The sequence below is a fragment of the Amblyraja radiata genome, chromosome 11 (assembly GCF_010909765.2).
Source record: "Amblyraja radiata isolate CabotCenter1 chromosome 11, sAmbRad1.1.pri, whole genome shotgun sequence".
Lineage (NCBI taxonomy): Eukaryota > Metazoa > Chordata > Chondrichthyes > Rajiformes > Rajidae > Amblyraja > Amblyraja radiata.
In genome coordinates, this window is record NC_045966.1 from 23519978 (window position 1) to 23634866 (window position 114889).

At 44.2% G+C, this 114889-nt stretch overlaps 2 protein-coding genes and 1 long non-coding RNA gene across 6 annotated transcripts; 2 read left to right on the top strand and 1 right to left on the bottom strand.

The window, feature by feature from the left end:
• The first annotated feature begins 35941 nt into the window (after positions 1 to 35941).
• kiaa1191 (KIAA1191 ortholog) lies at positions 35942 to 53706 on the top strand. 2 transcript variants are annotated; one of them, XM_033029494.1, is made up of 8 exons: positions 35942 to 36308; positions 36464 to 36585; positions 36857 to 37044; positions 40063 to 40186; positions 42649 to 42769; positions 43780 to 43890; positions 44718 to 44860; positions 52572 to 53706. In XM_033029494.1, the coding sequence occupies exons 2-8, from the start codon at positions 36558 to 36560 to the stop codon at positions 52784 to 52786; spliced, it is 930 nt and encodes a 309-aa protein (XP_032885385.1). In that variant the 5' UTR covers positions 35942 to 36308; positions 36464 to 36557; the 3' UTR covers positions 52787 to 53706. The 2 variants fall into 2 exon arrangements, with proteins under 2 accessions (XP_032885385.1, XP_032885386.1); XM_033029495.1 differs by having other exon boundaries at positions 36467 to 36585.
• Positions 53707 to 56382: 2676 nt separating this feature from the next.
• On the top strand, positions 56383 to 75615 carry LOC116978379. Its single transcript, XR_004413451.1, has 3 exons — positions 56383 to 56428; positions 70009 to 70091; positions 75215 to 75615. It is a non-coding gene; the product is annotated as an uncharacterized LOC116978379 (long non-coding RNA).
• Positions 59124 to 97042, bottom strand: simc1 (SUMO interacting motifs containing 1). 3 transcript variants are annotated; one of them, XM_033029498.1, is made up of 12 exons: positions 93296 to 93310; positions 90392 to 90477; positions 85614 to 86627; positions 83024 to 83041; positions 80224 to 80489; positions 77853 to 77922; positions 75188 to 75348; positions 72510 to 72626; positions 69993 to 70121; positions 69731 to 69890; positions 67183 to 67270; positions 59772 to 61532 (listed from the first exon to the last, which is right to left on the bottom strand). In XM_033029498.1, the coding sequence occupies exons 3-12, from the start codon at positions 86550 to 86552 to the stop codon at positions 61309 to 61311; spliced, it is 2172 nt and encodes a 723-aa protein (XP_032885389.1). In that variant the 5' UTR covers positions 86553 to 86627; positions 90392 to 90477; positions 93296 to 93310; the 3' UTR covers positions 59772 to 61308. The 3 variants fall into 3 exon arrangements, with proteins under 3 accessions (XP_032885388.1, XP_032885389.1, XP_032885387.1); XM_033029496.1 differs by lacking the exons at positions 90392 to 90477; positions 93296 to 93310 and adding an exon at positions 96682 to 97042; XM_033029497.1 differs by lacking the exons at positions 83024 to 83041; positions 90392 to 90477; positions 93296 to 93310 and adding an exon at positions 96682 to 97042 and having other exon boundaries at positions 59124 to 61532.
• Positions 97043 to 114889: the final 17847 nt, after the last annotated feature.

A 114889-nucleotide genomic window follows, 5' to 3' on the forward strand; every position in this document is an offset into this window, starting at 1 on the left:
TGGGTATGTTGAGGGTTAAAAGGATTGGAGGAGGCTCCTAGAGAAAATAAACATTAACATGGACCCTCAGCATGCTTATTCCGATTTAGTGTGGCCTCTACATTGGAGAATTGCCACATCTGCACACGCACCAAATTTACGCAAGAGGATATTTGCCTGTACATACAGCATGCGTCGTTGCCTATAAATATCCTCATCATCTGTCATTTGTTCTGTAATAATACGCCCTAGATATTTTATCTTATTACAGACACTAAGATTGTTGTCAGACAATTTAAAAACAGGATATTTTAGGCATTTATCCTCTTTGGTTCTACAGACCGTAACAGCACTCTTACTAGCATTATATTTAATGTCATGTTCCACACCATACACGGAACATATAGTGAGGAGCTGCTGGAGACCAACGCTAGATGGACTAAAGACCACAAGATCATCTGCATACATAATATGGTTCACTAAAATATTACCAATCACGCACCCAGTGTTACAGGCTTTCAATTGTTTAGACAGATCATCAATATATAGATTAAAAAGGACTGGGGACAAAATTCCTCCTTGTCTAACACCATTGCTAACCCCAAATGGGGCTGAGACCCTATTGCCCCATTTTATTTGCATAGTCTGGTGGGCATACCAGTAGGCCAGAATTCTAACAATGTATTCAGGCACCCCTCTTTGACTCATTTTACCAAACAGCTTTCTGTGATTAACACGGTCAAAGGCTTTGGAAGCATCAATAAAGCACATAAGGATTGAAGAGTTTTTGCCTCTATATTTGTTTACAATCTCCATTAGGGCATATATGCATAAGTCAGTGCCATGTTTAGCTTTAAAGCCAAACTGGTTATCTGTGGAGTTAACAAACTCATTTATTCTATCCAGCAGAACTCTTTCTAAGACTTTTGACAATATGCTGGCTAAAGCTATGGGCCTGTAATTATTTAGGCTGCCTACTTTACCAGCTTTGTCCTTAATGACCGGCACTAACAGGACAGACAACATTGAGTCTGGTAACAAGCCATGAATCATAAAGCCAGTAAAACAAATAGCTAGGAGAGGAGCTATCCTCATACTCGCATACTCTGTGGCCTCCTCCACCACCAACATAAACTACAAGAACAACATCTTTTATCAAGGCAACCTTCTGGAATGAACATTACATTTTCCAGTTTTAGATCTCTTATTGTTTCCTATTATCATACATGTGACCGTCTCACTTTTACTAAGTTGCTCATTGCTCCATATAAACTGATCTGTCTTAACCAATATCTATTTGTATTGTACCTCACTCCTGATCTCTCCATTTTTCTGTCTCCATCCAGCTCTACTTTTTCAAAAAAAAACTCACTCCCTTCCCTTCTTCAAAGTTCTGAGGAAAAATCCTGGACCTAAAACATTAACTGGTTTCTCTTTCAACTGATAGGCTTGATTGGCTGAATTCCTCCAGCATTTCTTTTTTAGTTTCAGATTCCAACAACAATAGTTTTATTTTTCTTCCTGGACCTTGTGAACGGACCAGATTTTCTGTGGTGTATAGTAAATAAGCCAATTCAAATCGGGGCTGAGTGTTGTCCTATGAAGTGCGTTGAACTAAAAATAACCAGAGATACATTTATTTTGATTTAGAAACGTAAGCATATTCTATTTTCGCTTAACACAATACAAAACAATGTTGGTTAATGAAAACATTTAAGTTTTGAATTGTTAAAATAAAAATTGCCAGCAAATGTTTTTTTCCCAATTTGTTGTGGTTGAATAATTAAAAGTTTCATCATTAAATCTTCCAATAATTTAAAGTGATTTTTCAACTAAAATGGTTACTCCTGATGAAACATTCCGTTGCCACCTACACTATGCTTTTGGCTGTCATTAACTTAATTTAGCTAGATATAAGACTTTTGGACCATTTAATTAGTTCAGATTAGAGATGCAGTGCGGAAACAGGCCCTTTTCCCACCGGGTCCGCGCCGACCAGCGATCTCCACATATTAACACTATCCGACACACACTAGGGATAATTTTAACATTTTCCAGCCAATTTACCTACATACCTGTTCAAAAGGGAACTGCAGATGCTGGAATATCGAAGGTACACAAAGTTGCTGGGGAAACTCAGCGGGTGCAGCAGCATCTATGGAGCGAAGGAAATAGGCGACGTTTCGGGCCGAAACCCTTCTTCAGACTGATGGGGGGTGGGGAAAGAAAGAAGGAGAAAGGGAGGAGGAGGAGGAGCCCGAGGGCGGGCGGATGGGAGGGTGGGAGGAGACAGCTAGAGGGTTAAGGAAGGGGAGGAGACAGCACGGGCTAGCCAAATTGGGAGAATTCAATGTTAATGCCATAAGGACGCAAGGACCCCAGACGGAATATGAGGTGCTGTTCCTCCAATTTCCGCTGTTGCTCACTCTGGCAATGGAGGAGACCCAGGACAGAGAGGTCGGATTGGGAATGGGAGGGGGAGTTGAAGTGCTGAGCCACCGGGAGGTCAGGTAGGTTATTGCGGACTGAGCGGAGGTGTTCGGCGAAACGATCGCCCAACCTACGCTTGGTCTCACCGATGTAAATCAGCTGACATCTAGAGCAGCGGATGCAGTAGATGAGGTTGGAGGAGATACAGGTGAACCTTTGTCGCACCTGGAACGACTGCTTGGGACCTTGAATGGAGTCGAGGGGGGAGGTGAAGGGACAGGTGTTGCATTTCTTGCGGTTGCAACGGAAAGTGCCCGGGGAGGGGGCGGTGCGGGAGGGAAGGGAAGTATTGACGAGGGAGTTGCGGAGGGAGCGGTCTTTGCGGAAGGCAGACATGGGGGGAGATGGGAAGATGTGGCGAGTGGTGGGGTCACGTTGGAGGTGGCGGAAATGGCGGAGGATTATGTGTTGTATTTGCCGGCTGGTGGGGTGAAAGGTGAGGACCAGAGGGACTCTGCCCTTGTTGCGTGTGCGGGGATGGGGAGAATGAGCAGTGTTACGGGGTATGGATGAGACCCTGGTGTGAGCCTCATCTATGGTGGCGGAGGGGAATCCCCGTTCCCTGAAGAACGAGGACATTTCCGATGCCCTGGTATGAAATGTCTCATCCTGGGAACAGATGCGGCGTAGGCGGAGGAATTGGGAGTAGGGGATGGAGTCTTTACAGGGGGCAGGGTGGGAAGACGTGTAGTCCAGATAGCCATGTGAGTCAGTGGGTTTGTAATGTATGTCGGTCAGGAGTCTGTCCCCTGCGATGGAGATGGTGAGGTCAAGGAATGGCAGGGAAGTGTCGGAAATCGTCCAGGTGTATTGGAGTGCCGGATGGAAGTTGGTGGTGAAGTGGATGAAGTCAGTCAGTTGTGTGTGGGTGCAGGAGGTGGCACCAAAGCAGTCGTCAATGTAGCGGAGGTAGAGGTCGGGGATGGGGCCCTGGTACGTCTCGAACAAGGATTGTTCAACGTACCCGACAAAGAGGCAGGCGTAGCTGGGGCCCATGCGTGTGCCCATAGCTACGCCTTGTGTTTGGAGGAAATGGGAGGAGTCAAATGTAAAGTTATTGAGGGTGAGGACCAACTCTGCTAAGCGGAGGAGAGTGTCAGTGGCTGGGTATAGGTTGCTCCTCTGGTCGAGGAAGAACCGGAGGGCTCTGAGGCCATCCTGGTGGGGGATGGAGGTGTAGAGTGACCGGACATCCATGGTGAAGATGAGGGGGTGAGGGCCCAGAGAGTGGAATGCGTGGAGGCGGCGGAGAGTGTCTGAGGTGTCTAGAACATAGGTGGGGAGGGATTTGACCAAGGGGGATACCTACATACCTGTACGTCTGGAGTGTGGGAGGAAACCAAAGATCTCGGAGAAAACCCACGCAGGTCATGGGAAGAACATACAAACTCCATACAGACAGCATCCGTAGTCGGGATTGAACCCTGGTCTCCAGCCCTGCATTCGCTGTAAGGTAGCAACTGCCGCTGTGCCACCGTGCCGCCCTAATTGAAGCTTAAAAAATAAAGTTGCTGTAGACTCAGACTGCCTAAAAACGTTGTTTTGGGTAGTTAGACAACTGGAGGAAGTTTGTTCATTATCATTTGGAATTAAGTTGAATACTAATTTGAAGGCTTATCTTTGGCAATTGTAAGATCAGTCTGCAAGTTAAGTTAAATATGTTAGTCTCTCCATGCTAACTATACATGCTTTACGTGATTTGAATAACAATTAATAGTAATTTAGAAATTAGAAGATTTATTGAACCACTAGAACAATGTAAATGATTCCATTTTAAATTAGCCCAAATTTTCTAAATTGAAATAAATGTAAAGTATTGAAATCACTGCACTTTATTAATCACATTTATTTAACTATTCAAAGATTAAAGTAGCAATTGGCTTTAAATGGCTAGTGTGATTTTAGAGGGTATATGAATGGAAGTTCAAAAATTTGTTCCCGTTTTAAAAGGACCTTGCATAATAATAAAAATCAAAAATCAGGTTTTGTTACAAAATGCAAAATAATTAACAGTCTTCACCACTGACTAAATCACATAATGAAGTATACATTTCACTTCCATCTATATCTATCTATCTATCTATCTATCTATTAATATATAAAACTCTCGCCCAAAATTCCGAAACGGAACTCCGTCCGGCTGCCACATTTCTTCCATTGATTCCCTGCAACTCCGAAACTGGACGCAGAATCGCCGACATCTTTTCCATTTCGGTAGAGATTTCACTTTTCTTTCTAAGTATCCGCTCCTCATTACATTCCGTCGTGTTTAAGTACACTTTTTTAATCAAATCCTTCCCCCCCCCCCCCCAATATTTCAAAACTAAACTGGCTTCACACCCACAGAACCTTCACCAGCCCCAGCCCCTGCTGAACGTTCCATCGTGTGATGTCACAATGCCCAATCTTCACATATGTCCAATCGGAATGGATCCATTTACATATGCCTATGCAGGAGCCCAAGCCAATGGTGAACGTTCCATCGTGTGATGTCACAATGCCCAATGCTCAAAGACATCGTTGCCATAGAGAGGGAGTACAGAGAAGGTTCACCAGGCTGATTCCTGTTATGTCAGAACTTTCACCACTTAAAAGTGTAATGCCCCAACGCAAAAGTGTAATGCCTCCTCCCCCCCCCCCCCCCCCCCCCACAGTTTTTCAAATAAAAACTGGCTTCTCACCCATACAAGCAGCCATTTCGGTAGACATTTCACTTTCCCTTCCAGCTGTCCACTCCTCATTACATTTCGTTATGTTTATGTCCATTTTTTTCATTAAATCCTTCTCCTCCACCCCCCCCCCCCCCCTCACTCATTTAAAAACGGCCTTTCGGGAACGGCTCTACTTCGAGGACCACGTCTCCCGTGGGGGCTGCGGGTAGGCAACGGCTGCATTGGGGCATTACACTTTTAAGGCTCTGTGTGTGATACCGCCCCGCCCCCCCCCCCCCCCCCCCGCGTTGCCGAGACGGACCCGACTTCGACGACTTCAAGATACGCTATTTTAAGACGCCGAACCCGACTTCGACGACCACGTCTCCCCTGGGGGCTACAGGTAGGGAACGGTCTTTATACACTTTTCCAACTCTGTGTGTGGGGGTGGTTAGTGTGTGTGATGCCGCCCCCCCCCCCCCAGTGGGGGCTACGGGTAGGGTACGGCTGCGTTGGGGGATCAGACCCAACGGGTTTGCCATTGGTCGTCGTGTTTAAGTACACATTTTTAATCAAATCCTTCAACCCCCCCCCCCCAATATTTCAAAAATAAACTGACTTCTCACCCATAGAAGCATCACCAGCCCCAGCCCCTGGTGAACGTTCCATCGTGTGATGTCACAATGCCCGATGCTCACAGATGTCCAATCGGAATGGATCCATTTACATATGCCTTTGCAGGAGCACAAGCACTTGGTGAACGTTCCATTGTGTGATGTCACAATGCCCAATGTTCAAATACATTGTTGCCATAGAGGGAGTACAGAGAAGGTTCACCAGACTGATTCCAGGGATGTCAGGACTTTCATATGACGAAAGACTGGATAGACTCGGCTTGTACATGCTAGAATTTAGAAGATTGAGGGGGTATCTTATAGAAACTTACAAAATTCTTAAGGGGTTGGACAGGCTAGATGCAGGAAGATTGTTCCAGATGTTGGGGAAGTCCACAACAAGGGGTCACAGTTTAAGGATAAGAGGTAAATCTTTTAGGTCCGAGATGAGAAAAACATTTTCACACAGAGAGTGGCGAATCTCTGGAATTCACTGGCACAGAAGGTAGTTGAGGCCTGTTCATTGGCTGTATTTAAGAGGGAGTTAGATGTGGTCCTTGTGGCTAAAGGGATCAGGGGGTATGGAGAGAAGGCAGGTACAGGATACTGAGTTGGATGATCAGCCACGATCATATTGAATGGTGGTGCAGGCTCGAAGGGCCGAATGGCCTACTCCTGCACTTAATTTCAATGGTTCTATGTTTCCCTCTACGCACCCCTCTCCCACCCATCCCTCTCTCCCCCACCCCCCTTCCCTCTCTACGCCACCCCCTTCCTCCTACCCCTCTGTCCCTCTTCCATCACTCCCCCTACCCCTCTCCACCTCCCTCCCCACTCTTCCACCTCTCCCCCTTCCCCCTCCACTCTCCCTCCCCACTCTTTCCCCTCTCTCACCACCCCTCTCCCCCTCCCTCCCTCCTCCCCTACCTCCCCATCCTCCCCCTCCCCCACATCTCTCTTCCCATCCCCCTCTCTCACCCCCTACCCCTGCTCTCCTTTCCCTCCCAAATCTGTCCCATTTCCTCCACCTCCTCTCCCCTCCCTCCCCTCTTCACATCCCCCCCCCCTCCCCCCACCTGTGTGTTTGGGGGTTGGTTAATATGAGTTTGATGCCGCAGCCCCCCCTCCCCCCCCCTGCAAAACGCCGTTGGGGAAACAGACCCAACGGGTCTGCACTTGGTCTAGTTATTATATAAAACTCTCGCCCCAGATTCCGAAACGGAACTCCGTCCGGCTGCCTGCCTGCCTTTCGATTCGTTCCCGCCGTGCGATGTCACAATGCCCGATGCTCGCAGACGTCCAATCGCGATGCCCGACGCTCGCAGACGTCCAATCGGAACGGATCCATTTACATGTACGGCTTCCGGCCTGGCTTCCGGCCACATTTCTTCCATTGATTCCCTGCAACTCCGAAACCGGACGCAGAATCGCCGACATCTTTTCCATTTCGGTAGAGATTTCACTTTTCTTTCTAAGTATCCGCTCCTCATTACATTCCGTCGTGTTTAAGTACACGTTTTTAATCAAATCCTTCCCCCCCCCCCCCCAAATATTTCAAAACTAAACTGGCTTCGCACCCATAGATTCAGCTTCAGCACCAGCCCCTGCTGAACGTTCCATCGTGTGATGTCACAATGCCCAATGCTCACAGATGTCCAATTGGAATGGATTCATTTACATATGCCTATGCAGGAGCCCAAGCCCATGGTGAACGTTCCATCGTGTGATGTCACAATGCCCAATGCTCAAATACATTGTTGCCATAGAGAGGGAGTACAGAGAAGGTTCACCAGACTGATTCCTGGAATGTCAGAACTTTCATATGAAGAAAGACTGGATAGACTCGCCTTGTACTCACTAGATTTTAGAAGATTGAGGGGGTATCTTATAGAAACGTTTAAAATTCTTAAGGGGTTGGACAGGCTAGATGCAGGAAGATTGTTCCGGATGTTGGGGAAGACCAGAACAAGGGGTCAAAGTTTAAGGATAAGGGGGAACGCTGAATCGCCGACATCTTTTCCATTTTGGTAGAGATTTCACTTTTCTTTCTAAGTATCCGTTCCTCATTACATTTCGACGTGTTTAAGTGTACGTTTTTAATCAAATCCTAACCCCCCCCCCCCAATATTTCAAAACTAAACTGGCTTCACACCCACAGAACCTTCACCAGCCCCAGCCCCTGCTGAACGTTCCATCGTGTGATGTCACAATGCCCAATCTTCACATATGTCCAATCGGAATGGATCCATTTACATATGCCTATGCAGGAGCCCCAGCCAATGGTGAACGTTCCATCGTGTGATGTCACAATGCCCAATGCTCAAAGACATCGTTGCCATAGAGAGGGATTACAGAGAAGGTTCACCAGGCTGATTCCTGTTATGTCAGAACTTTCACCACTTAAAAGTGTAATGCCCCAACGCAAAAGTGTAATGCCTCCTCCCCCCCCCCCCCACCCCCCCCAGTTTTTCAAATAAAAACTGGCTTCTCACCCATACAAGCAGCCATTTCTGTAGACATTTCACTTTCCCTTCCAGCTATCCACTCCTCATTACATTTCGTTATGTTTATGTCCATTTTTTTCATTAAAACCTTCTCCTCCCCCCCCCCCCCCACCCTCAACTCATTTTGTCGCCTCCTGCTGGCCAGCGACCATAACGGCTGCTGGCGCCCGCAGCACAACCTCACGCGACGCCATTTAAAAACGGCCTTTCGGGAACGGCTCTACTTCGAGGACCACGTCTCCCGTGAGGGCTGCGGGTAGGCAACGGCTGCGTTGGGGCATTACACTTTTAAGGCTCTGTGTGTGGGGATGCTTCGTGTGTGTGATGCCGCCCCGCCACCCCCCCCCCCCCCCCGCGTTGCCGAGACGGACCCGACTTCGACGACTTCAAGATACGCTATTTTAAGACGGCCGGAACCCGACTTCGACGACCACGTCTCCCCTGGGGGCTACAGGTAGGGAACGGTCTTTATACACTTTTCCAACTCTGTGTGTGGGGGTGGTTAGTGTTTGTGATGCCGCCCCCCCCCCCCCAGTGGGGGCTACGGGTAGGGTACGGCTGCGTTGGGGGATCAGACCCAACGGGTTTGCCATTGGTCGTCGTGTTTAAGTGCACGTTTTTAATCAAATCCTTCACCCCCCCCCCCAATATTTCAAAAATAAACTGGCTTCTCACCCATAGAAGCAGCACCAGCCCCAGCCCCTGCTGAACGTTCCATCGTGTGATGTCACAATGCCCTATGCTCACAGATGTCCAATCGGAATGGATTCATTTACATATGCCTTTGCAGGAGCACAAGCACTTGGTGAACGTTCCATTGTGTGATGTCACAATGCCCAATGTTCAAATACATTGTTGCCATAGAGGGAGTACAGAGAAGGTTCACCAGACTGTTTCCTGGGATGTCAGGACTTTCATATGACGAAAGACTGGATATACTCGGCTTGTACATGCTAGAATTTAGAAGCTTGAGGGGGTATCTTATAGAAACTTACAAAATTCTTAAGGGGTTGGACAGGCTAGATGCAGGAAGATTGTTCCAGATGTTGGGGAAGTCCAGAACAAGGGGTCACAGTTTAAGGATAAGGGGTAAATCTTTTAGGACCGAGATGAGAAAAAAAATTTTCACACAGAGAGTGGTGAATCTCTGGAATTCACTGGCACAGAAGGTAGTTGAGGCCTGTTCATTGGCTGTATTTAAGAGGGAGTTAGATTTGGTCCTTGTGGCTAAAGGGATCAGGGGGTATGGAGAGAAGGCAGGTACAGGATACTGAGTTGGATGATCAGCCACGATCATATTGAATGGTGGTGCAGGCTCGAAGGGCCGAATGGCCTACTCCTGCACTTAATTTCAATGGTTCTATGTTTCCCTCTCCACACCCCTCTCCCACCCATCCCTCTCTCCCCCACCCCCTTCCCTCTCTACGCCACCCCCTTCCTCCTACCCCTCTGTCCCTCTTCCATCACTCCCCCTACCCCTCTCCACCACCCTCCCCACTCTTCCACCTCTCCCCCTTCCCCCTCCACTCTCCCTCCCCACTCTTTCCCCTCTCTCCCCCACCCCTCTCCCCCTCCCTCCCTCCTCCCCTACCTCCCCATCCTCCCCATCCTCCCCCTCCCCCACATCTCTCTCCCCATCCCCCTCTCTCACCCCCTACCCCGCTCTCCTTTCCCTCCCAAATCTGTCCCATTTCCTCCACCTCCTCTCCCCTCTTCACATCCCCCCCCCTCCCCCCACCTGTGTGTTTGGGGGTTGGTTAATATGAGTTTGATGCCGCAGCCCCCCCTCCCCCCCCCCCCTGCAAAACGCTGTTGGGGAAACAGACCCAACGGGTCTGCACTTGGTCTAGTTATTATATAAAACTCTCGCCCAAGATTCCGAAACGGAACTCCGTCCGGCCGTCCGTCCGGCAGCCTGGCCCACTCCCTTTGCTGGCGCGCTCCCTTTGATTCTCCGCAACTCCAAAACCGGACGCAGGACCGCCCGCGTCTTTTCAACTTCGGCAGAGATTTCGCTTTTCTTTCTAAGTATGCGCTTCTCATTCCATTCCGTCGTGTTTAAGCGCACGTTTTAAATCAAAACCTTACCCACCCCCCCCCCCCCCCCCCCAAAAATCTCACAACTAAACTGGCTTCTCACCCACACAAGCCTCACCAGCACCAGCCCCTGCTGAACATTCCATCGTGTGATGTCACAATGCCCAATGCTCACAGATGACCAATCGGAATGGATCCATTTACATATGCCATCACCAGTCCCAGCCATTGGAGAACATTCCATCGTGTGATGTCACAATGCCCGATGCTCACAGATGCCCAATCGGAATGGACCCATTTACATATGCCTATGCAGGAGCCCCAGCCAATGGTGAACGTTCCATCGTGTGATGTCACAATGCCCAGTGCTCATAGACATCGTTGCCATAGTGACAGTACAGAGAGTCAGATGTGGGCCGAGGAGCCTTCAATACAACATGAGATGTTCCCATATTGTGTGAAAATATTTACGTCATTCACCCCTGAACCTCGATAAGAACACCACCTGCACATCTTAATTAAATTAGAGAAAAACGGAAAAGAGGTCGGGCATTTACACTTTTAAGGCTCTGTGTGTGTCGAAGCTTCGTGTGTGTGATGCCGCACCGCGAACCCCCCCACCACCCCCCCCACGCGTTGCCGAGACGGACCCGACTTCGACGACTTCAAGATACGCTATTTTAAGACGGCAGGGACCCGACTTCGACGACCAAATCTCCCCTGGGGGCTACAGGTAGGGAACGGTCTTTATGCACTTTTCCAACTCTGTGTGTGGGGGTGGTTAGTGTGTGTGAGGCCCCCCCCCCCCCCCCCATTGGGGGCTATTGGGGGCCGCAGGACCGCCCACGTCTTTTCCACTTCGTCAGAGATTTCGCTTTTCTTTCTAAGTATGCGCTTCTCATTTCATTCCGTCGTGTTTAAGCGCACGTTTTTAATGGATAACATACCCCCCCCCCCCCCCCCCAATACTTCAAAACTAAACTGGCTTATCACCCACACAAGCCCCGATGCTCAAAGACATCGTTGCCATAGTTACCGTACAGAGAATAGCCTGTGAGCCGAGGAGCTTTCAAAACAACATGAGATGTTCACATATTGTGTAAAAATATTAACGTGTTTCAAACCCCTGAAACTCGATATGAACAACACATGCACAACTTAATTAAATTAGAGAAGAACGAACAATATGTCGAGATTTTAATATTCCAATCAATGCACGTTTGACATTGAGTTGTCTGCCAGTTGTCCAATCACGCGCTTTGTTTCAGGCCAGCACACAAAATGGCTGAGAGGGCTTCACAGATGCCTGTTTTACTGGAGATTCAAATGTGTTGTTCTGTGGAATAAATGTCATGGAAACTTGCAGCAGCTTCATTGTATTTAGTGCAAAAAACATAAAAAAAGACAGAAGAAAGTGCTGCGAAGTGGATAAAAATGCAAGAGAACAAGGTCCATGCTGATGTGCTGGAACACAAATGAACCCATGAATCACCTACCTGAAAGGAAAGACTAAAGGCCGGAATTTATGAACATCTAACTGTATGGACTTTAATTAATCTAATTGCACCCTTTATAACGTTGATAGATTCATTCATTCATTCATTCATTCCTTATTCATTCACTCACTCACTAACTTACTCAGACATTCATTCATGAAATTGAGGGCCTGAACTATAACGCGGTGAATTGAACATTGTCACTAATGCCAGCCTGTTGTACAGTTATTAGTCTATAACAGATAATCTCGGAGCTTCATGCGAAAACATGCAGGGACAAAATGCTCCGATCGCGTAACTTACGAACTCGCGTCAAATAGCAATCAATTTCACTCCCTTTTTCTCCCGTTATCATGGTCCGAAAACGAGCAAACTAACAATACTGACGACCACCCCCCCCCCCCCCCCCCCCTGCCCGGCCACAGATATGATCCTCGCCTCCACGATCGCCAATCGGCCGCTTATTAATTGAGACCGCTTCTTCACTTTAACCGCGAGTACCGGTAGGTTTTCACAGGAAGCACCGAGCTTATTTCTTAACGACTAATTACTCTACAACACGCTGGCATTAGTGACACTGTTTACTTTACTGCAATACTTTACTCTCGCCCCATCCGTCCGACATCCGTCCGGCTGCCTGCCTGCCTTTCGATTCGTTCCCGCCGTGCGATGTCACAATGCCCGATGCTCGCAGACGTCCAATCGCGATGCCCGAGGCTCGCAGAATTCCAATCGGAATGGATCCATTTACATGTACGGCTTCCGGCCTGGCTTCCGGCCACATTTCTTCCATTGATTCCCTGCAACTCCGAAACCGGACGCAGAATCGCCGACATATTTTCCATTTCGGTAGAGATTTCACTTTTCTTTCTAAGTATCCGCTCCTCATTACATTCCGTCGTGTTTAAGTACACGTTTTTAATCAAATCCTTCCCCCCCCCCCCAAATATTTCAAAACTAAACTGGCTTCTCACTCATAGATTCAGCTTCAGCACCAGCCCCTGCTGAACGTTCCATCGTGTGATGTCACAATGCCCAATGCTCACAGATGTCCAATCGGAATGGATTCATTTACATATGCCTATGCAGGAGCCCAAGCCCATGGTGAACGTTCCATCGTGTGATGTTACAATGCCCAATGCTCAAATACATTGTTGTCATAGAGAGGGATTACAGAGAAGGTTCACCAGACTGATTCCTGGAATGTCAGAACTTTCATATGAAGAAAGACTGGATAGACTCGCCTTGTACTCACTAGATTTTAGAAGATTGAGGGGGTATCTTATAGAAACGTTTAAAATTCTTAAGGGGTTGGACAGGCTAGATGCAGGAAGATAGTTCCGGATGTTGGGGAAGACCAGAACAAGGGGTCAAAGTTTAAGGATAAGGGGGAACGCTGAATCGCCGACATCTTTTCCATTTTGGTAGAGATTTCACTTTTCTTTCTAAGTATCCGTTCCTCATTACATTTCGACGTGTTTAAGTGTACGTTTTTAATCAAATCCTAAACCCCCCCCCCCCCCCCCCCAATATTTCAAAACTAAACTGGCTTCACACCCACAGAAGCTTCACCAGCCCCAGCCCCTGCTGAACGTTCCATCGTGTGATGTCACAATGCCCAATCTTCACATATGTCCAATCGGAATGGATTCATTTACATATGCCTTTGCAGGAGCACAAGCACTTGGTGAACGTTCCATCGTGTGATGTCACAATGCCCAATGCTCAAAGACATCGTTGCCATAGAGGGAGTACAGAGAAGGTTCACCAGACTGATTTCTGGGATGTCAGGACTTTCATATGACGAAAGACTGGATAGACTCGGCTTGTACATGCAAGAATTTAGAAGATTGAGGGGGTATCTTATAGAAACTTACATAATTCTTAAGGGGTTCGACAGGCTAGATGCAGGAAGATTGTTCCAGATGTTGGGGAAGTCCAGAACAAGGGGTCACAGTTTAAGGATAAGGGGTAAATCTTTTAGGCCCGAGATGAGAAAAACATTTTTCACACAGAGAGTGGTGAATCTCTGGAATTCACTGGCACAGAAGGTAGTTGAGGCCTGTTCATTGGCTGTATTTAAGAGGGAGTTAGATGTGGTCCTTGTGACTAAAGGGATCAGGGGGTATGGAGAGAAGGCAGGTACAGGATACTGAGTTGGATGATCAGCCACGATCATATTGAATGGTGGTGCAGGCTCGAAGGGCCGAATGGCCTACTCCTGCACTTAATTTCAATGGTTCTATGTTTCCCTCTCCACACCCCTCTCCCACCCATCCCTCTCTCCCCCACCCCCCTTCCCTCTCTACGCCACCCCCTTCCTCCTACCCCTCTGTCCCTCTTCCATCACTCCCCCTACCCCTCTCCACCTCCCTCCCCACTCTTCCACCTCTCCCCTTCCCCCTCCACTCTCCCTCCCCACTCTTTCCCCTCTCTCCCCCACCCCTCTCCCCCTCCCTCCCTCCTCCCCTACCTCCACATCCTCCCCCTCCCCCACATATCTCTTCCCATCCCCCTCTCTCACCCCCTACCCCGCTCTCCTTTCCCTCCCAAATCTGTCCCATTTCCTCCACCTCCTCTCCCCTCCCTCCCCTCTTCACATCCCCCCCCCTCCCCCCACCTGTGTGTTTGGGGGTTGGTTAATATGAGTTTGATGCCGCAGCCCCCCCTCCCCCCCACTGCAAAACGCCGTTGGGGAAACAGACCCAACGGGTCTGCACTTGGTCTAGTATATTACTAAAAGTCTGTTCTTGACCGGTTTGGGCTTTCTGTGCTGCGATTTCCGAGAGTACGCCGCCTCCTACGGCCGTCATTTTTGGCCACCTCGCTCAGAGCCCCCCTCCGCCGCATGTGTGCCGAGGATTTTTCCCGTAGATGAAAATTGACAGAGATATTAGGTTTTTACAAATTCCCCATTCTCTCTGCTGCCCCTGCTGGAGGGAGGGGGAGGGACTATAAAACCAGGAAGTGGGTGTGCCTCAATCATCTCTGCAAGTGGTGTGCCTCAATCAGTCTCTGCAGTGGTTGTGCCTCAATCAGTCTCTGCAAGTGTGTGCCGCAAATCAATCAGAGCTTCTGAATGACACTGACAAATGTCTACAGCACTGTGAGTACCCTTAATTTGGTTGAAAATGAAAATATGGTTAGAGGTAAAAAAAAGGCACTGCCTGCAAATGGTTGTTTGGGGTTTGGGTTGAAGTAAAAAGGCACTCTCTACCCACCCCCCCCCCCCCTCTCTCCCCCTCCCCCCTCTCCCCTCTCCCCCTCTCCCCCTCCCCCTCCCTCTCCCCTCATCCCCCCCTCCCCCTCTCCCCCTCTCTCCCCCCTCCTCCTCTCCTCCCCTCCTCTCCTCCTCTCCTCCCTCCTCTCCTCCCTCCTCTCCCCCCCTCCTCTCCTCTCCCCCCTCCCCTCCCCCCTCCCCTCCTCCCTCCCCGCCCTCTCCTTCTCCTCCCCCTCCTCTCCTCTCCCCCTCCTCTCCTCTCCCCCCCCTCTCCTCTCCCCCCCTCTCCTCTCCCCCCGCCCTCTCCCATCCGCTCCACGCCCCCCGTCTCCTCTCTCCCCCTCCTCCTCTCCCCCCGCTCTCACCCCCCTCCCCTCTCCCCCTCCCTCTCCCCCCCCTCCCCAAAAAAGCCACTCGGTCCCCTCCTCACTCGTCTTCCCCCCCACTCCCCCCCTCTCTCTCTCTCCCCCTCTTTTTCTCCCCATCCTCCCCTCCATTCCCCTCCCCCACCATCCCTCCCCGTAAACCCCCGCCCCTCCACACACCCCTACCCCCTTCCCTCCACCCTCCCTTCCCCTCCCAGCTCCCCACCTCTCCCCCGCCCATCTTCTCACCCCCCTCTCAGCCCCCCCCTCTTAGCACCCCTCTCTCCCCCCCCCTCTCTCTCTCTCTCTCTCTCTCTCTCCACTCCTCCCCTCCTCCCCTCCTCCCCTCCTCCCCTCCATTAGCGTGTGCGGGGGGGGTAGTTAGTGTGTGACGCTGCATGCCGCCTCCCCCCCCCCTCAACCGCACGTTGGGGGAACAGACCCAACGGGTCTGCACTTTGTCTAGTATATATTACTAAAAGTCTGTTCTTGACCGGTTTTGGCCATCTGTGCTGCGATTTCCGAGAGAACGCCGCCACCTACTGCCGTCATTTTTGGCCACCTTGCTCAGAGCCCCCCTCCGCCGCAAGTGTGCCGAGGATTTTTCCCGTCGATTAAACATGACAGAGATATTAATGTTTTTACAAAATTCCCCATTCTCTCTGCTGCCCCCGCTGGCGGCAGGGGGGAGGGACTATAAAACCAGGAAGTGGTGTGCCTCACTCAATCTTCAAGATGGAGGAAGGCAGAGGGTCACGTTTCTCTGAGCTGTGAATAACACTGAACACATGTCTACTCAAATGTAAGTGCCCTTAGTGGTTCTAAAATGCTTGCAGAATGTGTCTATTGGTTCTAAAGCTTGCAAAAAAATGTCTATTGGTTCTAAAGCTTGCAAAAAGTGTCTCTATTGGTTCTAAAGCTTGCAAAAAATGTCTATTGGTTCTAAAGCTTGCAAAAAAAGTGTCTATTGGTTCTAAAGCTTGCAAAAAAATGTCTATTGCTTCTAAAGCTTGCAAAAAAATGTCTATTGGTTCTAAAGCTTGCAAAAAGTGTCTCTATTGGCTCTAAAGCTTGCAAAAAAATGTCTATTGGTTCTAAAGCTTGCAAAAAAATGTCTATTGGTTCTAAAGCTTGCTAAAAAGTCTATTGGTTCTAAAGCTTGCAAAAAAAATGTCTATTGGTTCTAAAGCTTGCAAAAAGTGTCTCTATTGGCTCTAAAGCTTGCAAAAAAATGTCTATTGGTTCTAAAGCTTGCAAAAAATGTCTATTGGTTCTAAAGCTTGCAAAAAAAGGTCTATTGGTTCTAAAGCTGGCAAAAAAAGTCTATTGGTGCTAAAGCTTGCAAAAAAAATGTCTATTGGTTCTAAAATGGTTCATACTAGCGCTCATAATACCCCCCCTCCCCCCTCCTCCTCCTCCTCCCCCCCCCCCTCCTCCTCCTGGTTGCCTTGGCTTGGGTGTGTCTTGAAATTGAAAGGCACTACTGTAAAAGGACTTACTTGACACACAAAGTCTTTTACTACATAACTTTATTAAAGGCACTACACACACTATGCCCTAGCTGTCCGTGGTCATCACTGGAGCTAGAGAGCGAGCTGGAGGTGGGGAAGCTACAATTATACAAGAGACATTGGGGAGTGGTTAGTAGTGGTGAGGTCACTATGTTAAAGGAGCATGCACTGATCTACATCCTTCCTCTTGGAAACAAAAGCGACCACGGCTCATACGCTAGAATCAAACCATAAGCAGGGAACAGTTAGACTATATCATGATACAGACTACTCGCACACTCCATACCGGACAGGCGGCTTGACCAACCGCCCAGAGCGGGTGCGCAACCCGCCTTCCCCTTCAACCGCAGGAGCTGCAGGTACAGGGGCAGGGACAGAGATGGGAGAACCGGGTGACGGGCGCCCAGGGGAAGGAGGAGAACGGGGGGGCGAAACAGGTACACTCGCAGGTGAGGCAGGAGAAGGAGGCTGGCGTGTGCGGGGCACAGAGAGCTGAGAAGGCAGTGTCTGGGGCATGCGAGGAGTGACAGGGGCAGGAGGAGTTTCAGGCAGTGGGGAATGGACAGGCGGCGAAAACGGGTCTGCGGGAGGCGGAGCAGGCTCGTTGACAAGCAGCAGGTGCTGGCGTGTCCGATGGTACACGGTGCCCTCGTAGTCAACCAGGTATGACCGGGGAGAGTCAGCATTGCCAACGACAACGGCCAGCCGGTGATGACCGGAGGTGGACTTCATCCGGACAACTGGCCTGGGAACAGACGGGGAAGCAGACGGGATGATTTGTCAAAGGAGCGCTTGTGGATGACCTGCTTCTCGATGATGCGCTCCTTGACAGCGGCAGGGCTGCGGACCGCGGGCTTTAGGGATTGCTGAGAGACCGGGAGAGGGGGTCGAGTGGTGCGGGATATGAGGCGCTGGGCAGGCGAACCGAGTGCGGGGTCCCGGGAAATGTTGCGGAGGTTGAGGAGGGCAAGGTAGCAGTTCGAATGAGCAAGCCGACAATGTTCCAGCAGCTCCTTGGCGCTGCGGACAGCGCGCTCTGCAAGGCCATTGCTTTGCGGGTACTCGGGGCTGCTGGTGATGTGGCGAATGTTCCATCAGGTGGCGAAGGCGCCGAACTCCGCGCTGGTAAACTGGCTGCCGTTGTCGGATTGGAGAGTCGAAAAGTGGCGGCAAAGCTTCCCGATGACGGCAGCAGACGTGAGGGACGGCAGCTGGTCCACCTCGAACCAGCTGGAGTAGGAGTCCACCAGGACCAGGAAGTGTTTGCCACGCCATTCGAATATGTCAGTGGCGACAGCCATCCACGGCAACTCGGGAGCCGGCTGCTGCATGAGAGGTTGGCGCTGTTGATGAGGCAGGAGACTGTTGCAGGCAGCACAGGCGGAGGACCCTGTCCCGGATGTCCTGAACCATGCCAGGCCAGTAAAACTGGGCTTGGGCCTGGGACAAAGTGGCCTCCACCCCGGGGTGGCCGTTGTGGGCGGTTTGAAAGTAGTGATCCCGCAGCGCGGCCAGCACCACGACCTTGTGACCCTTCACCACCACGCCGTTGTGCAGCACCAATTCGTCCCGAACCAGGAAGTAGGGCACGGCACCAGCCGGTAGGGAAGAGCGTCGGTCAGGCCAGCCACGGCGGATGACGCCCTCAAGCTGTTGCAGGGCAGGATCAGCGGCAGTGTGTTTGACCAGGGACTGCATCTGCCAAGAGGGAACAATGTTAACGTTCAGTACCATCAGGTCAGACGATTCGTATGGATGGCGGGCAACGGAAGGGAGCGGCGCACGGGACAATGTGTCGGCCACGAACATTTCCTTGCCCTTGCGGTACACAATGTTGAACGTGAATCGTTGGAGCTGCAGCATCATTCGCTGCAAACGTGAAGAGGCCGCGTGGATAGGCTTGTTCAAGATAGAGACCAGCGGCTGGTGGTCAGTTTCAATGGTGAAGGAGTTGCCCAGAATGTAGTCCTTGAATTTGGAGCATGCGAACACCACGGCAAGGAGCTCCTTTTCGATCTGAGCGTAGCGCTGCTCAGCAGGGGTCATGGTGCGAGAGGCATAGGAAACAGGCAGCTGCCGATCGTCATAGAGCTGCAGGCAGGCGGCACCGAGTCCGAACCGAGATGCATCGCAGGTGAGGACGATTGGCCTGTTTAGGTCAAAGAACTTTAGAGTCGGGGTGCGTGCGAGCTTGGACTTCAGGGCCACGAAGGCCGACTGGTGGTGCGGGAGCCAGACCCAGGCATTGTCCTTCTTGGTCAGCTCCCTCAGGGGGGCACTCAGTTCGCTGAGGTCGGGTATGAACTTCCCCAGGTAGTTGACCATGCCCAGAAAGCGCTGCAGGCCGGGCACGTCGGTGGGAGCGGGCATTTCGGTGACCGCTGCCGTCTTCTGGGGGTCTGGCTTTAGTCCCCCGGCCGTGAAAACGTGACCTACGTAAGTGACTTCCTGAACGCGGAACCGACACTTCTTCGGGTTAAGTTTGAGATTGATCTCACGAGCCCTGTCCAGGACTTGACGGAGGTGCAGGTCGTGCTCAGCGACGTCCCTCCCGTACACCAGGATGTCATCCACAATGATAGCGCACGGCAACCCGGCAAACAGCTGTTCCATGGTGCGCTGGAAAACCTCGCTTGCTGAGTTTATCCCAAAAGGCATGCGGAGAAAACGGAACCTGCCGAAAGGTGTGCTAAAGGTAGTCAGGAAGGAGGAACGTTCATCCAGAGGGATCTGCCAAAAGGAGCTCTTGGCATCCAGGACCGAGAAGACTGTGGCCGGACCGACCTGTGCAGCGACGTCCTCCACCGTCCGCATGGGGTAGTGCGGGCGTTTGATAGCAAGGTTCAGGTCTTTCGGGTTGATGCAGATCCTGATCTCGCTCGCATCCTTCTTGGCAGCGACGACCATGGTGGAGACCCACAGGGTGGGAGCGCTCACCTCCTTGAGGATGCCCGTGGCCACCATGTCACGCAGTGTGGACTCCACGCGGCCCTTCATGGCAAAAGACACACGGTGGGCCGGTCTAATTACCGGGTTGACCCCCGGGTCAACAACGATTTTGTAGACACAGGGCAGTTTGCCCAGAACGTCATAAAAACGGTCGGGATACTCGTTCAGGGGGTCCATGGGAGCCTGCACCAGGTGGATGTCGCGGTGGAAAGAGACCAAACCAAAGTCCTGGCATGCACGGGCGCCCAGCAGGGTGACGTTTTCAGATTCCAGCAGGAGAAAAATGAGGGGCCGAGAGGTCTCAAGAACTGTACAGATAACCGTGGCCTTCCCCACGGCGACCAGAATACCTCCCCCATAGGCATGAAGGCGGGAGTCATCGGGAGTCACCCTCTCCCCCGAGCTTATCTGCTTGAAGAGGCTAACAGACATAACATTGGCAAAAGCACCAGTATCGACCTTCGCAGGGAAGGAGTGTCCATTGACAGTAACATGTACAGAAGGATCTGTTATCAATGCAGGTGCACCCAAAAGCGAAAACACAGTTGAATCACCATGGGAGGAACTCGTATCAGAATCAGGGAGTTCATCTGGCTGGTACTGGGAACCAGGCGCGCTATCACAGTCCGCAAGGTTGTTTAGACTCCTTCTAGGAGCAGGGACAGGTTTCCCACGCGATCGACAAGCTGCAGAAAAGTGGTTCAGCTTCCCGCAGGAATTACAAGTTTTACCCTGCGCTGGGCAAACGTTGAACTGGTGTGAAGAGAAATTGCAATTTGGGCAGCGACGAGGGGTGACATTAGCGGGTGCAGAGGGGGTGAACCGGCGTGGCGGGCTATTGATCCGCCTGCGGCCAGCAATACCGGTGAAATTGATGTCCTGGGACACCGGTTGAGATACGGAGCCAACAGCAGAGGCCATGCGAGCGGCATGCATGGCATCCTTTAGCGATAGATCAGGCTTCATCAGGAGCTCGTCACGCAGCTTAGAGTTTAGGAGACCGTTGACCAGGACGTCCCTGATCATTTCGTCCGGTGTTATCGTTTCAAGGCGGCACCGCCGAGCCATATGTCGCAAAGAGGCAATGAAAGCGTCAATGTGCTCACCTGGAGTCTGACGCCTTGTGAAGAACTTAAAACGCTCAATAATGTTATTGGTGGGTATATCGCATAGGGCAGTGAATTTGGCTATGAGACATACCGGGTCGTTGCGGTCTTCCGGAGGGGCGAACTCGAACGATGCATAATGTTCCATTGCCTCCGGACCAGCCAGGTTGAGGAGTAGGTGAGCCTGTACCGCAGGAGTGGCACCAGGATGAGCGATCGCGATATAGTGTTCGTAGTCGCGCTGGAAGACAGTCCAGCGGTGCACGATGTCCACGTCAAAAACGAGCGTGTCGGGACGACGACACAAGTTGGACATAGTAAAAATGTTGAGGTGGGGACACAACTGGGATAAACAAATAATAAAATAAAGCCGATGAACAGGAGACGCAAGTCTACCGCGCTGACACCATGTAAAAGGGACTTACTTGACACACAAAGTCTTTTACTACATAACTTTATTAAAGGCACTACACACACTATGCCCTAGCCGTCCGTGGTCATCACTGGAGCTAGAGAGCGAGTTGGAGGTGGGGAAGCTACAATTATACAAGAGACAATGGGGAGTGGTTAGTAGTGGTGAGGTCACTATGTTAAAGGAGCATGCACTGATCTACAACTACTTACTGCAAATGGTGGCATGAAGTTGAAAGGCACTACTTATTGCAAATGGTGGCTTGGGAGCTTTGGCTTGAAGTTGAAAGGCACTATTACTGCAAATGGTGGCTTGGTTGCTTTGGCTTGAAGTTGAAAGGCACTACTTACTGCAAATGGTGGCATGAAGTTGAAAGTACTACTTACTGCAAATGGTGGATTGGTTACTTTGGCTTGAAGTTCAAAGGCACTACTTACTGCAAATGGTGGCATGAAGTTGAAAGCCACTACTTACTGCAAATGGTGGATTGGTTGCTTTGGCTTGAAGTTGAAAGGCACGACTTACTGCAAATGGTGGCTTGAAGTTGAAAGACACTACTTACTGCAAATGGTGGCTTGGGTGCATTGGCTTGAAGTTGAAAGGCACTATTTACTGCTAATGGTGGCATGAAGTTGAAATGCACTACTTACTGCAAATGGCGGCTTGGGAGCTTTGAAGTTGAAAGGCACTACCTGCAAATGATGGCTTGGGTGTGGCTTAAAGTTGAAAGACACCACTTACTGCAAATGGTGGCATGAAGTTGAAAGGCACTACTTACTGCAAATGGTGGCTTGGGTGCATTGGCTTGCAGTTAAAAGGCACTACTTACTGCAAATGGTGGCTTGGGTACATTGGGTTGCAGTTAAAAGGCACTACTGTAAATGCACTTACTTCCTGTCTGCACTGTATATTGATTTTAGATAAAACGCTACCACTTACTGCTGTGATTTTTGGCCATCTTACTCAGTCCCCCTCCGCTGAGCAGGTGCAGAGAATTCTTCCCATCAATGAAAAATAAAAGTGTTATTAGTTTTTTTTTTAATGTTGAGAATCTCTCTCCTGTCAATCACTCCATGAAAGCCACACCTTTTCCGGTGGGGTGGGGGGGGAGGGGTTATAAAACCCGGAAATATGGGTGTGGCTCAGTCTCTGCAAGATGGAGGAGGGAGAGGTCACAACTCGCTGTCTTTAGCGGCTTTGCACCCTACTTCAAATGGTATGAAACTGCACTTGAATTTGGTGGCCTTGCACCCTGCTAGAAGTGGTAAAAAAACTGCACTTGAATTTGGTGGCCTTATACCCTGCTTGAAATAGAATTTCAAGGATTAGCCGTGCGTCAACTACCAGCCCACCAGCCGTGAGTGAGTGAGTTGCCAGCACAACAGGCTTGATTGACTGAGACGCCAGCCCAAGAATCCATTTGGCGCACAATTTGCATACTAGCCCTCTGGAAACCAGTCCCTTCAGCCCATAACGCCCATACTAGCGCTCCAGAAAGCCCCCCCCCCCCCCCCAACTGGCCACCAATATTAGAATTGGTGGAGAGGTGGAATACTGCGTTGGATGACCAGCCCTCCTGTGTGATGCTGGGACCCAACGGGTCCCACTTAGTCTAGTTTATAATAAATATTTGAATTTACTGACCCCTGACGCAGCAGGATCAATTAGTGAAATCCGCATAACTATAAAACTCTGATCTTGGATGTGTGTTTATTTGTGTGTTTGTGTGCGATTCACATCTTCTCGAAAAAACGACGCGCTAACGGTGAAATTTTTACCGATAGAGATTTATGCCGTGAAGTCAAAAATCGCCTTATCTGAAAATTTCATGCATTATTTCTTGGGTTATTAATCAAAATGTTCAAAAATCTGAAAGAACTTAGAAAATAAAACCGGCTGGCTTTGGCTGATGAGGAGATGAGTGGTTGCACGCTATGTTCATGCGCTGCGAGTGATGTCGCCGGCTCGCAACGGCCACCTCCCCCTCGCTCTGGGGTCCTTGGGCCGGCGCGTGGTGGCGAGGTTGCTGCTGCAGATTGGACCTGGGCTGGAGCTGGTGAGGGAGTATTGCGTTCAGGAACCAGCCCTGCCCTGTGAAGCCCCGCGCCATCTCTCTTTGCCTCGGGTCTCTCCCCCGGGCCTCTCTCTCCTCTTCCTCTTCCTCTCCCCCGCCCCCCCTCTCCTTCCCCCTCCCTCTCTCTCCCCCTCTCAGTCTCTGCCTCCACTCTACCTCCCCTCCCTCTCTAGACGTGCCTGCGAGTTGGGGGCTATGCATGGGTGGATAGGGCGGGGATGGGATAAAAGGAGTGAATTAATAATATTAATATAATATCAAGGGGGGTGGTTAGTGCATGCATGTGTGTGGGGGGGGGTTAGTGTGTGTGTGATGTCGCAGGCTTCTCCCCCCCACCGCAGCTGCGTGTTGAGGGGACGGGACCCAACGGGTCCCCCGTGGTCAAGTAATTCTTATTCTTGAAAACATATTCTCTATGTGACTGGGGCAATAACAGTTATATTCTACCCTGTACCCCTATCTCCCCTGAAAATACGGTACATCCACAATAATAATCTAGCATGTGTTCCCATGATTAAGGTGAATCTACTTTAGTATTTCTCTTGATTTTCAGAAAGGTCTTTTTCGTTTACACCACTATCGCCTAAAGCTAGCTCTTATTTAAAATCTAGCTCTTATCCTGCTGCTCTTATTTAAAAATCAACAGCCAAGCTGTGGCGCAGCGGCAGAGACCTGGGTTCGATCCTGACTGCGGGTGCTGTTTGTACGGAGTTTGTACGTTCTCCCTGTAACTGCATGGGTTTTCTTGAGGTGCTCCAGTTTCCTCCCACACTCTAAAGATGTGCAGGTCTGTGGGTCAATTGGCTCCTGTAAATAGTCCCTAGTGTGTAGGATAGAACTAGTGTACGAGTGAGCGTTCATCGGTGTGGACTCGGTGGGCCATATCTCTCAACTAAAATCTGAACTAAACAAAATAACTTGTTAAAGTATGAATTATAACAACCAATATTGTGGACTTTGGAAGGAGGAGGATGGGGACCCACAGTCCCGTTTATATCAATGGGTCGATGGTGGAAAGGGTCAAGAGCTTCAAATTCCTGGGCATGCATATCTCTGAAGATCTTTCCTGGTCCGAGTACAATGATGCAATCATAAAAAAAGCACATCAGCACCTCTACCTCCTGAGAAGATTACGGAGAGTCGGTTTGTCAAGGAGGACTCTCTAACATCTACAGGTGCACAGTGGAGAGCATGCTGACTGGTTGCATCGTGGCTTGGTTCGGAAACTTGAGCGCCCTGGAACGGAAAAGACTACATAAGGTAGTAAACACTGCCCAGTCCATCATCGGCTCTGACCTCCCGTCCATTGAGGGGATCTATCACAGTCGCTGCCTCAAAAAGGCTGGCAGTATCATCAAGGACCCACACCATCTGGGCCATACACTCATCTCCCCACTACCTTCAGTTAGAAGGTACAGGAGCCTGAAGACTGCAACGACCAGGTTCAGGAATAGCTACTTCCCCACAGCCATCAGACTATTAAACTCGGCTCGGACAAAACTCTGAACATTAATAGCCAATAATCTGTTTATTTGCACTTTTATCAGTTTAATTATTCATGTGTGTATATATTTATGCAATGGTATGTGGACACACTGATCTGTTCAGTATTCGTGCCTACTGTTCTGGTGTGCTAAAGCAAAGCAAGAATTTCATTGTCCTATCAGGAACACATGACAATAACACTCTCTTGAACTCTTGATATTAAAAATTGAGATACTCCTTTTCCCCACTACACCCATTTGACTAGGAGCGAACTATGGGATGAAACATCCCATGAAGTCCAAATATATAGATTTGAGAACTAATTTCAATTTTATACCACCTTGTATCATTCTTCAATGGTTGTGGAAGTAGAATAGTTGCCAACAATGGCATAAATTGAGGGAGGCAATTATGACATAATATTCAAGAACGCTGAAATAGCTCAAGGATGATGTTAATCTATTAGATGATTTTATTTACAAAAGTAAGTCATGTTTTGATTTTTTCACGTGGGAGAAAGAAATTATGAAAATATACAGCTAGTAGGATTATAGTATCGTAAACCTCCAGAACAATATCGAGCCGAAACGTCACCTAAACCTTCGATTTTTTCCAGCATCTGCAGTTCTTTCTTAAACATCTGAGCTCTCTCCTCAGAACCTTTGCAAAATCAACTAATAAAGTCCTTAATGTCACAGATATTTTATAGAGATCTTGCTCCCATCATCAGTGACATTAGTAGCCATAAGGAAAAACATTATTTCCTATTTCATGTCCTGGATTTGAAGCTTTCCATGAAGATCATTAATACCAACAGCTCCAGTAAGGTCATAGGATTAAAATGAATAAGAATTGAGTGAAGATTTTGCTTTGTAAAGAGCAGCCAATGAATGCACAGGAACTATTTAGAGTGATGTCAAGCCTTTCCCATTGTTTCTAGGTTTAAATAAACAGTTTGGGATGAAGTGGGAGGGGTGGGGGTGGGGGAGAGATACAACATATTCAAGACAACAATGAAGCAACTCAACTGTCTTAAAAGCCTCTGATTCACAATTGATGTTAAGGAAACAATATCAACTATCCTTCCTTGGCCTGGCTTAACTATGATTCTAGAATAATAGTTTTTTGACATTATTTTTTAATTTTTATCAAGGAGATTTATTTATTAGTTGGGATGATTAGGGATGTACAATTAATGCCGACTTTACCAGTAACATCCAAATTGCATGAGTGAATTTAAAAAACTTCAGAGATGGGTGGATTTTCTTTATTATGTGAAGTAAAAATACATGCAGCATAACAATCCAATCCACCTTTCATCCACACATAGGAGGACCTTATGAATCATCACACAGAGAATGCACTTACCTGTTTATTTGCTAATAACACGTGGCAGTGCTGGACCTTTTATGAGGAGCTGCTGCAGTTCTTGCCCTGCTAGAGGCAAACGTTCCTGGTCTGCAGAATCTACCGCATAGATTAAGACATCAGCTTTATTTAAGTATAGATAGCAGTATGATCGCATACTGTTGTAGTTGCCACCAACTGTTAGAAAAATATAATGCATCTTATGCTTCCAATGATATTTTGTGCATTTTCAAGTTAATTTCAATAATACTACAAGAAGAACCTCTATTTCAGTAGCATTATTTAGATGCGGGATATTTTCTCAGGAATATTGTATGTAGGTATTAAGTTGGAAGGAAAGGAGGAAAAGCAGAGATCCACGGAGTTTTACAAGATGTTGTTGAGGCTGCATTTGGAGTATTGTGTTCAGTTTTGGTCACCTTGCTATAGGAAAGATTATTAAGCTAGAAAGAGGGTAGAGAGTTTTTAAGAAGATGTTGCCAAGACTTGAGGACCTGAGCCATAGAAAGAGGTTGGGCAGACAAGGACTTTATTCCTTGGAGCGCAGGAGGCTGAGGGGGTGATCTTATAAAGGTGTATAAAATCATGAAGTAAATAGATAGGGTGAGTACACAATCTTTTACCCAAGTTAGGGGAATTAAAAAACAGGACATACATTTTAGGGATAAGGAATAAGATTTAATTGGAACCTGAGGAGCAACAAAAGGATGGTTGGTGTATGGAATGAGCTACCAGAGGACGTAGTTGAGGCAGGTACTATAACAGCATTTAAAATAGATGGGTAATAAAGGTTCAGGAGGATATCGGCCAAACATGGGCAAATGGGATTAGCTTAGAATGGGGCACCTTGATCATGGACTGAGGGGCCTTTTTCCGTGCTATATCAGTCTATGATTGAAGTTAAGGTTGAAGCTTTTAAAATAGAAAGAAAGATTGTAAGGTAGAAAAGCAAAACAGGAATGTTCAGTCAGAAACATCTTCTATCTATAGTACTAAAAGTCTGATCTTGACCGCTTTTGGTCCACTGTGCTCCGATTTCCGAGAGAACGCTGCCACCTACGGCCGTCATTTTTAGCCACCTCGCCCAGAGCCTCCCTCCGCCTTACGGGTGCGGAGGATTTTTCCCATCGATGAAAAATCAGAGATATATTAATGTTTTTTTTTAAATCACCATTCTCTCTGCTGCCCCTGCTGGAGGGAGGGGGAGGGTCTATAAAACCAGGAAGCGGTGTGCCTCACTCAGTCTCTGCAAGATGGAGGTCACATCTCTCTGAGCTCTGAATAATACTGAACACATGTCTACTCAACTGTGAGTGCCCTTAATGTGGTTTGAAAATGAAAATATGGTTGGTTTGAAGTAAAAAGGGCACTGCCTGCAAATGGTTGTTTGGGGGGTAATTAGCGTGTGTGCGGGGTAGTTAGTGTGTGTGACGCTGCATGCCGCCTCCCCCCCCCCCCCCCCCCACAACCGCACGTTGGGGGAACAGACCCAACGGGTCTGCACTTGGTATAGTAAAGATTAAATGCCTGATGTGGAATAGAGGATAAAGATCAGCATGATTTAGGAGAGATGTATACACAATAATCTGAATTTGGAGAAAGTCAGCATTGCAGTGAAGGAACTAGAAAATGAGACCAAGAATGTGGAATGACGCACGTAAGTATTGCAAACTAGAACCTAAAGGACAGTATGGAGGTAGATAATGAGGATGACAGACAAGGGAACTATCTGTGCCATGTCCTGAAAGAATTGTAGCACAAAGAGTGAAGCAGTATTCATTCCAAAAGCTGTAGTTTATTGTATGAAGGCGTGGATTTGTATTCTGTTGGTCGTGGGTAAGGAGTGAATATGTGAAATTGGAGTGAAAGTAGTTAACAGCGAACATGGTAGGAAAAAAAATAGTCATAAAATGGAAGATTTTGATTCACCTGAGATAGTTAGAAAATTGAAATTTTGGGATCTGGGTGCTGATCACTGTTGAAGGTTTATTAATATTAAGCTGGAATATATTAGTGCACCTTAACACCTGTGACTATAATAATAGGTGATACTATATCAAATCATGTTTAATACTAAATTAAACATATTAATATGACACCACTCCATGTTTGACCCTTTATTTCTTCTCCAAATTTACGCTGTTTTTTCTCAGAATACCATGCTGTATCTCCCACGTCAGGCTTCTTCCCCTCATTCCCCTGTCATTTATTCAAATTGGCACATCAAATTGTCCTGCTGAGGGGACCATAATGATCTGACTTAATTCTTATCTAGTCAGTCACAAATAGAAAATTATTTGCAATGGTTTATTTTCCCACAACTGCTCCTGGTGTTTCCTCCATCAGTCAAGGCCTCAACTCCAGTGTCCAACACAATCCAACCTCAACTACTTAAAGCTGAATGCTACGGTCAAGTTAATTCAGACAAAATAATTATTTTCTCATTTAACAACACTCCCCAGATCCTTAGAGAAAATCAAAGTTTACTTGTAAGTATTCTTTAATTTTTTTGGCACCATTTTTTCTAATGAAAAAACTGGCATTCAATTCTTGACTTGCTGTCAATTATACTTAGTCAAGTCAACATCACCAATTCAATCATGTGGCTGATGAAAGAAATGATATCTATTCTATGGAACTGCAGTTATATTAGTGTTTTTACTGTATGTAAACCTCTGCTGATCAATTATCTTTCTGCAACCTTAGCTTTTCTCTCAGCTGGCCTATGCCAGATTTAACAATCACAGTTAATCATTTATGCCAGCTAACCTAGTGTTGATCCATGAGCTCCATATTTGTGTGTACAAGCTAGTCTATAACTATGCAGCAGTTCAACAACATTCTGCTAAATTATTTCTAATGTGTAATTGTTCAGGAAAGTCACAAAAACAAACTAAACATTAGAATTTTGTTCTAAAGAGAAATTATACAATGCCTTGCCAAATTTTGGTTAGACCATGATTAGAGGATTGCAACCAGTTCTGAACGATATATTATGGGAAGAATACAGAGACTCAGGAGAGGGTAATGCTAGAAATTAAGTTTGTATTTAATAGTAAAGGGCCTGTCCCACTTGGGCGACCTAATCCACGAGTTCTGGCGAGTTTTCTCTCGACTCATAGTCGCAGCCTGGTCGACACAAGGTCGTAGGACGTCTTTGTAACTCTCCTTCATGCTCGAGAGTGGTCTCCGCGTCCTTGAGGCCTCAGCTAGGTTGCGCCGTTTTTTTCAATATGTTAAAAAATGCCCGCGAGTAAAAAAAAGTCACCTTGGAAAAAATCAATATTTTTTTTACTCTTAGGTTTGGTCATAGTAGGTCAGCATGTTAGTCGTAGGTAATCGAGGGTAGTCGAAGGTAGTCGTAGATAGTCTTCATCATAGTCGAAAGGAGGTCGTCTTCAATCTCCACTATTCGGTGTCCAATTTTCCCGAAGTTAGTCACAGCTAGTCGAAGCTGGTCTTCAACATAGTCGAAGGAGGTCGAAGGAGGTCTTCTACATTGTCGAAGGAGGTCTTCAACATGTCATTTTTTCAAACTCTTCTAAACTCGCCAATTAGGTCGCCCAAGTAGGACAACCCTTTAAAGGATGAACTGGGTCTTTGTCTTGAGAGAAAAAAAATGCTGATGAATGGCCTAATAGGTCTTTCAAATTATAAAAAGGTTTTGATAGAGTGGACACAAAATGTTTCCATCTGTGGGGAAGAATAAATCAGAAGCTGTTAATATGAAAGGCACCAAGGAAATCCAATAACATATTTAGATGAAACTTTATCCACAGTTGTGAAAATGTGGAACTTGCAACACCAGCGAAGAGTACAAATGGTATAGGTGCAATTTAGAAGAGGCTGGACTGCATCTTTAAATCCAATAGAAGTTTTAGATGTGGCTAAAGATTAGAGAATTGTAAATGTTACACTTTTGTTCAGAAATAGCTGCAGGGATAAACCCAGACAGGGACTAAAAAACAGTAACTTTAACGTTGGTGACGTGTAAAATTATAGAAATAATAATTAGGGACATCATTAGTGACTTGGACAAACGCGAATTGTTTAGAAAAAATAACAACTAAGAGATAATTGTATCCAAATAAATATGGAGCAAAAAATAAACCATTTTATTTTTATTTAGTTTGCAGATGATCAGTGTGAGAAATGCAGTTGATGTGCCATACTTCCTATGAATTTCCATCTGTTTAGACTCAACCAGAATGACCATACCTTCCATCTACAAGAAATTATTCTTACCCTCTTTTGACCTATATACTTACTTTTTCTTCAAGATCTGAAGACTGTTCCTACATTTTGCAACGCTTAGAAGCTCTATAATCTTCTGACTTTTGAAAACAACTGACAGCAGAGAAGAGGAAAGTATGAGAATGATTTGGCAGCAAAGACATTAGATTAATTGGTCAGAATCACCCAAATAAGCTTAATTTGGCACTGAAAAAGAAATAGATTATTGGAAAATAATAAGCAACTGTCTTGATAATCTAATTAAATTGTATTTGCAAAGCTTAATGGTTGCCTCCATTATGTTGTAAATTTATTGATATAATTTCCAGTGTTTTTGTTAACTTTCTACAAATTAATTATCACGGCTTTTCAGATCACTGCCCAAGGTTTTTGTTGATGGGATCTTAGTGCACCACAGGAACAACCCCCCAAAAAATGGACTGGGAAAAATCCACAGGCGGTAACTTTGAAATGACGTATATACTGTACTTTGATTCACTATTTACTAGGAAGGTTAACGAAGGGCAAAAGAATATCCAAGTATGGGATAAGAAATTACAGAAACATATTTGGTATTATAATATGCGTAATATTACACAATACACAAAAATAAGTTTAAAGATGCCAAAATAATTTAATGTAATTTATGGTAAAGATAGCAAAGACACTATTATGCATAGCTAATAATTCTATTGATAAAGATGTAATGCTAGATAGAGAGTTAATCTATTATCTATATCTATATAATTAGAAGTTTAAATTTGACCACTTCCTGTTTGCACTGTGTATTGATTTTAGAAAAAATGCTACCACTTACGGCTGTGATTTTTGGCCATCTTACTCAGATGTCCGGATACATATTTATTTGGATACAATTATCTCCAGCTGTTAGGGCAAGAGGGTTTTTCCCATCGATGAAAAATAAAAGACTTATTAATGTTTAAAAAATATTGAGGTTCTCTCTCCTGTCGATCATGCCATGAAGGCCATGCCCCTTCCGATGGGAGGGGAAGGGACTATAAAACCCGGACGTATGGAGGTGCCTCAGTCGCTGCAAGATTGGGGGAGCGAGAGGTCACAGCTCTCTGTCTGAGCTGTGAATCAACTGAACACATGTCTACTAAACTGTGAGTGTGGTTTTACTGACCTGTGAGTGCCTTTAATGTGGTTTGAAAATGAAGTTTGAAAATGAACCCTGCTATTGTGTGCAGTTTTGGACTTCTAATTTGAGGAAGGACATCCTTGCTATTGAGGCAGTGCAGCGTAGGTTCACAAGGTTAATCCCGGGGTGCCCCCTCCCATTGGTACGGAACATTTGCATTTTTCAGCTTGAAATTGTGCAATATGGTGCATACTATAGCGAGTCTTATAACTTACACTTGAATGCAATATATATGCTTTAAATTGGATTGGAGTGTTTTTGAAAGGGGGGGAGGCTGTTCGATCACTGATCACTGGCCTTGGGGGAGTGGAGCAACCGAGTGGGGAGAGGGTGTGGAAGAAGGGTAGGAACGTTTTGAAATTTGATGTATTAAAATCATGTTTTAGTGCACTGTAGAAGTACTGCCATTCAATATGATCATGGCTATTCATCAAAAAACAGTACCTCTTTCCTGTTTTTTCCCCATATCCCTTGATGTCGTTAGCCCCAAGAACTAAATGTAACTCTCTCTTGGAAACATCCAGTGAATTGGCCTGCATTGCCTTCTGTGGCAGAGAATTCCACAGATTCACAACTCTCTACGTGAAGAAAGTTTGTCCTCATCTCAGTCCTAACTGCCCCCCCCTTTATTCTTAAACTGTGACCCATGGTTCTGAACGCCCCCAACATCGGGAACATTTTTCCTGCAGTTACAGTAAGTGAAAATCTAGCAGGCAAGCAGGATGCTTTCTCCAACCACCCCCATTTGAAGTCCACTACCTTCCACCGTTTCTACCCAGTGCTTGGTACTTACTTCCAGCAGCCACTGGTTGTCCTCCAGGATGCACCGAGCCGCAGCCTGATCCATGCCGGTCACCTGGGCAAATTCGACAAAGACTCTCTCTCTCTCCCCCCTCTCTTCCGCTCTCTCTCCTCTCAACCCCCCTCTCTCTCTCTCCCCCTCTATCTCTCCCCTCCCCCTCTCTTTCCCCTCTCCCTCTCTCTCCTCTCTCCCCCTCTCTCTCTCCTCTCACCCCCTCTCTCCCGTCTCCCCCTCTCTCCCCCCTCTCTCTCCCCTCTCCCTCCCCCTCTCCCTCCCCCTCTCTCTCCCCCCTCTCTCCCTCCCCCACTCTCTCCCTCCCCCCTCTCTCCCTCCCCCCTCTCTCCCTCCCACCTTCCTCTTCCCCCTCTCTCCTCTCTCTCCCCCCTCTCTCCTCTCTCTCCCCCCTCTCCCTCTTTCCCCTAACTCTCTCTCCCCCTCTTCTCTCTCCCCCCCTCTCACCCCCTCGCTTCCCCCCAACCTCTTTCTCCCCCCCTCTCTATCTCCCCTCTCTCTCTGTCTCTCCTCTCACCTCTCTCTTCCCCCCCCCCTCTCTCCTCCTCTTCCCCATTTCTCCCTCCTACCGCACTCTTCCCCTTGCCCTCTCCCCTCTTTCTCCTCTGTCTCTATCTCTTTTTCTTTGCCCCCCTATCTCTCTCTTTCCCCGTTTCTTTCCCCCTCTCTTTTACCACCCTCTCTTCCCCTTCTCTCCTCCCTCCACCCCCTCTCTCTCTTCCCTCTTTCTTCCCTCTCTCACTCCCCCCCCCTCCCACCTCTCTCTCCCCCCCTCCCTCTTCTCTCTCTCCATTCACTCCCCTCTGTCTCTCCCCTCTCTCTCCTCTCACCCCCCCCTCTCTCTCTCCCCACTGTCTCCCTGTCTCCTTCCCCTCTCTCTCTCTCCACCTCCCTTTGAGAGCCTGTCCCTTCGGCACAGAGACTCTCGCGGCAGCGGCGCAACGCCTCCGACACCCGGTACATGCACTGTCCGGAGTGCTCCATGGCCAGAGCTGCAGCGAGCGACACGCCGGCCCCGGCAAACACTCGTCCGTCCCGGCTCCCCGCATCTGTTCCGGCCACTGGTTCTGCTCCCATCCCTCCCGCAGCCCCTGCTCTCCAACACCCGCGGACCATGCAGTTTATCCGAGTTTTGAAATTTTCGTTGATCACAAAATTTCTCACCACTGAGCGTGAGAAATTTCTGATAAGCATGAGGGCGTGAGAGTTTGCTTGAGGGCGTGAGTCTCACGCTCAAAGCGTGAGAGTTGGCAGCCCTGACACTGCCCACCTCTACACACTATGTCTTCCAACATGTCCACCGCATCACTTTGGTTTAGACTAATCCTTCCAATTTATAAGCAGTGAAGGCATAATAACACCAAAGCAAGTTTAAGAGAGTGTCAGGATTTTCTATGCATGCATTGTGGGAATCCTCTTATGGGTTTAATTTTGGTTGCAAATAGATCAACAGTTTTAACATCCTCAGATATTGGACCTACACAGTGAATGGTAGGGCTCTGGGGAGTGCTGTAGAGCTGAGGGATCTAGGAGTGCAGGTGCGTAGTTCCTTGTAGGTGGTCGCAGGTAGATAGGGTGGTCAAAAAGGCGTTTGGCACATTGGCCTTCATCAGAGTATTGAGTGTAGAATTTGGGAGGTCGTGTTGCAGTTGTATAAGATGTTGGTGCGGCCGCATTGTGTTCAGTATTGTGTACCATGTTCTGTTATGTTCAGTTCTGGGCACCATGATATCGGAAAGATGTTGTCAAGGGTACAGAGAAGATTTACAAAGATGTTGCCAGGGCTAGAGGTTCTGAACTATAGGGAGAGGTTAAGTAGGCTGGGAATGTATTCCTTGTAATGCAGGAGGATGAGGGGTAATCTTATTGAGGTGTATAAAATCATGAGAGGAATAGATCAGGTAGATGCACAGTCTCTTGCCCAGAGTAGGTGAATCGAGGACCAGAGGACATAGGTTTAAGGTGAAGGTTAAAGGATTTAATAGGAATCTAAGGGGTAACTTTTTCACACATAGAGTGGTGGGTGTATGGAACTACACCCACCACCCACCATATGAAGCTGCTAAAGGAGGTACTTGAGGCTGAGTTTATCGCTACATTTAAGATACAGCTAGACAGGTACATTGATAGGACAAGTTTGGAGGGATATGGACCAAATGCAGGCAGGTGGGACAAGTGTTGCTGGGACAGGTTGGCTGGTGTGGGCGAGTTGGGCTGAAGGGCCTGTTTACACACTGTATCATTCTATGACTCTAAGTGGGATAATATAGAACTAATGGGAACGGATGAACGATGGTCGGCGTGGACTCAGTGGGCCGGAGGGCCTGTTTCCATGCTGCATCTCGAAACTAAACTAAACTAAAACTGTCGCAGTGGTAAATAACTTAACGATGGAGAATTGAAGTAACTATGCTGATAAAGGGAATGAAAGTTTAGGGTGGTTGATGGAATGCCAGTTAGGCACGCCGTATTATCCTGGATGATAAGACACAAATATGCTGGGGTAACTCAGCGGACAGTCAGCATCTCTGGAGAGAAGAAATGAGTGACGTTTTGGGTTGAGACCCTTCTTCAGACTCAGAGTCTGGGGAGAGGTGAGGAGGTAGAAATATGTGGAAGGGTAGGTACACTGAAACGTTGAAGATCAGTTATTTGGACACTCTAAATCAAATCGTGGGGGAAAAAAGCCAATGGCATGTGTGACACATGGTGATCGGATGCTGGAAATGCATTGGAAACAGCGAGAGCCAACCCGCGCCTCCCAGCTGCTGCTCCCACTGTTGTAAACAGGATCCGGACACGTCCACCCACCTTGCCTCTCACTGCGCTGACGTCAAAAATATCGTGAAATCCCCTCTTAGTTGCCTGATGCCTGCAACCAGCAAAGTAAAATATTTCTTGCACCTTTAAATTCTTTGCCAATCACAATAAATCTATTTTCTCCACTGATTGTGTATGAAGGAACTGCAGATGCTGGTTGATCTTTTTTCACTGATTGATCCTTTTCACACCAGAAACGTTTTGTTTCTCCTTATTTACTCCGACACCTTTTATGATTTTGAACAACTCTGGGGGAAAAAAAAATTCTGAAAAGAATGTCCCGACCCATTCTTTTCCTTCAGAGATGCTGCCTGCCCCGCAGAGTTACTCCAGCATTTTGTTATCCATCTTTCCTCTCCATACATGCTGTTATGGGGGGGGTTGTCTTTTTTGTCCTCACGGTTATGCTTTCAGGTTTGGAAAGGGGTCTGAAACCCACGAAAGGGCCGAACTATTTAAAAAAAAAATCCCTGATCCGTTGCCCGGGGTCGTCGTCGTTGACGTCATCGACGCTATCGTAACCGCGCGCATGACCTGCCGCGTCTCCATGGCAACCAGGGGCGCGGACCCAAGCTTCCTGTTGATTGGCGGCTGGTGGTGCGGCGTCAGGTCGCCGACCCGTCGTACGTCACAGGTGGTGGGGGAGGGGCGGGAAGTGAAGGAGGTTGGCCGTTCGGATGCGCGAGCCGAGCCGTTAGTTGAGTCAGCGCTCGCGCTGTGAACGCGCAGCGCGTTGCCGAGAGCCCAGAGGGCCGCTGCCGGGAGAGAGAAAGAGAGAGAAAGAAAGAAAGAGAAAGAAATATTGCCGTCTAAAAAGACGTGCGGCGCTGCAGTCTGCGCTATGGCGGTATCCATCGGGCCCTGAACACCTCTTTCACGACCCCACCCCCGGACCCCGTTTGTTCGGTGCAGCTGGCGGCGATGCTTCGGTGCCATCGGTTCCTTTCCGGGGCCACCCCGCGACGCGCTGCCCGGCTGCCCTAGGGCTTTGCCTCGGCCGCTCAGCCGGACCGTAACGGTAAGTGCACCCCCGTCTCCTCCCTGTCTCTCCCGGCAGTGACCCGGCTCCCTGCTGCTGGCAGCGGCTTGTATTTGCCAGATCTGGGCACAGGTGCTGTTTGTTCCCATTCTGGAAAAAGAAGCGACTTAGTACTTTTTATTTTCTTGTCTCAGCAGGTGGAAACATCTGAAGTCTTTTCTGCAGTTTCTTCAGGATAATCTAACTAATTCAGCTATTAGAAGATAGTCACGAAATTCGGCTAGTATCATGGCTTCAAATGAACACAACGTGCCTGGTAATTTAGGGTCTCCTGTTGTCGATTTGAAGACAATTTTTAAATGTCTCCTGTTTTGATATGGTTGCCATTGTGGATTTTTTTAAATTTAAAGCTTGATATTGCTTTTCTAATGCAACGTGATTTCCAATATGTGGTTGTTTTCAGAAATGCAACTTTGTTTGTGCAGCAAAGCATGTCCTGATTAATCGATAGTGCATGTAATCTGGGAACATTGCCATCGCAAATGACACGTAAATAAAATTAAATATAGACTTTGTGTATATTGCAGCAATCGAACATTCCTCGGGCTTACTAGAAAAGATGTCCTTACCGATCGGTATGCATCGCAGGGCATTCAGTTACGACGATGCCTTGGAAGATTTCTCGCCAATGACTCCTCCACCGTCTGATATGGGAAGCAGTATTTTGTGGAAGCAACCCGTTATCACTGAGCGGAAGTACCAACAATTGTCTATGGTATATTTATTTATATTTTGTTTACATTCTATAAAATAATAAGTTTGCAATTAATAGTTTTGCACAAACGGAGAGTGGATAAGGAATTATGAAAATTGTCTTTTTTTTAAACAAATAACTTAATTGCTTTCGCTTTTAGTTTTTCATTTAATACCGGTGTGAATTTATTTGCGTTGGTTTCTGCTGACTTTTTGGTGGTGTCAACTGATGCCAGTTATCCAGTGGCTTGGAGTCAAATTGGGATTTTAATCGTGATTTATAGTACATTAAAAAGTGATACACGATCTATTTAAAATGAATTTATAACATCACAACAGTAAATTGAATTTTGAAACTATTCATAATGAAACTGGATTGACTTCTCAAATGTCCAATTTTACTGTACTTTCCAATTACATTTATGGTATTGGTTTATTATTGGTATTGATTACGGTATGTGGTTGCTTAGAATTCATAGTTCTCTCTATTTTGGCTGGATTAGTGATATTAACTATTAGTGATATTACCTAGCCAATTATCTATGTGATGTGTAATTCTGCCTATCTGGTAACAAGGTTATCAAAGTTTTTAATTTCCAGGGACCCTTAAATACTGTTTTGTGGGCAAGGAGACATGGTGTCTCTTGAGGTTAACAGTAGAACAGTAATTTCCCAACCCATGGCACTTGACCTTCTTGTGTACTGACAGGGAAATAAAGCGTATAAGCCCTATTAATAGTATTGAATTAGTTTTGTTGTAGTGTCACAAACAATTAAAAATAAATAGGGCAAAAACACACACATACAGGGTATTGTGGCTGTCCTGGCACTAGAACTGCTACCATTCCCCAGGACTGCCCCAACTCCACAATGTTATGACACTAGAGAATTCATAAAGTGGTATAGTATATTTTGCCATGTGAACAAAAGGGACTTTTTGTGTAGATGGCAGCTAATAAGATATGGCTTCATTGATTATGATTGTACACAAACTGGAGGAAATGCACCTTATATTGCTCATGGGTAGGTCACAACCCAATGGTATGAACATCGAATTCACCAATTTTATGAACATTGAATTCTCCAACCTGCTGCCATACTGCTGCCTCTTTTTTCTGCCCCTTTTCTCCTCCTTCCTCTCCTCTGTATCCCCACCCTTTTCACCCCTACCTCCCTCCCACCCACCCACTTGTAGTGGCCATTTGGCTTGTTTTGTGTCATTAATTATGGCATGTGTTAAATTTTAGACTCAGTTATTATGTGGGTGGGATTTATGACTTATTCTGGGGCGTTTTTGGAGCTAATTTATTTGCGGAGACACGAGGAGTTTTCTAACCTTTAAAGCGATAAGATGGGGTTCGATGAAGATTATAGTGTACGAGTTGGAAGAAGGTTGGATGTACCTTATTGTTTTTCATCAACAATAAAGAATCTATTAATCAAAAGACTGTTAGGAAGATTTATCTGTGGAGGTCTCATGGAGCCACTCGCATGCGTATTACGACATTCTCCTTAATCATGTAGTCCACTTAGTGGCTAGAGGGAGTAATCTCTTGAAAGATATAAAAATCTGCCGCTACACCACTTTCCTCCCTTTGGCTTCACAATCCATAACTCTTCAATCCTGTCTCACAGCTTCTACTTTTATTTCTGGCATTTGTTCCAACTGCCTGCCTAACAAAACCCCCTTGGCTGTGTCCACTTATTACTTGCCACGCTTTGTGCTGCCTTTTCCAGCTTCTTCCCCCTACAGTAAGCCTGAAGAAAGGCTTTGACCCAAAATGTCACCTATACTTGTTCTCCAGAGATGCTGCCTGACCTGCTGAGTTACTCCAGCACTTTGTGTCCTTTTGCGTATTAACCAGCATCTGCAGTTCTTTCTACATATATTGAGGCTTTGTCTTTCCAGTTAAATATTGATTTCACAGCATTATCACTTTAGTGATCTTCAAGAGATCCACAACGTTTTACCTTCCTTCAGAATTGTGCAATGATCAGGACACGAAAGGAGATCTATCTTGGCTCATTTTAGAGCAATTCCATCAATCCCATGTTCCTGTTGTTGCCCATTAGCCGTGTAAATTATAGCTCAGGATATAATGGCCTTGAAAGAGATTTTCATTAGCTTATTAGAAAAACCTTATCATTTTGCTTATTTGCTTAGCCTATATGTTAACAGGTTACAAATAACTTGGTTATTTTACATTAACTTTAATTCCAAGATACAGAAAGTAGTTGAGTGAATTAATTTAATTAGCTAAGTAGCTGGTAAAACAATGCTTTGTATAATGAATGTTATAAAATAGGTGAACAAAAGTATACCATTGAGATACAGTTTGAAAATATGCTAAGACACAAGTAACGATTTAAATGCAGATTCCTCAGTTGCAAAATATTTCAAAAATACCCGTGCCTGCAGACTTTTTGATCTTGATTTGATCTGCAGTGAAGTCGTGTTACTTGCTGACAGAAATTCAGTATTCAGTACCAAACCTTTCCTACAGCTTGATGCCCTTTGCTGTTCTACCTTCTCTCCAGGGTAGGGAGTGACTAGATTTCTCTACCCATAAGGGTAGAGGTGGCCAGATCATTATTTATCAGTAAGGCAGAAAATATAAATATTTGAAAGACTGAAGAATTGAGTTGTGGGGAACAACAGAAGAGGTGATGAGGCCAGCATAGATCAGCCATGATTATTGAGAATGGCAGGGCTGGTTTCAAAAGGCTGAGTGGCCTACTCCTGCACCTGTAATCACTGACTTCCAGCAGCGGTGATGTCATCAATCGACTTGCATCAGTGTAATCTTGCAGTAAACAAACCAGAAAGTAAAAAGAAGCAACTTTTACCTTTTATAGATATTGTAAATAGAATAAATATTTGAAGTAAATTAAAAGCTGAAATATTGTAAACCTGTCTTCTCTGATATATACTCTGATTATTAGCATAGGCTGATAGGCTCTGTTATTTTTATTACAATTTCTGGGCTGCTGTGTGTACCTTAAAATAAATATTTAATTTATATGTTGTGTTTTATTGTAGGTGGAAGATGGAGAAAATGGTGTTCCACCTTCATTAGTTGCTCCTTCATTTGGTCAAAATCTAAACAAAGTCCATGTGGTAAAAGCTAAAGCAACATCTGTCATTATGAAGTCACTTATGACACGTAAGGCATTTTAAATTGTTGCTCTGATTTTAAACTTTAATTTCACAGTAATATCTTAATGAATCTACTTTATATGATGCTGCTTCTGCCAATAGTCTTTAAGTATTCACTATTAATCCCAAATTCCTTTCTTCCAACCACCCTGTCTGCAAACAGTTATGCAGCCCTGAGGTATGACCATTATTGCAGCTGACCTAACCTGGATCAAAGTGCCTGCCAATCATACATTAGCTCATCGTTCTTGTACTCTAGGTTAGCATTATATTCTATAGTTGATTTGTATTTTGTGGATTTCTGTGTCCTGTGCACACAACACCTAATTATGACATTTTAATCACATCTAATAATTTCAAATTTTTTGGATTCTTGGGTAATTCCATCTTTTTTAAGCACCTTCCTTTCCCTTCCAGTTTCTCTCAACATTTATACTGCCTGATTTCAATGCTTTGTCGTTTATTGTCTCTAATTTACTTACTCCAATAACTTGCCATCTATCAACTTCACTGATTCTTGTACAAGAACATTATTTTTTTTTTAAATGGAAACATTGTGACATTAGATAATAACATCCAATTTTTGTCTCAACTGCCTTTTGATTTTGGGGGTTTTCTAAAAACTTCACTCTTTATTTTTAATCTGCCAAATTCATTTACATCTACAATACTGGCCACCTCTAGCTTTCAATGGTCTTGACTGCAGTTGGCTTCATACTGACTTATCTCTATTGTTTCTATATGGCGTTTGACAAGTTTGTTGGTTCAGTCAAATCTAGCCTTATTTGCAGTTGCTGCCTTTCACTATCTTTGTCTCTTTTTCCAGTTTTACCCTAAAAAAAAAAGAACGTTAGGATTTCAGATGTAACTTAGAGGGAGATAGGGGTTTGGAAATTCAATTCCAGAGCTTGTAGATTTGAAAAAAAAGAGTGAACATTTTAAAATCAAAGTGAGATTGTGGGTATTGATGTGATGGCCAAGTTGGACCATTCAAGTTAGAATGATAAAACCCAAAAAATTGCTGGAAACACTCAAAAGAGAAACATAGTTAACAACTCAGATTGGAGACCTTTCATCCAATGACTTAAGAGTCTTCAACCAGAAGCATTAACTATCTACCGATGATACAAAATAAAGGCAAGAGTAATAATACTTAACATTTATCTTTCAAGATCCATTTTAATTTAAATTAAGTGTAATTTTTGCTCTCTATGTTGTCATCTTTTAATAATAATAATAATAAATTTTATATTTAATGGGCGCCTTTCATACAAAATCTCAAGGACACCTTACATAGTAAAACATATAATCAGAATAAAATAAGTAATAAAGACATCACAGAGACACAAATTAAAAACAGAATTCATTCCAAAAACAGAAAATCAAAAACACAGTGTGAAGAGAGAGCAGCGGCAACCAATTCGTGCCAGCGTCCACTCTCTCTTCACGGCAGCCATCTTGGACACAGACTTACAGGATTACATTAGACAAAAAAAATCATCCCCCCACAATGGATACCACTGTGGAGGAAGGCACAATGTCCAGTCCCCATCCCCAGTTCACCCCAAAGTCAGGCCTATTGAGGCCACCGCAATTGCCTCTACAGAAGCACGATGTTCCTGGCCGTTCTCACCGGGTGGTCTTGCCCCGGCGTCGGGAGAGTCCTCTCGGCGGCTGGGCCACCTGGAACGGCCGCTTCCTAGCTTGAGACCGCGGCTTCCGGAGCCGACAAGGACGCACCGAGTTGGAGCTCCTAGGCTCCCGATGTTAAAGCCGGCGCCGCCCTCTCCGCTCCGCAGACCCGCAGCCCGGGGATGTTGCTCTCGCCGGTCCAGCTCACCAGAGCTCCAGCGCGTCGCTCCAGCGCGGCGACCCAGGCAAGGCATCGCCCGCTCCACTCCGCTCCGCGATAGCGCTCCAACACTGTGCCGCCACCGAGGCCAAGCTGCTGGGCGGTGCCCGCCAGGAAACGGCGCTCCAAGCCCGCTGGTAGGCCACGAGGATGGGTCAGCGGGCAGCCCGGAGAAAAAGCTGCCACACCGACCAGGTAGGGACCTAGAAATAAAGTTGAGACCTACCCCCCACATTAAAAAGTCCATATCCCCTACAAACGAAAAACAGGACTCACTAAAAACTATAAAAAAAACGAATTAAAACGGACGGCTGCTGGCTAGCAGCCGTTCACCAAGATGGCTCCTCCTCCTCCTCTTTTGTTGTCATTTGTATCCCGGGTCCGTTTTGAAAACCCGTGAATACTTCATCTAAACTTGAATGCATTTTAACAGGTGAAAATCATTGGATATTTTTTATTTAAATGGTTTTATTATATTGAAAAGGGAATGTGTGTTAAGTATTAGCTCTTATACTTATTGTTGTTCTGCAATATGCACTGACCATTATTGATTTTGTTGGATAGTTGGTAAAGTATTAACATTTTCAATTTGTTTTATTTTACATTTTAATTACCAGAGCAGACGCAGGAAAGTATACAACGATTTGAGAAGCAGGCGGGCCTGACAGATGCTGGTTACCAACCACACAAAGGCCTAGTTGCAGAAGAGGCCAGTTATCACCGTGTAGGAGAGGCATTGCTGGTAAAAATTGAGCACTTTTTATCACATAAATTAAATGAACTACATACATCCCAGTTTAGCTCTGACAACATATGATCCTATTAAACCCCTGCTGTTAAGTTTCCATGTTAAAAGATGATTAGTCTTCTAGTACTTTTGCTTTTGAGCTAGGTTGAGCATTATTCTCAGTTAAAATAGACTGGATATGGACAGCAAACAGAATAGTTTTCATTTCAATATTGTGAGGTGAATTTGGAACTCAAAGTTAAAAGCAGAAAGCTGAGATGAAATGAAATTAGCTACAAAAATGAAATTATTGTCAGAGTTGGTCTTGGTCAGTGGTGTGTTGTCACCAGATGTTTTTTGTTATCCTACTTTTTTTTAGCCTAAATACTATGTGACTATTCAAGCATATGTGAATCTCTAAATTAAACCTTAAGCATTGTATAATTTTGATTTTAATGCCTAAAAAAGGATATATTTGCCATGAAGCGAGTGTAATAAGGTTCAGTAGATCGATCTCAAGGATTCCAGAGCCGTTGTATCAGAAGAAATGTTGTTGACAAGACCTGTATTTACTCCAGAGGATTAAGAGATTTCATTTGAAATATGTACAATTTTTACGGTTCATCGGCCTCATATTTGAGAAGTAGATAAATCTCCAGACACAAAAGGCTGCAAGGAGGATATGGAGAGGACGAGTGGATAGGACGAGTGGAAAATTATATTATGATGAAGGATAGTTTTGACAGAATAGACTTGGGGCCAAATGGGCAACTTCTGTGTTCTTTTCAGTATTTTGCATTTTTCTGCCGGGTTGAAGGCTAATTATCTAAAGTGGTAACATTATCTGCTTCTGTCTTTTTGCCATAGCCGTGTAATTCATTCCTTTTGCTATTTTTATTTTACTTGGGGCAGATATTAATGTTTTCTGTTCTTTGCAAACTAGTCAGTTTGTGAAATTACATCTCTGCATTGGCTCCTCATGAGTATTTGTTTTTGTCACGTGCTTCTTTTGGAAATCTAAACAGAAATTCAAAGCACAGAGTGTGGATCTAGGTAAAGAAGATAAGCAGATATCCTCCACTCAATCGACTCCGTGCGGATCACCACAGTCCTCACCAATGCCAAGCCGCAGGTATAGAAAGTAGTTGTAGAAAATGGGATAGAATATCTGTTCATTCAGTTACCATAAAATGACTACAGTTTTGTTAAACGCTACTTTAAAAAAAAAAAACAATGAAATGAAAGAGACTGTTTAGGATTTACAGTGATGATCAATAGCATGCAAGACATTGCCCATTCTTAGTATAGGTAAAATTATTAAAGTAATTAACAGCGATGAAAGACTTTGGTTGGGATAAACAGTGTAATTTAATGTATGTACAACTAGTTAAATATATAGACACCACGAGTCACTATTCTTTAGGACGATGAATCATAATATTTTTCCATGTTTATTTTAGTGGTGACAATGACTGAGGGTAAAAATAAATAGTAGATGATTTAACTTATTTTCTTCCACATAATGCACAGCATTATGCTTGAAATTGTGCTTGAAATTGTGAAAAATGTATGGAATATATATTTGTTAATGTCCCTGGATAGGGTTACCATTAAAAACTTGTGCTGTAAAATAACATTTCTAAGCCATGGAATCTTGTTAAGATGTGTATATGGACATTTTGTGTAAAATTATCACACTTTTTGTAAAGTACATTTATGCATGTGGAATGCTGATGACTCCAGATGTGGGTAAAAAACACATTTTACAATCCTGTGTAATACAAGCCTTTAATACTAAAATAGATATATACAGAGGCTTGAAGACTGGTTTGGTATTATTTTGAATGTGTCAATTTAGGCTTTATTTGTCATTTTTGTTAATTAGTCATTTATTTGAATTAATGATGAATTGTATAAGAGGCAGAAATATTTTTATTGCTCTTCTGGTGATGGTTTCAGGTCTTTCTTTGGCCAGGGGGCATCTTCTGATTTGAGCGGTAGAAGTATGGAAGGAGAATCCACCACATTGGTTAGTGAAACAACTGCCACTGAGAAATGGAAACCGTTTATGCATTCGCACACTTACAGAGGAATCGAATCAGGTAGGAAAAATAACGAAATCTTGTGGCGGCCTGAGCCATTTTGGTATCGAAAAGCTATTGGTCGGGCTCGAACTCTCGCGTGGACCGGGTGTGATCTGAGCCGACCAATCATGCGGTCAGGGGGGGCGGAAAGTTAGACAGTTGGAATTTCAAAGCGGCAGTTGGAACTCGAAGGATTGGCAGTTGGAGTGGAACTCGGGTGTGCTCACGAACGATGGCCCAGTAGCACTAAAATCTTAACTGGATGCGTGCGTGAGCAACGGGGCTGCATCAGTTAATTATTACACAGAGTGTTTACACAACGCGTGGACCTCTAGAGTGGTGACCCCGACGATCCAAAACTGGCTATTTTGGATTTTATCATGTTTGCAGCCGACAACCCAGACCAGCAGAACGCAGTTTCATTCAAACTGCCTACTTTCTGGACATCACAGCCCCACGTGTGGTTTGAACAGGCTGAAGCCAGGTTCCACGTTCGCCAGATCACTACCAATGCCACCAAATACTACTACGTGGTCAGTGCTCTGGACCAGGACATCGCCAGGCACCTTATCGATTACCTTCGCCAGCCACCAGCTGACGGCAAATACGAGGGCCTCAAAATGCTCCTGTTGCGCACTTTCAGTCTCGGCCGCCGCGACAGGGCAGCCAGACCCCTGCACATGGATGGCCTAGGCGACCGCAAGCTGTCTGTTCTTATGGATGAAATGCTCACCTTGATGGACGGAGACAATACTTGCCTCCTGTTCGAACAGGTGTTCCTCGAGCAGGTGCCGGATGACATTCACCTGCTCCTTGCGGATGACAATTTCACCGATCCCCGAAGGCTGGCTGCCTGTGCAGACGTGCTGTGGCAGGCCAAACAGCAGGGTGGCGCCACCATCAGTCGGGTGTCGGCAGGTCAAGTGGTCGGTCCCAGCCTCCATCGAAGGCACGGCAGTGAGGCCGGCCACGAGCGACGCCGGCAAAGATACGTGGTGCTACTACCCCCAACGGTGGAGCTCTGAGGCCCACCGATGCCGACCAACCTGCGCGCATCCAGGGAAATGCCTCGGCTGGATGGCTGCCAATAGTGGCTACTGCAGCCGGCCAGAGCATCGCCTCCTCTACACCTGGGACCATCAGTCGGGGTGGTGTTTTCTTGTGGACCCGAGAACTGAGGTCAGTGTTTTGCCCCCATCGGGTGGCCTTTTACTATCGCCGACGTCTCCCAACCGCTGCTGGCACCGATTTCCTCTGGGTGCACTCCTTGCTGGTCAATGTGAAGGGAAAACATCTCGTCAATTTGAGTCGATCGCCTTGTGCCACGCCGAATTGACTGCGACAACGAGTACACCTGGATCTTGGCCGATTTCCTCGACATAACCCCCCCCCAGTTCACTACGGCCAGCCCCAATCATGGGGTGAAGCACCATATCCCCACCACCGGACCGCCCCTCCATGCACGAGCATGCAGGCTGTCCCACGATACGCTCCAACTGGCCAAAGACGAGTTTTCGCAAGATGGAGGAAATGGGGACAGTGCGCCGCTCAGACAGCCCATGGGCATCTCTGCTTCACATGGTCCCCAAAGCGTCTGGGAGCTGGAGATCCTGAGGGGATGACTGCCGTCTCAACGACGTCACGAAGGCCGACCAGTACCCTGTCCCTCACATCCAGGACTTCACAGCCAATTTTGATGGCGCCAAGGTTTTTTCCAAAATCGACCTCGTACGTAGCTACCATCAGGTTCTGGTCCACCCGGATGACATCCTCAAGACTGCTCTCATCACCCTGTTTGGGCTCTTTGAGTTCCTACAGATGCCTTTCAGCCTCAAGAAAGCTGCCCAGGCTTTCCAACGGCTCATGGACACGGTGGGCCGCAGGCTGGACTTTGTTACCTCGATGACATCCTCTTCGCCAGCCGCTCTCGCTAGGGACACCGCGCACATTTTCGGCTGCACTGCCGGCGGCTCAACGAGCATGGCCTGGCCATCAACCTTGCTAGGTGTCAGTTTGGCCTCCCTTCCATCAGTTTCCTCGACCACCACATCAATCAGCACGGTGCGGTCCCGCTCTCCGAGTTCACGACTTATGTCCAGCACATCGCAGGCAGAAACAACCGGGTCGCAGATGCATTGTCCCGCACCACCATCAATGCCATCCACGCTTTGGCCCCAGGTGTCAACTACACGGCCGTGGCAGCCACCCAGCAAGAGGATGAGGAGATGCTCGCCTACCGCACCGCCATCTCAGGCCTGTTGTTGGAGGATGTGCGATTTAGGCCAGCTGACACCACTCTCCTTTGCGACGTGTCTACCGGGCAGCCAAGACCCATCATCCCCGCAGCCTGGCGCTGCTGGATTTTCGACATGGTTCATGGTTTGGCTCACCCTTCCATCCGGCACTGGTGGCAGCCAAGTTCATGTGGCACGGGCAGCAGAAACAGGTCGGCAACTGGGCCAGGACATGCATCCCCTGTCAAACCTCAAAGATTCAGCGACACGGTGGAGCAGCAGTAGAGTTGCTGGCTTACAGCGAATGCAGCGCCAGAGACCCGGGTTCGATCCTGACTACGGGTGCTGTCTGTATGGAGTTTGTCCGTCCTCCCCGTGACCTACGTGGGTTTTCTCCGAGATCTTTGGTTTCCTTCCACACTCCAAAGATGTACAGGTTTGTAGGTTGATGTAAAAAAAACTGTCCTTAGTGGGTATAGGATAGTGTTAATGTGTGGGGATCGCTGGTCAGCGCGGACCCGAAGGGCCAAAAGGGCCTATTACCGTGCTGTATCTCCAAACTAAACTTTAAAAAAACTAAAGGGCGCACTGCAGAATTTCGCCCTGCCACACCGGCGTTTCGCCCACATCCACGTCGACATCGCTGGACCGCTACCCCAATCCAGAGGTGTCGCACAACTTTTTCGCCATCACGAGATGGCCGGAAGCCGTCCTGCTATCGGATACCTCCACTGCAACGTGTGCACATCCCCTCACTGTCCAACGGATCGCCCCCTTTGGTGTGCCGGTGGACATCTCCGACAGAGGTGTGCAGTTTACCTCCGAGTTGTGGTCAGCAATGGCCCGGCTGCTTGGCGCTCAACTGAACCACACTACTGCCTACCAGCCGCAAGCAAATGGCCTAGTGAAGCGTTTTCATCAGCACCTGAAGGCATCCCTAAAGGCACGGCTCACCGGCCCGGACTGGATGGGCGAGTTGCCGTGGGTCAGGCTGGGCATACGCACTGCCTTGAAAGATGACCTGGCAATTTCCTCGGCCGAGCTGGTGTACGGCACCCCGCTTTCGATGATGTCCCGGCGGCATGTGGATATCAGGAACCGCCTACGACCATGCTGACAAGTCTCTGGGAAATGGTGGGCAAGCTTTTGCCAGTCCGAACGTCCCACCACGTACGTCCCACCCACCCTCCAGGACTGCCAGTACGTCTTCCTTCGCCGCGATTCCTACTGTACGCCACTGCAAAGACCTTATGAGAGACCTTTCCAGGTACAGCAACACGGCACCACGACTTTTGTCATCAACATGAGCGGCAGGCACGAGACTGTCTCCTCTGTCTCCTCTGTCTCTGAAGCCGGCACACTTGGACATTGACAAACCAGTGCAGGTGGCACTGTCACGGCCGCACCCGCCCTCAACTCTGCCAGCTGTGACCCCGAACACAGGAGATGTGTACACGAGATCAGGCCGCGTCATTCGTGAGCCTAAGCGTCTCCATTACTCCAGTTCTGGGGGGGATCATGTGGCGGCCTGAGCCATTTTGGTATCGAACCGTCGTTGGTCGGGCTCAAACTCTCACGTGGACTGGGCGTGATCTGGGCCGACCAATCACGCGGTCAGGGGGGTGGAACGTTAAGGCAGTTGGAATTCAAAGGCGGCAGTTGGAGAGGAACATAGGTGTGCTCACGAGCGACGGCACAGTAGTAGTAAAATATTAACTGGATGTGTGCATAAGTGACGGGGCTGTATCAGTTAATTATTAAACAATTTTTACACAACGCATGGACCTACAATCTGCTAGTTAAGCGCTGATCCAAGTATTGAGTGTACTTAAGTTGTTTTTGAATCAGAAAATGACAGTTTGAAAACAAATTCCAGATACTGAAATGCATTCATTACTGTACATGTGATGTACATTACTGTCATTAATGCACATGGACGCAGTGGCTCCTCCGGGTCCTGCCGGTTCTGAGAAACGTGAAATCAAAGGTGTTAACGTCTGTACTACATCTCTAAAATACGACCAGAACACTTGATCATCTACTTCTACAAAAAAGACGACAAAAGCTGCATTACCTGGATGCTGACTGAGGTAGAGCTTCAGAACCTCGGGGCGCTAAAGAGGCCAGGCTCTCAAGCTGCAGCACCAACTAAGATGGCGGTGCACACAGACGCAGCGGCTCTGCTGGGGCACTAAGAACCTCGGATCGCAAAGGAGACTAGAACCTCAAGCTGCAGCACACCCTGCTACAGTCACTGAAAAGAGGAGACGCCGCAAACGGTGTGAAAGGAAGCAGAAACGCGGTAAGCGTGCGGGGATCCGCGCTAGGTTAAGGGCTTACCCCCACAGACCAGCTCTTCCATCCATCATCCTCTCGAACGTCCGCTCGCTGGACAACAAACTAGACCACCTACGGCTTCAGCTGCCCACGCAACGAGAGATGAGGGACTGCTGCGTCGTCCTTCTCACAGAAACATGGCTACATGATAATATCCCCAACACGGCCATCCAGTTAGCGGGGCTAACACCGTTCCGTGCAGACAGGAATGCCGTGTCCTCCGTTAAGACCCGCGGAGGGGGGGCTTTGTGTGTACATCAATAACAACCGGTGTGTGAACTGTTCTACATTCAATACCCACTGTTCACCACTGGTGGAGTTCTTGATGGTTAAATGTCGGCCATTCTTCCTACCGAGGGACTTCACAGCTGTTGTGCCTGTTTGTATCCCTCCCAGTGCCAATTCCAAGGAGGCACTGTGGGAGCTTTACGGAGCTATCGACGATCTACAGACTACTCGCCCTGATGGGTTCTTTGTGATTGCTGGGGATTTTAACCATGCCAGCCTAAAATCTGTATTACCCAAATTCTACCATTACATCAACTTTGCAACCAGAGGGGAGAACAAACTAGACCTGGTTTACTCAAACATTCAGGAAGCATATAAGGCTTCCCCTTCCCCTCCTCGGATAACCTCAGATCACCATCATGCTCACCCCCTCATACAAATCACTATTTAAATGGACAGAAGCAACACCTAGACAGATCAGAGTATGGCCAGCAGGATCTCCTACAGCACTACAAGACTGCTTTCAAACCACAGACCGCGACATATTCAGGGAAGCAGCCACATACGACACCCACACTGACAAAGGAGAATATGCCGACTCTGTGACCAGCTACATCAATAAATACATAGAGGACATCACTGTTAATCACCATACGAGCCAACCAGAAGCCATGGATGACGGTGGAGGCCCGTACGCAGCTGAAGACCCGGGACACTGCCTTCAGAACGGGGGATAAGGCAGCCCTCAGGTCTGCAAGAACCGAGCTCTCCCAGTCTAGCAAGAGAGCAAAACAGGCCCATGCGCAGAAAATACATGGCTACTTCTGCGACACCAGGGACAGCAGACGTATGTGGCAGGTTATCCGGTCCATCACTGACTATAAAAGGAGCATCACATTCCAACAACAGCGATGTCTCCCTTCCGGACTAGCTAAATTACTTTTATGCGTGCTTTTTGGCACTTAACACCATGCCTGGGAGGAAGTCCAGCGTTACCCCCAAAGAGCAGATAATAATCCTGGAAGAGATAATAATCCTGGATTCAGCCGACATGTGGAGAGCTTTAACTAGGGTCGACCCATGAAAAGCCCCAGGACCAGACAACATACCTGGTCGTGTGCTCAAGGAATGTGCTAACCTGCTGGCAGATGTCCTCACAGACATTTTCAACATCTCCCTGAGCCAGGCTACTGTTCCCACCTGCTTCAAAGCCGCCAATATCGTCCCGGTGTCAGTCATGTCTCCTGCCTCAATGACTACTGTTCCATGGCACTGACCCCCATTGTGATGAAGTACTTCGAACGGTTAGTCATGGGGCACATCAAGAATAACCTCCCCACCTCACTAGACCCCCACCAGTTTGCAAACCGCCCTAACCGCTCCACAGAAGACGCCATCTCCTCCACCCTCTATGCAGTCCTCTCCTACATGGACAACAAAAAAAACACTTTTGCTCGAATGCTATTTATTGACTTCAGCTCGGCATTCAACACGATCATCCCTCAGAAACTGGTGGGAAAGCTCTCTCTGCTTGGCCTCAATACTCCCCTCTGCAACTGGATCCTGGACTTCTTAACACATCGACCACAGTCAGTCCGTGTTGGCAACAACACCTCAAATACCATCATCCTGAACACCGGAGCCCCCCAAGGCTGTGTGCTTAGTCCACTACTATTCACACTATATACCCACGGCTACAACACCAGCCAAATAATGAGTGCCTACAGGGAGGAAGTGGCGCAGCTTGTGAACTGGTGCAAAGACAACAATCTGTCTCTGAACATCACCAAGACCAAAGAGATGATTGTAGACTTCAGGAGAACGCAGGCTGCCCACTCCCCCCTGCACATCAATGGCTCCATCGTGGAAAGGGTGAGCAATATCAAATTCCTAGGGGTGCACCTCGCTGATGACCTCTCCTGGTCTCTCAACAATACACACCTGACCGGGAGGGCTCAGCACTGGCACCTTACATCAATATCAACCACTATGCACCTTGCACCTCAGCTCCATGAAGAATTAAATTTTGTTCAAATGTATACTTATATGTTCGAATGACAAATAAAATTATTATTATTACATTTCAGCTAAATTTGTTCTGTGCTATGCTTTCAGATATTGGAGGCAAGCTCTCACTATACTGAAGAAGTATGCAGACATACTCGGAATTACCAGAGCAGAGAGGGCTACAGACCAAGTGCTGATAAATGGGATTAGAGTAGATGGGGTTAATTATTGATGATCAATGTAGACATGTTGGATTGAATGGCCAATTTCTGTGTTTTGACTGTTCTTTAACTTCCTATCTTGAAGAAAAGATGGACATGAAAATCGAAATGGTCTTAAAACTATATTGGCAACTGGGTTCAATCCTGATCGCTAACTGAGGAGTCTTAAACTGAGGAGTCTTAAAACTATATTTCCTTTAACAGTATGATTTGTTAGTTCTAGTTTATTAAATATTATTTTGTGCTTCCATAACACTTCCAACGATTCATTATCTGGGTGAAAATATTTTTTCTCATCTCAATTCTAAATGACTGACCACCCTATTTTGAAGCTATGACCTCTGATTATAGATCCTTATTCAGGGAAAACATTAAGTACTGTAAGAGTTTTATTTATTTCAATGAGATAACATCTCATGCTTCTGAAAGCTTTTAGAGAATATTGGGCTGGAATAAAACTACTTATCTTTTCCTCATAGGACCACCCTATCAATAGATGCCACTTCACCAGTCCCTTATCCAAAATATAGTCAGTATTAGCGATCAGGATTGAACCCAGTTGCCAAAGGTCTGAGGCAGCAACCAAAGAGTAGGGGGAAAGACTATTGTTTTAATTGCTAACAATTTTTTTAGACTTAAATTGATAAAATTAATTAATAAATTGTCATATTCATTGCTAACAAATGTCTTACTTTTCTACAGGTAGTTTTGCCATTCAGAAATATAAAGGCATGCAAAAACCCTCGCCAATGGACATCATGCGTACTCAGGGGACTGTTGCAAAAATTGCAGAAGGTCATGCAAACTTGAATGCCCCCAAAATGGAGCTAACTATTCCAGACAGGCAAAAACGGACAGTTCGTAGTCATCGTGTAGAGCCCAGAGATTTAAATGCTTTTGCTCCTACAGGATTTTAAAATGAACTGCAGTTAAGGAGCACCAAATATGTGTGCCCTCTACTCAAATGAATTATGACGTTAACTTGCTGCTCATCTAATGAAATTTCATTTTGTTGTATCTGACTACACCTACACAGAAATTTTATTTTAAACTGGGAAAAGTGAGATCTGGGAAAAAAAAAAAGAATTTTGATTCTGTTGTAGAATTAAAATCTTTGTCCAGTTCCATTCAAAAAGAGCACCTAAGTTAATGGACGAAAAGTGCAATACATTGTTGTTTTTGCTTTCCTAATTTACCAGCTTGTGATTTTAAAAAAAAGGTGTTACAGAATAATGCACTTCAGTTGTGTGAGGTAAAGAGAGAGAGAGAGAGACTAATAGGATAAAAGTGTTACACGTAAGTTGTCTGTGCTTGTCTGTATCTAATGTTAAATAAACATGAACACAATTTTGTGACTTAATCATAGTATTTTTTCTATTTTCTTTCTGAATCAGTAATTTTGTATTTATTAATTGTATTTATAATGGATGTTTAAAATGATTACTGACCAACGTGCACCATGGTCAGTTTTTTTAAGGCCTTCTTAAGCATTTTAAAATAGAACAATACAACTTAGTACAAGTCTTGAATGCAATTTGTTTTTAAGTAATGTTTTTGAGCTATGAAAATTTGTACTACAAACTAATTTTTTTCAGTGTCGTGATTTTTTTAAAAAAAAAGGTTCCTTAAACATTACGTAATCAAACCATATTTTTCATGAAACTAATATGCTCCTTAGTGGTTAATCACAGAATAACGTATGATCTTTTAATAACATTAGTTGGTACCAAGAAGAAATGACTATTGAACAATAGGAACCTCTAAAACAATCATAAAAGATGAATTGTGTTTCTTGGGATAAGTGGACTGCCATCAGTATTAAAATTAACCATGCCAATGTATTGTATCATACTTGTTTCTTTATCGATGTAGCTTTTGGTCAGGAGGAGTTTGTGTTCACAGCCGTCTATAGTCTACTTGAAAAGAATCACATCTCCCAGGCATGAGAGCAAATTCCAATGGCTGTAAATGTTTGGACACAAAAGAAAATGTGTTTCAGTAATGCTAGCCTTCATTTCCATCTTTAGCAAAGATTAGATCCAAGGTATGGCCTTTGATCAATCTACATTCTGCCATTTGATACCATGGTGTGCTATCATTGGGTCATAAATCCCAAGACTGCTCTTCCTCAATGGCTGCGGTTCCCATCTTACTGACATTTTATAGTTTTATGGTCTTATTTAATAACCATATTTCCAATTTTCTCAAACAATAAATTATAGGTGCAGTAGTAGGCCATTTGGCCCATCGAGCCAGCGCCGCCATTTAATGTGATCATGGCTGATCATCCCCAATCAGTACTCCGTTCCTGCCTTCTCCCCATATCCCCTGACTCCGCTATCTTTAAGAGCCCTATCTAGCTCTTTCTTGAAAGTATCCAGAGAACCGGCCTCCACCGCCCTCTGAGACAGAGAATTCCAGACTCACAACTCTCTGAGAAAAAGTGTTTCCTCGCCTCCGTTCTAAATGGCTTACACCTTATTCTTAAACTGTGGCCTCTGGTTCTGGACTCCCCCAACATCGGGGCCATGTTTCCTGCCTCTTGCGTGTCCAACCCCTTAATAATCTTATATGCTTCAATAAGATTCCCTTTCATCCTTCTAAACTCCAGAGTATATAAGCCCAGCTGCTCCATTCTCTCAGCATATGATAGTCCCGCTATCCAGGGAATTAACCTTGTAAACCTATGCTGCACTCCCACAATAGCTAGAATGTCCTTCCTCAAATTAGGGGACCAAAACTGCACACAATACTCCAGGTGTGGTCTCAAGAGGGCCCTATACAACTGCAGAAGGACCTCTTTGCTCCATACTCAACCCCTCTTGTTATAAAGGCCAACATGCCTTGTCAAATTGTCAAAAAGGATATTTGTAAAAAATGAATTATTTTAACGAGTCAAAATGAAGAATGTGACACTGCTGTTTGAATTGGAATTTCCTACAGATTTGCCTGTTTGGTCTATTCCTGGAACATAGCCTTTTCATTGTCAGATTTACTAAGCTTCCTTCCCACGTCTACCATTCCACTGTAAACAAATGCATCTCTGGATTATGTCCCATAATCATAACTTTTTGCCATTTGCTATAGCCCTTTAGTTATTTAATTATTTTGCTTTATCTTCATTCATCTCTTAACTTCATCTCCAGGTCGGCTGCATTTATCAGACCTCTCAACTGGCACCGTTATGTATTTATTGTTTAGTTTGTTCTGGTATCTTCTATAATAAAAGTACACTTTGCCCTCTTCACCTCTTTGCAACTTAATGTCTACATTTTCCTAATTCTCATGGAAGGACATTAACTCAAAACATTCATTCTGTCTCACTTCATGGATACTGCATGACCTGCTGAATATTTCCAATATTTTGTTTTTAGTCCAATATCAATAATTGTTTCTGCTTTTGGAATGAAATTGTATTTTCTGTAAAAATAGTCCTACGACTTCAAGCTGGTTAAATTCAAAAATCCAGTAATTGCTGTTTGAGATAGCCTGCATGGTACCTTGTTGGAAAGGCAGTGTATACCTGCTAGCGTAATGTATCCTTTCATTAATATAGTGCAACCTTTGTAGCCAATTGGACAAAGTTAGAAGAGGCTGTCTCATTTAAGACTTCGTTTGAAGATTAATCACTTATTTGTGGTAAATTACATTGAATTATATCAATGATCATGCTTTCTATTTAATTAATAATATCTGCCAGACAATTGCCTTTACATAACTAAAACTATAATTAAGCTGAATTTGGTAAATAAAAATCAGACGGGGCACAAATGTGGAAAGGCCAGACCACTGTCAACAGAAAAATATCACTCTATTGGCAACCTGTACTTATATTGGTTTTGGATTTTGTAACTAGTTAATTTAAAAAGAGTAGAGCAGAATATGTGTTGCTTTTGCTTGATTAATGCAACTTCGACCAAAGAGATAACTTTGACTGAAAATGAAACTGGGCAAGATCCTCACTGACATGAATGGATAATGAAAGTTGGGGTATATTTCATAATTACTGTTATATTTGTTTCTCGAGGTTTACTCCTAATTCTATTACTCAAGAGACAAGAGACTGCAGATTCTATAATTTGGAGTAAAATGGAGGAAATCAGTGCGTTAGGTAGCATCTGTAGTGGCAGAGAGATGGTCGACGTTATTACCTTTTGAAGGCTGGTTTAAATTTACTATCTAAAATTTACCAACATTATGTTAAGGAAGTCTCGCGTATATCTATCTATCATATCTATATACTTTTAAAACTCTGTGTGTGGGTGTATGTCATTTTGCCTTTGAAACGTATCTCCTCGAAAACCAGACGAAAAATGCGGAGATTTTTACAATTTCGGTAGGGATTTAACATGATTTCAGAAATCCACTCCTTAAATTCGGTCGATTATTTCCCCAGATTTTGAATAAAGTTGTTCACAAAACTCACTTTTTCAAAAATAATCGCCGCTTGCCAGCTGCTGACGTCACAATGCCGACATGCCCACCTGCCTCATGGCCCCGCCCCCCCGCCGCTGTGGATTAATGCAGCTGCTGTCAAAGCGCATGCAGTTTTCCACGAGGTACGTTCGCCCACCCATCCTCCCGTTTTTCAAAAGGCGCAGAAAGATCGAGAAAGTTCTGCAGAACAATGATTCTACAGCTCAACTCAGTTATTGGATCTTTGTTCTGCACATCTCGGGGTCAGCAGCGTCAGACGCGCTGAACCTTCTCACTGCCGGCGCAGCTCGTGAAGCTCCTCCCATCCCCCGCCGGCCCGCCTGTGCGCTCATTCCAGCTGTAGGTTTCCAGAGAGTCGAGCCGCTTCTGTGTCTCATTTGGCAGCCCACTCACTCGCCCGGCTCCCCTCCACCCGCACCCCCTCCCCCTCTTCTCACCCCCCTTCTCCTTCCTCCCTCTCTCTCCTCTCTACCAAAGATACTATACCGCTATAGGATCTTTGCTCTCTACCCGTCACTCCTCTCCGGGGAGGCCCGATCGTATGTGTCCCCCCCCCCGGTCATGCTGGCGGAAGCCACGATCGGTTGGTCCCCCCGCTGCTTTTCACCGTCCTCAGATCGCTCCGTGCCTCGCTCGGGCTGCCGCCCCGCGTCTCTCCTCCCCCTCGCTCTCTCTCCCCCACCCTTTCTCTCTCCCCCCCTCTCTCTCCTCCCCCTCTCTCTCTCCCCCCCTATCTCTCTCCCCTCTCTCTCCCCTCTCTCTCCCCTCTCTCCCCCCCTCTCTCCCCCACTCTCCCCCCCACTCTCTCCCCCCCCACTCTCTCCCCCCCCCCACTCTCTCACCACCCTCTCCCCCCTCTCTCAACCCCCCCCTCCTCTCTCTCTCCCCCCCTCTCGCTCTCCCCCCCTCTCTCTCCCCCTCTCTCTCCCCCCCTCTCTCTCTCCCCCCCTCTCTCTCTCCCCTCTCTCTCTCTCTCTCACTCCCTCCCCTCTCTCTCCTCTCCCTCTCTCTCCCCCCTCTCTCTCCCCCCTCTCTCTCCGCTCTCTCTCTCTCCGCTCTCTCTCTCCCCCTCTCTCTCTCCCCCTCTCTCTCCCCCTCTCTCTACCCCCCTCTCTCCCTCTCCTAAACCCCCTTCCCTCCACCCCATCCCCACCCTCCCCTTGCCCCTCTCTCCTCCCATCTCTCTCATCCCTCCTCCCCAACCCTCCCCTCCTCTCCCTCTGTCTCTTTCCCTTCTGTCACTGCCACTTTCTCTCTGTCTCTCCCCATTCTTTCTCTGCCCTCACTCTCTATCTCTCCCCCCCCCCTCCCTCTCTAGATGCGCCTGCGAGTTGGGGGCTATGCGTCAGTGGATAGGACGGTTATGGGGTAAAAGGAGCAAATTAATAATAATATATCAAGGGGGGTAGTTAGCGTGTGTGTGGGCGGGTAGTTAGTATGTGTGACGCCGCGTGCCACGCCCCCAGACCCCCCTCCCCCGCAACCACACGTTGGGGGAACAGACCCAACGGGTCTGCACTTGGTCTAGTATACTTTTAAAACTGGGTCAGTCAGTCATTTTGCCTGTGAAATGTATCTCCTCGAAAAGCAGACGGCTAAACGGGAAAATGTTTACATAGGAGAGATTTTCCATGTGATTTTAGAAATCCACTCCTGTCCATTTGGTACATTATTTTCCAGACTTTTTTAAATTAAAATTGTTGACCAATCTGACCTTTTTTAAAAATCTGACCGCTGCCCAGCTGCTGACGATACAGTAAAAGGAGCAAATTAATAATATTAATATAATATCAAGGGGGGTAGTTAGCATATGTGCAGGGGGAGTATTTAGTGTGTGTGACGCTGCATGCCGCCCCCCCCCCCTGCAAATTCGCGTTGGGGGAACAGACCCAACGGGTCTGCACTTGGTCTAGTTATAATATAAAACTCTGATCTTGGATGTGGATGTATTTATTTGTGTGTGAATGTATGTGTTCGTATGTGATTCACATCTCGAAAACCCGAAGCACTAACGTTGAAATGTTTACATATTCCGGTAGAGATCTACCTCATGATCTCAAAAATCGCCTCATCTGATAATTTGATTCATTATTTCCCAAATTTATTACTAAAATTGTTCACCAATCTGAGATCTTTTTTGAAGTTAACGAGCTGATGACGTCACAATGCTCTGCTCCTCGCGGCCCGCTGTGCAGTTTTAAACGCGATGCCTGCTGGGCACTGTTTTCCAGGAGTGACGTCACCACCCCCTCCTCCTCTCTCCCCCCTCCCCCCTTCTTCTCCCCTCTCCTCCACACCCCCTCCACTCCTCCCCTCCACCCACTCCTCCCCTCCGCCTCCCTCCCCTCTACTCACTCTCTCTCCGCCCTCTCCCCTCCCCCCTCCACCTACTTACCACACTAGGCCTCATAGTAAGACTTTAGATCTGATGGGATTGTTGTGCACCATTAAAGTACACTTAAGTTAGGAAATTTATGAATAATCTTTTAATTTTTGGTATTAGAGTTTTGCTTTCTTTTGTGCAACTGAATTTGAACTGTTCTGCACAAAATCTGGCTGCTGCAAATTGAATTAAATCATGCAATTAAACTCTGTGCACTTGAGCAGTGCTAACCAGTACCACATTTTCCACACTCCTGATTCGAACACTTCACCAAAAAGGAGAGTCGAGGTGTAGAGGTGGTATTGAGGTCAAGATTAGATTAGCCATGATCTCACTGAATAGTGAAGCAGGTGCAAGAGACTGATCTATTATGCCTTCTTGTAAAATGTAACAGGAAAAAAGTTTTAAAAATACCATGGTCTAATTTTTGAGCAAATAGAATTTTATCTTGAGTGTATATAGCAAACTTTGCAATGTTTAATAGACCAGATTTACAACAAAACGATTCAGCATAACTAATGTCACATACACCATTTTTCCAATGCAAACATCCTGAACCACAAGCAGCGGAGCAGACATTGTAACAAGATTAAGATCTGCTTCTTTGCTGGATAAAGGGACCTCCTCGACCCAATTTGCTACCAGATGGCTAGGATGTGTCAATCTTTAGGTCAGTTTCTCCTTATCTTTGCATCTACCCAAGAGTGACAATTCTCACCCATGTTCTTCTCGCTGATCTTCCCAATATCTATGATCTGACCCTGAGTTATGACCTGAAACTCTTCAAATCTTGTGCCTTAAAATTTGGATCAAACAATAAGGGAAGACAGATGTAAACACAAGGAACTGCAGATCCTGTTTGTTTTTTTTTAAAGACACAAAGTGCTGGAGGAGCACAGTATGAGATGACAAACGATTTTCCCTATGCCTCAGTTATTTGATAAGGCTGTCTCCCTCTCTCTTTCTCCCCCCCCCCCCCCCCAACACACCTACACACCCTCCGCCTACTGCATCTGAATGGCTCGTCTCAACTAGGTTAACAAGTTACATTGGCCCTAATTTATCATACAATTGTCTCTGGATGGCTGTCATTTTCTTTCTTTATTTTCATTTTTAATGCTAGCTTCATTAAAAATCCATAATTTACAACAAAATCACAGCAGGATCAGGTAAAATCTGTGTTAAACCACCAACACTGAGCCTGAATTTGGATGTGACAGTTATCTTTGGACTTAAGGAAAATATAAGATGATGGTCCAAAGTTACGATAAAAAGCTCCCGCTAATTGCCCATCTGTTTCTGGTGCTCTAACCAATACCCGGATGAGTCCCTCAACCAACAGTTATTCTTCAGTAATACCAAACGAGCATCAGTGACAATCAGACTCAAGGTTCAAATCAATCATCACCCTGAGCTAACAAGTTCACTCTACATTTAATATTTGGATTATTATCTGTAGCATTTCAATTGATTTATTAAACTGTCTAAGGCCAGTACATGCTACTGACAATGAATAGTCTTCTAAAATACACAATCTTACATTATTAGCAAGTATATTTTATTACATTAAAAAAGCAAGAGAAATACATTATTCAGAGTTTTGGTAGTTATTTCAATGAATAGTAAAGAAGCTCTTAATTTGGTTAGGTTCAGCTAACACAAAATATCATAGTGCAATGTTATCCAACAGGAGAATCTTCATTATCTGACAAATTTAGGGTTTCACCTTCCCTGGAAATAATGTTCTCCATATTTTGCTTTTCACTACATCAATATTCAAATACAATTGCTTGAATATAAGCACATTTCTGCAATTATTTGACAAAAATGAAGAGAATCCCCCAAACGTGGGACATAATGCAAAAGAGGTTGGTGTTTCCTGCCAAGGCTTGGTGTTGCATAAAATTCTGTTGGATAATGAATATTCCACTGAATACAAGTTTATATAAACTTGATGAGATGATATCTCACAAAAGTTAATTTTAGATAAGGGACATGAGAACAGGAATAAATCATTTCTGAATTTATAAAATCAGACAATTTATAAGCAGCAGGCATACAATTTTAACTGTCTCAAACTTAAATAAAGTACATCCTTTACAAAAAGTATAGCGAAAATCTTATGGGATATAAAAAAATATTTCCATTTGAGTTAAACAGAAAACTAAATTCAAAGCACCAGAAAGTGGCATGGTATGTAATAAGCATCACAGTTTGAACTCAGATTAACCCTGAATTTGTGTGTTCCGACTGACAAGATCACACAAACACAATGCATTGGAACATCCTAATATTTTGTATGTATCGCAGATTTTAGAATCCAGAACAGAAAAACCTCCAAAACAAAGCAAATCTGCAGTTGATCACAATCTTTTGTGATTGAATTAGAAATACAGTTCAAAGTAAAAATAACAAAATCACATTTAAAAAAAATGTTTGACTATTAGGTTTGTGTATCGTTAGGTGACAGCGTGTTGCCATGCTTTGAAAATAAGTTAAAGGATTGAGATCCAAAGATACTCTAACATTCCAGTGCATCATTTTGTGCAGTGATAGTTTGTTGAAAGAGTCACAGTTTATATAATATAAAAATCACCTTTTCAAAACAATTTATAAACGTTATGTTCCAGTTGCTGCACTTAAAAGCAGTTCCTTTAGTAGATTGATCTGTTCTTCTAATTGCGGATTCAATGATCTTCCCAAATCACTGAACACTCGACTATAGAATTCCTCCATATCATTAAGAACGTCTTCCTTAGTGATGGCATCATGTGTTGTGAGCACCGGAGGTGTGTCAGCTAAAACATATTTCACCCGTTCTGTGATTGAAAGCCTTAGGTGACCTGAGGAACACATTCAAGACATATTACAGAAACACTTTATCAGATAGATGCTCAAGACACATAACAGTGAAAAATACATACTGTAAGATGTTTAATTTATCCGAGCTTCTTATTGCCATTTTGTATCTTTTCAAAATGGAAATAGCACTACACAGCGAGGAAATGCAAAGAGTAGGAGTGAACGGGTCCTTTTCAGAATGGCAGGCAGTGGCGAGTGGAGTGCCGCAAGGCTCGGTGTTGGGGCCGCAACTATTTCCCATATATATTAATGATTTGGAAGAGGGAATTAGGAGCAACACTAGCAAGTTTGCGGATGACACAAAGCTGGGTGGCAGTGTGAACTGTGAAGAGGATGTTAGGAGGTTGCAGGGTGACCTGGACAGGTTGAGTGAGTGGGCAGATGCGTGGCAGATGCAGTATAATATAGATAAATGTGAGGTTATCCACTGGAGGCAAAAACAAGGGGGCAGATTATTATCTCAATGGGGTTAGGTAAGGGGGAGATGCAGCAAGACCTGGGTGTCCTTGTACACCAGTCACTGAAGGTTGGCGTGCAGGTACAGCAGGCAGTGAAGAAAGCTAATGGAATGTTGGCCTTCATAACAAGAGGATTTCAGTATAGGAGTAAAGAGGTTCTTCTGCAGTTGTATAGGGCTCTGGTGAGACCACATCTGGAGCATTGTGTACAGTTTTGGTCTCCTAATTTGAGGAAGGACATCCTTGTGATTGAAGCAGTGCAGCATAGGTTCACGAGATTGATTCTTGGGATGGCGGGACTGACATATGAGGAAAGATTGAAAAGACTAGGCTTGTATTCACTGGATTTTAGAAGGATGAGGGGGAATCTTATAGAAACATATAAAATTATAAAAGGACTGGACAAGCTAGATGCAGGAAAAATGTTCCCAATGTTGGGTGAGTCCAGAACCAGGGGCCACAGTCTTGGAATAAAGGGGAGGTCATTTAAGACTGAGATGAGAAAAAAACTTTTTCACCCAGAGGGTTGTGAATTTATGGAATTCCCTGCCACAGAGGGCAGTGGAGGCCAAGTCACTGGATGGATTTAAGAGATAGTTAGATAGAGCTCTAGGGGCTAGTGGAGTCAAGGGATATGGGGAGAAGGCAGGCACGGGTTATTGATAGGGGATGATCAGCCATGATCACAATGAATGGCGGTGCTGGCTCGAAGGGCCGAATGGCCTCCTCCTGCACCTATTTTCTATGTTTCTATGAAATAGGCCCTTCGGCCAAACTGTCCCTGCCCATCAAGTTGCCTAACTGAACTAGTCCTACTTTTATGCACCTGGCCCATATTCCTCCAAAGATAGACACAAAATGCTGGAGTGACTCAGAGGGACAAGCAGTATCTCTGGGTGATGTTTTGGATCGAGACTCTTCTTCAGACTAAAGTCAGAGGAAAGGGAAATGAGTGATGTAGATAGTGATGTAGAGATATAGAACAATAGGATAAGGAATAGGAATACTTTATTGTCACATGTGACTAGGCAGTGAGATTCTTTGCTTGTATAAACAATGTATACAAATAGCAGCCACCTACGGCGCTGAAAGATATGCAAAAAAGTAACGATGATAAAGGAAACAGGCCATTGTTAGCTGTTTGTTAGGTCAGAACGAGAAGCTGGTGCGACTTGGGTGGGGGAGCGATTTCGTTGTCTCTGTACTGTACACTGACAATGACAATTAAAATTGAATCTGAATCTGAATCTGATGGAGAGAGAGAGAATCTTTGGGGATTCTCTTAATTTGAGTCAAATAATTGCAGAAATGTGCTTATATTCAAGCAGGGGTTACTTGAAGTTAGAGAAATCAAAATTGATACCACTGGGTTGTAAGCTGGTCAAGCGAAATATGATCGTTGTTCAAGATGTTGACCCTTATACATCGGTGAGACCAAACGTAAACTGGGCGATCGTTTTGCTGAATACCTTCCCTCAGTCCGCCTGGGCCTTTTACTGGAGCCTACCAGGGAGAAGGCAATTCTAGATCTAGTGTTGTGTAATGAACCGGATTTGATGAGGGAACTCGAGGTAAAGGAGCCATTAAGGGGCAGTGACCGTATTATGATGTTTTAATCTACAATTTGAGAGGGAGAAGATAAATTGGAAGTGTCAGTATTACAGTTGAACAAAGGGGACTATGGAGGCATGAAGGAGGAGCTGGCCAAAGTTGACTGGAAAGATACCCTGGCAGGGATGACAGTGGAACAACAATGGCAGGTATTTATGGGAATAATACAAAAGGTGCAGGATCAGTTCATTCCAAAGAGGAATAAAGATTCTAAAGGGAGTAAGGGGCGACCGTGGTGACAAGGGAAGTCAAGGACAGTATAAAAATAAAAGAGAAGAAGTATAACATAGCAAAGATGAGCGGGAAGCCAGTGGATTGGGAAACTTTTAAAGAGCAACAGAAGATAACTAAAAAGGCAATATGGGGAGAAAAGATGAGGTACGAAGGTAAGCTAGCCAAGAATATAAAGGAGGATAGTAAAAGCTTCTTTAGGTATGTGAAGAGGAAAAAAGTAGTTAAGACCAAAGTTGGACCCTTGAAGACAGAAACAGATGAATTTATTATGGGGAACAAGGACATGGCAGACGAGTTGAACAGGTACTTTAGATCTGTCTTCACTAAGGAAGACAAAAACAATCTCCCAGATGTACTGGTGGCCGGAGGACCTAGGGTGACGGAGGAACTGAAGGAAATTAACATTAGGCAGGAAATGGTGTTGGGTACACTGATGGGACTGAATGGCCTACTCCTTCACCTATTGTCTATTTTCTCCTAGTTGCCAAACACTTTAATTCTCCTTCTCATTCCCACCTTTCTGTCCTAGACCTCCTCCATTGTCTCCAGTGAGGCTAACCGCAAATTGGAGGAACAGCATCTCATATTTTGCTTGGGCAGCTTACAACCCAGTGGTATGATTATTGATTTCCCTAACTTCAAGTAACCCCTGCATTCCCTCTCTCTCCATCACTTCCGCCACCCAAGTCGCACCAGCTTCTCGTTCTCACCTAGCAAAAAGCCAACAATGGCCTTTCCTTTATTATCTTTACTATTTTGCATATCTTTCATTCATTTGTTCCATTTCTCTCTACATCACTATCTATATCTCATTTCCCTTTCCCCTGACCCTTGTCTGAAGGGTCTCGACCCGAAACGTCACCCATTCCTTCTCTCCCGAGATGCTGCCAGAGAGTTACTCAAGCATTTTGTGTCTATCTTCGGTTTAAACAAGCATCTGCAATGCTTTCCTAACATATTCCTCCAAACCGTGCCTATCCATATATCTGTTCAAGTGTCTTAAATGGTGTAATGGTACCTGCCTCTACCACTTCCTCTGGCAACTTTATTATATGTTTATTTGTTGTGTTTTTGCATTTAATCTGCCTGTCAAGCAGCAGTATTAAGAATGTAATTGTTTCATTGCATATGACAATTAAACACCTTTAACGAGCTCATTCCATATTTGCATTGCTGGCAGTGTGAGAAAACTAGCCCTCAGACTCCTTTTAAATCTGCTCTTCTCATTTTAAACCCATACCTTAAAGCTTTTGGCTCCCCTGGGGAAACGATTATTATTCGCTTTATCAATGCCACAAATATGTCCAAATAGACTTGAAATGAAGACTTGAGGAATCTAATGAATTTACTGCAATCTGAAATTATTCAAGGCACAATCAACATTCCATATTGACTTTGGTGCCTTCCCTCACAGTGGGAAACTTCTGATTCTGCTGTGGGGGGATGTTTTATGTTGAACTCTATCGTGTGTTGTGTTCTTTATTTTACTGTATGGTGATCACATTTCACTGTGCCAACTGGCACATGTGACAAATAAATGGATCTTGTATATTCCTTTAATCTCAGATGTCATCGAGCAGGGCAATGGGAAAATAATAACTAAACCTCTGAGTTTCCTTTTCGTCCCATTAGCACTGTAAAGTTCAATGCACCAAGTAACTGACCGAAAATGTGTACATAGATTGAGTAACTGGTTTTGGATTTGGGGTTTGGGTGATAACATTTCTACTTTGCATTGACGTTTTGTAAGAGGAAGCTAGAGATTTAACATCCTTGCCTTATACTATCCTACATGTATACAACAACGGCCATTTGTCCATCAAGCTGATAACAGTTAGTGAGGAGCAGTCCCATTAGTCACATTCCACCTGTCTCTATTTCTCTGCATCCATGCAAATGATTCTCTCTCACACATTTGAGTCTTTTTGCCATTGAGTTGCACCAAGGGGATATTTAGAATGGACAGTTAATTTACCAGTACATCATTGGGATTTGGGAGGAAACTTATGTGGTCACCGGGTGAAAGTGCAAACTCCAAACAGTCAGTACCCAAGGTCAAGAGAGAGTTAGATTTAGCTGTTAGGGCTAAGGGAATCAAGAGATATGGGGGAAAAAACTAGAACGGGGTACTGATTTTGGACGATCAGCCATGATCATATTGAACTGGCTCGAAGGGCTGAATGGCCTACTCCTGTACCTATTTTCTAGGTTTTTATGTCACGATCTAACCTGGAACTATGATGCAGCAGCACCACCAACTGTGCCAACGTGCTGCCCATCAGGATCTTGGACCCGGATTTTAGTGTTAACTAGACCAAGGGGGACCCGTTGGGTCTCGCCCCTCAACGCGCAGTTGGGGTGGGGGGGGGGGGGGAGCGGCCTGCGGCGTCACACACACACTGGCTACCCCCCACACACACACTAACCACCCCCCTTGATATTAGAGAGGGGGCAGAGACAGAGAGAGAAGGGCAGAGGCAGAGAGAGAGAGAGAGAGAGGGGCAGAGAGAGAGAGAGGAGCAGAGACCGAGAGAGGGGGAGGGAGAGAGGGGGAGGGAGAGAGGGGGAGAGAGAGAGGGGGAGAGAGAGAGGGGGAGAGAGAGAGAGAGAGATGGGGAGGGAGAGAGGGGGAGGGAGAGAAGGAAGGGAGAGATGGGGAGAGAGAGGGGGAGGGAGAGAGAGAGAAGGGGGGGAGAGAGGGGATGGGGAGAGAGGGGATGGGGAGAGAGGGGATGGAGAGAGAGGGGGGGAGAGGGAGAGAGGGGGAGGGAGAGATGGGGAGAGAGATGGAGAGAGAGGGGGGGGAGAGAGAGAGAGGGGGGAGAGACGGGGATGAGAGAGAGAGGGGGGGAGTGAGAGGGGATGGAGAGAGGGGGAGAGAGTGGGAGGGAGAGAGTGGGAGGGAGAGGGGGAGGGAGAGGGGGGTAGCGGGGCGGGGGGCCCCAGGCAGCAGCAGGCGACCGGGTGACGTCACTCACAGAGCGTGGAACACAGCTTGAGACCCATTGTGACGTCATCACGTCTTCAGCCAAAGCCAGTCGGTTTTATTTTCTAAGTTATTTCAGATTTTTGAACATTTTGATTAACAACTCGAGAAATAATGCATGAATTTTTCAGATAAGGCAATTTTGGTCTCCACGGGATAAATCTCTATCGAAATATGTAAAAATTTTAGCGTTAATGCGTTGTTTTTTCGGAAAGATGTGATCACACACAAATAAATAAATACACTACAAGATCAGTGTTTTATAGTTATATAAAATGATATTACCGTCAAATTAGACAACAAAGTGGTACTATCAGAAGGAAAGCTATTTTCTTGACTTACGCTTTGTCACCTCTTGATAACTCAGAAGCAGTAAACATAGAAGATGGACAAGTTCATCCCAGTATTGCCATTTGCTTGAACGATGCTCCTGAGAAAATGAACATTAATATTAAATATGTAACATATGCTTTACAGTTACCTCACTTGTAAATTCTAAAACTTTATTTTCCATATTTGGACCCCAGGTTTTTCTTTTACATTTAATTAGACTAGTCAATTGATCCCATTTTTCTAGTGTACATTCCTCTGATTTTCTAGTGTACATTCCTTACTTAATAGAAAATCTATCCTGAAATCTCTAATGTCACAGAATCCACTCCCTTTTGGAGTCACACAGCATTGAAACAGGCCCTTCGGCTTAACTTGCCCACACTGACCAACATGTGTTAATAACTTCATTTGAGTAAAGGAGCAGGGAGGTTCTACTGCAGTTGTACAGGGTATTGGTGAGACCACACCTGGAGTATTGTGTACAGTTTTGGTCTCCAAATCTGAGGAAAGACATTCTTGCCAGAGAAGGTTCACCAGACTGATTCCTGGGATGTCAGGACTTTCATATGAAGAAAGACTGGATAGACTCGGCTTGTACTCGCTAGAATTTAGAAGATTGAGGGGGGATCTTATAGAAACTTATAAAATTCTTAAGGGGTTGGACAGGCTAGATGCAGGAAGATTGTTCCCGATGTTGGGGAAGTCCAGGACAAGGGGTCACAGTTTAAGGATAAAGGGGAAATCCTTTAGGACCAAGATGAGAAAAACATTTTTCACACAGAGTGGTGAATCTCTGGAACTCTCTGCCACAGAAGGTAGTTGAGGCCAGTTCATTGGCTATATTTAAGAGGGAGTTAGATGTGGCCCTTGTGGCTAAAGGGATCAAGGGGTATGGAGAGAAGGCAGGTACAGGATACTGAGTTGGTGGATGATCAGCCATGATCATATTGAATGGCGGTGCAGGCTCGAAGGGCCGAATGGCCTACTCCTACACCTATATTCTACGTTTCTATGTTTCATCATGACAAGAATTAGTTTGTCGACATTTCACCAATAAAATCTTGCATCTAAAATAGATTCTTTTGCAATCTCCTATAATCAAGGGAACAAATACGTTTATACATCTGTCCTCACATTCAGTCATTTTAGGTCTAAATTCATGAATCTGTATGTACCCCTCCACTTTCACGACATCTAAGTCATCTTGCTTCAGTAGGAGATGTACGAGATTGCAGATGCTGGCACCTTGACCAAAAAACAATGTGCTTGGTCTGAAGGATGGTCCTACCCAAAACTCTGTCTGTCCATTTTCTTCCACAGATTCTACCTGACCCACTGAGTTTCCTCCAGCACTGAGGTTTTTGTTTCAAATGAATATGGGCTTTAGTGCAATGTCAAACTAGACAACAAAGTGCGATTGCCCCAATCAAAGTCATGTTTGTGACACAAACATTCATTTTTCCTCTTGATATTTTGTACTACGATAGGAAAGATTAGTTGTATCAGCTTCAAAGGGAAATTTAGCATAAATAATGAGTTATTTTTAACATAAAGACAAATATTGCGAACCTTTCCGATTGCTTTTTTGTACATGTCCACTGAATGCTACAACAGGAAAGAAAATCTTATTTGCACATTCCAGCCATTCACACTTAGTACTGAATTCAATAACTTCAGGTACCAGTTGTATGAGAAGTGGGCAGTACTGGAAATATTGCTTTAATCTTTCTCTCTCCATGTTCTAATTTTTGGGCATTTCCTCTATTTTCTTTTTTTTTGTGCTCTGTCTCTAACTTCTTAACACACCAACCACAAAACTGTATCTCCCTCCAATCCTGACCTCGCTATATCAGAGATCTTCCCTTTATCCTAACCATGCCTTCCCCCAACATAACTGCAACCGATAACTATCTTGCATTTTCATTCCCAGTTCTGATGACGTTCTTTAATCTGAAACATTAACTCTTTAAAATAATTTGCACTTGAGCAGTTAACAGATCTAAGATACATCGATAGACATAGGATACATCGACACGGATATTACCTGACCCATGTGATTCCAGCATTTTCTGGTTTTGTATTGGATTTTAATGACTAGTACGTGTTTTGTACATGTTTACACCTCTAGTTTCTAGTTCCTAGTTTCTCACTATTTGGAAAATACTCCTAATTATTTCTCTCAAATCCAAGGGTGATGATGTTTCACTTACTCACAATGAAGTCCACAATGCTATGGGCTTTATGAACATATGTCCCATTGCAAATATTCGGCTCCCACATACACTAGTTCTGTCCCATCCAATGTGGAGGTTATGTTTTACAAACAAGCTTTAATTCCTCATCAAAATTCATAAGCATAATTTAAAACAATATGATGGCTTTTAAGTAGTAAAAAAGTACACACTACTAGTTTAAAATTTGCATTGAATACATAAAATGCTTATATAAAGTAACAATGTAGCTTAAAAGACTAACCCAAAATATAAAAAAATAATGATAACATAAGGGGGACCAAAAAATCACATACCTAAAAAGTGAAGAAAGAAAGTGTACTTACATTAGCTTCTAAGTTAAATTTAGCATATTTAAGGAAATGTAGTACTTTTCCCAATGACATTGGCAGACCTGGGTCTTTTTTCTCAGTGCAATGGTGAAAAAAAAATTCTAGTAACTTGCAGCGCAGCAGTTGGCTCTCCATACTTCTTAACAGTGTTAATCTTCAAGGTAATAGAGAAAAAATAATTTACAGTCAACAGATATGGTTTACACAGTTTGTATCATTCCAAAATGTGAATTAATAAACAAGTTTTTCTGTTTACCTTTGTGATCGTTTAGAAATGTCTATGAAGTCTTGAAATATTGCCTCTGCAATTTTATTTGAGCTACAGGTTGGGGATTTGTCCACTTCTACAGCCAAGGTAAGCATCTTCTGAAAGAGGCAAATAACTCTGCAAAATAAAGCAATGCAAGTGACAACATTCATTAGATATTGGGCGGAATATTGGCCTGGCAAATTTATTATCATAATATTTCTTAATAAAAACTCTTAATATCTCTTATGTTTTACTATTTAAAAGGGGTGGGACAGTGAGTGGCACAGCGGTAGAGTTCCTGCCTTACAGCTTCAGAGACCTTGGTTTGATCCTGCTACGGGTGTTATCTGTAAGGATAATGTACATTCTCCCCTTGACCGTGTGGGTTTTCTTGGAGTGCTCCGGTTTCCTCTCACACTCCAAAGGTTTGCATGTTAATTGGCTTGAGTAAAATTGTAAATTGTCCCCAGGATGTAGGATAGCGTTAGTGTACAGGGATTGCTGGTCGGTGCGGATTCGGTGGGCCAAAGGGCCTGTTTCCGTGCTGTATCCCTAAACTAAACTAAATAACTAGATTGGTTATTTCCTACTAACCAATTGTAGTGCTTGTTAGTAGTTGCTCCGCCTAATATGCAATTTATATTACCAAGAGCGTGCTTACGTAATTCAGTCTGAGTAGCTGCTAGTTACTGTAATGTCCTGCAGACCGTTGCTGTAAGTGGACTTTAATAAATATGTGTTGTAAATATGTGTTGTAACCCCCCCACCCTCACATCAGTCTGAAGAAGGGTCTCGACTCGAAACGTCGCCTATTTCCTTCGCTCCATAGATGCTGCCTCACCCGCTGAGTTTCTCCAGCATTTTTGTCTACCCATTTACATAAGTTCTGTTATCCCACTTTCCTGACCCACTCCGTACACATTAGGGGCAATTTTACAGAGACAAGTTAACCTACAAAGCCAATGCGTCTTTGGGATGTGGGAGGAAACCCGCACGCTTGCAGGGGGAATGTGCAAATTTAACACAGACAGTGCCCGAGGACAGGATCGAACACAGATCTCTGGCGTGTGAGGCAGCCAGTCTACCAACTGTGCCACTATATTTTGTTTTCCAACACACAAAAAATTATACGTTGATGACTTTGGTTACTAAAAAAATGAAAATATAAATTTTCAGTCTTAAATCTCCAAGTGATGCTATGTCCCCCTTTACAGCTACTGTATGTTTTAATTAAGTTCAAGACTATGGGGCAGTACATTGGCCATAAAGTTGCTGCCTAAAAGTGCCAGAGACCCGGAATTGATCCTGAATATGGGTGCTGTCTGTATGGAGTTTGCTCCTTTTCCCGCATGGGTTTTCTCCGGGTGCTCTTGTTTCCTTCCACATTCCAAAGAGGTGCAGGAACCTATTTCAGACCCAACCCAAAAGGTAATATTTTCCTTTTGACCAGAGATTCTGTCTGACCTGTTGAGTTACTCCAGCTTTTTGTCAAGTCAAGTCAAGTCAATTTTATTTCTATAGCACATTTAAAAACAACTCTCGTTGACCAAAGTGCTTTACATCAGTGCAGGCACTAACGTGTTACATACAGTGGTACACAGATCTAACAATACATACATAAATACATACATACATACAGTGCTCCCTCAGAGGACCTCAAGAAACACTTGTGAGTAGAAATAGGTTAAAGGAGTCGATGGAGGGGGCAGTTCTGATAAGAGGGATGCTGTTCCACAGTCTAGGTGCTGCAACCGCAAAAGCGCGGTCGCCCCTGAGCTTAAAACTGGACCGTGGGATAGTCAGTAGCCCCAAGTCGGCCCACTTGAGGGACCTGGAGGTAGAATGGTGGGTTAGAAGATTTTTGATATAGGTGGGGGCAAGCCCGTTAACGGCTTTGTATATATATAGGAGGAGCTTGAAGTTGATTCTGTACTGTTCTGGGAGCCAGCAATGGCGGCCAGATCTCCCACAATTCAAAGCGAGGGAGAAAGTGCCCAGCGCTGACCAGTTGCCGTGGCAGTGCGCATGTGCAGGGCGGCCGATGATGTGCTGCCCGTGGTTGTGCGCATGTGCAGGGGCAGGATGTGCTGGCCGTAGCAGTGCGCATGTGCAAGGCGGCCGGGCGTGCCGGAGGATGAGGAGCGAGCGGAGACCCGGCGGCCCGGATATGGATGGCGGGCAGAGATGGAGAGTGACAGAGAGAGAGAGATAGAGAGGGGGGCCCGCTCAGAATTCAACGGCAGTTGTCCTGCCTTGGCCGGAGACCCCCTAGATTTCAAGGCCCTAGGCTTCAGCCTATTAAGCCTAGTGGTAAATCCGGCTCTGCCTTTTGCCCATCTATAATATTTCTTAATGGTGACTATCTCCAGTTCCCTTTTCCACCTTTTTTCAGCCTTTTGGTCCATGTCTCACCTGCTGACTAAGTCACTACACCTGTCTAAAATTATCTACTTTATGCCTTTCAGTACTATGGGCATATCAATATTTTTTCTTAATTTTTTAATCTATTCTTTGTTAATTCACCTTAGATTCCTAGAATCCATTGCCAGCAGATTATTACTTGCTGATGACGTGGGACCGGTTCTCTCTTGTATTTCTTCAGAGTCCTTGCAGATATCAATAAGCCACTTAATGACACTCCTGGAACAGAAAAGAACAGTATTTTAATTTGGAGATACATGAGACTGCAATTACTGGAATCTTGAGTAAAAAACAAACTACTCAGCAGGTCAGGCAACGTCTATGGAGGGGAATGGACCGACAATGTTTCAGGTCAAGACTCTTCTGCTGATTTATTTAATTTATTGATATTTATTTGTTGAGTGTGAAAAAATGAATACTAACTTTGCAAGAAAATGTCTGAGATCAGATGTCGAATGCTTCAGGTGATATATTTTCTTTCTCAAGTAAAATAATCACAGGCTCCCATTTTTAAAGAGAGGGCTCCATTTTATTTAATTGCTAACTGCATAGCTTAGATTACCTGAACAAATGCAAAGGTGCCACTAAGATAATAGACAGAGTTACTCTGTGCTATCTTCTTTAGAAATATAATTGATTACTTCATAATTCATGTTGATGGCAATATTTGTTGAATAGTATTTTGCATGTCATTGGAGCAGAATTAGGTCATTTGGCTCATTGAGTCTACTCCACCATTCAATCATGGCTGATCTATCTTTCCCTCTCAACCCCATTCTCCTGCCTTCTTCCCACAATTCTTGACACCCTTACTAATTAAGAACCTGTCAATCTCCGCCTTAAAAATACCCAAATGACAGCCTCTACAGCCGTCTGTGGTAATGAATTCCACCGATTCACCACCCTCAGCTTCTTTCTAAAGGTACATCCTTTTATTCTGAGGCTGTGCCCTCTGGTTCTAGAAGGCCATCACAGATCCTGTATCAACATGGATTTTTAAAACTAATTTCAGGATTTATTGTAGTTACTTTCAAATGTTTCTTTACAACTGTGAGATTTGCTTTACTGGATAGTTAGGATGTGCGAGCTGGAGTCACATAGATCAATTTTGTTTGATAAAAAATGAGAGCAGATTAGTTGTTTTAATGACAATGTTGAAGCCTATTTTTTAAATAGTAAATCTTTTTATTTTAAACTCAGTGCAATATTTTTAATTGTCAGGGTGGAAAGCAATACACCTTCTTACGATTATTAGTCCAGTTTAGTTTAGTTTGGAGATACAGCGCGGAAACAGACCCTTCGGTCCACCGATTCCTCACCAAACATTGATCCCCGCACATTCACCCTACCCTACACACACACAAGGGACAATTTTATATTTACATAGAAACATAGAAAATAGGTGCAGGAGTAGGCCATTCGGCCCTTCGAACCTGCACCGCCATTCGATATGATCATGGCTGATCATCCAACTCAGTATCCCATCCCTGCCTTCTCTCCATACCCCCTGATCCCTTTAACCACAAGGGCCACATCTAACTCCCTCTTAAATATAGCCAATGAACTGGCCTCAACTACCTTCTGTGGCAGAGAATTCCACAGATTCACCACTCTCTGTGTAAAAAATGATTTTCTCATCGGTCCTAAAAGACTTCCCTCTTATCCTTAAACTGTGACCCCTAGTTCTGGACTTCCCCAACATCGGGAATAACCTTCCTGCATCTAGCCTGTCCAACCCCGTAAGAATTTTGTAAGTTTCTATAAGATCCCCCCTCAATCTTCTGAATTCTAGCGTGTACAAGCCGAGTCTATCCGGTCTTTCTTCATATGAAAGTCCTGCCATCCCAGGAATCAGTCTGGTGATGCCAGGCCAATTAACCTATGTCTTTGCAGTGTGGGAGGAAACCGAAGATATCAGAGAAAACCCACGCAGGTCACGGGGAGAACGTACAAGCTCCGTACAAACAAGCACCCGTGGTTAGGATGGAGCCCGGGTCTCTGGCTTTACACCTACTCCACCGTGCTGCCGGCCAGGACTCTTAAATAATATCGGCTAATCTAAGCATGACTGCAACATGATATGGATGTTCAGATTTTCTCGTTAACCTTTTCTACCTGAAAGAAAAGACAAGGTGAAAAACTACAAAGGCAAGTGTGTAGGAAGGATCTGCAGATGCTGGTTTAAATTGACGAGACACAAAAAGCTGGAATAACTCAGCGGGACAGGCAGCATCTCTGGAGAAAAAGAATGGGTGACATTTCAGGTCTGAAGAAGGGTCTCGACCCGAAACATCATCCTTTCCTTCTCTCAGAGATGCTGCCTGTCCCGCTGAGTTACTCCAGCTTTTTGTGTCTAACTAAAGGCATTGGGTAAAGTAAAATGTGTTTAAAAACTGAGATAACGTTAGTTTTACTGAAAGATCATTGACTCAAACATTGACTCAATTTCTTTCTCTGCAGATACTGCCTGACTTGATGAGTATTTTCAATGTTTATTGTTTCATGATTTCCAATATCTTTAGATATTTGCTTTTCAAACTAAGTGTTTATCACTTTTCTGCAACTTTGGGATACTGTGATTTCTTTTGTGAGTCTACTGATATTAATAAAGCCAAATTTTGGGAACAAAATATAATGTGCAGATGCTACTGTCATATTTTAGCACTTGCTAATGGATTTATCAATTAACTTAATAATACTTGCCTCTCAACAAATTACAAAATGGTCTCCTGTTACTTAAATGGTAAATTGTAGATTTAAAAAGGTTAAGATCTCAATACCTTACATTCCAAAATTTTTCATCACAGGATAGAACAGCCTTGGCTATGGATTGCTGGGGCACATCATGTTTCAGCTGAAAGTCATCCTCAAGTGTCTGAACAACATACTGTAGGAACAACAGTCGACTACCTTTGGTCAGAGAATCGTTCCTATGAGGATCCTTGAAATACACAGACAGACACACACACGTCATGCAGGATTAGATAAGGACAAAGTTAAAAATGCATTTATTTTTGTTCACATGCTCTAAAATAGTGTGATGCACTGTTCGTTACCTCTGTATTCTAACTAAGAACATTTGAATAATCGATTTATGGCTGACTCCATAGTAATCAGAAATTTACTATCTGCAATATCCCTTTCATTCTCAAAACACTGTCCATCAGGCAACTTTATGAAAAAAACTGAATAAAAATACATTAAATAAGCTACTCATGTTGTAGATTGCAAATGGGTACATTTTCAAAAGGATTCAGTTGAAAAATGTTGCTGTCCATTGTACAGAGTTCTGTTGTGTAGTTGCCGAGGCACAAACCATAGGTTTTTTTTAGAGATAAAGCATGGAAACAGGCCCTTCGGCATACCGAGTCCATGCCGACCAATGATCACATAACATAGAAAATAGGCACAGGAGGAGGCCGTTTGGCCCTTCAAGCCAGCACCGCCATTCATTGTGATCATGGCTGATCATCCACAATCAGTAACCCGTGCCTGCCTTCTCCCCATACCCTTTGATTCCACGAGCCTCAAGAGCTCTATCTAACTCTCTTTTAAATTCATCCAGTGAATTGGCCCCCACTGCCTTCTGTGGCAAAGAATTCCACAAATTCACAACTCTCTGGGTGAAAACGTTTTTTCTCATCTCTGTTTTAAATGGCCTCCCCTTTATTCTGAGACTGTGGCCCCTGGTTCTGGACTCGCCCAACATTGAGAAATGTTTTCCTGCATCTAGCTTGTCCAGTCCTTATATCATTTTATATGTTTCTATAAGATACCCTCTCATCCTGTCCACTAGTTCTATGTTATCCGAGTTTCACATCCTACACAATGGGGGCAATCTACAGATGTCAATTAACCTACAAACCTGCACATCTTTGGTATTTTCAGTGACATTCTGGCTTCATATTGGGTGGGTTTGAAGAAGCTTAACGACCATTTCAACTTGTATTCCAAAGCAATTTGTCATACTTGGAATTTAGTTATTAAATGATAATAATCATCCTGGTAGACAAAAATGCTGGAGAAACTCAGCGGGCGAGGCAGCCTCTATGGAGCGAAGGAATAGGTGATTTTTAGGTCGAGACCCTTCTTCAGTCTTCTTCAGTCTGAAGAAGGGTCTCGACCCAAAACGTTGCCTATTTCCTTCGCTCCATAGATGCTGCCTCACCCACTGAGTTTCTCCAGCATTTTTGTCGACCTTCGATTTTTCCAGCATCTGCAGTTCTTTCTTAAACATAATCATCCTGATTGTCACTTAAGAGTAGGAATAAAAACTGCTGACACTCTTTTGGTCTATAACAAGCAATAACTTTGAACGAGTAAAATTGTACAATAAAATGCAAGAGTTCTCATGAAATACAAAATAATGAGGCTAGAATTATACGCTTTTCCCAACAGTGTTTTGAATTTAAATATTCTGCATTAGTTTTGAGTGCTTAATTCTAGTTATGGCAGCTTTCCAGAAGTTTCCAGCCCCACATTAATGTGTGAATATTTGCAGGATGTAGCCTATTTAAATATAATGAAATATTTACTGGATCTTATTTAATAAAACCAGGCAAAATACCAGGAAGGCACTGCAACGGGTGGTGAAAACCGCTCAGCATATCATCGGTGCCCCGCTCTCTGCCATGGATGCCCTCCACTGCAAACAGTGTCTGAGACGGGCCGGGAAAATCATTAAGGACCCCTCTCACCCTAACCATGGACTATTTGCCCTCCTCCCATCAGGGAGGCGGTACAGGAGCCTCAGGTCTCGCACAAGCAGGCTGAGGAACAGCTTTTTCCAAAATACCATCACCCTGCTGAACTCACAGGCCCGACGCTAGCTATCTTTATACTCTTTTATCTGTATATATTCATTGCCTATGTACTAGTTTAATTCATCCACATTGCACATATTGTTTTAACCAGTATTACCTTGCACTCTGATTAGATGCTAAACTGCATTTTGTTGTACCTGTACTCGTATTTGTGCAATGACAATAAAGTTGAATCAAATCAAATTAATCAATTGTTTAAAGCATAACAATCGAGGTTGATGGAAATATATAAAAAGATAAGTGGCATAGATAGGGTAGACAGTCTGAGAAAGCTGGAAAAGTGGTGGAAGTTGGACAAAGCAAGTAATAGGTGGATACAGGTGAGGGGGTTTTGGCAGATGGGTGGACATGGCTAGGGATGAACAGGAGACAAAGGGTGTCAAATACAGATAATACTTACAACAGAGGTTCCACTATTATTCAAGATAGATATATCTTAGCTTCAACCTTTTCAGCAATTTGAGAACTGCTTATTAACAGAATATGTGATGAAAGTGAAAGATGTATGAAGTGTGTAAAAAAATGTAAAACAGATCAAAAAGTTGCTAAACTGCATTTTTCTAATACATTTAGAAGAATTTACATGATTATTAACTTTTTCAAAATGCAATCTCAGATTTACCTTGTTCTCCACATGGTAAGCCAGAAGTTCCCAGTCCCACTGCACTGTGTAAATATTTGCAGGATGTAGCCTATTTAAATAAAACCATTCATTAATCAATTGTTTAAATTGGAGGTGAAAGGAGACCTGATGAAAATATATGTAATTATGAGATGCCTATACAGTAAATAGGGTAGACAGCCTGAACCTTTCTCCTGGCGTGAAAATGTTAAAGACTAGAGGGCACAGCTTTAAGGTCAGAGAGAGTAAGTTTAAATGAGATGTGCGGGGCACGATTTTTGAGGAATTTGAGGAAGGACATTGTTGCTATTGTGGGAGTGCAGCGTAGGTTTACAAGGTTAATTCCGGGATGGTAGGACTGTCATATGCTGAGAGAATGGAGCAGCTGGGCTTGTATACTCTGGAGTTTAGAAGGATGAGAGGGTATCTTATTGAAACATATAAGATTATTAAGGGTTTGGACACGCTAGAGGCAGGAAACATGTTCCCAATGTCGGGGGAGTCACTGTTTAAGAATAAGGGGTAAGCCATTTAGAACGGAGATGAGGAAACACTTTTTCACACAAAGAGTTGTGAGTCTGTGGAATTCTCTGCCTCAGAGGGCGGTGGAGGCCGATTCTCTGGATACTTTCAAGGGAGAGCTAGATAGAGCTCTGAAAGATAGCGGAGTCAGGGGATATGGGGAGAAGGCAGGAACAGGGTACTGATTGGGGATGATCAGCCATGATTACATTGAATGGCGGTGCTGGCTCGAAGGGCTTACTCCTGCACCTATTGTCTATACAGAGAGTGGTAGCTACCTGGAACGCACTACCAGGGGTGGCAGTGGAAGCTGATATGATAGTGATGTTTAGTTTAGTTTAGTACAGAGATAAAGCACGAAAACAGGCCCTTTGGCCCACCGAGTCCGTACTGACCAGCGATCCCCGTTACACTAGCACACACCATGCACTATGGACAATTTACAATTTCTACCTAAGCTAATTGACCTACAAACCTGTGTGTATTTGGAGTGTGGGAGGAATCTGGAGCACACAGGTAAAACTCACGGGGAAAACATACAAACTCCGTACGTACAGCACCCGTAGTCAGGATCGAACCTGGGTTTCTGGCACTGCAAGGCAGCAACTCTTCAACTGCCCCACAGTGCTGCCCCTCTTTAAGTGGCTTTTACATAGGCACATGGATATGTAATGAGGGATATAGATAATCTCCTGCCCATTCATGTATATATATAAATGCCATTTAAAAATTGCCATCGCACCTCCACATCCCCATGGCAATGTACACTAGGCACCTACCACACTGTGCAAAAAACTTGCCTTGCAAATTTCATGTAAACCTTCCCCTCTCACCGTAAGAATATATCCTCTTTATTTGAAATTTCCACCCTATTTACACTATCGACGCCTCTCATAATTGTATATACTTCAGTCATGTCGTCCTTCAACATCCGACACCCTAGCAAAACCAATCCAAGATTGTCCAATTTCTCCTTATAGTTGATACACTCCATTCCAGGCAACATCCCGGGGACCAGAACAGCAAATAATACTGTAAATGTAGCCTAACCAAAGATTTATACGGCTGGAACGTTTATACTCAATGCCATGACCTTTAATACCCCGTCCACCTATGTTGCTGCTGTTTCTTTGAACTTGCTCCCCAAGATTCCTCTGTGCATCAATGCTCCCAGGAGTCCTGTCATTTACTGTATATCTTCTTCTTGCATTTGACCTCCAAAAATACACTTCATGCTTGTCTGGATAAAACCCCATCTGCCATTTCTCCTCTCAAATTTCCAAATGATTAATATCCTGCTTTGAAGTATTCCTCACTTTCCACATCTCCATCAAATTTTGTGTTACCTGCAAACTTGCTAATCAGCCAGCCTAGTTTCATCCAAATTTACTGTCATTTTTGACCAAGCCAATTATGGACCCAATTTACCAACTCAATGTGGATCCCACATGACTTAACAGATCTATTTATCTTTGTTGAAAATGAACTCAATGACGAACCTTTTCCTCTGATTATGACATTGTGACCCTTAGTGGCAGGTGCCTCAACTAGGAGAAACATCTAGAAATTTCCAAGTTTCAATAAGATCGCTTCTCATTTTTTTAAACTCTAAAGAATACAGAATACAAGATTGGTACCTTTTCCAGTAGCTTCCAACAGGGTCAAAGCATACAATATTATTAGTGAATCGTCAATACTTAAACTATTCTGGACACCTGTCCAAAAGTGACAGAATAGTACTTTCTGCAACGAGTCAACAGGCAAATTACCATTAATCATATTCATTACATTATTTGAAACTGTATGAACGTTAATTTACTAGATTAATGAAAACCAAACCATTACATACTGTTGGATCTTCATTAGGGTCATGTAAGTAGACATAATAGTGCTGGGGGGTTCGTTGCTCAGTAGTATCTTCTTGATTATATACTCCACTGCCTTCTGAGGTGGATAATGTTGAGGGGATACAAAGTCCATCAGAAACTGAAGGGTCCCTTGTGAAAAGTTTTCATCAATGGTGCTGTTTATCATACTGCACTGTCTTTGGGAGATCAGCTCTGGTTCCTTTGATATATTTCGGTAAGCTGCTGATGATTGAGAATTTTGGTTCATCTGATGGGAAGGGAGAAAAACAAACAATTGTGAAAAGCATGTTGGTCGCCAAGTTAGTGTAAAACAATTTGAAACACTCATCTACTGGTTTGTGCTTTGTCCTGACTAAGATGGTTGTACTGCTTTGTCCTGACTAAGGTGGTTGTACAGACATGGTCGAAAAGGCCAGGAGGTTCATGGAGATGAGAAAGATTGCTCGTCTCAGTCAATACTGAGTTAGCCAATCTCACCAGGAGTGCTTGATAGGCCTCCAGTTAGAAATGCACATCAGCCAGAGCTCCTATACCCTCTGGGTCATCTTGATTGAAACTGAGGCACGGTAAGAATGGGCCTTAGCTTGGCAGCCTCCACTCTTAAACAGAACTTGGTTTATAATTCGGTCACATTAGAATGGTGGACATACGGGGAAAGCATCAGATTGGGGTGATATCCCAGCCAGACATCAGTGCCTTCAGGAACAGCAAACATTTGTAAGAACTTCTTGAAATAAATAAGGAAATAAATCCTGAGAATTGGCAATTGCACTGGGAAATTAAATGTAAATACTGCAAACACTCACATATCTGCCACCCTTAGGGTAGTGGTGCTGGATTAGGAATTTTGGGGGGCTATTACATATTACATATTAATACCAACACACCACTTTATTTCACTTTTTATTAGATGTACAAAAGACTTTCTTGTGAGCCTGGTAAACTTAATGAGTGCAGGAAACGGGGTCCTGGCGAGTTCAAAGGATGCCCTGCAGAACCTGATGCTGAACCTGTGGAATTTTCAAACATTTATACGGCAGATTTTTTACATTTTACTGTATAACATTCCTATCTCTTCCCACTTACAAGTTATTGTCATCTCTTTACACTACCCACCTATGCTACATAGCCAGCAATCATTCCTGAATATCTGCCAACTCTGTGTTTGATTTAGCTGCTGGAGCTTGGTAACAGCATAATATTTCACCTCCTGCTATGAACTCAAGTACATAGACAAAATGTAATAAAAAAGGAACTTCAGATTTTGGTTCATACTAAAGATAGACACAAATTGCTGGAGTAACTCAGCGGATCAGGAGAAAATGGATAGGTGATGGATTGGATTGGGACCCTTCCTCAGACTCCAAAGAAGGTCTGAAAAAGGGTCCTGGCCTGAAACGTCATTTTCTCCAGAGATGCTGCCTGACCAGCCGAGTTACTCCAGCATTGTGTGTCTATCTGAAGTACATGAGGTGCCTGCTATAGGCAAACCTTGTGAGAATTAGAACACAGCATATTGTAAATTGTGCGAAAAGACAAGCTAATCTTATACAGTGCCCTCCATAATGTTTGGGGCTAAGACCCATCATTTATTTATTATACCCTTTAATAAAATCTGACAATGTGCACTTTAACCACATGTGATTTTTTCTATTACAAATCTCAAATTGTGGAGTACAGAGGCAAATAAATAAATGATGTGTCTGTCCCAAACATTATGAAGGGCACTGTATTGTTGTTGTTCATTTGGTAATCCTAACTGTCTTACACGATAAGGCTTTGATGTATTTATTACATGCAAATTACAAACTTCGCTTTTGCAAAGACAACTACAAAGTTAAAACGGAGTAAATCTTTAAAGACCTTTTAGTTTGCAGTTTTTGACATTACATAATCTGTAGCACATTCCCTGATTACCTACAAATAATTAGACAAAAAAACACTGATAAATGTTGGACTAAGTCTTCAGCACTCTCCACACTCTTCTAAGCAATAAAACTAATATCTTGTTAAATGGTCGACAGTAGCACTATTTGTTTGGGGTTAAAGCCCTGTCCCACTGTACGAGTGCATTCAAGTGCTCTCCCGAGTTAAAAAAAATATCAAACTCGTGGTAAGCACGTAGCGGGTACGTTGGAGCTCGGGGACGTCGCTTAGCGGCTTGTAACGCTAACGGCAGGTACTCAGGAAACGCGGTAAGCTCGGGAAGACTCGTGAAGATTTTTCTACATGTTGACAAATGTCCACGAGAGCCCCGAGTACCCACGAGCGCCCATTACCGTAAATCTCCGAGTTCGAATCAGGGCAAACTCGGGGCTCTTGAATGAACTCGTACAGTGGGACAGGGCTTTAAGTATGGTATGCTCCACTTATTGGCAACTCTCAGAAACATTCAATTGGGCAATTGCCTGCATAGAGGAAATAGGATATTTACTTTTGCTTGGACAAGATTCTTATTTGTGGGTTTATTTGGGGCTTCCCTCTTATTTATGCCAATGGATGGGAAAAGTGCAAAAACCATGAGACGGTGCAAGAAATTTGTTCCGAGGAAAGGCAAAGCGGACACAAAGCCAGGAGGTAAAAGAAAATGAAGAGATGGACCAAGCAGTAAAAAAATAAGAAAACAAATACAAGCTTGAACCACTGTAAAATTACTTCACAAAAGTTACAAGACCCAATAGAGAAGGTGACCCATCAGAATTTGAAAACACTTTAATCATTCACTGAAACAGAGTTTCTATCATCAAGAGGATATAATTTAGAAGTATCAATGCCACGTACCTGAAACGGATGCCACGGCTGCAGGAATAGTGTTTTAGAAATGTTCATTAGAGACATTAAATAAAACAATGTTCTTACTTAAAATCTATATGCCTAGAATTTATCTGTGCAACAGCAGAACAAAACAAAGACAAAAATGATGTGAACTTTGCATTCCCCAATTTTGCTCACCTTTTTTGGGGAGTTAACGCAGTCACTCATGATGTAAGATTTTTCTGTGCCCTGTGCTGTTTCCCCGTCTCACCCAAATAACATCACTGGAAATGCCTGAGATTCATTTCCAGTGAAACTTTCAACCACATTGCTCATGCTGCTCCCTCGGGTGCTGTCTGTGTGGAGTTTGCACTTTCTCCCTGTGATCGCAAGAGCATCCTCCAATGCCCCTTTCCCCCACGTTCCAAAGACACGTGGCTTTGTAGACTAATTGACCTCTATAAATTTCCCCTAATGTGTAGGGAGTGGATGAGAAAGTGGGATATCATAAAACTAGTGTGAACGGGTGATTGAAGGTCAGCATAGACTCAGTGGGATGAAGGGCCTATCATGACCATTGAGACCTGCAGCCAAATGACCTACCAGAGCCTCCAACTTACTATACCGTCTAACCATCCTATCACCAACTAGAAAGTGCTCCTGACTTGCCGTCTACCTCTTTGGAGACCCTCAGACTATCTTTTATCGGACTTTACTGGACTTTATCTTGCACTAAATGTCATTCCCTTTATCCATTATCTGTACACTGTGGAAGGCTTGATTATAATCATAGGTAGTCTTTTTGCTGACTGGATAGCACGCAACAAAAAGCCTTTCACTGTACTTCGGTACATGACAATAAACTAAACTAACTAACTCTCTTATAGTTATACCACAGTTATACACAGAGCACTGTACAAGTCTCTGCAAAACAAATCTAAATTAGGGGTAACCCAATCTGGGATTCCAGTCACCCTCAGGTGGTTTCAACAGGTCCCACCTCATAATTAACTGGAAGGAAATGCCTTAAGAAATTCTGCAACAAGAGGAATGATTGCCTCTTTTCATCACTTCAGGAGTGAAATGGTTCATCACTTCAGAAATCAATGACAAATATTTTTTTACAAAAAAGATGGGACCAAATAACTTCTCCACCTCTCCTTGCAGCTCAAACCACTGGAAGTAAGTAGCTCTAAAACGACTTCTACCACAAAAGAGACAACACCCGGGGGGAGTGTTAGCAGGGAATCAGTCTCAGCAACTTCGATGGAAGGGAAATGGTGAAGCTTTCCTGATGGCTGGGTGAAGATTCTGCACAGGCTTCTGAAGAGTTGTGTGTAGAAGCAGGATTGTACAGGATAGTGATAGGAATGCATCTACATGGGCTCTGTGCCCTTTATGAATGGCTGCACAATATTGAGGCCCTGCAATGCAACCAAATGCTCATTCCAGGTATAAATGCAAAAGTTCTGAAAGTAGAGGGTTGCCTACTTAATTGGCGGAACTTTTTTGTTCTTTTGCGATGCAGCAGTGGGGTGCAAAGTGTGCTAAGTGGCCTGCCTGCGCAGAGATAGCCTGCAAGGATCCTGAGGCAAGTTTTCAAGACCGATTTTGATTTTGAGAACAGCACATCTATTTCCAGCCTTGCTTCAGCTCAAGAGATGTGTAGGAAAGAACAGCAGATGCTGGTTTAAATCGAAGGTAGACACAAAATGCTGGAGTAACTCAGCGGGACAGGCAGCATCTCTGGAGAGAAGGAATGGGTGACGTTTCGGGTCGAGACCCTTCTTCAGATTGATGTCAGGGGAGAGGGCGGGACAGAGATAGAATGTAGTCGGAGACAGTAAGACTGGTGAGAGAACTGGGAAGGGGGAGGGGATGGAGAGAGAGGGAAAGCAAGAGCTATTTGAAGTTAGCGAAGTCAATGTTCATGCCGCTGGGGTGTAAGCTACTACCCAAGTGAGGTGCTGTTCCTCCAATTTGCGCTGGGCCTCACTCTGACAATGGAGGAGGCCCAGAACAGAAAGGTCAGATTGGGAATGGGAGGCTGAGCAACCGGGAGATCAGGTAGGTTAAGGCGGACTGAGCGGAGGTGTTCAGCCAAACGATCGCCGAGCCTGCACTTGGTCTCGCCGATGTACAGAAGTTGACACCTGGAACAGCAGATACAGTAGATGAGGTTGGAGGAGGTGCAAGTGAACCTCTACCTCACCTGACAAGACTGTCGGGGTCCTTGGATTGAGTCGAGGGGGGAGGTAAAGGGTCAGATGTTGCATCTACTGCAGTTGCAGAGATATCCATCCTATTGTTGTTACCGTACTTAATTATTCCACATAATGTGGATTTGATCATGTTACACTTAACACAATTAAACCAGGCACATTAAGAGGACAGATCTCACCCTAAGTTTCATGCAAATATTTAAATAGGGTTAGACCTCTCAAGGCAGAAATTCATGGTGAAACAACTTGGATATGAACCTCCTTTTGAAAATTTTCTTGTATCTCCATGTAAAGGACCACGCGAGATGATACCTTAAATGTATAGATCCGTAAGCGTTATATTATATTTCAGCCTTCAACCATTAGTGGCCATTTTAAAATTATGCATGTCTTACCTTGTGCCAATTTTCTTTTCTACGGCGCTTAACAAACAAGTGTTGAATTGGCACTCCCATAAAATAACGAAAACTTTGCAACAATTCTTTGTCTATTGAGCTGTTTGGCTTCACTTCCATAGCCTCATTTGAAGTCAGTGAACAGCTTTCAGACTTGTCTGATGAAAGAATCTGATCTTCAGGCCCATCCAAATCCAGTGCATTGTCCCATGCTTTGCTTTCCATTGGTAAAGAATGTAATTCACTTTCATTTGCCTTCTGTCTTGGAAGTTGCTTCCAAGGCTTCACCTCTGGTGCATTTATGTTGGGAGGATAGTGGTAAGTGCTCATTTCAAAATCCTCAGAGTTCTGAGGTATCAGTGGTGGTAGATCCTCAATATACATACTAAAGCCTGCCTCAGGTTCATCAAACGTGTGATCAGTTTCATCAAAGCCACTCTTAAGATAGTCTTCCAAAAGGCCTCCAGCACTACTTGGTGACGAACATGGAATATGTCCATCAGGTGAAAATGTTTCCAGAGATTCCACATCACTATTTATACTAGTGTCCATCGTCGAATCCACACTGCAAACAGAGCTGCTACTCATTTCACTTGATCTTCGACAGAAGTCCCCATTTGTTGCAGTGATGCAAGGATCCTTGCTTTCATCAGGGCCAATAAAGTCCAGTTCTGGCAATGGTTCGTCGTTGGAAAAGTTACTGGAAACTGAGAACAAATTCTCTTCAGTTAACGGTTCAATGGATAAAAGAGGAGGAGTTTTGAGGTCAGGTTCTTCCATGCCAACTACCCAGTCAGACCGTAACCCAAGAGACAGATGCTCTTCTTTACCATCTGTCAGATCATCATCGGAATCCAGCATAATATGATTCCAATTGCTAGAGGCAGGAATCTGTTGGCTTTGCTTTGCTTGGTAACAGTTTGGTGAATTGTCCCGCATACTTATTGTGTCTTCTTTAATGGCCTTCACTTGATTGTGCACTTCATTCTCATCTCCTGTCAAATCAATATTCTCCTGAAAGCAGAAAAAAAAAGAAATGTCCACGTATGTTTTTTTTGGAATTTAAGAAACCTGCTGCTTAACATAGAAACATAGAAATTAGGTGCAGGAGTAGGCCATTCGGCCCTTCGAGCCTGCACCGCCATTCAATATGATCATGGCTGATCATCCAACTCAGTATCCCGTACCTGCCTTCTCTCCATACCCTCTGATCCCCTTAGCCACAAGGGCCACATCTAACTCCCTCTTAAATATAGCCAATGAACTGGCCTCGACTACCCTCTGTGGCAGAGAGTTCCAGAGATTCACCACTCTCTGTGTGAAAAAAGTTCTTCTCATCTCGGTTTTAAAGGATTTCCCCCTTACCCTTTAAGGCACAATATGCTCAGACTACATCTCCAAACGGTCCGGAGATTCTGATAGTGATTGTCAGCTAAAACCCTGACCATCAATTACTTGGTGTCGTGTGGCAGCACAAATCCAATGACGATTCAGCCCGACTGAATTGAAGAGAAGGGACAGCAGCTTTGAATGAAAGGGTAATGAACCTGGATGTTAATTCCTCAGATTAGCAGCAGCACAGAACTTTTAGTGACAGCTTGTTACAAATAAGAAAGATGAAAAGTACAGGCAGCCTGTGGATTACGCAAGGATTCTATTCTTTGAGAACTGTCCATAAATGTATTTCTCCTTCATTTAGAAATGTCCATATGCTATTGTAACCCATATTGTATCACACTACATACACTTGCTATAATTCTATCATTTCATTTAATATTCACCTAAACACTACCTATAATTAAATTAATGGATTCTATACAGTATCCGGTCATTAATGAATATTACAAAACATATTTAGTCAGAGGGTGGTGAATCTGTGGATTTGTTTGCCACAGAAGGCGATGGAAGCCAAGTCAGTGGCTATTTTTAAGGCAGACAGATAGATTCTTGATTAGTACAGGTGTCAGAGGTTATGGGGAGATGGCAGGACAATGGGGTTCGGAGGGAGAGATGGATCAGCCATGATTGAATGGCGGAGTAGACGATGGGCTGAATGGCCTAATTCTACTCCTATTCCTTATGTCATTATATTATTATTATTGTTAAGACTAGCTAGAGAAATGCTTCAAAAGTGTATGGAAGAACTTGAGTCGTGAGATTTCCATAAGTTACGTCATCCATAATGTGCATAGTTCTGCACATTGTAGCATTAATGTTGCTGTTGGGCAGTCTGCTATATTGATGTCCGATTGTCACCTGGAGAAGTGGTAGAACTAATTTTAATTCAACCCCCCTAGATGGAAGTGGAGAGTCAGGGCATTTTAATAAAATGTTTCACATAATACCACTTTAAAAGACCGATTAACAAAAATGCTGATGAATCGGAAATGTCATAGAAACATAGAAAATAGGTGCAGGAGGAGGCCATTTGGCCCTTCGAGCCAGCACCGCCATTCATTGTGATCATGGCTGATCATCCCCAATCAATAACCAGTGCCTGCCTTCTCCCCATATCCCTTGATTCCACTAGCCCCTAGAGCTCTATTTAACTCTCTCTTAAATCCATCCAGTGATTTGGCCTCCACTGCCCTCTGTGGCAGGGAATTCCACAAATTCACAACTCTCTGGGTGAAAAGTTTTTTCTCACCTCAGTCTTAAATGGCCTCCCCTTTATTCTAAGACTGTGGCCCCCTGGTTCTGGACACCCAACATTGGGAACATTTTTCCTGCATCTAGCTTGTCCAGTCCTTTTATAATTTTATATGTTTCTATAAGATCCCCCTCATCCTTCTCAACTCCAGTGAATACAAGCCTAATCTTTTCAATCTTTCTTCATATGACTGTCCCGCCATCCCAGGGATCAATCTCGTGAACTTATGCTGCACTGCCTCAATCACAAGGATGTCCTTCCTCAAATTAGGAGACCAAAACTGTACACAATACTCCTGATGAGGTCTTACCAGAGCCCTATACAACTGCAGAAGAACCTCTTTACTCCTATACTGAAATCCTCTTGTTATGAAGGCCAACATTCCATTAGCTTTCTTCACTGCCTGCTGTACCTGCACGCCAACTTTCAGTGACTGGGGTACAAGGACACCCAGGTCTCGCTGCACCTCCCCCTTACCCAAACTAATCCCATTGAGATAATAATCCCTTGTTTTTGCCGCCAAACTGGCTAACCTCACATTTATCTATATTATACTGCATCTTCCCACTCACTCAACCTGTCCAGGTCACCCTGCAACCTCCTAACATCCTCTTCACAGTTCACACTGCCACCCAGCTTTATGTCATCCGCAAACTTGCTAGTGTTGCTCCTAATTCCCTCTTCCAAATCATTAATATATATGGTAAACATTTGCGGCCCCAACACCGAGCCTTGCGGCACTCCACTCGCCATTGCCTGCCATTCTGAAAAGGACCCGTTCACTCCTACTCTTTGCTTCCTGTCTGCCAACCAATTTTCTATCCATGTAAACACCCTACCCCCAATACCATGCACGCTCATTTTAGTCACCAGTCTCCCATGCGGGACCTTATCAAAGGCTTTCTGAAAGTCTAGATACACTACATCCACTGGCTCCCCTTCATCCATTTTACTTGTCACATCCTCAAAAAATTTCAGAAGATTAGTCAAGCATGATTTCCCTTTCATAAATCCATGTTGACTTGGACTAATCCTTTTACTGCTATCCAAATGCCCCATTATTACCTCTTTAATAATTGACTCCAGCATCTTTTCCACCACCGAAGTCAGGCTAACTGGTCTGTAATTCCCCGTTTTCTCTCTCGCTTCTTTCTTGAAAAGTGGGATAACATTAGCTATCCACCAATCCACAGGAACTGATCCTGAATCCATTGAACATTGGAAAATGATCACCAATGCGTCCACTATTTCTAGTGCCACCTCCCTGAGGACCCTGGGATGCAGACCATCCGGCCCAGGGGATTTATCATCCTTCAGTCCCATTAGCCTACCCAATACTATTTCTCGCCTAATGAAAATTTCTTTCAGTTCCTCTACCCCCTTAGATCCTCTGTCCTCCAGTACATCTGGGAGATTGTTTGTGTCTTCCTTAGTGAAGACAGATCCGAAATACCTGTTCAACTCTTCTGCCATTTCCTTATTACCCATAATAATTTCACCCGTGTCTGCCTTCAAGGAACCCACATTTGACTTTGCTACTCTTTTTCCCTTAACATATCTAAAGAAGCTTTTACTATCCTTCTTTATATTCCTGGCTAGCTTCCCCTCGTACTTCATCTTTTCAGCCCATATTGCCCGTTTTGTTTCCTTCTGTTGTCCTATGAATGTTTTCCAATCCTCTGGCTTCCGGCTACTCTTTGCTGTGTTATACATCTTTTCTTTTAGTTTTATTCTATCCCTAACTTCTCTTGTCAGCCACAGTTGCCTCCTACTCCCCTTAGAATATTTCTTCCCTTTTGGAATGAAATGATCCCTCGTCTTCCGGATTATGCCCAGATGTCAATGTCAACTTGGATAAAAATTTGACAGTGGAACACTTTAAAAAATATACATGTAACGTCATCATTCAGAGTGGTGAATGCAGGAGTTGGAGTATCATGTTACAACTGTACACAACATTGGCAAGGCTCCATTTGGAGTGATGTGTACAGTTCCAGTCGGCCTACTTAGAATTTCTGTGACATGATAGCAACTCAAAGATTCATTTTGAGACCTCATATTTACACTCACTGATTTTAATTTAAAACTCTGAATGCTTGCTCATTTCTAATCTGTTACCAAAACTTACAGTACTGGCCCTGACAGCAACTCAATTGGTATTCAGAAAAATCTCAGCCACTGCAGGATTCAAGAGTCAAGAGTTTTTCATAGGTCCTGAAATGGAACAATGAAATTCTTACTTGCAACAGCATAACATATGTGTAAACATAGAACTCTGTAAAACCTATAATAAACAGCAACAAAAAGTTCAAAAAAAACAAACAGAAAAATAAATAGACAATAGTGCAAAGTCAATGTCCACAAGTCTATTTAGTTCGGAGCCTATTTGGATGTGGTGGTGTTTAATAGGCAGATGGTTGCAGGGAAGAAGCTGTTCCTGAACCTGGACGTTACAGTTTTCAGGCTTCTATACCTATTGATATATGATCCTACTGGATCAATTCCTGTTTGGGTTGGCAGTAGAGCTTTTAGATTAATACTTCCCTTATGATCCTTGTAGTCAATTATTCAAAGCCATTAACAGAAGCCATTTTTGAATAGAGCAAAAGAGACAACGGTAGTTAATAGAAAAGGCCAATGCCAATTCTTGTACCTCTTTGAAATAACAGATTAGGTGGATGGGAGCAGCAGACAAGGGTTAACTCTTAGATCTATCCAAGGAGCTGCGCCCACTATACCTCTGTGGGATGTGCTGTCTCACATGCAGTGATCAGGTTTGTGTGATCGCTGGTTGGTGCGGACTCAACAGGCCGAAGGGCCCGTTTCCACACTATCTCTATAAAAAATAAATAAATAAATAAAACAGAGCCGTCAAAGATACCAAATAATGAATTATCTCCGGTTTAACTAAGATTTAAATTACTTTGGATGACTTTAATCGCTTTGTTTCCAACTTTGTTAGTTCATTTAGAATTATTGCATTGTATGAATTAGTTAATTCCCTTGCAGTTGGTAGCCTCCACTCCAATTAATGGCCTGGCACTCACAATGGCAAGTCCAACTAGGTACAGCATGTTGGTGCAGGTTCCCCACCGGAAGCGATAAGGAATCTCCACAGCTTTGTGTCCCCATGCTTCACTCTGTCAAGTCCGATTAAAGCATTTCTGCTCTCACCTTTCTCCAATAGGGGGTCCACTACCAGGGCGCTGTTGGCAAATTAACCGTGGACATTTGACCACAACTTTTGGACTTCTAAAGTTCACGTCCATAAGCAGAAATTCCCAAGTTGCTTGCCCAAGTTCCTAGTGTGGCTGATGTTATCCTGAAAAATCTAGGCCAATATATTAGCCATTTGATCTCAAACTGTCTGTTACATATAACATATGTAGAAAACTTACTGGTGCTCCAGAATCTTTTTATAAGTACGAATCGAAACAAAGAATTGTGCTGTCATTGCATTCTAAATACAAAATTACAATTGGGAGCTTTGATGTCATAATTTATAGTTTAAAGCCAGTTCTCTTTGTTTATATTCAACAATTGAATTTGATGAGCAAAAAAAAAAAAATGTTATTGTAAACCTACATAAGGAGATGATATTTTTTCATGTGATCTTCATCGTGAAGGGTAAGATTGGCAAGAATAGGAAGATCTGGATAAGAGATGTAGAGAGGCTGGTCAAGAAAACAAACAGGCATGTGCCACATAAAGGAAGCTGGGATCAGGTGAATCTCTTCAGGAATATATGGTGTGTCGGGGTATACTTAAAAAGGAAATCAGGAGGGCAAAGCGGGACATGGGATAGTTATGGCAAAGGAGAATCCAAAAAGATTCTACAAGTATATCCAGTGCACAAGAGCAAGCAGAGAGAGAAGAGCACCCCTTTAAGGTCAATGAGGCTGTCTATGTGTGAAAGCACAAAAGGGGCAGTGAGAGGTAACAAGAGGGCAATCTTCATTGTATTTACTGTGAACAAAGACACGGATGCTGGTGAATCGGTGGAAGGTAATAGCGTTGTTCACATTGGAGAAGAGGAGGTACTGGAGGTCTGTAAATGCATTAAGGTTGATACATCCCCAGGATTTGATCAAGTATATCCTCGGACAGTGTGGGGAGCTAGGGAGAAGATTTGCAGGCAAAACTGGCAGGCAGAGAAATTTGTAGCATTGATAGCGATGGATAAGGTACTGGAAGTCTGGAAGGTGGTTAATGTTGTGCCTCTATTTAAGAAAAGCTACAAGTAAAAGCCTGAGAAATATAGACCAATGTTCCTTAAATCAATAGTGGGGAAGTTACTGGAGGGGATTCTGAGATATAGGAATCATATGCATTTGTAAAAGCAAGACTAATTAGAGATAATCATTGTAGCTTTGTGTGTGGGAAATCATGTTACACCAATTTGATTGAGTTTTTTGAAGTGACCAGGAAGATTGATAAGAACAGTGACATCTACATGGTCTCTGACAAGGTATGGCATGGTAGGTTGGTTTGGAAGATTAGATCACATGGAATCTAGGACAAGCTAGCCAACTGGATACAAAATTGGTTTGAAGGTTGGAAACAGAGGGTGGTGGTAGAGGGTTATTTTTTCAGACTGGAGATCTGCAACAAGTAGTTGCTACAGGGATCGCTGCTGCGTCCATTGTTGTTTGAATGTCAATTTGGCAATTTCGGAACGTTACAGAGTTGGTACGTTTGCGGTCGACACTAAAATTGGTGGTATAGCGGATAATTAATGAAATTATTCAATTATTTCATTGATCAACAGGGCCAAAGGGTGAGGAATGGCAGATGGAGTACAATTCAGCTACACACAAGGTGTTGCATTTAGGTGGAACAAACCTGAGTAGGACCTATACAAAATTTGATAGGGGGCCCAGTGTAATGAAATATATGCAGGATTCAAGGATTCAGATCAATTAATGGAGAAAGAACACCCTGAAGAGCACAAATAACAATTTATTAAAGCAAAATAGAAGTAAAGTACAGAAAAACTATCAATAAAGTAACAATACAAAATAACAGGTCTCACACCCCTCTGTGAGACTTGTCTGTACTGGCTGGCCACACACCACGGTCCAAGCTCCCTCTTTCCCTCTGGGTAAAGTTCATCTCTCTCTCCCCGAAGGTGAAGCTTCACTCTAACGTTGGAAGCATGCACTTATATAACTTTATCTCTAAGAAGAACTGGTGACTACGTGCCAAAACTAGCTATCCTCCTATGTACCATAATGGCATGAGTTATGTGTACTGTCAGGCGCTGAGCTAGTCTTGGATGTCTCTAGGAAGACAAAGCATTATCTTAGTGATTTCGCAGGTAGCCACATCATTTTCTGGTCCCTTCATGTTAGCCTAGGCCAGGGGTGTCAAACTACCGGGCTGCATTCGGCCCGCAAAGGGGTCCAATCCGGCCTGCGGGATGATTTGGGGAAATAAAAGTATATTCACAACCATTTATTATGTATCTGTATACTGTACACCGAAGATAGTGGCAAAAATGCTGGAGTAACTCAGCGGGACAGGCGGCATGCCAGAGGTGAGAATGAACATTTGACAATTAATTAAACTGTTCACTTGATTTGGGTGGCGGCACCTCGAGCAGCAACCACTGCGCATGCGCGCGGCGGGTGGGGGAGCGCAAGGATGCGCAGCCGCCATTTGAATCGGGCTGGCGGTTGGATGCGCCCCCCCCCCCAGCGCCGCCATGGATGTTCCCGGCGCCCGGTTCATCATCGCCATCGGCGGCTGCCTCCTCACTGCGCTGATGGCGGTCGCTCCCGACCCTCAGGGTGGAGCGCAGTATCCCTCCGGACATTGTCTGTCAGCAGGTGAGGCATCACCTAAATTTGACGACCACCCGATGCGCCGCCTCCCAGACCAAACACCCCCTCCTCCCCAGACCAGACACCCCCCTCCCCCATTTGACACCCCCCTCCTCCCCAGACCAGACATCCTCTCCCAGACCAGACATCCCCATCCCAGAACAGACAACCCCCCCTCCCCAGACCAGACACCCCCCTCCCCCCCAGTCTAGAGGCTAACTGTGTTCATTGTCTGAGTTTGATTGCTGGAAGCAGGCTAATAAAAATTAGGTGCAGTGGTATAGCCTACATTTACAAATTGTTTATTTAGGTCTACATTTGTGTCTACTAATGTTCGATTTCAAATGGTTTATTAATGGGAAGGGTGTGGCTCCCAAAACAATCTTAGCCAAAATAGCATAGTTTTATCTTTCTCATCACAACTTTCTTGTAGCCCATGACTGTGTTAATTCCAATCATAAAAGTAATGCTTGCTAGGCAACCTTCTTCACAAGAAACAAAATTCGTAAAGTGAAACACTTTGTATTTATAGCAGAAACTGAGACACATGAGAGCAGGTTGAAAAAACGAAGGCAACAAAAGCTGTGCGGCCCTCATGAAGTCGCATTTTGCCCAATCCGGCCCGTGACCTAGGCATTCTTCATTCTTCTTGTTTTCCTATGCAGTGTGGAAATGTGGCACTGTTAATGTAGCTGACAACAACATTTTAGCTGACACAGTCTGCTTAACCCTTACATTACACCTTGGGGAGTGTTGTAGAAGAGAGAGACCCAGGACTATGGGTACATAGTTCTATGAAGGTGGTGACAAAAGTAGACAGGATGGTGAAGAAGGTGTTTAATACACTTTCCTTAATCGGTCAGTGTTTTGAGTGCGGGAGTTGGGGCATTACTTTATAGCTGAACAGGACAATGGTAAAGCCCTATTTGAAATGCTGTGCATAGCTCTTGTCACTCTGCTATAGGAAGGATGTCATTAAACTGGAAAGGGTGCAAAATAATTTACAAGGATATTGTATAGTCTGGAGTATTTGAACAATCAGAAGCAGATGGTTAGACTGGGTCTTATTTCCATGGCATGTAGGCTTATTTCCGTGGCATCTGTGCCACAGAAGGCAATGGAGGCCAGTTCACTGGATGTTTTCAAGAGTTAGATAGAGTTCTTTGGGCTAACGGAATCAAGGGATATGGGGGGAAAGCAGGAACGGGGTACTGTTTTTGGATGATCAGCCATGATCATATTGAATGGCAAATTGGTCAGCAAAAGCTCATAAGCTATAGGAGCAGAATTAGGCCATATATCCCATCAAGTCTACTTCACCAGTCAATCATGGCTGAACTACCTTCCCTCTCAACCCTATTCTCCTGCTTTCTCCTTGTAACCTTTGACACCCTTACTAATCAAGAACCTGTCAATCTCTGCTTTAAAAAATATCCATTGACTTGGCCTCCACAGCCTTCTGTGAATTCCTGATTCACCACCCTCTGACTAACAAAATTCCTTATCTCCTTTCAAAAGTTCATGTCATATTCTGAGGCTGTGCCCTCTTGTCTTAGGCTCTCCCACTAGTGGAAACATCTCCAAATCCACTCTATCCAGGCCTTTCACTTTGCAGTAAGTTTCAACGAGGTCCTCCCTCATCCATCCATCCTTCAGTGAGTGCAGGCTCAGAGCCGTCAAAAATTCATCATATGTTAACCCAATCATCCCCAGGATCATTCTCGTAATGGACAAGTTGGGTCAAAGTTCCTGTGCTGTATAGCTTTCTTACTCTTTAATGGGGGAGCAAGAACGCTAAGATCTGTTGAAGAATCTTTAAACACAGAAGTTGCCTGACCTGCTGTGTGTTTCCAGCAATAAAAATCTAGATTTCCAGTGCCTGCTGGTTTTGATTTTCTCAAAAAGAAATGGCAAGGGTCAAAAAGATTAAAAAGGGACTGAAAGTTGTGTGAATACCAGCTGAGGCTTCTGTCATCCAACACTGTTTACCTGCAAAATACCTACCAAGTGCTGCAGTAACAAAGCGGGTCAGGCAGCATCTCTGGAGAACATGGATCTATGTTCTTGATCAGACAGCTACTCTGTAGAACATGGATCCAGAGGGCCAGGCAGGTCTCTCTAGAACGTGGATCCATGTTCTTGGTCAGGCAGCATCTCTGAAGAAAATGGATCCAAGTTTTGGTCTGGCAGCATCTCTGAAGAAAATTGATCCATGTTCTACAGAGATGTTGCCTGATCCTCTGAGTTACTGCAGCATGAGTTTCACCCGTTGAGTTTCCCCAGCATTTTTGTCTACCTTCGATTTTCCAACATCTGCAGTTCCTTCTTAAACAAAACTCTGAGTTACTCCAACACGTTGTGTCTTTTTTGTAAACCAGCATGTGCAGTTCCTTGTATCTACTGTTTACTCGGAACTTGCCAGGACTGGGCTGCATTGTTTGATGTCTAAACATTGTCACTGGGCCCGATGTGCGCATCCCAGTGACGTCACGGAGGCCGCCAGCATAAATTATGGCGGCGCCCTGTCCCGGCACGGCAGTCGGATGTACTCAGACACTTCCGCTTCGGATCGGTTACAAACGGTGCGCGCACTCACCCCCACGGCGCGGAGCGGCCCCCGGACCCGGCTCCGGCTCCACTCCGAGCAGGTGTGTCGCGGCCGACACATCCCGCACGTCTCGCTCTTCACCACCCGGGCCATCACAGTCACCCCCACAATCTCCACGTCGGAGTCGGAGCCGGAGCCGGAGCCGATCTCGATGACGTCCCCCATGTCTCCGCTCCCCCGCCCCACCCTCAGAGGTGTCGCCGCGGCTCCGTCCGAGCTTCAGCCGCGCCGTTTTTCCCCGATGGCGAGAGGGACTTGCGGAATGGACGGGAGACGGTGGTTTGGCCGCCAGCAACCGAGTAGCCTGCCGCCATGTTTCACACTGGCCCGGGAGCTTCCTCACTACCGCCTCCTGCGGCCGAGCCCAGCACTGCGGCAGCGTCACACCCTGCAAGCACCTAATCCCTGCCAATGTCCTACCCAGCAGCCTGAAGGGGCTGTCCCACTTGGGCGACCTAATTGGCGAGTTTAGAGAGTATGAAAAATGACATGTTGAAGACCTCCTTTGACTATGTTGAAGACTAGCTTCAACTAGCTATGACAACCTTCAACTACCTTCGATTACCTCCGACTAACATGCCGACCTACTACGACTAAACCTACGAGTAAATAAAGTATAGCTTTTTTCCATTGGGTCCTTTTTTTACTCGCGGGCATTTTTTAACATTGAATAAACAGCCGCGACCTAGCTGAGGCCTTTAGTACGCGGAGACCACTCTCGAGCATGAAGACCTCGTGTCGACCATGCTCCGAGTATGAGTCGAGGGCAAACTCGCCAGAAATCGCGGATTAGGTCGCCCAAGTGGGACAGGCCCAAGGGGCTGTCCCACTGCGGCGACCTAATCTGCGAGTTTAGACGAGTTTGCCCTCGACTCAAACTCGCAGCATGGTCGACACGTTGTCCTAGGAGGTCCTATGAGGTCACTGGAACTCAAAGATACTAGAGGAGCAAGATAGACCACTCAACGAAAAAGCCGTAGTACAGTCATGGGTAATTTTTTCGCGCCATTTTAGGAATCAAATATACGAGGGTTTTTTTTTAATGGGCTTCTGTCATGGCGTCCACATCTACCAGCGTAGCGAACCGTTCTGCTATAGTCCTCGACTCGCCAATGTAAGCGATTCAAGCACTTTATAGCAGTCTTTCTTCAGGTTCCCCACTAAATACGAAAGGTGAGAAAAAAATTATAACTTTCTGCCTTAAGGCCTGCCCGATCTTCTATAGCTCAGATCGCAGAGCCGGGGGTCGCCAGAAGAATTGCTCTGATCGCTGGCCCGCGGATTATAACACCCTGAAGCGGCGGTGTGCGGAGCTTCTAGTCGCGGGGGCAGCGTGCACTTTCCCTCGCGGAGTCTGGGATTCCTCGCCGGAGAAGAGCTCTGACCACCGGCCCGCGGTCTATAACATCATGAAGCCCCGGTCTCCAGTAGGAGGCGGCCGATTCAGGACCTCAAAGCCGTGGAGATCCTGAATCGGCTTGTGTTTAAGCCGGTTTGAAATTGTGTTTAAAATACAGGATAAATGGTGTTAAAGATACACAATGTACGCGGATCAATGGTGTTTAAAATACACGATAAATGGTATTAAATATACACAATGTACACGGATCAGTGGTGTTTCAAATACATGATAAATGGTGTTAAATATACACAATGTTCACGGATCAATGGTGTTTAAAATACATGATAAATAGAGTTATAGGGAACAATGACATGCCACGAGGAGCACACATTAAAACCTTAATTTCCTTCCGAATGTATGATGACTGTAACATATATAATTCTATTCTTATGATCCCGACAATGTATTATATTATATAAGACATTTTTTGGTACATGAGCAAGTTATTAGAAAGTCTTATTTTATAGATCTAGACTTAGCACAATAATAAAGGTAGACAAAAATGCTGGAGAATTTCTCCAGCATTTTTGTCTACCTTCGATTTTCCAGCATCTGCAGTTCCTTCTTATACAATAATAAAGGTATCAATTTTTACACTGCTGTACATTTTTGGTTTTGTTCTTGTTGTAAGGCATGCATGGTATTGTAAGCTCTTCTACATTTAAGATAAATCAAGTCGTCAAGTCGCCCAGATAGGACAATGACATTCTTGCTTTGCTTCAGCACAATAGAATATAGTAGGCATGAATACAGAATTTATTCAGTAGGCATAAGTTGACCTATTAGAGGAAAAATTTGTTCTTATAAGTTAATTCTATTTGATATTTTGCTGTAATTTCAGATGTTGACAGTGGGTCCAGAATACTCGTTGATAAGATCTCCTACAGCGATCTACAGAGTACGTGTCAAAGAACTGCTGTCTTTGTTCTGAACACCCTGTATATCTCACACATAAAACAATAAATTATGTAAATCTTACCATAAATGACAGAAATGAAAAGTGTTATCCTTGTTTATGAATTTTGATGTAGAATGATTTAAAATTGAGTGGACTGATGCAATATACTGCTAACCCACAAATGTTTAGTTATGAGATATTCACATTTAAAAACTCACTCAGTGGCTGCGAGCGGCCGCCGGGACCGGACAGCGGAACTGCAGCTAGACCCGGGGCTCGCAGGTGACCTGAGAAGTGCACCAATCCCGGAGGGTCCTGGCCCCTATGCAAAAAAGGCTGCGGACCCCTGGAATAAACCAAACCCTCGATCCTGTCCCGCCATTCTTTTTTCAAAATTTAGCAACTCAAATAGTGGTGCGTCTTCATTGCCGGGAAATACGGTAACTCATTTCCCTCAAATATATGTTAAATTAAAAACTAAACTATGGTAGCAATGCACAGTATTCATGTCTAATGCTCGCACTTCTGCATCAATGTAGGTATGTATACACTATATTTCTTTACACTATATTTTCTTTACACTAATATAGAATGAAAAAATATCTAAGATTATTTCTCTATGGTTGAGCTCACGATGGTTGTAGCATAGTGCTTTCACCTCCACTTTCTGTTCTTATGGGTGAAAATGAGTATTAGGCACATGACGACTGTGTTATGCTGTATAAACTGTATAAACTAAGTGTTTACTCTACTTTTAGCTGCAAAAATATATATTTTATGGGTAACTCAGTGGTGAAAATACTGATAACATACTTGACTGAGACTTATTGTCTATTAGTCGCTTGCTTGATGCTGGAAAAATGTTAGTTACACAGTAATGGATTGTGCCCAGTAGTCACGATTTAGTAGAGTGACAAATAATTAGTGACTGATTTGACCAATTTTAAAGTTTCATTCAATGAAACTAAAATAATAATGCTACAGTACAAATGTCCTTGCATTCAAATGGAAGAGCAAGCAATATTTTAACATTTTCATCCAAGAAGCTTTTGGATTGTTATTCTTTTGCAGAACCCATGTCCCAGAGCTAATAAGATAATTAAATGGCATATTATTCATAATTCAAAGTGTCACGCCAAATATTAATATTTATTTTAATGAACTGAGACAAATATCTTAGAAAACTAAGCAATAATATGTCCACAATAAATCTTTAACCGTCATGCTGGTTAAACATTATTGATATAATTCCATTAAAAAGGTGGAAAAACTTTCAGCCAGGACACAGAAGGACAGGAAGATATGTTACTTTGGATCAGACAAAAAAAACATTTATATTATCTACATAAAATATAATGTCAGTACTTTTTAAACTATCAGTAGCATCACTAGTTTACAGAAATTGATCTGATGTGGTATAACAGCTACCTAGTGACAAGAGCGTCTTTCATCTATTCAGAGTGCATGCAGTATTAATTTATGTAAACTTGAAGTCTTCAGCCAGTAGAAAATGATCACGTGCAACATGATTTTTATCTTGGTTGTTCTATTAATGTGGTTAATGTCTCACCGTTTCACACAATGAGCCAAAATATCCTCAAAGGCCACTCATCTCTGATACCATCCATGTTTCAACATTGCACAAAGTTGAACTTAGATATGTTTGAATAGCCAAATGGCAGGTGTTTCATTCGTGTTAAGAACAATGCCAGAATGTGAAGACAGGGGAAGAAAAAATCCACGTAAGAGCTCTCAGGGCAGTCCAAACTTTGCTCGGCTGGACATAAATACTGCAGCTTGAAGGTTTTAGTGAGCAGGATACATCTGGAGAAGCAGACCTTAACCAGTAATAATTTGACTGGTTTTCCAATCCTACTCACTTGCAGAGATATTAGTGGCATGATGATGACAGGTGACGAAGAAATGGAAGATATATCAAAATAGTTTAATTTCTCTCCAACTAGCTTTGTCCCGAACAGTAATGCACACATTGTCTTCAATCCTAGTTGGCCAACTATGCTCTTTAGCTGAGAAGACGGGGAAATAGGACTCAATTGGACACCCAAACAGACTTAGACCAAAAATATCTCAGCTGTCAAAACATGGACCTGCCTCCATATGTGCTCAAGTCCCTGGCTAGAGCGATGCAGCTCTTTAACACGAGTAAAGTTTTCTGGTTGTTTGCTCATGAAATTTTCACTCAATGTTAAAGGTAGTATCAATATGCAATTCATTTGGACTCATTTCAAAATTGCATGTTGACACGACCTTTTCAACATGACATTTTCAGATAGTGCCAGGCAAATGGTTGTTTTAACTTGTACAAAATGGACTGATGCCAAGCAACAGAGGATGGGCAAAGTATGCATGGTTTATTATTTGACTTATATTTGCATGAGGCAAATAAGGCAGATAAAAAACAAAAATTTCTAAGCAACTGATTGTGCTTAGAGTCAAAGATATCCAGCATGGAAAGAGGCTCATTAGCCCAACAAGCCCTTGCCGACCAAGTTGCTTAACTGAGTTAGTCCAACTTGCCTGCGCCTGGAACATATCTCTACAAACCTTTCCTAAGTGTCTTCTAGATGTCGTAATTGTACCCAGCTCTACCACTCCCTCTGGCAGCTTCCATGTAGGAATGCGGCGTTCAAAAACTTGCTTCAGAGGTTCCTTTTAAATCTTCCCCTTTCACCTTAAACCTAAGCCATCTAGGTTTTGACTTGCCTAGTGTGGGCACACAACCATAACATCATGTCATTATTTGGCTGCTACGTTAGTGAGTTGGTTTGCACGCCAGTGAATAAGGTATTGTGTCTCAGTCCTGGGATTAATACTGGAGATTTTTTAATTTTTTGAATATTTTTGCTTCATGTTTTTTCTGCCAGTGAAATAGGATAAACTGTGATTCTTTTAAGAATTAAAAACACAATTGATGTTCAATCTGACATTTTCATGGGGAGAAATTTATAAAGGAAAATAATTCCATGCTAGTTTCTATTATCTTAAACTTCTGATTGGGCTTCATAACTGTGTTTTTGTAATGGGGCCAAACGGCAATACAAAATTAAAGGACAGTTTGCAAACTAACTTGTTAATCTCTCAACTTTATGTTAAGTTAATAATATGTTAGAACAAGTAAAAATGTGACAATGATTTACCAATATATAAAATTGCTATAACAGAATAGAGATAGAGGTAGAGAGATATAGCATGGAGACAGGCCCTTTGGCCCACAAAGTCCGTGCTGACCATCAACCACCAATTTGCATTAATTCTACATGAATCCCATTTTATTCTCCTCATATTCTCATCAACTCGCCCCAGGTTCTACCACTTACATTTACACAAGGGGCAATTCACACTAACCAATTAACCTACCAGCCTGCAATCTTTGGGATGTGGGAGGAAACTGGAGCATCTGGAGGAAACCCATGTGAAGTCGGAATTGAACCCGGGTCTCAGGAGCTCTGAGCCAGTTCCTCTACCAGCTGTGGCAGTGTGCCACTGGTCACAATGTACCTATGTGAGATTCACATATAAGATTTTCTCCACCAAGTAAGAAATTGCTAATTCATAAATGTAAAGAATCACATACAAGAAGTATGGGTTATCATTTCAATTAACTGATGTCTAAAGAAGTTGAGTTAAGAAAATATGGATGAAACTGAGTGCAGAAATGTGTAATATTTTCTTAACCTGTTCTGCCAATATGTTATGTGCAATGGATTCTAAATTTCCAAATAAGAACTAATGTTTTATCCAAACCTGTAATGCTTGAAACATACAACTCAGTAAAGCATGTACATGCCTCCTCCATTGGTCTCTTAAGGCAATATGTTAACAAAGCAGTAGTTTCTTAATAAACTGGGGTAAATCTTGTCTTATTAATCTTATGAATAAAATAATATATTACCTTAATGCTGTAAAATGGGAGATCGCAGCACACTGTATGGCCTCCCTGCTCAGGCACAATGTGGCTCTGCAGTTATGCAAAATACTATAGAGCAATCATCAACTCTGCAATAACCACTTCCTGTAACAAACACATTATTTCATTCGTTCAGCATTGCAAATGAAGAAGTTGAAGTCATATGACTGACTACATTTGGACTGCTGTTTTTTTCCCCGGATCATGATGAGGCAGGATTTACTTTTCAAAAAATATTATATTGTTGTTTCCCCCCTAAACCTGGAATAAAGCAGAAGAATGCTTCTAATAAAAATAAAGTTCAAATCTGTAAACTTAGCACACTAAAATACACCTCATTAAACAGACCAAGGGAATAATTTATTATTGGTATTCTTTGCGATTGCTACATTCATGCCTGTTGGGAGCATTTTCAATGATTTGGATAATTAGGCAAACGCCGCCAATTGTACTAAATGTTATTTGTACAATAAGTTAGTTGTACAAATTTTTTTTTTTTGCATACGATCTTATTAGTTACACATTATGCAAATTGAATTTATATTGAAGTTCCAGACATTTGTTTTTACCCTCCCATTGGTGCAAACACACCAACTAATAGCAGGTGAAATGTGTAGGAAGGAACTACAGATGCTGGTTTAAACCAAAGATAGACACAAAATGCTGGAGTAACTCAGCAGGACAGGCAGCATCTCTGGAGAAAAGGAATGGGTGACTTTAGGATCGGGACCCTTCTTCAGACTTCAGACTAATAGCAGGGATAAGCCGTTCAATTAAATCAACTGTGCCATTTTCTGCAATAACCCTGTATCACTGATGACCTTAATATATAAAATAAAAAAAATCTTTGTTGTTAATATTCTTCGTGCCTGATGCCTTTAAACTCTCTTGAGATGCAAATGGCAAGCATTCAACACCCTATGGGTGAAGAATATCTTCTTTATCTATGTCAGGCCATTTTGCTGGTGAGCTGATGCTTTTCGTTAGATAGACACAAAGTGCTGGAGCTACTCAGCAGGGAAGGCAGCAACTCTGGAGAAAAAGGATGGGTGACGTTTCGGGTCAAAACCCTTCTTCAGACTCTGACCCGAAACATCACTCATGCTTTTTCTCTAGTTATGCTGCCTGACCAGCTGAGTTACTCCAGCACTTTGTGTTCTACCATTTTCTGTATCACATGCAAAAAACAAATTAATTCAGCTTCACAATTGGTTGGATGTCCCTAACAGATAACATTGGTAAAAAAATGCCAAAGGAGAAAACAAAGCAAACACACACCCCCAACAAGGTCCTTGTCTTAACAACTAGCTATTTTGAACTAGATTAATTTACCTGCAATTATCTGACCCTTACTTCTTGGTAGATTGCAGGGTTCAAAAAAATTGTGTAGGCAGTTTGAAACTAGGTTCTACGATGTCCCATGTGATGGATTTTAATAATTTCCGGCAAACTCTGTGGAGGTATTTTGCTTATCAAATCTTTGGGACCTAGATAAGCAAATGTTTAAGGCTAAAGGGCCTGTCCCACTTAGGCGACTGATTTGGCGAGTTTAGGATACTGTGCTCGCCACAAGATCGACACATAGAAACATAGAAAATAGGTGCAGGAGTAGGCCATTCGGCCCTTCAAGCCTGCACCGCCATTCGATATGATCATGGCTGATCATCCAACTCAGTATCCTGTACCTGCCTTCTCTCCATACCCCCTGATCCCTTTAGCCACAAGGGCCACATCTAACTCCCTCTTAAATATAGCCAATGAACCGGCCTCAACTACCTTCTGTGGCAGAGAATTCCAGAGATTCACCACTCTCTGTGTGAAAAATGTTTTCCTCATCTCGGTCCTAAAAGATTTCCCCCTTATCCTTAAACTGTGACCCCCTTGTTCTGGACTTCCCCAACATCGGGAACAATCTTCCTGCATCTAGCCTGACCAACCTCTTAAGAATTTTGTAAGTTTCTATAAGATCCCCCCTCAATCTTCTAAATTCTAGCGAGTACAAACCGAGTCTATCCAGTCTTTCTTCATATGAAAGTCTTGACATCCCAGGAATTCAATGACTGGTGTACCATAACACCCAGGTCTCGTTGCATCTCCCCTTTTCCGAATCGGCCACCATTCAGATAATAGTCTACTTTCCTGTTTTTGCCACCAAAGTGGATAACCTCACATTTATCCACATTATACTGCATCTGCCATGCATTTGCCCACTCACCCAGCCTATCCAAGTCACCTTGCAGCCTTCTAGCATCCTCCTCACAGCTAACACTGCCCCCCAGCTTCGTGTCATCCGCAAACTTGGAGATGTTGCATTCAATTCCCTCGTCCAAATCATTAATATATATCTTAAATAGCTGGGGTCCCAGCACTGAGCCTTGCGGTACCCCACTAGTCACTGCCTGCCATTGTGAAAAGGACCCGTTTACTCCTACTCTTTGCTTCCTGTCTGCCAGCCAGTTCTCTATCCACATCAATACTGAACCCCCAATACCGTGTGCTTTAAGTTTGTATACTAATCTCTTATGTGGAACCTTGTCGAAAGCCTTCTGAAAGTCCAGATATAACACATCCACTGGTTCTCCCTTATCCACTCTACTAGTTACATCCTCGAAAAATTCTATAAGATTCGTCAGACATGATTTACCTTTCACAAATCCATGCTGACTTTGTCCAATGATTTCACCACTTTCCAAATGTGCTGCTATCCTATCTTTAATAACTGATTCTAGCAGTTTCCCCACTACCGACGTTAGACTAACTGGTCTGTAATTCCCCGTTTTCTCTCTCCCTCCCTTTTTAAAAAGTGGGGTTACATTAGCTACCCTCCAATCCTCAGGAACTACTCCAGAATCTAAAGAGTTTTGAAAAATTATCACTAATGCATCCACTATTTCTGGGGCTACTTCCTTAAGCACTTTGGGATGCAGCCTATCTGGCCCTGGGGATTTATCGGCCACATGGTCGCAGGTGGTCTCCTTCATGGTCGGGAGGAGTACCCGCATTCTGGGAACTAGTCGCGGCCTCAGTATGGTCGCCCAAAATCTTTCAGCATGTTGAAAAATTTGGTCGCCATGGAGAAAATCGATACTTTTGTAGTCGTAGGTCTAGCCGTAGTGGGGTCGTAGGTAATCGTAGGTAGTCTTAGTTAATCACCTTTGCTGATCGGTCATTTTCATTGGATCATTGCGAAAAAGAAGGTATGTAAACAGCAGCACGTGATGCGCTGTCATTCCAGTGCGCGGTCATTGCGCCATTTTTCTTTCAATGGATCAGACGGTGTGAGACATGGCTCCGAGGAGAAGGCTTCAGCACAGGGGCACAACCCTCAACACCACCCACTATGCTGTTATCACCATTTGTTTGTTTATAAGACTTTTGTATGTTTCATTACCAATAAAGGAAATGCCTGACTTTTTAACCTCAAATTGATGTCTGAATATCATTCTTTTTCATAGTAGTCCCTCATGTCATCACTTATACTTCATATTTCATTTCTCATATATTTAGATCATTGAAACACACACAAACGCAAGGAAGGAATGCACTGTATTTAAAGTTTGACTTTTCACATTTATTTTGATGAAGAAAACAGACACAAGCACTTCAAATGCACTGCATTTAAAAGGATTTTATTTTTATACATCTCGATAAATCTAAAACTAAAACAAGCAATATAAAGAACATGGTTGAAAAATCTAACAGCATTTTTTAAGGTGATCTTACGACTGTAGAGTCGTAGCTTGCTTTCGGTGATCGTGGGTGTAGTCGTCTGGAAGTCGAAGGTGGTCGTCTTCAGTCCCCACTATTGGGTCGCCAATTGTCACGAGTGCATTGGCAATTAAGTCGTAGATAGTCGTAGCTTGTCCTACATAGTCATAGGTTGTCTTCTACATATTCGTAGGATGCATTTGATTAATTCACTTTTTTGTCGATTCAACAAGACTATGACAGTCGCATGCACTTGCAAAATAATTCACTTAAGTGGGACAGGCCCTTCAGGATGTGATATCCAATGGTGGAATATCTGCCTTGGGTTTCAAATTCAGCAGTCCCAGCTGCTCTATCGCTACTTGCTTATTAACTCTCCTCTTGTGCTTCAGTAGGTCCAAGCTCTGAATTCTAAAATTCCCTACAATGCAATCATAAGAAATGGTTCTTATACAATCAGCATGTGCACTCTTCTGAAGTCCAGACACAGGGCATTCACTTCCGATGATACAGTGGCCTACATGAAGTCCAGATACGACCTTGGTAAGGCCATCAAAAAGGCCAAAAGGGACTTCTGCTCCAAACTGGAGGATGAGACAGATGTTCAGCAGCTGTGGCGAGGCCTGAATGCAATCACCTCCTACAAGGCGAAACCAGGAGGCAGCTCGAATGTCGGAGAAACATCACTCCCTGACGAGCTCAATGCGTTTTACGCACGCTTTGATAGGGAGAATACTGATGTGCCTTCCCAATCCCCCATTCGCTGTGATGGCATTTCAGTCTCAGTCACAGAGGCCGACGTCAGGAAATCCTTCAGAGGGGTGAACCCCCGAAAAGCACCTGGACCTGATGGTATACCCGGTCGTGTTCTAAAAACCTGTGCGGACCAACTGGCTGGAGTTTTTACGGACATTTTCAACCTCTCACTTCTGAGGTCTGAGGTCCCCACCTGCTTTAAAAGGGCATCTATTATACCAGTGCCCAAGAAGAGTAAGGTGACGTGCCTCAATGACTATCGACCAGTGGCACTAACGCCGGTGGTGATGAAGTGCTTTGAGAGGTTGATCATGGAGCAAATCAGCTCCTACTTCAACAAAAACCTGGACCCACTGCAGTTCGCTTACCGCCACAACAGATCAACGGTGGATGCGATCTCGCTGGACCTCCACTCCGCTCTGGACCACTTGGACAACAAAAACTCATATGTCAGGCTGTTATTCATCGATTACAGCTCGGCATTTAATACAATCATCCCCTCCAAGCTGGTTACCAAACTCGCAGAACTGGGTTTCTGCGCATCCCTCTGCAATTGGATCCTCGTCTTCCTCACTCACAGACCACAGTCTGTTCGTATTGGTGGAAATGTGTCAGCCTCGATAACAATCAGCACGGGAGCACCTCAAGGCTGCGTGCTCAGCCCCCTGCTGTTCTCACTCTATACTTATGACTGCGTAGCCATTCACAGTGCGAACTCCATCATCAAGTTCGCTGACGACACCACTGTTGTGGGACGTATCACTGATGGGGATGAGTCAGAGTATAGAAGAGAGATCGAGCAACTGTGCATATGGTGCCAGCGCAATAACCTGGCCCTCAACACCAGCAAAACCAAGGAACTGATTGTGGACTTTGGAAGGAGGAGGAGGGGAACCCACAGCCCCATTTATATCAACGGGTCGATGGTTGAAAGGGTCAAGAGCTTCAAATTCCTGGGCATGCACATCTCTGAAGATTTTTCCTGGTCCGAGAACACTAATGCAATTATCAAGAAAGCTCATCAGCGCGTCTACTTCCTGAGAACATTACGGAAAGTCGGTTTGTCAAGGAAGACTCTCTCTAACTTCTACAAGTGCACAGTAGGGAGCATGCTGACCGGTTGCATCGTGGCTTGGTTCGGCAATTTGAGCGCCCTGGAGAGGAAAAGACTACAAAAAGTAGTAAACACTGCCCAGTCCATCATCGGCTCTGACCTTCCTTCCATCGAGGGGATTTATCGCAGTCGCTTTAAAAGGGCATCTATTATACCAGTGCCCAAGAAGAGTAAGGTGACGTGCCTCAATGACTATCGACCAGTGGCACTAACGCCGGTGGTGATGAAGTGCTTTGACCTTCGGCTCTGACCTTCCTTCCATCGAGGGGATTTATCGCAGTCGCTGCCTCAAAAAGGCTGGCAGTATCATCAAAGACCCACACCATCCTGGCCACACACTCATTTCCCTGCTACCTTCAGGTAGAAGGTACAGGAGCCTGAAGACTGCAACAGCCAGGTTCAGGAATAGCTACTTCCCCACAGCCATCAGGCTATTAAACCTGGCTCGGACAAAACTCTGATTATTATGAACCCATTTTCTGTTATTTGCACTTTATCAGTTTATTCATGTGTGTATATATTTATATTATGGTATATGGACACACTTATCTGTGTTGTAATAAATGCATACTATGTTCTGTGTGCTTAAGCAAAGCAAGAATTTCATTGTCCTATACAGGGACACATGACAATAAACTCACTTGAACTTGAACTTGTATTTTCTGGAAATAACTTAGTTATTGATCCCCATTGATCCCATGGTTCCTGGTAGATTTTAATTAGGAAAAGGAAAGGAAAGTAAGTTTGAATAGCTGTGGGCACTGCCATAATACTAGTCGTTCTGTTGCAGAGGCACCAATGTTGCCTTCTTACTTCTTGCTCTTTGTATGCGATGAGCATATATTGTGCTGACCTTACACAGTGGAATAAGGTCATCTCACTTAAATAAATCTCCTCTTCTTGAGAGTATGCAGGGTTAAAAGGGTAGAATATTTAATGCTGGCAATTATCTAATAAATAACCAATTATCTTTAAAGGAGTAGGAAAGAACTGCAGATGCTGGTTTCAGTCGAAGGTAGACACAAAATGCTGGAGCAACGCTTGACCCAAAATTTCACCCATTGCTTCTCTCCAGAGATGCTGCCTGTCCCGCTGAGTTACTCCAGCATTTTGTGTCTACCTATCGTTAAAGGAGATTGGTTCCAACCTTTAAATGGGGCACCAACAAGGCAGAAACAAGAGAGCCTTTGACACTTTGAAGAGCACCTGGAAGATAGATGCAGACCTAGTTCATGTGCTATCATCTGTGTGCCAAAGGAAGATGAATTCCTTAAATCAGACATATCAGGTGACCTAATTTCCAATGCAATACCTCATTGCAAAATTACCAAGAAAATGTCTCCAATTTGTGCCAACAATGACTTTCATTGGTTATTGCTATGTTTTTATAGAACTGTGCTCAACCGAGGCTCCACTAAGTGTCATGCTTATATGATATTTTTTGGACTCCATTCCTCACACACATTACTGCCTTTCCCATCTACCAAACTTCATTTTTCCAGCTAGTACAGACCAACATTCTTAACTCCCACCAACCTGATAACAGGTGGCCCCTATAATCCCATGAAGGCCTGATTCTCAGTGCCCGATTAAACATGTCAACACTCCGCAGCTCCAGTGGCCTTGATTCGTCACTCTCCTATCTATTGATGTACTCACTACCCGCTTTCTGACCAGCCAAATCTGATATCTGATCCATTCCATCTCCTTCCTGACCAGCTGCTAGTCCTCATGGCTCACTGAAGTTCTGGATCGAGCTTTAGTCCAGGACTGCACATTTTCCTCAACAGCTTGCAGAGCAATAACAGTGGCCAAGATCTTGAAAATTGGGTGCTACTGAAATCTGTAGATATGTGCCCAGACCAATAGAATACTCCATACATTTCGGGCCAAAATCCCATTGTGGTATGAACGTCAATAATCTATATTACTAAAAGTCTGATCTTAACCACTTCCTGTTGTTCTGTATATTGATTTTAGAAAAAACGCTGCCACTTACGGCTGTGATTTTTGGCCATCTTACTCGGAGTCCCCATCCACTGTGCAGGACTAGAGGATTTTTCCCATCGATGAAAAATAAAAGAGTTATTAGTGTTTAAAAAACGTTGAGATTCTCTCTCCTGTCAATCATGCCTTGAAGGCCACACCCCTTCTGGTGGGGGGAGGGACTATAAAACCCAGAAGTGTGGGCGTGACTCAGTCTTTGCAAGATGGAGGAGGGAGAGTTCATGACTTGCTGTCTTTAGTGGCCTTGCACCGGTATGCTTGAAATGGTATGAAACTGCACTTGAATTTCGTGGCCTTGCACCCTGCTTTGAAGTGGTAAGAAACTGCACTTGAATTTGGTGGCCTTGCACCCTGCTTGAAATGGAATAGCCGTGTCAACTGCCAGCCCACCAGCCGTGAGTGAGTGAGCTGCCATCTCAACAGGCTTGAGTGACTGAGCCGCCAGCCCAAGAATCCATTCGGCCAACAATGTCCATACTAGCCCTCCGGAAACCAGTCCCTTCAGCCCACAACACCCATACTAGCGCTACAGAAAGCCCCCCCCCCTACCCCCACTGGCCATCAATATTGGAATTGGTGGAGAGGTGGAAAATTGCGTTGGGGGACCAGCCCTCCCAACGGGTCCCACTTGGTCTAGTATTAAACTATATGTATGGGTATCCTAATCTTCCCAAACACAATATACCTTGAAGTGGCCTTCATGTCTCGTCTTTTTCTTCTTTTGTTGTTTGTAGTCTGTTGTTAAATGTATGTTTTTTAGTCTTTTTCCACGACAGAGATGCAACTTTTTCCGTATCGTATCTCCGTCCGCATTGCGGCCTAACATCGTGGAGCTGACGGTCCCTTTGATGGGGATCGACTTTGGAAGCTCTAACTGCGGGAGTCTGCGGACTTAACATCGTGGAGCTTGCGATCCCTTTGTCAGGGATCGACTTCAGGAGGACAAACCATGGGAGCCTGCGGACTTAACATCGTGGAGCTCGGGTTCCCTTGGTTAGAGACCGACTTCGGGAGCTCCAAGCCACAGGACATCGCCCCGATGTGGGAGCTTCGATCACCTGACTGTGGATGGTTTGACTGCCCCAACGAAAAGGAGGGAAGAAAATAATACGTTAATGCCTTCCATCACAGTGCGCTGTGGTGGATGTTTATGTTAATTTTTATGTAGTTTTGTGTCTTGTTCCTCTTTTGGTATAACTGTATGGAAAATCAAATTCATTGTATGTTTTTACATGCTTGGCTAAATTAATTACAATACAATACAATGAGGTTAATGATGAATCTGGCAGATCATAAAAAATATTAAACATGACTACTATTCATTTAGGTTGAACAATGCAATATATGGACAAAAAGACCAAGACCTTTTAATGCCTTTGTGTGAGCATTTCAGTTCTTCCTGTTGGCTGAAATGTTAAACTAATATTGAATCAAATTCAAAATAAAAAAAAATATATATATATTGTTTCATACAATAGGGCTAAATTGGGATGCCTAGAACATTTTCAGAAGTGGACACAGCACCTCCATATGGAAATATCTGGTCCATTGACAAAAATTTACTGCTCTCCAATTACGTGATGGTAGGTTTGTTAACTGACTCTCTAGAAAATCTTTGCCCTGTAATTAAAGCCTACTGTTCACCACTGATTGATGACATTATTATGTGCTCAGTGTGTGATGCACATATAAATTCAACAGTTCAATTTCATGTGCAGCACCGTGCACATATTGAAAGAGTCAACCATTTAACAAAGTCTGGTGCTGTAAATCAATCAAATAGCAAATGTACAAAAAAGTATTTGAAAGGTGATTTAACTTTTACAACTTGTTCTCTTGATCTAAAGATTAAATAAGGTTCAAGGTCAGTTTATTGTCACATGTACCACTTAAGGCACAGTGAAACTTGATTACCATACAGCCATACTAAAAAAAAGCAACACGCCACACAACTACATAAAAGCTAACATAAACATCCACCACAGCAGATTCCCCACATTCCTCACTGTGATGGAAGGCAATAAAATATAATCTTCTTCCCTCTTTAATCTCCCGCAGTTGGGGGAGTCAAACCATCCGCATTTGGAGCGATCGAAGCTCCCGTGTCGTGGTGAGGGAAGCTCCCACATTGGGGCGGTCGAAGCACCATTATTGAAATAAAACTCCTTTTATATTGTACAAACATTTCAAAATGGGATTGGAGCTTTGTAAGGTTGTTTTCATTTACTAAAGTGTATCATGCATAATGTTATGGTGGGATCAGATTATAGTGACAGCTGCCCTGATAAACCTTTGAAACTCTCTTGCATCTCTTGAGTGGTCCAAGTTCAAATGATTCTTGATTTCCCCTTCTTTTTACATTCCCTGTCCATTCATAGATGTGCCCTTTGAAATTATGGTCATGATCATACAATTGCTTTTGGAACAGAAAGAAATGCCTTTATGGGAGAGATAAAATGGTAAGAAAATGGGATTATAGTCATTTTGACTCGATATTTGACATCTTAAATCTTTCTTACCCCAAGTTTGGAAATATTTGAACTGTCAGCATTTATTGCTCGCACGTGTCACAAAGTGCAGGGTTCAGAAACATATAAGTTTGACAGCAATTTCCCAGGTTTTAAATGACATTAGGCAGGAAGTAAAGGTTTAGAGGAATATGGGCTGAACATGTATAGGTGGGACTAGCGTAGATCTTGGTAGGCATGGGCGAGGTGGACTGAAGGACCTGTTTCTGTGCTGTATGACTATGTGCCCCAATGCACGTGGAGTCCAATGATGGCACATGAAATTTTGAATTCCCCATCAATGAAATTGGGGAATCTACCTGCTAAATCTCTGAGCAGAAACCACAAGCACAATCATTTATATGTAGAGGAACAGCTGCAAGTGAGAAGCATTAATATAAATGATATTTTGAAGTAACTAGTTTGCTTTAATGTGGGCTAATGTGGGGGAAAAAAGGCAGTTGCCAACTGCTCAGTCCTTATTCTTTTGACCAGCAGCAGATTTTGGTCCATGAGTAAAATGGATGTTTGAATAAAATAAAGTAGTTTGAATAAAATAAAAACAGACGGTATCATTGCCTGCAAAGCTTTGTGGGACCCGACGGTATGGGTGTCTGGGTGCTTTGTTCACTTTTGTGGCAGCAATATTGCCACTTCATAATAAACACAGGAAAAATTCTACACTGTGATTCCATCTACTCATTATGATTACAATTTGCCTGGTAGGATTTGGGCATACTATTAACACAAAGTCTAATCTCAGAGGACACAGTACCTTGAGCTGAGAATAGAAATACAACAGAAAACACCTGTGTGAAAAAAACAGTAGGGAAAGAATAATATTGTTCATGTATTTTTTTGAGTTTGAATACAAGTATGGTATTTGGACTGTGGCTGGCTTCAGACTGATATTGAGCATCCATAGTTTGTTCCGTTATGTGTTAAAGCTCTGTCATGTTTGCTGTGAGGCTAACAACCAGCAAATGCCAGCAAAAGAGCAAGCAATATGATCCATGTTGCTGTTTTATAGGGAAGTCATCTAGCAAAAAACAAGCCTTATGCATTTTCACCCTGACAGTAATCTAATGTGCAATCATTTTCAAATGTTACCATTTGGTGCAGGTGCAGCACACCATTTATCTGATTCTGCAAACACACATCTGATGAATTTCCAGACAAGAATATCGCACAAGATTCGGCAGGCAGAGAGGGGGAGGTGTTTGGGCTAAGGCAATGCATTAAGTTGTAAATCACCACGGTGTTTATTTAACACACATTTTTAGGTGCTAATTAATTTCTAGGTCATGAAATGTGACTCTTTGATTGTTATAACAATCTGGTTTAAAAAGTTAAAATTAGTTACTTTTAGTTTGTTTTATTTTTTCTCTGTCATTATTCAATCTCTATTTCCCTCTTTTTACTTTGCATTCATGAAAACAATTTTGCCACCGAATTCACTATTTCCATTGACACTTCCTGTTCAGATAATTAGATTAGATTAGATTAGATTAGATATAATTATTCATTAATCAAACAGCTGCTTGCCTTGTTCACATGCATCAAGGATCCTGTAAATGGTGATATTCGGAGATAACTAACTACAGTTGCAGGGTGGTGGATATATGGAACCAGCTGCCAGAGGAGGTAGTGGAGATAGGTACTATTGCAACATTTGAGACATTTGACAGGTATGTGGATAGGACAGGCTTATTGGGATATGGGCCAATAGCAGGCAGGTGGGGACTAGTGTAGATGGGACATGTTGGTTGGTGTGGGCAAGTAGGACGAAGAGCCTCTTTCCACGCTCATTAACTAAAACTCTTATCTTGTTATCTTCCGGTTTGCATTGTTTTTACATTTGCACAAAAACGGTGCA

Coding starts and splice junctions, on each gene's coding strand:
- kiaa1191 (XM_033029494.1), top strand. CDS start 36,558: ATGGCTTCAAATGAACACAACGTGCCTG. Junction 40,187..42,648: donor TATGAAGTCACTTATGACAC/GTAAGGCATTTT, acceptor TTTAATTACCAG/AGCAGACGCAGGAAAGTATA. Junction 43,891..44,717: donor TCACCAATGCCAAGCCGCAG/GTATAGAAAGTA, acceptor TGATGGTTTCAG/GTCTTTCTTTGGCCAGGGGG.
- simc1 (XM_033029496.1), bottom strand. CDS start 96,858: ATGGGGGACGTCATCGAGATCGGCTCCGGCTCCGGCTCCGACTCCGAC. Junction 72,627..75,187: donor GAAAAATTTTGGAATGTAAG/GTATTGAGATCT, acceptor TTTCTGTTCCAG/GAGTGTCATTAAGTGGCTTA. Junction 69,891..69,992: donor ATTTCTAAACGATCACAAAG/GTAAACAGAAAA, acceptor ATTACCTTGAAG/ATTAACACTGTTAAGAAGTA.